At 42.3% G+C, this 141,292-nt stretch overlaps 2 protein-coding genes and 1 pseudogene across 6 annotated transcripts; all 3 read right to left on the bottom strand.

Annotated features, from left to right (window-relative positions):
• Positions 1 to 45,092: 45,092 nt before the first annotated feature.
• Positions 45,093 to 50,266, bottom strand: LOC117467828 (eukaryotic translation initiation factor 5A-1-like; annotated as a pseudogene).
• A 1,708-nt stretch (positions 50,267 to 51,974) lies between these two features.
• On the bottom strand, positions 51,975 to 67,082 carry slc2a2 (solute carrier family 2 member 2). 2 transcript variants are annotated; one of them, XM_034111972.1, is made up of 12 exons: positions 66,986 to 67,082; positions 66,369 to 66,464; positions 65,282 to 65,490; positions 64,361 to 64,485; positions 64,084 to 64,199; positions 56,869 to 57,031; positions 56,120 to 56,226; positions 55,609 to 55,689; positions 55,351 to 55,455; positions 55,105 to 55,206; positions 53,083 to 53,286; positions 51,975 to 52,997 (listed from the first exon to the last, which is right to left on the bottom strand). In XM_034111972.1, exons 1-12 carry the CDS (start codon positions 66,998 to 67,000, stop codon positions 52,794 to 52,796), a joined length of 1,527 nt encoding a protein of 508 aa, XP_033967863.1. In that variant the 5' UTR covers positions 67,001 to 67,082; the 3' UTR covers positions 51,975 to 52,793. The 2 variants fall into 2 exon arrangements, with proteins under 2 accessions (XP_033967863.1, XP_033967864.1); XM_034111973.2 differs by having other exon boundaries at positions 66,369 to 66,461; positions 66,986 to 67,073.
• Positions 67,083 to 69,139: 2,057 nt separating this feature from the next.
• tnika (TRAF2 and NCK interacting kinase a) lies at positions 69,140 to 137,019 on the bottom strand. Of its 4 annotated transcripts, XM_034111969.2 has the most exons (33): positions 136,959 to 137,019; positions 110,670 to 110,726; positions 109,354 to 109,479; positions 106,920 to 107,030; positions 104,802 to 104,892; positions 104,075 to 104,205; positions 103,931 to 103,985; positions 103,084 to 103,162; positions 102,809 to 102,984; positions 95,241 to 95,307; positions 94,944 to 95,142; positions 91,440 to 91,556; positions 90,208 to 90,294; positions 88,953 to 89,147; positions 87,872 to 88,435; positions 84,749 to 84,913; positions 84,217 to 84,480; positions 82,439 to 82,548; positions 82,001 to 82,116; positions 80,918 to 81,015; positions 79,817 to 79,885; positions 78,204 to 78,310; positions 77,754 to 77,856; positions 77,394 to 77,543; positions 76,948 to 77,047; positions 76,663 to 76,833; positions 76,276 to 76,419; positions 75,644 to 75,778; positions 74,773 to 74,873; positions 74,515 to 74,664; positions 71,749 to 71,908; positions 70,963 to 71,102; positions 69,140 to 70,231 (listed from the first exon to the last, which is right to left on the bottom strand). In XM_034111969.2, the coding sequence occupies exons 2-33, from the start codon at positions 110,682 to 110,684 to the stop codon at positions 70,148 to 70,150; spliced, it is 4,380 nt and encodes a 1,459-aa protein (XP_033967860.1). In that variant the 5' UTR covers positions 110,685 to 110,726; positions 136,959 to 137,019; the 3' UTR covers positions 69,140 to 70,147. The 4 variants fall into 4 exon arrangements, with proteins under 4 accessions (XP_033967860.1, XP_033967861.1, XP_071063254.1 ...); XM_034111970.2 differs by lacking the exon at positions 87,872 to 88,435; XM_071207153.1 differs by lacking the exon at positions 90,208 to 90,294.
• Positions 137,020 to 141,292: the final 4,273 nt, after the last annotated feature.

Genomic DNA, 141,292 nt, shown 5'->3' with positions numbered 1-141,292 from the left:
TTGTATTTATGTATAAAAGACATAAAAAAGTGCATTTTGCATGATAGGTCCCCTTTAAGACTTGTTAGTCCATAGGAGGAACACTTTGTAACCTATGCACTAACCAGATAACATATTATAATCATCAACTTTACATATAGTTTTTTCTGAAAACCACCCAAATATTCATCACAGGTAGTAATGTGAATAATGACTAGAAATAACAACACTGCCTTATATACCTATTGTTTCAACAAATGACTATAATCAGCCAAAAATAGACAAGAGTATGATGTTTTAGCGCAACAAAATTATTGGGTAGGTCGGGATTGATGAAGGGTTCTACAAAGTGTGTGACTTTGACACCAAGACTTCCTGTCCTCCCTCTTAACCAACCTTAGTTTCTTTAAAGAAGTGAAGGAATCTCTCCTCTGACCATAAACACATAGTTTACCCAAATCAAATAAAAAGATAGTATCTGTATATGCACTAACAACATACACTGAACAAAAATATAAACGCAACACTTTTGTTTTTGCTCCCATTTTTCATGAGATGAACTCAAAGATCTAAAACATTGTCTATATACACACAATAACCATTTATCTCAAATATTGTTCACAAATCTGTGATAGTGAGCACTTCTCCTTTGCCGAGGTAATCCATCCCACCTCACAGGTGTGGCATATCAAGATGCTGATTAGAGAGCATGATTATTGCACAGGTGTGCCTTAGGCTGGCCACAATAAAAGGCCACTCTGAAACGTGCAGTTTTGCTTTATTGGGGGGGTCCTGGGGGGGGTCCGGAAACCAGTCAGTATCTGGTGTGAGGGGTAGGATTAGGGTTAGGGGTAGGGTTAGGGTTAGGGTAATGTTGTGTATCGAGTGGCCTGTGTTCGTCGTCCATAACATACCATAACCCCACCACCACCATGGGCCACTCAATTCACAACATTACCCTAACCCTAACCCTACCCCTCACACCAGATACTGACTGGTTTTCGGACCCCCCCAGACCCCCCCCATAATTATTATCTTTTACTGTTTTTAAATGCCTTTGTCTGAATGTCTTTCATTTTTGTAAAGCACCTTGAATTGCCTGGTGCTGAAAGGTGCTATATAAATAAACTTGCCGTGCCTTGCCTTGTTTCCATAAGTGACAAATGTTTTTTTTCTCAGTCCTACACATTCCTTACACCCTTATAAATAATCTGGCCAGTAGTCTTTCCGTAATCCTGTCGACAAAAAGACCAACAAACCACGCACATTCCGGAAATAAAACATTTCAAGATTGAACCCATTTCCTGTGATTGACCACGGGAGCATGAGTAACTGTTTGCGATGTGTCCAGTGCAGGTTTTATCCATGATCCTTGAAGAAAAGCATTCACTGACACCAGGCTACAGCGTCTTCATAACAGTGTAATTCATTTGCATCCAACGTATTACTGATAGGGGGGTTGACACCTTGCACATGCAGCCGCGCGAGAAAAAAACAAGTGAGAGAAGAGCGAGAAAACAAACGGCTAACGAGGGGGAAATCATTCTCAGTACGAGAGAGAAGTGTTTGACTATTTCTGTAGAGCTTGTTGTAATTAAGTTTAACCGCAGAGAATGATAGATCTGTGCTTCATCATGTGCCTCCCTGTGTGTGTATTAATGTGTGTCCAATGCAGCCATTGTTATAAATTGCGGTACATGTGCTCTGTGTAAACCAGAAGGAACCATACATAACTATACCTACCTTGGAGAACCGTTCTGCTCTCAAACACTCTTTATTTATTCCCTTAATATCCTCTAAGGGTTGCTCTATTTTCCCCTGTGTCTGCCACGTTCACACACACACACACACACACACACACACACACACACACACACACACGTCACCATGGAGATGGAGGGAGAGGCCGAGTTCTGCTTTATAAAAATGCGGTCCACACAGCTGATTCTATCTTCTTGTTATCACTAACTTCATCTCGCCCTCTATATTTCTCACATTTCTAATTTGTTTATAACTCTGCGTCACAACTTTATTGTTACATCTCTGTCCGCGTATCCCTCTTGTGCCGTGTCTGTCTTTTCATCGTGTTGTCTGATTGTCGAGATAAAGACAGGCGCTGTTTGCACTTTGCCGGTTAATGAAATTCACCCGAGGCCGGCCATGACTCACTCAGTGTTTACTGGGTGATGACATAATGTCACCATGCATTTCACGAACACGCAAACTAGACGTGGATACACTCATCTGCAAAGTGTGAATGGTGGGTGGTGATGTGAATGACTGGAATCTAAATACATTTCTATTTTTGGTTACATTTTCTACGGTGTCTTCACAAAAAGTACATTGCTCAGTGAAGCGCCCGCGGACAAATCTCTTTCTCTTTTTGTAGCTTTTTTCTACTAATTATTTTGGAGAATAAGAAGGAATTTAACTCTAATCAACCCTGTTTTAACTAATACTTACACTGTATGCTACCTGCTTATGCCAAAACCCAACGTTGACATCTGTTCAGTGAAGAAATTCAAACATCTAGCTTTTGCTTTAGCACAACTAGAATGACGGTACTGCATGTCTTTTGTTTAGAAAGCCTTATTTAAATCCACCTTGACATTTACACAATTACTATGTTAATTACTAAATCGATCTGTTTTGACTTTTGTTTTGTTTCTTTTTGCCCTATTACTTGTAAAGCGACCTTGAAAGGCGCTATATAAATCTAACCTATTATTATATTATTACTACTATGTTGCATCTATCTTTTAAAGGACCTTGCTTTTCCTCCCTTGCGTCAGCCAGCAGTGCAGCACCGCCTTATCTGCATAGTCAGTTCAGATCAGTCGGTGTGCATCCATGCACGCAGGCTGCCTCACATCCTGGGTACAGGAGTCACGACTGCTTGATTTATTTACACTTTGTGCCAACAGAAAATGTTTGTGCAATTCCTGTGCAGTAATTGTAGTCTTGTGAGGTCGAGTTAAGAATAGAAAAAACTGGGTTTGTCAAGAAAAGCACATTCGTTCAGTAAAAAACTGATGTTTATCTTTGGTTAGATATTACAAATATAAATACTACATCTTATTTACTGCATTAGCATTGTTCTAAGAAAGACTTCCCTAAGTGAATACCTATGTATCAGACACGCTGCAACTGTCTTGCCACCTGTGTGACATCTTTCAAATTCGGAGAAAGAAATCTGGTCGCCTTTAACTCACTGTTCCTCTTCAGGTCACTGCTTACTATAGACTTCAACGCTGTCAGATAAGTGCGGATTTGTGACAGATGATGTAGGCCTGCTTTACAATACCATTAAGGGGCACTCCATCACCTTATCTGGGGGGAGCTGTGTGGTGCAGTGGGTTGTGCGTTGGTTTTCGGATCAGGGGGTCAGGGGGTCAAACCCCACTGCAGTCAGCATGTCGTTGTGTCCCTGAGACACTTCACCCCACTTCGCTCCTGTGGGGATTTCCCACAGTGTTGAGTATGTTAGTCGCTTTGGATAAAAGCGTCTAACAAGTGACATGTACTGTAATCCGATGGGGGGAAAGCTTTGTAACCCTCTTAGTGATCAGTTGCTTCTCAACTTAACTTCTCTGTGAGTGTTCTTTATATTAGGAAATGTATGTATACATATGTATTAGTATGCACTGTGCCATGACCTGATATCATTGTAATCAAATCCTAACAGTTATTGCTTGTTGAGATAATAAAGACACGGTAATACGAATGTTTTGTCAACAGATCTCCGTTCTCCTCAGACTGACGGTGGATGTTGATCCTGCTGCATGCGACTGCGTCTTTCTTTTGTTGGGTTGCTTGTTCTAGCTCTTTCAGACACACAATGGGGAGCTAATAAGAGAAGCCCTGTGTGGCTGCAAAGGCACACACACACACACACACACACACACACACACACACACACACACACACACACACACACAAAGATGCACTGTTTTAGCCCCCTCAAATGCACACTGATTTAAAAATATAACACAGGTTTGACAAGGTTCAAGGACCTTTTCAAACACACACACACACACACACACACACACACACACACACAAAGATGCACTGTTTTAGCCCCCTCAAATGCACACTGATTTAAAAATATAACACAGGTTTGACAAGATTCAAGGTCCTTTTCAAACACACACACACACACACACACACACACACACACACACACACACACACGTACTTAGAAGACCCAAAAACACACTATGACACAAAGAGAAAGACTCATTCAACATCTGCCTCCGAGGCTTGTATCCACCCCCTAGCCAGGTGCAGGAGAAGAAACAAAGGGCTGTAAGGATCTTATTAGAAAAAGTAGAGCCACACTTCGAAGCCCCATTTTCTCCATCACTTTTGACTATCCCTCCCTCCATTTTCTTTATCTCCCTCATCCGGTGGCTGTGAAAGTAATCTCTTCCTTTTTTTCACTTTCATTGTTCCTCTTCATACTCACATAAACACATGAATTCAGGCCCTCTGAGACTCGATGGAGCTTTAAAGAGGCCATGAATAAAAGATGCGATGGAGTTGTTAAAGTAGAGATGGAGAGAAGTAGAGGGGGAACACTATAAATCAGAGAGCAAAACGAAATTAGGAGTGAGAGTGGAGAATTTACTGCAGGGAAAACTCTCTGTCCCAATATCAACGTGTCACTCATTCCAGTCTCTCCGTATTGAGCCGGTCGGTTGTACACGTTTTGAAAGTAACACAGCAGATGTTCCTCAGCATTATGTGTCATGCACTACTGTGAAGCTTGGCTGCATGTTCCAGCCTTTGGGCGTCATCAGAACGAGAGCCCCAATTACTGTTGAGTCCAAGTAGACAGGAAGAAGACATTTGGGTCTGTCTGCGAGGTCAAGGGAAATCACTGTGGGGGTCAGAGTTGAATTGAGAAGCCAATTGACATGGATTCCAAAGATCTTCCCCAGTGGGTAAGTTAGACAGGTTGGGTTTATATATACATTTTCAAGGTTTAGTTGTTGTTACATTATGGATACCGAATGTGCTGAACTATAACCTGATGAATTCAAAGTAAGTAGTGGTAGCATATTGACCTTTGTGGAAGTCCCGCCTCCATGTTACTGCATTATGACGTACATTTACCTGTAGTCAATTAAATATATCTCCCAATTGAATCCTACATGTATTTGCCTTCAATGTATTGCAAACATTAATGGTTAATAGACAACAAGCCAAGTGACTTTGCCTCTAGCGCCACAACAAGGTAAGTATATTAAATGTTGTTGTTGTTGTTGATATTTCAACATTAATGTGGTCCCATAGTGAGGAATTTTACTGCAGCGTTTTATGTCTGCTTAAGAATGAAAGGTCACCTATTGTGCAAAATCCACTTCTTCAAGTCTCTTCTACATCAACATGTGTCCCCTCTTCTTCATGTCTCTTCTACATCAACATGTGTCCCCTCTTCTTCATGTCTCTTCTACATCAACATGTGTCCCCTCTTCTCCATGTCTCTTCTACATCAACATGTGTCCCCTCTTCTTCATGTCTCTTCTACATCAACATGTGTCCCCTCTTCTTCATGTCTCTTCTACATCAACATGTGTCCCCTCTTCTCCATGTCTCTTCTACATCAACATGTGTCCCCTCTTCTTCATGTCTCTTCTACATCAACATGTGTCCCCTCTTCTTCATGTCTCTTCTACATCAACATGTGTCCCCTCTTCATCATGTCTCTTCTACATCAACACGTGTCCCCTCTTCTTCATGTCTCTTCTACATCAACATGTGTCCCCTCTTCTTCATGTCTCTTCTACATCAACATGTGTCCCCTCTTCTTCATGTCTCTTCTACATCAACATGTGTCCCCTCTTCTTCATGTCTCTTCTACATCAACATGTGTCCCCTCTTCTTCATGTCTCTTCTACATCAACATGTGTCCCCTCTTCTTCATGTCTCTTCTACATCAACATGTGTCCCCTCTTCATCATGTCTCTTCTACATCAACACGTGTCCCCTCTTCTTCATGTCTCTTCTACATCAACATGTGTCCCCTCTTCTCCATGTCTCTTCTACATCAACATGTGTCCCCTCTTCTTCATGTCTCTTCTACATCAACATGTGTCCCCTCTTCATCATGTCTCTTCTACATCAACACGTGTCCCCTCTTCTTCATGTCTCTTCTACATCAACATGTGTCCCCTCTTCTTCATGTCTCTTCTACGTCAACATGTGTCCCCTCTTCTTCATGTCTCTTCTACATCAACATGTGTCCCCTCTTCTTCATGTCTCTTCTACGTCAACATGTGTCCCCTCTTCTTCATGTCTCTTCTACATCAACATGTGTCCCCTCTTCTTCATGTCTCTTCTACATCAACATGTGTCCCCTCTTCTTCATGTCTCTTCTACATCAACATGTGTCCCCTCTTCTCCATGTCTCTTCTACATCAACATGTGTCCCCTCTTCTTCATGTCTCTTCTACATCAACATGTGTCCCCTCTTCTTCATGTCTCTTCTACATCAACATGTGTCCCCTCTTCTCCATGTCTCTTCTACATCAACATGTGTCCCCTCTGTGTAAAGAGACTCTGAAAGTTTCAGGAAAAAAGATTCTCTCTCTTTTTGTCCTGATCCATTTCTATAAAAACCTGTCTGAAAATTAGCTGATCAGATTTTGGCCTCTTTATGATGTCATAACGATCTTTTGGCTTGTGTAACCATTAGCCAATCAGCAACCAAGGTAAAACCAGTATAATAGGAGACCTTTAAGAAATCTAGCTGTATTACCAGGTACACTTTTTAAATTGGTTTACGACCAAATATATGCCGTCCACCTCAGCTTAATTTTAGGCAGGAAATGTTAGCATGCTAACATACGCAACTAGTTAACTAATACCTTTGGTTACCATGGCAAACATAATACCTGCTAAGAATCTGCATGTTAGCATTGTGATGTTAGCATGTTGACTGTAGCACTGAAGCCTCGTGAGTCTTATCAGAGATGTATCTTGTGTTACATCAATCACAGTGCACAGCATCTTGTAATAGAGGCATTTGAACCCACTGCATCTCAAATGGCTAAGTGCTTCCTCAGGAGAGACAAATGTAAAAAAAAAAAGGGGTAAGAGTCTGTAATGGAATCACTTCACCGAATTGAATCCAGATCCAAAATCCTGATTCTGCCGTTGCTTCCCCACTTTGGACACCAGTCGGGCTAATCTAATAAGTGAGTGAAGTGAACCATTTCATTGGATTATACAGCAGGAAATGATTAACATATTGGGACATGGGGTCAAGTGACGGGAGTGCACAGGAAACATCTCTTGTTCTCTCACTACCGGTGCAGGTCTGTGAGAGTGTGTGCGTGTGCGTGCGTGTGTGTAATGTACAGCTAGAAAAGCAGTGTGTGTGTGAGTCATAGGTCCTGGAAAAGCGAAACACCACAGGGTGAACTTAGATCAAATCAGTCCTGAAATGGGCTCCATCTAAACCAAAACCAGATGACAAGGATCAGCTTACATTGATTGAGACATGACTCAGTGTGTGTTTTTCCAACGTGTGTGTGTGTGTGTGTCCGTGCACTCAAATGTTGTTGCTTTTGGATAAAAGTACCTGTATCTGTGGATTTTCCCAGGAATGAAAGATACAAAAGATATTTCATGACTGACATTTATCTTTGATAACAAACAATAAGACCTAGGTCATAATACTAACAACACATTCCACACATAAAACCACATCTTTAATAAAGTAATTGTGAGTGCTCAGATATTCATGTGCATTCCTACTTTGAACAGCCTGAGGCGAGGAATAAAGACAAAATATTGGGGAGCGAAATCCCCCAAGCTTCCAAGTCAGAAATGTCTGCGGTGAATGCTTTACTAGGAAATGCCTTCATGAAGCTAAATTCTGACCAATTACTGTTTCTGAGTCAACACTTTAAGAAAAACCCCGCCAGTGAGTACATCCCCTGAGATGTATCCTGACCTCTGTGTTGAAAGGTCAATGAGGAATGCATCGAGAAAGAGGAATAGCTTGGAACAGAAGCAACTGACGGGCCCTGTGTGTGAGTACGGTACACTTGTGTAAGTACAGTACACTGGTGTGTAGGTGTGTGTGTGTGTGTGTGTGTGTGTGTGGTGTGTGTGTGTGTGTGTGTGTGTGTGTGTGTGTGTGTGTGTGTGTGTGTGTGTGTGTGGTGTGTGTGTGTGTGTGTGTGTGTGTGTGTGTGTGTGTGTGTGTGTGTGTGTGTGTGTGTGTGTGTGTGTGTGTGTGTGTGTGTGTGTGTGTGTGTGTGTGTGTGTGTGTGTGTGTGTAGGTGTGTGTGAAACTGTATCTCATTTTGACCATTTTCTAGAATAACAGTTCTATTTCTGATCTCTCAGATGCCGGACCAGGCAGCTGCCAGATACACATCTCAAACCCACTGGGGCCAGACAAACACACACACACACACACACGTTCTTATGAACCCACACACATACATATGTAAGAGTTCACGCTACAGAAACACCAATACACATTAGCCTCCAAAACATATTTACACTCCATCGAACAAAAATACACACTTAAACATATTGTGTGATTAAATTGATGATTAAAATACACTAAAACACTCTTGAGTTAAGATAATATCACTCGGCTCAGTGCTAGATTCCTACACACACACACACACCTACACACATTAAGACAATGGGGCCTTATGAAAGTACAGGCCTGGAGCTCATTATTGCTTATCAGAATCAGAGTATAATTTAGTGCATGGAGTCAAAGCGGTTGGCTTGATTATACCTTCTGTTGTCTGGGAATCCAGAACAGTGTATTTTCTGTTTCACCTCCAAACAGGTTTCACAAGAAGTTATCTAAAAGGTGACTTGCAGAACAAAACATCAGCACTGATTTTGACAGTATGGTGGAAGTCAGAGCTTGTGTAAGTTAAACCATAAACCACTGCTCTCATTGATGTTAGGTGTGTAAATGCTACTGTACATGTGTTAATCATAATGGTGAACACACGTGTTCTCAAACTCAGTGCTGAATGTGCAAATACCTGCCTGCGTCACTGCTGAGATGTTCCTGTCTGATTAGAACGGTTGGTTTATTTAAACTGGGGATGGAACAGCAGTATTCCTCTTGCTAAGATGAAATAACACTCTGCAGCCCCCCCAAGATGTCACAATGAACTGTACTAAGCACACTTTTAGAAAAGAATATGGTCAATTTTTTAAGACAACCTCGTATTAAAAAACCCAGCCTGGATCCCACAGTTCTGGCTAATTTTAGGCCCATTTCCAAAATGCCTTTTATTTCAAAGATCCTGGAGAAGATTCTCTACGGTCAAATTATGTTTTTTCTGGAAGAGAACAACATACTGGAGGTTTTCCAATCCGGTTTTAAAACTATGCACAGCACTGAAACAGCGCTTTTAAGAGTCTTTAATGACATCCTTTTATCTACTGACTCTGGGGACTGCGTTGTGTTCCTACTTTTTGACTTAACTGCTGCTTTCGAAACAGTCGACCATGACATCCTGATCTCCCGCTTGGAGAAGTGGGTGGGCATTGAGGGAAAAGCCCTGGAATGGTTCAGGTCATATTTGAAGGACAGAACTTTCTCTGTCAGCCTTGGTGACTCCGAGTCATCCCACAGGGCTCAGTACTCGGCCCCCTGCTATTCTCCCTCTATTTGCTCCCTCTTGGGTCCATTTTTAGAAAGCACGGCATCGCATTCCACTGCTATGCTGACGATAGCCAGATGTATGTCCCTCTAACAAAGAAGGAGGGTTACCTAATTAGCCCACTGCTAAAGTGCCTAGATGACATAAAGGCCTGGATGGCGTGCAATTTCCTTAAACTCAATGAAGGAAAAACAGAAGTAATGGTTTTTGGTAGCACCACTGACACCACTTCTGTAGACCTGGGTCCCTTGCATCAGTACACCAAGCCTACCGTTACGAACCTTGGTATTAAAATGGACCGTGAACTCAAACATGAGAGTCAGATTAAGTCGGTGGTATAAACGAGCTTTTATCACCTGAAGCAGCTAGCCAAAGTAAAACCTTTTCTCTCCAGACAGCAGTTTGAGACAGTGATCCATGCCTTTGTCACCACCCGGCTGGACTACTGTAACTCTCTCTACATGGGGGTCAGTGGGTCCTCGCTCGCACAACTGCAGCGGGTGCAAAATGCCGCAGCAAGGCTCTTAACTGGCACACGGAATTATGACCACATTTCCCCTGTTTTAGCTTCTCTCCACTGGCTGCCAATTTATTTTAGGATCCATTTTAAAATTATTTTATTTACTTTTAAATCCCTAAATGGCATGACCCCACCATACCTTGCTGAGCTGCTACAGCATTACACGCCGAACCGCCCTCTCAGGTCAGCGGACCAACTGCTCCTGAATGTGCCTAAAACCAGGTCAAAGCTCAGAGGGGACGTTGCTTCTCTGTAGCGGCTCCCAAACTGTGGAACGCTCTGCCCCTGCACATCAGACAGGCCACCACACTGCCTGCTTTTAAATCGCTTCTTAAAACCCACCTCTTCTCCTTAGTGTTTTAACATTTGGCGTTTCAACATCTTTCAGAGTGTTGCTTTTTTTGCATTTAAATAGTTTTTTGTTTTTACTTGTACTTGTTTTATGGTGTGTGAGCTGAGCTGTGTTTTATCTATTTGCCTGTACAGCACTTTGGTCTGGAGGTTTAAAGTGCTTTATAAATAAAGTTGTATTGTATTGTATTGTAAATTGACATGTACGAGTGCAAAAAGACTCAACCCACGCAGTAAACTTGCAGGCTGTAAAACCTGTGTGTTTGTAACAATTACAGACCAGTTTCACTTGCACAAAGTCATGTGATGCATTTTAAAAAATCACCTCTTGACATTAAATCCCAAATGATGTATGCAGTCTTCTGTAAACGCTGGAATTCAGAGTTAGCTCGGATGTTAAAAGCACCAGTAATGTGACTCTTTATGTGGCTCATTTGGGCGTGCAGTGCTGGGAGGATAACCATTAGCATCAACACTCCTGCAGTATTGTGCAATCCACATTTAAATGAATACAGCTGCTGTGGTCTCAGTAGTAAACAAGTTTTAAGATGGATACTCTGTCATAGGTACGACTGACTGAGAGCAGCGCGGATTGTGAGGGGTGAAGTTTGGAAGGTTTGAAGGGCTTGCCGAACAGATGGCGAGGATTTAAATAGCCAAAAGGTTCTGTTTTTATAGAGCAAGCCAGAGGTTGGTCTAAGCCCAGGGCGAACTATGGAGAGAACGTGAAAGAGAAGGAAAGAATTTGAAGAAAAGGATGGTAGACAGCCTTCAGTCTCGAGGGAGTCATCAGGCTGATTAAAAGCAAGATATAGATTTGGACCAACTATAACCCCACGACCCACACACCCTCTAAACTGTGTGTGCATTTAATTACAAATATTCGCTATGCAAATGAGTTTGTGTGTGAATGACAGGCAGGCAGGGAGGGAGTTTGGAGAGTGCTGCACATAGTTGTGTTATGGTATGAATGATGACAATGAGTGTGCTCAGGGAGGGGCTCAGCCTTTGATCGCGTATAAAAGACGTTTGGGTAAGAAGAGAGGATGGACCAAGAGATGGAAAACAAAGTGAAATGGATGGATGGAGGGATAAGGAAAACAGACACAGGGGCCAAAGTAAGCAACACCACTGGTGGATTTTGTGTGTGTGTGTGTGTGTGTGTGTGTGTGTGTCATACACAGTAGTGAAAACATGTTTTGGATTTCAGTGTTATGTTCATAGTGAGCAAGATAAGCACCCACACACACTCAACCCTGTTTCACAAACACACACACAGAGCGATAGCACTGCTCCACATTACATTCCTGTGCTCTGTTTGGAATTACTCTCAGCTCCAAATCCTGACTTTGTGCAACATTAGGTTTTTCCAAAGAGAACTGTTTTTCATATTAGTGATGGTCGGTAACCAAGCACTACTCCTCAGCCTTATTGTGGTTTTGTTTGTGCTTACAAGTTGAATTTATAAATCAGGAATTAAAGGTGGGGGAGGTCATTTTGGAGAAACCAGCTCGAGTGCGCTAGAATTTGAAAATACACAGCCGGAAAAAATCTGCCACTTCCTCACAGAGCCCCTCCTCCAACACACACGAACGCGCACATGACCAATGAGGGCACGAGATAAGTCTGTGCACAGATGGAAGGCTGACAGGCAGGTAGGCCATCCAGTTACTTTAGCCGGGCCGGCTCAGATGATTGGTCGTGCTTTTTACAGCGCCACGGCTTCCACTGATGATATTTTTTGTATGTATTTTTTGTCAAAGCACTTCAGATATTCATTGCTATCGGATGTTAAGAGCACTCCATGGAATATAACAAAAAGTGTATCTCGAGCCGGTTTCTGAAACTTACCTACCCCACCTTTAAGTGTGTGGTTACAAGTTTTCCACATCAACTTCTGTCCAATGTGTCATTGTTGTGATTACGGCTAGTTACACTCAATCAGTCAATCAATGTTTATTTATATAGCCCAATATCACAAATGTTACATTTGTCTCAGTGGACTTCAGTGTGTACAGAATATCAGTATGACAATACGACACCCTCTGTCCTTAGACCCTCTGTCCTTAGACCCTCACATCGTACAAGGAAAAACTTCCAGAGAAAACCCACAGTTTAAAGGGAACATGGGAGAAACCTCAGGGAGAGCAACAGAGGAGGGATCCCTCTCCCAGGACGGACAGACGTGCAATAGATGCCGTGTGTAAATCAAAGAGATAATACATTTTACAGCGTAGAAAGACCAAATGTTTGGAAATGCATGTCTATAATAAGAAGATGAATCCACGAGGATGTCAGCAATCCTGTGGGAGCCATCAGGGAAGTAGTATGGTGAGAGTCTGGCAGAGACAGGTTCAGCCGCGACTCGAAGTCCAGGACTTAGATCCAGTGCTCAGGATAGAGGATCCAGGACACACGACCACAGCAACAGGATGAGCCTCGACTCAGGATCCCGGCGTATATATGGACACAAAAAAGAGATTTGGGGAAGCTGGGTTAATCGGAACATGAGAGTACACGGGTACAGACAGACAGAAAGACGGAGTATGGTGCCCCCCTCAACAGTCCAAGCCTATAGCAGCTAAACTAACATGTCTAAATACATGCACTCCCTTAGGATAGGTTGAGGGATAAGGGGTAGCAAGTACACTGACCCCTACTGTCAAAAAAAGATACAATTTATGAAGATTCAGGTGTTGCTAAAATGTGTTATTAACTGAGACTTCCCGTAATAGTGGGAAGTCCTGGTTCTAAACTTTAGAGGTTCAACTCAATAACGTATTGTGTGTTGTGATCCAAAGAAGTTCTCAATAACAGATAGCGCTGGAAGGAAGAGTCTATTCACAGTTAACAATTGTTCTTCCCTAGTGAGAAATGTTGTTAACACCCTGCCAAGAGGCATGTTTTGCAACCAGTTGTACCATTGAGCGTACATTTTTTTCAAATTAACTGAAATGGAATCAAACAAGCACTGCATGTCTCGAGGACAGCATTCCTCCACTGAAGGGGCTATGACTTATTGTACATGTTCTACTTGTGACCGGCTTGATGTCTGTTAACTCAATTAGGTCTCTCGCACATCAGAAAGCCCCTAACATTTCCCAAACACGCTCCCAGATCTCAGTGCTTGCTTTCATCCTCATACTATCATTCCGTGGTAAAATCCCTTCCGTTGTCTGCTACATGGTCTTCTCTCACGCACAGTCGCTAAATTCAATTTAGGGTCTGCTTTGTTGGACTTGAGATCTCAATAAACTACTGTTGAAGTAGAAGATGACAGCTATAGGAGAATCGAGGTCACAAAAGAGCCGTTATTCTTCAGGCTGTATTTCACTTCCTGGGAACTTTTTTGCTCTTTCTTACTGCCTTCCATTTTATAATAACTTTGAAAAAGAAAGTAGATAAACTGTTGGTTGCCATTTATAAAACACAGTGCAATTAAAGTTGGCCGACTGAAGCTAGGGAGCCAGCAGCGGTGCAGGAGAGCGTGACTGACGAATGGAGACGGAGCAGCGTTAGCAATAATTCTTCAAATGTACCTCCGGAGAGGACAGATTTTCACTAGAAAATGCATTTCCTGCAGAAAATGTGTGCGAATGCTGTAAACTGTGAACATTTGTGGCTGAAAATGCAGAAAAAGCTGAATATTTTATTAGCTGAATGGTAGCTGCTTTTAGCTTCGCAGAGAAATGCAGACAAGTGAAATTATTTGAATCAAATTGTTACAGCTCAAATGCATTGCAATGACTTCCATGTTAAACAAAGACTTTAAAAAGCTGAATATTTTAAAAAGTATAACATATTTTGAAAAAGTTGAAAGTTTCCCATCATGTGCTGAAAAGGCTGAATAGTTTGATATTTGAATGGTTCCTGCAGCTGAAATTAGACTGAAGGAGTTAAATAAAGATATTAAATGTAAGTAGTAGTGAATGAATGTTTACAAACACCTGTGTGTGTAAACCATAGACTGTATATGGTGTAAACCCAGAGATCAAAGGTTACCATGGTGACGACTTATGACTATTTACCAACTGCAGCACTGAGTCCCATTAAGAATGCATTGAGGATTATATCTGAACATTTTGCCACCTGTTCAAAAACTATGGCTCCTATACAAAAATTACCAGACCGTGAGCATCAGGGAACCCCAATGAACTGAAATATGTTTGTTTTTTGGGTTTTGTGTGTAAAATGTGGAGATGGGAGCAGTTTGTCTAAAGTGTACTTCTCTCTGCTCTGAAGAAAGATCTAGAATAATTTAACATGGGAATCAATTGGGAGCTAGGTGGACTTTTTCTCTCTTCATGCCCTCAAGAGGCATTTTGTTTAATTTTTTATTTTCCAACCTAGGAGAGGTTTTCCTACGTTTTCCATGAAAAGATATGTCTGAGGAGTGTAGGGTTTGGGAATTATGGCAAGTTTAAAACATTTTTTGGGGAGAATTTCAAGCACTCCTGCACTCCCTTTTGAGATCAAAGCACTCTAGACTTAACGAGCTGCTCCATCCAGGCGTCTCTACCAAGCTCCAAACTAAGTTCAATATCTCAAAAAGTTTAAAAGATATCAAAAATAAATCAATAAATCATTTTTTAATAGCTGAAGGTCTTGTGATCATTTTAAAGTTGGAATGAAGTGTCTAGCTGAAAGTATGCGGAAGGAGTAGCATTTGACGCAAGGTGTAGTTAAAGAGGATTTGAAGGCATTGACTTCCATGTTAAAAAAACTGTTTAAAAAGCTGAATATTTCAAAAAGTATAAAATATTAAAGTTGAAGGTTTCCCATCGATTCCTGAACAGGCTGAATAGTTTAATATTTGAATGGTTTCTGTAGCTGAAAGTAAGCTGAAGTTATGGAGAGCCAAAGTATTGGCTGAAATAAGGGGAATAAAGAAAACTAAATATAGAAGACCCTAAATGTATTGAAATAGCTGTTTATTAGCTATAAAAATACAGACAGAGGGAAGGATATCTGCATACCGACACCGCCATCCACTAGTGGGTCAAAGATAATGATTACAAAGTCCTCCTCCTTACCTACAAGTCCCTCCATACCCATGCCCCACCCCGGAACCTGCGGTCCTCAGACTCTGGCCTGCTAACAACCCCCCCGCACGAAACTGCGAACCTTCGGGGACAGAGCCTTCAGTGTGGCAGCCCGCACCCTCTGGAACGCTCTCCCTGCGGAGATCCGCAACATCCCCACACTGGACGCCTTCAAAAGGGCCCTCAAGTCCCATCTGTTTGCCAAGGCTTTCGGCCCCTAAATCGATCTGTTGTTTTGTCTGTCTGACTTTTGTTTTGTTAGTTGTTGCCCTATTACTTGTAAAGAGACCTTGGGTCCCTTGAAAGGCGCTATATAAATCAAAGCTATTATTATTATTATTATTAAGAAGGGTCTTTTTTGTAAGAATCCAAACTTTCAAGAGATTTTATATGTCAAAAAAAGTAATTCCGAAGTGCTTCTGTTCCTTGTGAGTCTTACAACTCAGAGGTGCAAAAACCAAAAAACACTGGATCACTGAGTCATCAACCAGGACTAACATCGTAAGGATTATCAAGATGTACAAGATCTTCTGCTTTCAGGATGAAAATATGAACTTTTTTTACAGCCACACTTTTGGTCCCATTCAACCACTGTTTCAGAACAACACCACTTGCCCTGAAGGACACCGGAAGATTCCGTATCAAATGGTGAAGATAAATGTAGGGGTGTGAAAAGTTAGGACGATTCTAAGGGCCCGTGACTGACAGGGGCCCAAACTATTTTAGAACATTAAGAAAAAAATGTTTAAGTAACCAATGTGATATCTTTTCATGGGGCCCACAATCCCTGGTGGCGCCCCTGGGTGTGAATCAGGTTTAATCAGCGAGCTCTGTTCCCACGTCTGTTGCTTTCCAGAACTGTGGGGAAAAGACAAAGTGTCATGGACGTCATCAGAACACTGACCTGCCGGGGGGGGTGTGTGTGGGTGTGTGTGTGTGTGTGTGTGTGTGTGTGTGTGTGTGTGTGTGTGTGTGGTGTGTGTGTGTGTGTGTGTGTGTGTGTGTGTGTGTGTGTGTGTGTGTGTGTGTTTCAACAGAGAAGAGAAGGCTGGGTATTGACCTCCAGTTCACACAGAGGAACACACCAACTGATGTATATTGGATGCAGACAGATTGGCAGCTTAACAATAGCGGGAGAGCAGCTTTCCAATCAATGTGTAATTTCCACCTTATTAGGAACACGCAAAGAGCAACAGTTTGTATATACACACACACACACACACACGGTCATCAATAATGCTTCTTGTGTTGGATCTTTCCTTTGAAGAACAATGGCTTGGCATAGGGTTATTGGAAAAAGTTGCTGAATCGACCCCTTCCTCTGGATATGACTTTCTTTTTTAAATCCAATCCTGAAACAACTGTCATTACGCCTTCATTGAACACTCACACCATCCCCACTTGGTCAATAATGCCTCCGTGTTCCAATCCAAAGTCATACTGGATAGACATGACATTTTAAGGTAAGTTTGTGAACACACACACAAAAAGGGCACTTTCCTTTTAAGTGCAAAAGGTATGTGTGTATTTCGGTCAGATCCCTTAGTCGTCGCGCTGCCACGGCAACAGGCTTTAGAAACAATGATTCAGGGCAGCTGTGGGATGATCCAATAACACACACACTTCAGCCAATACTCATATACGCATTGTAACGCAGTCATTACTGTATTTGCACACAGAAAGTGGTCTGTGGGGAGGGAAATGAAAGGTAAGTGAATCAGGATGCCATTGACAATCCCTCCAAGCAGTCGTAATGCAGAAGATTACAGTAAAAAGTGTGAATGGTTTATAATGGAAGACTAAAAGTCCTTCAGGCTACAGGTTGGAAAATCAATGCTCAAAGTGCTCAAATCAATTAAATCAAACATTTTGAAGGCTTTACAGGACCTAAAACAACCCTTTTATGATGTTTTTGCCATGAATTCTACAACTTGTACGTACACAATCTTCTTTAGGCCTGCCCATGTAGTCGTTGCAGACCAGTTCCCATTTTGTATCAAAGCTCCTGGCACTGTTCACTCCTCGGCACAGGAGAAGGTGCCAGCCTCTCCCCAGTGAGCAGAGGGCATGTTGTCTCACAGCCATAACACACAGGGAACTAAACATCCTCTCGTTGGTTTTTAAGTTTTATGTAACTGTTTTTTAAAGGTTCTATACATCTGATGCAGGATTTCGAAACCTATAGAATCCACTTTTTTAAATCTTTTTATTGGCTTTTTGACAGACATCACAATGGCAATACAGTAGGTACACATGTATAAAAGATGGTCTGTAGGAAAATTAAATAATTACCTCACCCCTCCCTCCCCCCCCCCCACACCTCACCCCTATGGGCTATGATCACATTATAAACAAGACATAAATCAAAAAGTTACAAAAACATAAAAAACGAGTAATAAAAAGAAAAAAAAAAGAAAAGAGGGATAGAATTATATGAATACAAAGACCAATAACTGAAGATTACATAAAAGAATCCACATTTAAACATGAAACAACCAAGCTTGGGGAGTTAGAAAGGAATATTCTAGAAACAGTGGAGCATACGGTTTGTTTACACTCAGGTGCCAAAGCCCTCTTGTGGTCATTAGAAATGTGACTATTGCCACAGAGTCTGCACGGAGACCAACGGGACAAAAAAAAGTAGAGTTTCACGGGACAACTCTTATTTCGTGCCGACAGTCAACAGTGATTCCTTTCAGCCAGGGATAAACATTTACATACTTCAACCAAGTATTTTTTGTGGCTAAACTAATCACTACATAACTAGTGAGTTTTCAGGCCAGAAAATAGTTTAATTTTTGCAAAAGTGATTAGAATTTTAAAAAAGGCATGGATAATGGAGTTATTCCTTTCACTAGGGGTTTCATATTATTGAAACTAATTAAAAAATAAGATGAACTTATTAAGTTGCTGCTTACTGTAAAACCTGATACTCTTACTAACCGTCTTAATCTTCAAATTGTTCATTTGTTGTCGTCTTCGTATCATTTATGTTATCAGTACAGTATGCGTGCACACTGTGCTGAACTCATGTTCTCATTATGGATAAAGAAGGCTTTGTGAAGCCGCAGCTCAAAGGATAGAAACCACTACATCATAACTCATGGAGGTAAATATTGATACGTATGAAATGGCTGGTGTTTTAAACTTCAGAGACTGAAGCCTCATGGGAACACGGACTTCTCACCATGACGGGTGCTGCCCAGATGTGGAGAGTTGTAATGTTACTAGAAGGTCTGGAGGAAGAAGAAAAAAATGAACAAAAACCCAGAGAGCATTCGAGAAGACAACGAGGCAGCGTAGGGGGATTTAGCAAGATAATAACAAAAAGGAGACGGGGAGTATCAAGTCATGTCCGGATGGAAAACAGAACTGAAACTAAAAGGCAAATAGAAAGATTACTTGTAGATAAATTAGCTTAGCGGAATGTGAGAGACACTGATGGTTGGTGAATGTGGTCGATTCCATGTAGCACCACTGACACCACTTCTGTAGACCTGGTCCCTTGCATCAGTACACCAAGCCTACCGTTACGAACCTTGGTATTAAAATGGACCGTGAACTCAAACATGAGAGTCAGATTAAGTCGGTGGTATAAACGAGCTTTTATCACCTGAAGCAGCTAGCCAAAGTAAAACCTTTTCTCTCCAGACAGCAGTTTGAGACAGTGATCCATGCCTTTGTCACCACCCCGGCTGGACTACTGTAACTCTATCTACATGGGGGGTCAGTGGGTCCTCGCTCGCCACAACTGCAGCGGGTGCAAAATGCCGCAGCAAGGCTCTTAACTGGCACACGGAATTATGACCACATTTCCCCTGTTTTAGCTTCTCTCCACTGGCTGCCAATTATTTTAGGATCATTTAAAACATTATTTTATTTACTTTTAAATCCCTAAATGGCATGACCCCACCATACCTTGCTGAGCTGGCTAGTCCTACCGCATTACACCGCCGAACCGCCCTCTCAGCTCAGCGGACCAACTGCTCCTGAATGTGCTCTAAAAACCAGGTCAAAGCTTCAGAGGGGACGTTCTTCTCTGTAGCGGCTCCCAAACTGATGGAACGCTCGGGCCCCTGCACATCAGACAGGCCACCACACTGCCTGCTTTTAAATCGCTTCTTAAAACCCACCTCTTCTCCTTAGTGTTTTTAACATTGGCGTTTTCAACATCTTTCAGAGTGTTGTTTTTTGCATTTAAATAGTTTTTGTTTTTACTTGTACTTGTTTTATGGTGTGTGAGCTGAGCTGTGTTTTATCTATTTGCCTGTACAGCACTTTGGTCTGGAGGTTTAAAGTGCTTTATAAATAAGTTGTATTGTATTGTATTGTAAATTGACATGTACGAGTGCAAAAAGACTCAACCCACGCAGTAAAACTTGCAGGCTGTAAAACCTGTGTGTTTGTAACAATTACAGACCAGTTTCACTTGCACAAAGTCATGTGATGCATTTTAAAAAATCACCGTCTTGACATTAAATCCCAAATGATGTATGCAGTCTTCTGTAAACGCTGGAATTCAGAGTTAGCTCGGATGTTAAAAGCACCAGTAATGTGAGTCCTTTATGTGGCTCATTTGGGCGTGCAGTGCTGGGAGGATAACCATTAGCATCAACACTTCCTGCAGTATTGTGCAATCCACATTTAAATGAATACAGCTGCTGTGGTCCTCAGTAGTAAACAAGTTTTAAGATGGATACTCTGTCATAGGTACGACTGACTGAGAGCAGCGCGGATTGTGAGGGGTGAAGTTTGGGAAGGTTTGAAGGGCTTGCCGAACAGATGGCGAGGATTTAAATAGCCAAAGGTTCTGTTTTTATAGAGCAAGCCAGAGGTTGGTCTAAGCCCAGGGCGAACTATGGAGAGAACGTGAAAGAGAAGGAAGAATTTGAAGAAAAGGATGGTAGACAGCCTTCAGTCTCGAGGGAGTCATCAGGCTGATTAAAAGCAAGATATAGATTTGGACCAACTATAACCCCACGACCCACACACCCTCTAACTGTGTGTGCATTTAATTACAAATATTCGCTATGCAAATGAGTTTGTGTGTGAATGACAGGCAGGCAGGGAGGGAGTTTGGGAGAGTGCTGCACATAGTTGTGTTATGGTATGAATGATGACAATGAGTGTGCTCAGGGAGGGGCTCAGCCTTTGATCGCGTATAAAAGACGTTTGGGTAAGAAGAGAGGATGGACCAAGAGATGGAAAACAAAGTGAATAGGATGGATGGAGGGATAAGGAAAACAGACACAGGGGCCAAAGTAAGCAACACCACTGGTGGATTTTTGTGTGTGTGGTGTGTGTGTGTCATACACAGTAGTGAAAACATGTTTTTGGATTTCAGTGTTATGTTCATAGTGAGCAAGATAAGACACCCACACACACTCAACCCTGTTTCACAAACACACACACAGAGCGATAGCAGCTGCTCCACATTACATTCCTGTGCTCTGTTTGGAATTACTCTCAGCTCCAAATCCTGACTTTGTGCAACATTAGGTTTTTCCAAAGAGAACTGTTTTTCATATTAGTGATGGTCGGTAACCAAGCACTACTCCTCAGCCTTATTGTGGTTTTGTTTGTGCTTACAAGTTGAATTTATAAATCAGGAATTAAAGGTGGGGGAGGTCATTTTGGAGAAACCAGCTCGAGATCGCTAGAATTTGAAAATACACAGCCGGAAAAAATCTGCCACTTCCTCACAGAGCCCCTCCTCCAACACACACGAACGCGCACATGACCAATGAGGGCACGAGATAAGTGTGTGCCCCGATGGAAGGCTGACAGGCAGGTAGGCCGTCCAGTTACTTTAGCCGGGCCGGCTCAGATGATTGGTCGTGCTTTTTACAGCGCCACGGCTTCCACTGATGATATTTTTTGTATGTATTTTTTGTCAAAGCACTTCAGATATTCATTGCTATCGGATGTTAAGAGCACTCCATGGAATATAACAAAAAGTGTATCTCGAGCCGGTTTCTGAAACTTACCTACCCCACCTTTAAGTGTGTGGTTACAAGTTTTCCACATCAACTTCTGTCCAATGTGTCATTGTTGTGATTACGGCTAGTTACACTCAATCAGTCAATCAATGTTTATTTATATAGCCCAATATCACAAATGTTACATTTGTCTCAGTGGACTTCAGTGTGTACAGAATATCAGTATGACAATACGACACCCTCTGTCCTTAGACCCTCTGTCCTTAGACCCTCACATCGTACAAGGAAAAACTTCCAGAGAAAACCCACAGTTTAAAGGGAACATGGGAGAAACCTCAGGGAGAGCAACAGAGGAGGGATCCCTCTCCCAGGACGGACAGACGTGCAATAGATGCCGTGTGTAAATCAAAGAGATAATACATTTTACAGCGTAGGTAGACCAAATGTTTGGAAAGACCAAATGTTTGGAAATGCATGTCTATAATAAGAAGATGAATCCACGAGGATGTCAGCAATCCTGTGGGAGCCATCAGGGAAGTAGTGTGGTGAGAGTCTGGCAGAGACGGGTTCAGCCGCGACTCGAAGTCCAGGACTCAGATCCAGTGCTCAGGATAGAGGATCCAGGACACACGACCACAGCAACAGCAACAGGATTAGCCTCGACTCAGGATCCCGGCGTATATATGGACACAAAAAAGAGATTTGGGGAAGCTGGGTTAATCGGAACATGAGAGTACACGGGTACAGACAGACAGAAAGACGGAGTATGGTGCCCCCCTCAACAGTCCAAGCCTATAGCAGCTAAACTAACGTGTCTAAATACATGCACTCCCTTAGGATAGGTTGAGGGATAAGGGGTAGCAAGTACACTGACCCCTACTGTCAAAAAAAGATACAATTTATGAAGATTCAGGTGTTGCTAAAATGTGTTATTAACTGAGACTTCCCGTAATAGTGGGAAGTCCTGGTTCTAAACTTTAGAGGTTCAACTCAATAACGTATTGTGTGTTGTGATCCAAAGAAGTTCTCAATAACAGATAGCGCTGGAAGGAAGAGTCTATTCACAGTTAACAATTGTTCTTCCCTAGTGAGAAATGTTGTTAACACCCTGCCAAGAGGCATGTTTTGCAACCAGTTGTACCATTGAGCGTACATTTTTTTCAAATTAACTGAAATGGAATCAAACAAGCACTGCATGTCTCGAGGACAGCATTCCTCCACTGAAGGGGCTATGACTTATTGTACATGTTCTACTTGTGACCGGCTTGATGTCTGTTAACTCAATTAGGTCTCTCGCACATCAGAAAGCCCCTAACATTTCCCAAACACGCTCCCAGATCTCAGTGCTTGCTTTCATCCTCATACTATCATTCCGTGGTAAAATCCCTTCCGTTGTCTGCTACATGGTCTTCTCTCACGCACAGTCGCTAAATTCAATTTAGGGTCTGCTTTGTTGGACTTGAGATCTCAATAAACTACTGTTGAAGTAGAAGATGACAGCTATAGGAGAATCGAGGTCACAAAAGAGCCGTTATTCTTCAGGCTGTATTTCACTTCCTGGGAACTTTTTTGCTCTTTCTTACTGCCTTCCATTTTATAATAACTTTGAAAAAGAAAGTAGATAAACTGTTGGTTGCCATTTATAAAACACAGTGCAATTAAAGTTGGCCGACTGAAGCTAGGGAGCCAGCAGCGGTGCAGGAGAGCGTGACTGACGAATGGAGACGGAGCAGCGTTAGCAATAATTCTTCAAATGTACCTCCGGAGAGGACAGATTTTCACTAGAAAATGCATTTCCTGCAGAAAATGTGTGCGAATGCTGTAAACTGTGAACATTTGTGGCTGAAAATGCAGAAAAAGCTGAATATTTTATTAGCTGAATGGTAGCTGCTTTTAGCTTCGCAGAGAAATGCAGACAAGTGAAATTATTTGAATCAAATTGTTACAGCTCAAATGCATTGCAATGACTTCCATGTTAAACAAAGACTTTAAAAAGCTGAATATTTTAAAAAGTATAACATATTTTGAAAAAGTTGAAAGTTTCCCATCATGTGCTGAAAAGGCTGAATAGTTTGATATTTGAATGGTTCCTGCAGCTGAAATTAGACTGAAGGAGTTAAATAAAGATATTAAATGTAAGTAGTAGTGAATGAATGTTTACAAACACCTGTGTGTGTAAACCATAGACTGTATATGGTGTAAACCCAGAGATCAAAGGTTACCATGGTGACGACTTATGACTATTTACCAACTGCAGCACTGAGTCCCATTAAGAATGCATTGAGGATTATATCTGAACATTTTGCCACCTGTTCAAAAACTATGGCTCCTATACAAAAATTACCAGACCGTGAGCATCAGGGAACCCCAATGAACTGAAATATGTTTGTTTTTTGGGTTTTGTGTGTAAAATGTGGAGATGGGAGCAGTTTGTCTAAAGTGTACTTCTCTCTGCTCTGAAGAAAGATCTAGAATAATTTAACATGGGAATCAATTGGGAGCTAGGTGGACTTTTTCTCTCTTCATGCCCTCAAGAGGCATTTTGTTTAATTTTTTATTTTCCAACCTAGGAGAGGTTTTCCTACGTTTTCCATGAAAAGATATGTCTGAGGAGTGTAGGGTTTGGGAATTATGGCAAGTTTAAAACATTTTTTGGGGAGAATTTCAAGCACTCCTGCACTCCCTTTTGAGATCAAAGCACTCTAGACTTAACGAGCTGCTCCATCCAGGCGTCTCTACCAAGCTCCAAACTAAGTTCAATATCTCAAAAAGTTTAAAAGATATCAAAAATAAATCAATAAATCATTTTTTAATAGCTGAAGGTCTTGTGATCATTTTAAAGTTGGAATGAAGTGTCTAGCTGAAAGTATGCGGAAGGAGTAGCATTTGACGCAAGGTGTAGTTAAAGAGGATTTGAAGGCATTGACTTCCATGTTAAAAAAACTGTTTAAAAAGCTGAATATTTCAAAAAGTATAAAATATTAAAGTTGAAGGTTTCCCATCGATTCCTGAACAGGCTGAATAGTTTAATATTTGAATGGTTTCTGTAGCTGAAAGTAAGCTGAAGTTATGGAGAGCCAAAGTATTGGCTGAAATAAGGGGAATAAAGAAAACTAAATATAGAAGACCCTAAATGTATTGAAATAGCTGTTTATTAGCTATAAAAATACAGACAGAGGGAAGGATATCTGCATACCGACACCGCCATCCACTAGTGGGTCAAAGATAATGATTACAAAGTCCTCCTCCTTACCTACAAGTCCCTCCATGCCCATGCCCATGCCCCACCCCGGAACCTGCGGTCCTCAGACTCTGGCCTGCTAACAACCCCCCGCACGAAACTGCGAACCTTCGGGGACAGAGCCTTCAGTGTGGCAGCCCGCACCCTCTGGAACGCTCTCCCTGCGGAGATCCGCAACATCCCCACACTGGACGCCTTCAAAAGGGCCCTCAAGTCCCATCTGTTTGCCAAGGCTTTCGGCCCCTAAATCGATCTGTTGTTTTGTCTGTCTGACTTTTGTTTTGTTAGTTGTTGCCCTATTACTTGTAAAGAGACCTTGGGTCCCTTGAAAGGCGCTATATAAATCAAAGCTATTATTATTATTATTATTATTAAGAAGGGTCTTTTTTGTAAGAATCCAAACTTTCAAGAGATTTTATATGTCAAAAAAAGTAATTCCGAAGTGCTTCTGTTCCTTGTGAGTCTTACAACTCAGAGGTGCAAAAACCAAAAAACACTGGATCACTGAGTCATCAACCAGGACTAACATCGTAAGGATTATCAAGATGTACAAGATCTTCTGCTTTCAGGATGAAAATATGAACTTTTTTTACAGCCACACTTTTGGTCCCATTCAACCACTGTTTCAGAACAACACCACTTGCCCTGAAGGACACCGGAAGATTCCGTATCAAATGGTGAAGATAAATGTAGGGGTGTGAAAAGTTAGGACGATTCTAAGGGCCCGTGACTGACAGGGGCCCAAACTATTTTAGAACATTAAGAAAAAAATGTTTAAGTAACCAATGTGATATCTTTTCATGGGGCCCACAATCCCTGGTGGCGCCCCTGGGTGTGAATCAGGTTTAATCAGCGAGCTCTGTTCCCACGTCTGTTGCTTTCCAGAACTGTGGGGAAAAGACAAAGTGTCATGGACGTCATCAGAACACTGACCTGCCGGGGGGGGTGTGTGTGTGTGTGTGTGTGTGTGTGTGTGTGTGTGTGTGTGTGTGTGTGTGTGTGTGTGTGTGTGTGTGTGTGTGTGTGTGTGTGTGTGTGTGTGTGTGTGTGTGTGTGTGTTTCAACAGAGAAGAGAAGGCTGGGTATTGACCTCCAGTTCACACAGAGGAACACACCAACTGATGTATATTGGATGCAGACAGATTGGCAGCTTAACAATAGCGGGAGAGCAGCTTTCCAATCAATGTGTAATTTCCACCTTATTAGGAACACGCAAAGAGCAACAGTTTGTATATACACACACACACACACACACGGTCATCAATAATGCTTCTTGTGTTGGATCTTTCCTTTTGAAGAACAATGGCTTGGCATAGGGTTATTGGAAAAAGTTGCTGAATCGACCCCTTCCTCTGGATATGACTTTCTTTTTTAAATCCAATCCTGAAACAACTGTCATTACGCCTTCATTGAACACTCACACCATCCCCACTTGGTCAATAATGCCTCCGTGTTCCAATCCAAAGTCATACTGGATAGACATGACATTTTAAGGTAAGTTTGTGAACACACACACAAAAAGGGCACTTTCCTTTTAAGTGCAAAAGGTATGTGTGTATTTCGGTCAGATCCCTTAGTCGTCGCGCTGCCACGGCAACAGGCTTTAGAAACAATGATTCAGGGCAGCTGTGGGGATGATCCAATAACACACACACTTCAGCCAATACTCATATACGCATTGTAACGCAGTCATTACTGTATTTGCACACAGAAAGTGGTCTGTGGGGAGGGAAATGAAAGGTAAGTGAATCAGGATGCCATTGACAATCCCTCCAAGCAGTCGTAATGCAGAAGATTACAGTAAAAAGTGTGAATGGTTTATAATGGAAGACTAAAAGTCCTTCAGGCTACAGGTTGGAAAATCAATGCTCAAAGTGCTCAAATCAATTAAATCAAACATTTTGAAGGCTTTACAGGACCTAAAACAACCCTTTTATGATGTTTTTGCCATGAATTCTACAACTTGTTACGTACACAATCTTCTTTAGGCCTGCCCATGTAGTCGTTGCAGACCAGTTCCCATTTTGTATCAAAGCTCCTGGCACTGTTCACTCCTCGGCACAGGAGAAGGTGCCAGCCTCTCCCCAGTGAGCAGAGGGCATGTTGTCTCACAGCCATAACACACAGGGAACTAAACATCCTCTCGTTGGTTTTAAGTTTATGTAACTGTTTTTTAAAGGTTCTATACATCTGATGCAGGATTTCGAAACCTATAGAATCCACTTTTTTTTTTTTTTTTAATCTTTTTATTGGCTTTTTGACAGACATCACAATGGCAATACAGTAGGTACACATGTATAAAAGATGGTCTGTAGGAAAATTAAATAATTACCTCACCCCTCCCTCCCACCCCCCACCCTCACCCCTATGGGCTATGATCACATTATAAACAAGACATAAATCAAAAAGTTACAAAACATAAAAAACGAGTATAAAAAGAAAAGAAAAAAGAAAAGAGGGATAGAAATTATATGAAATACAAAGACCAATAACTGAAGATTACATAAAAGAATCCACATTTAAACATGAAACACCAAGCTTGGGAGTTAGAAAGGAATATTCTAGAAACAGTGGGGCATACGGTTTGTTTACACTCAGGTGCCAAAGCCCTCTTGTGGTCATTAGAAATGTGACTATTGCCACAGAGTCTGCACGGAGACCAACGGGACAAAAAAAAGTAGAGTTTCACGGGACAACTCTTATTTCGTACCGACAGTCAACAGTGATTCCTTTCAGCCAGGGATAAACATTTACATACTTCAACCAAGTATTTTTTGTGGCTAAACTAATCACTACATAACTACGGAGTTTTCAGGCCAGAAAATAGTTTAATTTTTGCAAAAGTGATTAGAATTTTAAAAAAGGCATGGATAATGGAGTTATTCCTTTCACTAGGGGTTTCATATTATTGAAACTAATTAAAAAATAAAGATGAACTTATTAAGTTGCTGCTTAACTGTAAAACCTGATACTCTTACTAACCGTCTTAATCTTCAAATTGTTCATTTGTTGTCGTCTTCGTATCATTTATGTTATCAGTACAGTATGCGTGCACACTGTGCTGAACTCAATGTTCTCATTATGGATAAAGAAGGCTTTGTGAAGCCGCAGCTCAAAGGATAGAACCACTACATCATAACTCATGGAGGTAAATATTGATACGTATGAAATGGCTGGTGTTTTAAACTTCAGAGACTGAAGCCTCATGGGAACACGGACTTCTCACCATGACGGGTGCTGCCCAGATGTGGAGAGTTGTAATGTTACTAGAAGGTCTGGAGGAGAAGAAGAAAAAACATGAACAAAAACCCAGAGAGCATTCGAGAAGACAACGAGGCAGCGTAGGGGGATTTAGCAAGATAATAACAAAAAGGAGACGGGGAGTATCAAGTCATGTCCGGTGATGGAAAACAGAACTGAAACTAAAAGGCAAAATAGAAAGATTACTTGTAGATAAATTAGCTTAGCGGAATGTGAGAGAACACTGATGGTTGGTGAATGTGGTCGATTCCATAGTTGTGGCAGGCTGATCCGCTATAAGCACTCATTCCTACCTGTGTCCATTCAGCTTCTCAACATTCACATGAAATGAAATGTAGTCAAATGTACTTTTTAAATGTTGGCCATGAGGGTTGTGCAATCGGTCGCCATTGTCAGTATGTGTATGTCTCTTAATGTCCACCATGTTTGTATATGTACATGTATGCGGAACTGCAGGACGGAGTCCAGAACAAATGTCCTTACGGGGACCATAAAGTATATCGTATCGTATATGTTAGAGATAAGTGCTTTAACTGCACACGTTTGTGGCATCACATGACCATCTCATCACCTCAGGAGGATACATTCGCTTGAAGAAAATAAGGTATTAAGTCAGGAGTATTTGGGATTAGTCACAACAAAAGAATTATCTGTATCAAGTTTCTGAAAGTAAAAAAAGCTTCTTTAAAATAGAGGTCAAGTTTTATGTTCCACTTCTTAGACATTGTGGCACCACCTGCTGTACGGAGAATACACTGCATGTCCTTCATCATTAATCGCCTTTTGAGCCTGCTATGATGCTCAGAGTGACAGTAGCTATGACACACACACACACACACACACACACACACACACACACACACACACACACACACACACACACACACACACACACACACACACACACACACACACACACACACACACACACACACACACACACACACACACACACACACACACACCACACACACACACACACACACACACACACACCACACACACACACACACACACACACACACACACACACACACACACACACACACACACACACACACACACACACACACACACACACACACACACACACACACACACACACACACACACACACACACACACACACACACACACACACACACTCCTGGGGCTCTAACCTGTGATCCAGGGGAACTGTACTCTGGGTAACGCTGTTTTCCTAAGCGCTCCCAGTCCTTGATCCACAAACACACAGAACCACAGAACATATGTACCACATTACACACTCATTCAACTCTCACACACAAAGCGGGGCCTACGATAAAACTTAAACTTAAAATGACTGTAGTTTGATGGTTTTTGTCTAATACACTTCTTCAAAAGATGCTCATTAATATCATTAGATACACACAGAAACCACTCCATGGCCATTGATCATTCTCGGTCGTCTTGATAAACACACTAACATATCACAAACATCCGAGCAGGTGTGTGTCTGTTTATTAAGACATGTCTCTTCTACATCAGCATGTGTCCCCTCTTCTTCATGTCTCTTCTACATCACCATGTGTCCCCTCTTCTTCATGTCTCTTCTACATCAGCATGTGTCCCCTCTTCTTCATGTCTCCTCTACATCAACATGTGTCCCCTCTTCTTCATGTCTCTTCCACATCAACATGTGTCCCCTCTTCTTCATGTCTCTTCCACATAAACATGTGTCCCCTCTTCTTCACGTCTCTTCTACATCAACACGTGTCCCCTCTTCTTCATGTCTCTTCTACATCACCATGTGTCCCCTCTTCTTCATGTCTCTTCTACATCAACATGTGTCCCCTCTTCTTCATGTCTCTTCTACATCACCATGTGTCCCCTCTTCTTCATGTCTCTTCTACATCAGCATGTGTCCCCTCTTCTTCATGTCTCTTCTACATCAGCATGTGTCCCCTCTTCCTCGTGTCTCTTCTACATCAACATGTGTCCCCTCTTCTTCATGTCTCTTCTACATCAGCATGTGTCCCCTCTTCTTCATGTCTCCTCTACATCAACATGTGTCCCCTCTTCTTCATGTCTCTTCCACATCAACATGTGTCCCCTCTTCTTCACGTCTCTTCTACATCAACACGTGTCCCCTCTTCTTCACGTCTCTTCTACATCAACATGTGTCCCCTCTTCTTCATGTCTCTTCTACATCAACATGTGTCCCCTCTTCTTCATGTCTCTTCTACATCAACATGTGTCCCCTCTTCTTCACGTCTCTTCTACATCAACATGTGTCCCCTCTTCTTCACGTCTCTTCTACATCAACATGTGTCCCCTCTTCTTCACGTCTCTTCTACATCAACATGTGTCCCCTCTTCTTCACGTCTCTTCTACATCAACATGTGTCCCCTCTTCTTCACGTCTCTTCTACATCAACATGTGTCCCCTCTTCTTCACGTCTCTTCTACATCAACATGTGTCCCCTCTTCTTCACGTCTCTTCTACATCAACATGTGTCCCCTCTTCTTCACGTCTCTTCTACGTCAACATGTGTCCCCTCTTCTCCATGTCTCTTCTACATCAGCATGTGTCCCCTCTTCTTCATGTCTCTTCTACATCAACATGTGTCCCCTCTTCTCCATGTCTCTTCTACATCAACATGTGTCCCCTCTTCTTCATGTCTCTTCTACATCAACATGTGTCCCCACTTCTTCATGTCTCTTCTACATCAACATGTGTCCCCTCTTCTCCATGTCTCTTCTACATCAGCATGTGTCCCCTCTTCTTCATGTCTCTTCTACATCAACATGTGTCCCCTCTTCTCCATGTCTCTTCTACATCAACATGTGACCCCTCTTCTTCATGTCTCTTCTACATCAACATGTGTCCCCTCTTCTTCATGTCTCTTTTACATCAACATGTGTCCCCTCTTCTCCATGTCTCTTCTACATCAGCATGTGTCCCCTCTTCTTCATGTCTCTTCTACATCAGCATGTGTCCCCTCTTCTTCATGTCTCCTCTACATCAACATGTGCCCCTTCTTCTTCATGTCTCTTCCACATCAACATGTGTCCCCTCTTCTTCATGTCTCTTCCACATCAACATGTGTCCCCTCTTCTTCATGTCTCTTCTACATCAACATGTGTCCCATCTTCTTCATGTCTCTTCTACATCAACATGTGTCCCCTCTTCTTCATGTCTCTTCTACATCAACATGTGTCCCCTCTTCTTCATGTCTCTTCTACATCAACATGTGTCCCCTCTTCTTCATGTCTCTTCTTCATCAACATGTGTCCCCTCTTCTTCACGTCTCTTCTACATCAACATGTGTCCCCTCTTCTTCATGTCTCTTCTACATCAACATGTGTCCCCTCTTCTTCATGTCTCTTCTTCATCAACATGTGTCCCCTCTTCTTCACGTCTCTTCTACATCAACATGTGTCCCCTCTTCTTCAATGTATCTTCTACATCAACACGTGTCCCCTCTTCTTCATGTCTCTTCTACATCAACACGTGTCCCCTCTTCTTCACGTCTCTTCTACATCAACACGTGTCCCCTCTCCTTCACGTCTCTTCTACATCAACACGTGTCCCCTCTCCTTCACGTCTCTTCTACATCAACACGTGTCCCCTCTCCTTCACGTCTCTTCTACATCAACACGTGTCCCCTCTTCTTCACGTCTCTTCTACATCAACACGTGTCCCCTATTCTTCACGTCTCTTCTACATCAACACGTGTCCCCTCTTCTTCACGTCTCTTCTACATCAACACGTGTCCCCTCTTCTTCACGTCTCTTCTACATCAACACGTGTCCCCTCTTCTTCATGTCTCTTCTACATCAACACGTGTCCCCTCTTCTTCATGTCTCTTCTACATCAACACGTGTCCCCTCTTCTTCATGTCTCTTCTACATCAACATGTGTCCCCTCTTCTTCATATCTCTTCTACATCAACATGTGTCCCCTCTTCTTCCTGTCTCTTCTACATCAACATGTGTCCCCTCTTCTTCATGTCTCTTCTACATCAACATGTGTCCCCTCTTCTTCATGTCTCTTCTACATCAACATGTGTCCCCTCTTCTTCATGTCTCTTCTACATCAACATGTGTCCCCTCTTCTCCATGTCTCTTCTACATCAACATTTGTCCCCTCTTCTCCATGTCTCTTCTACATCAACATTTGTCCCCTCTTCTCCATGTCTCTTCTACATCAACATGTGTCCCCTCTTCTTCATGTCTCTTCTACATAAACATGTGTCCCCTCTTCCTCGTGTCTCTTCTACATCAACATGTGTCCCCTCTTCTTCATGTCTCTTCTACATCAACATGTGTCCCCTCTTCCTCGTGTCTCTTCTACATCAACATGTGTCCCCTCTTCTTCATGTCTCTTCTACATCAACATGTGTCCCCTCTTCCTCGTGTCTCTTCTACATCAACATGTGTCCCCTCTTCTTCATGTCTCTTCTACATCAACATGTGTCCCCTCTTCTTCATGTCTCTTCTACATCAACATGTGTCCCCTCTTCCTCGTGTCTCTTCTACATCAACATGTGTCCCCTCTTCTTCATGTCTCTTCTACATCAACATGTGTCCCCTCTTCCTCATGTCTCTTCTACATCAACATGTGTCCCCTCTTCTTCATGTCTCTTCTACATCAACATGTGTCCCCTCTTCTTCATGTCTCTTCTACATCAACCTGTGTCCCCTCTTCTTCATGTCTCTTCTACATCAACATGTGTCCCCTCTTCCTCATGTCTCTTCTACATCAACATGTGTCCCCTCTTCTTCATGTCTCTTCTACATCAACATGTGTCCCCTCTTCTTCATGTCTCTTCCACATCAACATGTGTCCCCTCTGTGGAAAGAGACTCTGAAAGTTTCAGGAACAAAGATTCTCTCTCTTTTTGATCCATTTCTATAAAAACCTGTCTGAAAATGAGCTGATCAGATTTTGGCCCCTTTATGATGTCATAACGATATTTTGTCTTGTGTAACCATTAGCCAATCAGCAACCAAGGTAACCCCCCCCCCCCCCCCCCTTATCACCATTGAGTTCTTTCTAACCAGATATCTCTCAGAGGGGCGTGGGGAGGGGCTCCTTATTTTCATCTGTGACCGGTTGCTTGCCAAATAGTGAGCCCACATTTATCTGGACTTCTAAGTCTTATAATGGCTACTTAGCTTGCTTCGTCTTCTTCATCAGCTAGCTTCCTTGGTATCTGTTGTTCACGGAGTTGATTCTCGCTAAGTAGCCAATCCGGGTTTAGTCATCTTGCCAAATAATGAGCTTGTGTTGATGTATGAAAACTATGTTAGAACTGGTTTATAAATGGTTCTTAATGATAAATAAAGTGTTTACAACCTAATTCATAACCTAATAATAAACCCTTTATGAAGCTTAGCGCAAGTTCATCCAGGAAGACCGTCTTTCTCATTCATGTTTACGTTATTACTCTCTCTCCTCTCAATAAGTGACAGGGGGCGTCACTCTTCAGTCTAACCAATCACTTCGCTCCATTTCCAAGAGCCTATCATAGCGCTCTGTCAAACCTTTTTAATCTGCTCTTTCCCCCTCGGACAGCTGTCATTTCAGGTGACTGAGTAATAGCACTTCTAAGATATCCTCAACATGTCCAGTTTGGACGTCTCTGAGAATGATCTCTTTCAGGAGGATCCCGATCCCCGACGTGCCGACTGACTCGGCAGATTCTACTTCCTCAAGCCAACGGCGGATGAGCAGCCGCCTGCTTGCCCGCGGCGCCTCACGAACTGAGGCAGGTCTCCTCACCTCCCAACTACAGCAGCAGGGCATCTCTCCAGCCCCCCCTCTCTCCCCGCTTCGCGAGCTCTCGGACCAAGTCCAATTCGTCGCTCCCCAGCCCATGCCAGCAGCTCCAGCCGGCCCCTCCGACAGACCAAGGCGCGGGCGTAAAAGAACAAGGAAGTCGACGCCTCCATCTGCTCCTCCGCCAAAGAAGACAACTCCTTCCCAGCCTCGCCCCATCGCTGACCAGGCCGTAAACACATTCAACCAGCCCTACATGGATAACAGCTTGGCCAATACCCTGCAATCCCTGGCCAGCTCCATGCAGAGAATCCACACTCGCCTCCAGTCCCTGGAAAGTGTGTCAGCTGAAGCCTCCACTTCAGCAACCAGTACTTTCTGCCATGGCGCTGCCAGGGTTCACGCCGGGTCAGGCCCTTCCTGTCCCACACCCCGATGCCTCCCCTTATTCTCTGGCTTCTGCCGTCCCAGCCCCTCCCACAGGTAGGCCTTACATCCCCCAAGCCGCTAACATTTCCCCCCGGCTCAGGTCAAAGATACTCCAAGGGCAGGACATTAACCTGGTTAGCCTCATCCTGCCTTCCCCTGAGTGCGACAAAGCCATCGCCACCGGGGGAAACATCACAGCTGTGTTAAAAACATCAGACCCCCGTCTCAACAGAGCCCTTTCTATAGGGCCGTTTCTGGGAATATTCCCCTGTCACAATCCCGGTTCAAATACTACTTAAAGCAAGTAGTCATCAAAAGTGGATTATCACCCCAATTGTATTCAGGTCACTCTTTTAGAATAGGCTCTGCGGCTAATCAAGGCATATCAACCTCATCCCTGCAAAGACTCGGGCGGTGGTCCTCCGCTGCCTTCACATGCTACAATCCAAAAATCTTGAGACCTCAGAAATCGGGGAAATGGGGGGAGCTAGTGAATCGCCGGAGCTGTTAGATTAGATTAACATGCTTGTTGTAGTTCTAAGTGCAATGCCTTGCGGCCTGTAGCACCATCCTTGATGGAGCATATGTGTGGGCAGGAAAGGAGTGAGCATAGAGTCGTCGATTCTTGTTCTGTGACTATCTGCCTCACCCTCTCAGACTTTCAGTTGCGCGCGCTACTAAAGAGACATGTTACCATGGAAACCAAACAATGGGGTAGCTATATTAAAGTCCGAGTGTAAACAGTCCTGAGTAAATCTGATTTTGTCAGAAATCGGGAGAAATGCGGGAGAAATATGACCCCGGGAGGAAACCGGGAGAGGGCAATGAAATCGGGAGTCTCCCCCGAAAATCGGGAGGGTTGACAAGTATGCTGTCTGTTCATAAACATGCGTGACATTTCATGTCTCGTTACCCATGCTCACAATCATGTGCATTTCAATCCTATTCATGTCATCATCTCCTTCCCTGTTAAAACCCCGGTGCATCCCACGTCAGACACGTCGAGTCTCCTTCCCTGTAAACCCCTATGTGCATGTTATGCACCTCAGCGTCTTATACATTCCCGTGTCTCCCTCTGTATAACTCTCATCCTTTCCCATAGATCTCTGCATCCAGCCCACATGGTAAGGAACCTGTACATTTTATTTCTTAATACTATTTCGTTTTGGGGGGTTTCATCGGATCGGTTCTACCCTCCCGAATAATACTTCCTGCACAACGGGGCCTACATCGCCAAAATTACCATTACATTAATTTGTTCATCCGTGCAACAAATATGCATCACTCAAAACCGTCTCTCCTGATTGAAATGAGGGTATAATTGTAAAGTGGTACCAATATATTGATGAAAAAAAGTATAATAGGAGACCTTTAAGTTATTGTTGATTAGTTCTTCATCATAATTCTTTATAGTTTAAGTTCACAAAGCTGGGGATTATTTAACTTGGGTGTCAATACAAGTTAGTCACTGTTGTTTCACTTCCACAAAGAGAGAGGGGACCTCCGCCTCAGCAGCACACTTGTCTTTACTCAAGGCATTGTCTCTTCAGAGATGAGACAAAACATGAGCGAGCTGTTCCACAAACAGCCTGCAGCAAATGGGGGCGCTGGGAAAAGAAGCGATGCACGCCACACAGGCAAATACTGTCCCTCTGGATGTGCTTGGGAATGCTTAAGGGGGACAGTTGTTGTTGTTTATGTGGGATCCACAATCACACACACTGTAGAAGTGAAGCTATCTCAAGAACATATAAATCATTTTATTTTGTATCTTACAAATATGAAACTCAATATTATGCATTGGAATCAGTGCTACAGGGCAGAGTCATGGCCTTGTCATAGCTGCCAACACTATTTCAATTTTATCACATTTTCTGTGTCTAAGAAGATACAATACAGCTTTATTTATAGAGCACTTTAAACCTCCGGAACAAAGTGCTGAACAGGCAAATAAACAAAACAAAACATACAAAAAGTAACACAGCATAGCTCACACACTTTAAAACAACAACAGGTAAAAACCATAGACAATTTAAAAGCAATAAAAGCAACCCTCTAAAAGATGTTAATCCGCTAAGGAGAAGAGGTGGGTTTTAAGAAGCGATTTAAAAGCAGGCAGTGTGGCGGCCTGTCTGATGCGCAGGGGCAGATCGTTCCACAGTGCGGGAGCCGCTACAGAGAAGCAACGGCCCCCTCTGAGCTTTGACCTGGTTCTGGGCACATTCAGGAGCAGCTGATCCGCTGACCGGAGATGGCGGTTGAGCGTGTAAGGGTGTAGCAGCTCAGAAAGATGTCATGCCATTTAGGGATTTAAAAGCAATTAAAAGGATTTTGAAATGAATCCTAAAATGTATTGGCAGACACTGGAGCGAAGCCAAAATGGGGGAAATGGTCATATTTCCGTGTGCCAGTTAAAGGCCTTGCTGCGGCATTTTGCACCCGCTGCAGACGAGTGAGGGAGGACCCACTGACCCCCATGTAGAGAGAGTTACAGTAATCCAGCCGGTAGATAAAATAAAGTTTTTTGTTTCCCCGAATAGGGAAATTCAGATGTTAAAGCAGCAACAGGAATCAGCTGAAAAACAAGTAAAAGTTCATACAAAGACAAATAGGAAAATATATTGTAAGGGAAACGCTTCCCATTCCTTAAGACAGATAACAGACTTCGGCTTTGTCGTAAATGTCAACAGGCCGAAAGGTCAAATATCTTAAGTAAAGACAAAAGTAATCCCTCACATATATAAATAAAGAATGTAAGAAACAGGAGGTAATAACATGTCAACAATAGCATTAAGTGAAGCTGTTTACATATATGAGTAATTATGAATATTATAATGAAAGTGTCTGTGAGAAGTGTGTATTGTTCTTTCTAATATTTCTTTCGAGATGAATGCACGATTAAGAACCTAAAATGTGCAGTTTCATTCACTGAATGTCTCGGGGGACTAACTTAGAAACCCACATCCACCCCCGGACCATTGAAAAACAAACACAAGTATTGTTTCTTTTCTTCTTCTTCAACATTTCCAGTGGTCAAAAGCTATGTCCTGGAAATCAATGGGAGTGGGAGGAAACAGACACCTGTTCATCAGAAAGATAGCAACGCCTCAACATTCCTCCACCACTCCCCAAAACCTCCAGTTCTGCCCCAATAACATCAGCATGAGAAATAAGGCAAACTTCAAATTACCCCAGACGAGCCTTACTGCCCGTGGACATATTAGCATAAACCCTCATGTAGCTGAAAGTCATTACTGTCAGCATTATTATTATTCCTTTTTACCATGTGAAAAGTCTCATATTTTAATCCTTGGTTCTTGGCAATAATAATTCAGAGGTATAAATTAAACCCTACTGGAGGTTTGTTTTATGTAATGTCTCGTTATAGTTATTGTGTTCCTCTTTGTGGTTTTCTAGCTATTTTGCATTTCTTTTTAGTGTAGCTAGTTTGGTTTTGGCCACCTCTACGTACTTATTATCCTTATCTTTGTGGACATGTTGTATTTCTTCTCTTTCAAACCTTTTGCATCTTTTGGAGGACATTTTGAGTATCGTTGTGCTTATTTTGCGATCATCAAATAATTACCCGTAGACAAAAACAGGCATAGCCAAAAACATTAAAAAAAAAAATCAGGAATTCAGAGTAGAATTTCTTTCCCATTAAATATACTGATTTTAAGATTGTACTGAATCTTGTTAATGAGATATGCAAAGATCGAATCATTTTTGGTCCTGAATTAATGACTGGCAACAAAAAAGGGTTTATAAAAATGTTTAAAACATACTTAATGAAGTTCAAAAAGTAGTGTTTTTATCTCTCAACGATGAGAAGCTACCCCCATCTGGTTTGAATATTAGTCTAGCCCAACCCACCTCCCATCAGCTCTTCTTCACAGCCTCACCTCCTGCTATAGAGTCAAACTCCAGATGTTGGACACAACCTTTCAACATTCCAACTACTGGTCTACTAACTGCCTTTACAAATATACACGCATACTTTGTAGGTCACACACACAAGGAAGTTCAAAGCCTTGCCAGAGGGGAGCAGGTGGCCAGAAACAACACTACAGTGGAGCAGAGGTCTGTTGGAGGCAACATCCTGAACGTAAAACACCATTCATCCAGAGAGGCCGGCCAGGAGAACAGAAGCTCCATCGCCATTCTGATGTATCGCACTTCTTATATGTTGATTTAAACTCTCATTTAACGTGACTGGGTATGCACTTAGTTATATTGTTTTAATTTATAGTGTAATGTTGGTCAGAAGTTTATACAGTACCAGTTAAAACTTTGGACACACCTTCTCATTCGAAGGTTTTAATTCATTTGAATTATTTTTTACATGGTAGATTAATACTGAAGACATCAAAACTATAAAATAACACATGGAATCGACTTTGAACACTTTTTTGTTTACTAGATAATTCCATATGTGTTCTTTCATCATTTTGATGTCTTCAGTATTAATCTACAATGTAAAAAATAATTAAAATAAATCAAGACCTTCGAATGAGAAGGTGTGTCCAAACTTTTGACTGGTACTGTATATCATACCTATTAATATACATTGTATAAAGGGATCAGTTTGTAATTGTCTCTCACTAATGTCCTGATAGTTGTTCCCATTTCTCTATGATTACAGTAAATGGTACAACACTGTACTTTTGCTGCTTCACTGACCCTATATCATTTTATAGATGTCTTATAAACAATTGGCCTAAAGTTAAACATCTTGTGAGCTGAAACTACAGGTAGCCTGATGTTTCTCTTCGGGCATTTAGCACGATAAAACAACGGTTTTCTCAAAAGCAATCAAAGAATAGAAACTTTAAAAGTCTGGTTTGTGAGAGCATGAGCCGAGTACTTCGAATGATGCAATGAATGTACAATCATTCAAGTAGTTCTACTGAAGACGAGGAACACAAGCAATATTTTGTTCAGTAAAACAAAGTACAATAACAAAAAAGAAAAGCAATAGTCTATTCAAGATTCCTGTGAACTCAATCATTCATTGCTCCCGGGAAGAGAAGAGGCGTTCCCAGCAGTATGAGGAGTGTGTGGGCTAAAATAGAAAGTACATGCTGTGAGCCCCATCATCAAATGAACACATCTGTTATCATAACTATTTCTGAAGACAGAACGCACCCCTGCCCTGCTGGGCTTCATCCCATTCTCGTACACATGTGCGCATAGTGGACTCACAGAGACAGACATGCACAACATCCACGCTTTTCCAAGGAAACATTTGGACAAAGTCTGAACTGAATAACATGTCGTTCCAAAGTGAAAGTTGAGATGATGACTCATGACCCCAAGTTGTTTCCAACATAACTTCTCTGGCCCTGGTTTGGTTAAAGTTGTATATTTTTCAATTATTCAAACAAATCACTTAAAGCCATCTTAATTTACAAAATGTGTATACTATTGATGTTGTTGAGATTGAGGATAGACGATTTGACCAGGCTACATTTGTGAACTGCTGGGAAGCCTGGGCTGAGTAAGAAACTGTTTTTGTTAGTTTGTTTACTAATTCTAATCAAACTTGTCGCTACTGTGTTACATGCTTACATGTGGTAGCATGCTAGCATGTGCTCATTTGCACAACATCAGAAAGAAGAGTTAAAGGTGGGGTAGGTAAGTTTGAGAAACCGGCTCGAGATCGCTAGAATTTGAAAATACACAACCGGAGAATATCTGCCACTTCCTTACAGAGCCCCTCCTCCAACACACACGAACGCGCACATGACCAATGAGGGCACGAGATAAGTTTGTGCCCCGGTGGAAGGCTGACAGGCAGGTAGGCCATTGGTTGTACTTTTTACAGTATTACGGCTTCTACAGATGAAATGTTTGTATGTATTTATTGTCAAAGCACTATCGGGATGTTAAGAGCATTCCATGGAATATAACAAAAAGTGTATCTCGAGCCGTTTTCTGAAACGTACCTACCCCACCTTTAAGGTTGAAAGGAAAGTAAAAACGTGTTGCATGTATTTGGTCAAAAGGAATGGTCATATTGTGTGTGACCTTAAAATGTCAATTCAATCACCAAAGTTAGAAAAGTTCATTGTTATGTGGACATGAATGCCTGTTGCAAATGACCTAAGATCTGTCTAAAGAAGCAGATATATTGCTATCAAAACCACAAACTTGGGTTGGAAATAGAGAATAGGCCGTAGGTCATTGAAATGCAATCCATTTGCCATCCATCAAATAGTTGTTGATACATTTTAATCTAGAGCTACTGACAGACCAACATTGTTGCTCTGCGGCTGTACCTAAAAAGACTTTCATTTGGATACTTCTGATTGCAAAATCCATCCATTCATATTTTTCAGTTATCCTCCCTGTACCACCATTCTACACACACCTGACATACAGATATGTCCCCCGCTGCTCCACTGTCAGGACGATTGAGCACATGAAAGGAGGAAAAATGACCTCCTTCCCTCCTCCATCAGTCCTCCAAATCTCGTCAGAGGCTGAGATGAAGTGATCTTCTCTATTTGTTCTAACCTAAAAATCTGGATTCAATAACTCCACTGATCTTCAAAAACACTCAAAGCACCCCGTCGTGGACTCACCGAAAATACTATGTCAGCTACATGCATACTTAAACATACACACAACCAAAACAACCACACTGTGAACAAGATCATCCATCATACAGATGGACTCATGCACACATGGAATCATGTACACGCACACACAATGAAATCAGTAAAGAAATCAGAAAGACATTTGGTATATGAATTACATTACAATGTTATTGTTAAAGCCAAGAATTAAATACAAAGTCGCTGATCAGAGGCATTACTGAACTTTGATCAAAAGGTTTCCGGAAAAAAAATTCTCTGCAATAATGATAAAGTTATAGTGATATTTGTTTTTTCTGTCTCTGTCGAACATATGATACATTAGAATAAATGTAAGCTGATTATATTATGTGTCCTATCCTGTATAATAGTGTTGAATAAAAGGACCCGTAATAATGCAGACTGGCAGGAAACAGATGGAGGGAGGTCAAGGTATTATTTCCTCCAAACTCTTTCTCACACACTCAGAGAAAGGCTTTCTTTGCTCTTATCCATCTCACGCTGTTTGGAGATATATGTCCTGCACACTGTGGCCTTCCTTTACGGTTGGTGCTCTCCCACTGTTGACGTAGGTAGCCTATATGTGTGTGCGTTGAGTAGAGTTTTTTCTGACTTACAAGAGAAGCCCTCTACCGTGAAATCCTATCAAATCTCATCATTCAAAACCGGTTCATCTCCTCCAAACATCGGGCAGGAATCAAGCGGCTTCACAGTCTGGATAAACAGATTTCAAGGACTGTGGAATGGCGCATGAAACCGTTGCCAATCCCCTCAATCCCTGCTTCAATCTCCAAACCAAGTCTTGAAAGAGTTCAGAGCCCACTACAACACACAGGGAAGAAAACTAGAGGTTTCCCTGCAATAGCCATTAATGGGTTCAGTCTGTTTGAACTGCAAGGTCCACACAGACTGTTCACTGTAAGAGTGTGTAACCTGCAGTCCTGAGGATGTACATTTTCCAGTAGAAATTATATAAAAGATGGAGCTTTGAAAGATGTATATTGGAGTGATGTATAGTGTGCATCAACATTGCTTGCCTCAAACAGGTCTTTAGTCAAATATTAGATAGATAGATAGATAGATAGATAGATAGAGAAACTCAAAGTGATGTTGCACTGCCACCTACTGACCATTTAACAGTATTGCATCGATCTACAATGTCAGCTACATTCATTTAACATGGCTTCAAAGTTCAAACTATGCTCCACCACACTGATAATTAAACGGCATAGGCTTTATTTTGGTTCATGCAACCTTAGGTACAGAAACATATTCACTAAAGGGTCATTACAAATCTGGAATTCTGACTCTGTCCTAATTAAAGCCTGGATCTTATTATGTTATATCTTTAGTGTGAAATTGGTTGAGCCAGGCAGCTGGAAATATAGCAGCAAACCAAAGGGTAGCCCAGTCAAAACAGTGGCGTTGATACGGGGGAAATAGTTTTGCACACGTGACAAACATATTTGAGCACATACCTGTTCTCCTCCATGTGCTGTTGTACTGTCTGCTTATGTCCCTTTTTGTTTTCAATGTCAGGATGGTAACGTTAGCAATGTTTGCTTAGTTTCACCGCGTTGTCCTCCTGCTTTCATGTTTGGTAATCCCCCCCTAGAAGATGCTAGGGATCCTCAAAGTCTGTCCTTTATCGGGGAACTTATTTAATTATGTATTTTCTGACAAGCTAGTAAGTTAACCTTAGCCGTTTGGTCCTGGCGAACAGTCCACATTACATCTTATTAATATAACCAGCAGTTTGGTTTATAAAAGAAGTTCAGGTCAGTTCTTTGTCCTCAGACATAAAGCAAGTCATATCATAAATGGTGAGTTTAGTAACTATATTCTTAAAAGAAATAGGCCTGAAATAGGCTTTAGAACCAACCAACCATGAGCTATTCAAACGTGTGCTACTTGGCTATCCAATCAAACTGCAGCTGGGTAACGACTGTCATCAAATGTATGACACCCTCTCTTTGCGCATGCGTCAATAATTGTAAAAAAACAAAACAAAACAAAAACAGAGGATTTTCACGTCATTGAAGTCGGTCATGGAACTTTATATAACATGTTGATTTAAATATGAATTATGAACTATTTGTTTCAGACTTTAAATAAAGAATACATCCAAACGTTTAATTGTAACGTGATATATTATCTGTTAGGCTGAATGTATATTAATGTGTAAGCAGGCAGTTCTAGTTCTAGTGTCTTTTCCTTGTGTCCATCTGTAACACCAAGTGACCCACAATGATTTTTGAAATGTGGTTTTGTGCTCAATGATCATGTTATTGTGTCCATAGTGTAATCCAAAACTAAAACATTATTTTGTTTTGTGTTACATTGAGAAATGTATAACTTTGGATATTATGGGAGAAACCCGTAATATCTGCATCTTTATTTTGCCATTACAAAAAACACAAATAGTTTGGATTTTGAAGACAGCATGGTTAGAATGGAGGAGACCATGCAGGTTCATGTTTTGAAAGGTGCAAGGCCAGGCTTCCCCTAAGAACAGTTTGGATACCAAATGTAAAGCAAGAAAGACACCTGTGCCAAACTTGGGGGAATACCCTAAAAACCCTATCCTCACCATAAACCAAGAAAGAAATTGCAAAAGCAATTCACTTAATCCCTGTGTTATATGTACCGTGGTCTTTACATACAAAGGAACCAGTTTGGTTCAACACAGGTCAAATAATAGTAAAAACACTATTGATAAAAATGCATTGGGCTTCATTAGCAAATGTACTAGTCAGATACCAGATTGGTACAGACACGTGAGATAAATCAATTCAAATAACATCTATTTCATTTTATTATCCTCACTTTGGACACTGTTACCAAATGTTTCCTATCACAACGAAAATCGGACATTATGCCAGGACTACTCCCTTAACATTCCTGTTACCTGTCTCAATGTGAGATACACTTAAAGGTACAGTAGAGGATCATTGTCGAGAAGTGTAGTAGTTAGTGATACACATCAGAGTCAGATCATCTTAAGAATTGGAGGGAATCAAAGTTAAAAAGGAGGCAATTTTCCTTGCATGTGGCCCTGTCTATAGGCACATGCGACAGCACATACTGCTTAAGGAATACACTCATCTTCTGTTAAGACTGTTGAGGTGGAGAAAGAATGGTTTGGAAATGCATACCACAATTATTAAATTGCACTTCTGATTGCGATGCTTATGGAATTCTGACATTGTGTGAAAAGATGCAGTAAACTAGAAACTACATCTGGTTTTCACAGGCACAATGGCAGGATTGCAACCACAAATAAAACAAGAGCAGCGCACACTCCCAAAGTGTGTATTTGCTCACTGGAGGACAACTTTTAAAAAGCTGTATTTTATGGCAGCATTTCGCATAAAACAGGTTATACTTTGACACACACCCTAAATACTCCTATTAAAAATCAAGTTGAGGCGCAACACGCTGACGTCGAGATTTAATGCTTGAGAAGGCAAGCCGGTTCTTCAAGTGATATACATTATACTTCCACCTTCATAGCGTAATTTCCCTTTTTCTCCAGCTTAAAAAAAAGACACATTCTCAATGCAAAATGAATCACTATTACGTGAATCTAGTTGCTTCCCCCTTTGGTCCTTGCAGTGAAAGGTACTATTGTTAAGCAGGTTTGTGGCATAAGTGAAAAGTTGGTCCCGAAAAAATAAATAGTCTGAGTTAGAAGCTACTGTTATGATGCCAAAGCTCTGAAACGTAAAGGAAAAAAATACACATTGAACAAATATGTTGGTCGAGAAACCAAATTAATATAGAGTCTAATACACAACTAAATATGGTGTAGGCCTACTTAATACTTCTACTTAATATAAGTAACAGACTTAGTCAGACCAGCTGCTGTACAAAGGAGAACTTGAAAGCTGCACAGAATATCTTCCAAATGGCAATATCACATTTAGTGCACTGTGATTACATCCATGAAATAATGTGGTTACCTCGAAGGTGTACGAATCTGATATCTTGAACGTGTATACTCCGATAAGACTTTCTAAAAAGGGTGGCAGTGACCAGTGGCAAGCGACCTTGAGAGTTTCGAAATGTGCCTATATAAATAAAATGTATTATTAAATTAAACAAAATAAGTAATTTCCACATCTGGACGACAGGTTGTGTGTAAACAAATAGAAACGGCACTCTTAGAAATCTCAACTAGAATCAGCCGCTAAAGTCAGAAACAATACATCCTCATGATATATTGCCATTACATCAAATTAAAGGTAGTTTGTAAATGTATGGAAGTAAAGGATAGCCGACCACCTGCATGTTAACACAAGTTCTACAGCTTTTGTCTGTTGATGTAAACAGAAAACCATTCAGCATATTGGTATTTTTATTTCAAAAAAATATTTGAGCCACACTCTGTACAAAGTGTTAACTCTGCACAAAATGCTTAAAAATCCTGTTAAACTGCAAACAGACCTACAACTCCCAAATGTTCTTTCTATAACTGCTTTCCTCACCCGCAACACAAAACACAGCCCAATGGTAACAGTCACTTTTCATGTTGTGTACATTATGTTCTGTGTGTATTACAGTACGTCTTGGGTCCAGATGTTTACCAAAACCAAAATAATTACAGCAGAAATACCATCTTCTTTTGGCTACATATTATTCAATTTGAAATGTTTTATTTTTATTTTATTTCCAATATTGTGTGCCGAGGTTTAATTTGAGCTTTATGTTACTAATACTAAAGGGTTTCAGTGTTTTGTTCTTCCAAAATCAATTTCTATTCGTGTAAGCTCGGAAAGGCCTCATGTGAAAGAAAAACGTTTCGTGGCATAGAAGGGGAAAAGTAAATCTCCACACCAGAGATCAATGCTACAAAAGACCAGTCCTGTTTAGACCGGGAAAGATGCAGGAGAGACCTTGGGATTATTTTGAAGTCGAGTTGAGATGAGAAAAATATGTGGCGCTTTACATTATTCATAGCGGCTAGCTGTATACAAGTCAATTTTTGTGCATGCATATGTTTAATTGTCAAAGGCAGAATATTCCGGCCATCAATGCAGTTCAACCAAACAGAGATGGAGATCGCTTGAGGTGCAGTCAGCCCGCAGAGATAAAAAAACGTCTAAGGGGAGAAAGCAGGGTAACTCAACTGTAAACAAGCTCTAAATTACATGCTCACAGCCAACTCAAAAGCTCAGAGAAAGAAAAAAGAGGGAATTAAAAAGTAATGCATACAGAAAAAAAAGGTCCCATACTCAAAAAAAAAAGTACTGGAATGTTGACGGGAATTCCTCGAATAATATGTGTAGCCATTGCAGAGAGGGTGGCTACAGGCGGATAATTTCGTTGATTAAACATAATGCCAGTCAGCCTGGACCCCAAGGTAAAGTTGAAAAAGCGTCTCCAGTCCAGTCTCCAGATTTGAGTTGCCATCGGGAGAACTAGTTGCGATATGGAGACACGGCCAGTAGCTTTGGTGAGGCTTCAAAAATCACACTGGAGATGAGGGGTGCGAGGTCTCCAGCAGTGCCCAGGACGCTTTAATTATTAACCTTAGTGGCAACTACTTGTTCTTCACCACAAGCCTTCAGCACAGTGACCTGAAAAGGGAGGAGACAAATAAGATTTCAAAATGCAGCAAAAAAATACATACAATACAAAAAACTATAATACACATTAGCAGTCAATTAGCTATAGATACAAGTATAGTAGAGAAGCATTCTGTATCAACAGATACAAAGAAAAAGGAATGATCTTGTTGTACTTTATCCTGGAGGGCTACCTCTGTAGAAGCTATGCTTTCTGCTCTCCCGCTTCGACTCATTGTTTGTTTTTGGATGTATAAACTAAAATCTAATTGTTGAAATAGTACAACAATTATTTATAAAAAAGATAAATCTGATACAGCTATAGGTTAAACTGTCAGAGCCTTGTATCTTTTAGTTTGACCTACAAATAAAAATATAAAGTTGTCAACACTGTTCACAAAAATAACAAAAGTCATTATTAGAGATTAACTTGTGAAACGCTGCATTAAGCAAAACAAACTTGGTACTACAGGGACAGCTCCGAGACACTGCTTACGGGTCATTTGGTATCAGTGAATATAGCACATTTGTAAAGATATTTACTCTATGACTAATTTGAAATGAACATGAAAACATATTTCATAATTGGCATAGTTGTTCAGACAGTATAAAAACAACAATCCACATTAACTCACCACAAAAGACTCTCCGTTTTCGAACTTCGTTTTGATTTCTTTGCCAATTTCATTTTCTAGTAGTTTGAGGTCCTCTCTGGTTGTTCCATTGTCTTCCAAAAGGGTCAGGTAACCAGAATCCAGATCCAAAAACTAAACATGCCATCAGAAAAGGAACAGAAAAAGTAAACAGTTAAATCTTTAAGATGTTGAAACGTTTTCTTCTGATAAATAATTCATAACCAGCGCCAGTCAACAAAGTCCTAGAAGAGCAGGCCAATAGGAGAGTGGCAAAGGCAACAAACAAAAGGCTTGCATGTCGGGGACTGGGCCATGTCAGTGGTCCCAACCGAGCGCGTTCCAATCAGTGGTGCCGCCACAAAAAAGTCACCAATGCTCAGTAAGCATTTTTGAAAATATTGGATTTAAAGTATACTAGCCATTACAATCTGAAATACTTAATTGAGCCCCAGGGGAACATCGGACTGGTAAACGTTATCCTCCAAAGGATTGATTCATGATACTCCATGGCATGCTGCAAAGATTCTTGGGATTGTAGAGAGTTTATTTTGGTATGATTTCACACGTATGAATGACTTGTAACCCAAGTCCTGTTTTTTCATTCATCACATATGCAATTCCTGAAATTAGTATTGTTCGACTTAATTATGAATTACTTGTTCAATGGTTTTTTCCCCCTCATTCTTAAATGTGTAAATATGATAGATCATACACATAGCTACTGTCTATTATTACCAAGTGTCCCTATTATAAATACACAGAATAATAAAGCAAGATTCAGGTAAACAAATCTGCTCTCCCTATGTTCCCACTAATAATTAAACCATTGTTTTCTTGCGTTTTAGAGAAATTCTATCACCAAACAGCCCTCAAACTAGGATAGATAAGCACACATGTTCAAACGCTGTTAAACCAGTTTGAAACCTGTAAATGCTTAAACAACAATTGAGACAGCTCAGCTCTGAAGCATGTGACGCACCCGTATCACAATCACAAAAGGCGTTTTCTAGCACCGTCATTTAAATGTCAAACATCAAGGGAAATGGATCCACTTGTTTTCTTTAGGGATGCTCCGATCGACCGGTCACCGATCGACCGATGCTCACTCTCTACCGATCGGTGCTCTCTAAACATGCCGACTGCGAGAGCCGATCGCATGACGTAAAATACATGACACTTTTCTCTGTGTGCGGCAAAACAAGCTCGCCAAAATGGCTTCACCGGTCTGGCATTATTTTGAGGTGTCCGAAAAAGACAGTAAAATAGCGGAATGCAACGTGTGTGAAGCAGAAATCCTGCAGCTCCGCCCGCCGGACCGGTGAGCGGAACGAAACACACAAGAGTTAGACCTAACACACTTAGCTATTTGATCTACCTCTGGAACAAGCTAAACTAGTTATTATAAATATATTTATTCTTCACTGTCGGGTCACTCATTACTGGATCAGTGAGCTGCATGAAATGCTGACAGGCTGTCAGGAAGGGGGGAGATAGGGAGAGAGAGGAAAAGAGAGCGCTTCTGCTCATGTTATTCTCCAAAGTGAATGTAAACTTGAATAATGTACATCATTTGAATGTAATAATTAAGTTGATTTTTGTTTGTGGAAGCTCCAGTGAATGAGCCCCATTAACTGAGTTTTAAACATCACTTTAAATGGAAGATTTAAAGTTTAAATCTTCCATTTAGGCCCCGCCCACTCGATCGGATAGGCGATCGGTATCGGCCGATATTGATTCCGGCGATTGGCCCCTAAATTGGCGATCGGAGCATCCCTAGTTTTCTTAATTAAAAAAATAAATAAATGACTGGCTATGACAACAGTTATTGGCTTCCAGTTGTAATGTGTTTCTACAGGACAGAATATCCAGCACACATGATGAATGCTTTATACACTTTGGGGCCACCAGGTTATATCAAGATGGGTTATCTTACCTGGTAATCTTTCCTCGTGACATTTGGGACCTCCATGTTGTGGGTAGATGGGCACAGATCTTCATACTTCTTCTGATTGAAGATGTCAAGTCCAACTAAATGAACCTGGGAAAACACAACTGATTAGATCCGGCTTCAGGCCAAGTAAAAAACGGAGAAATGTAGGCTAAATCACAAAATTGCTTAAGTGTTGCATTCCAGAGGATGCACGAGGAAGTTTTACCTTGGCATGTCCATGCTTGCCAGTCTTGGAGGTAGTCATGTCAACGATCTTACAGGGATGACCCTTCAGCATGACAAAGCCATTCTTCCTCAATGCAGAGCACTGCTGTGGGTATGTTTCAGAGGCCCCAGAACTCACAGTAGCGAAATCTTCATCTGCCATGTTGAAATCTATGCCATCCAACAAAAGAATAAACATATAATATTTGAGACAGCAGTATTATTAATAAAGGTGTGTAGTATTAAAAAACTGCTAGTACACATACAAGAGGAGCAATACACGTGTCCTTATGTGGTGCCCGGTGAGCACAGATTTGTACGTGTAAACATTAAACTAAGACTACAACCAAGACCATGTTAGGGAACCCGACAGCTGTTAGAAGGGAAGGTGGTTGCGCCATAAGTGCTTAATAAATCAATAACCGAACGACCAGGGAGGAAGATTGCAACGATAAATGCTTTTGCTCGACGCTAAATGTGTCTTTTCAAGCTAACTCCGATACCCCCTCCGCTTTTGCTCAACCATTCATGTCCCACACTTACACAAAAATTAAGTATCCAATGTATAGTTACTATTTCGCTGGCCAACTACCGTTATCCGAACAGCTACAAGCTAATTGCTAATGTGTCTAGATGCACGCCATGTTACTAGCATGCCATATTTTATTTAACACACTGAGAGTCACAGCCAAATAACTACTCAACATATTAGCCGCCCTGTTTGTTCATTGTTGTGTGAAGTACCTATAAAATTGTTTGGTAGCTTATCTTATAAAGCTAGTAAACATCTAGTTTGCTATGGTACGTGGCAGCTGGACACTGTAGCTTGATGCTAGCTTTGGGTTCCCACCTCGTGTTTTTTCTGTCATCCCTTAGCCATATTAGCTTGCTAACACGATCCACACCCGGGCTAGCTGTGGCGTTGCTAACGTTAGCTTAGGTATGTTGCAAACTTCTTTCAAACATCGTCTCGCTTTCCTGACTCACTTTCAATGCTTCCCAGTATTATACATTAGTTGATGAATGACTGCAATGCAAAAACGATAGGTTACTTTACGTTAAAGTGTTACTTATAAGCCCTAGCGGTTTTACTTACCCCGTGCCTTGCTTATACCAAAGAGGAAAAAAAGTCACTTCGCATGCGTAGAGCTTTTGTATGGCAGGAGGAGCACAGAGGGCAGGTACCGCGCTTCCGACGTATCGTGGCTGGGGGATGGGCAAAAGCCTCATGGTCAGTTGCTGACTGCACAGAACCAAACATACCGCACTGAACTATTCTGTATAACGTTACATGCCTATAATAGAACAGCTATAGTTATTTCAAGCATATAATCAGTGGTGGAAAATAACTAAGTGCGTCATTTATTCACACAACATCTGAAATAATTCTGTAAATAACTGAGCATATACTTCCAACGTTATTCTAACTTTTTATTTGATTTTTTATTTGATTAGATTTATTTCGAATGTGTAAAACAACAATTTAACATGATAATTATTATATAATACAACAATAAGCAGTGTCAAATTGATATACAAAAATATTATTCTACTTCATTACACATTTAGACTTATTTATATATATATATATATATCTCTTTTTTTGCTTTCTTTTTTTCTTAAAGAAATACATTTTACATGGCTGCTACCTCACAACTGTTACTGGTGCTGGATGTGTATTTTATATTTTTTATAATTGTGTAATTTCGACTCTTAACTTTAATATTTTAACCACCACAAAAGGCAGACAATTGAAATTGTGTGCAATAAACCTGCACTGTGCAATATAAACACTTTTTGAGAGACTTGCACTGTACTTGAGTATTTCAATGTTTACCCCACTATAATTCAGAGGAGAAAAATGTACTTTTACATCACTACATTTATTTAATATCTTAAGTTACTTTGCAGATTTGGATTAATAATGTGAAATATAAACAGCACTTAAATAAGACTTTAGTTACACTTGGAGTAACATTCACAAGTTATCCTGTAGCATAAATGTAAAAAAAAATGCGGCTAATAAAATGAGCTGCACCGTTAACAGCTTTGATAAATTAGTGCATCAATAATTATAATTAAAACATATTGTATATTATTCTGAAATGGGCACATTGACTACTTTCATTACATGTTACTTGATAGATGCTTTTATCCAAAGCGACTTACATACTCAATACTGTGGGCAATCCCCACAGGAGAAATTTGGGGTGAAGTGTCCAAGGACACAACAACATGCTGACTGCTATGGGGTTTGAACCTGTGACCATCTGATCCCAGACTAAGGCTCTATCCACTGCGCCACACGCCTCCAGATGCTAATACTTTTGTGATTTTAGTTGAGTAACATTTTGAATGCAGGACTTTTACTTCCTGCATTCCTGAGTATTTCTACACTCTGGTACTTCTACTGTACTTAAGTACAAGATCTGAGTATCCTAACTCAGTCCCCCTGTTTTACTCCCACTACTATTTTATTACATTTTTACTTTATTATTTGCCCCTCTTGTTTGTTTGTTTGTTCCCCATGTAAAGCGGCCTTGGGTCCCTTGAAAGGCGCTATACAAATGTAATCTATTATTATTATTATTGAGTACTTCTCCCACCATTTAAATGTACTGGCAGCAACATTGTTTGCAATATACTCCTGATTGGTCCTTATATGTGGATCTTCTAAAAGCCATGGCTATAAAAGAATGAGGCATCCCTACAACAGCACACTATAATTTGGGCAGATAAAACACAACATTTTCTTGAGGTCCCATCAAGACCATTTAAACACTCTGCTGTGCTGCTATACTATGCCCCAGGCCCCAAATCATTTGTAATAACCTCTTTAAAATATAAAAAATTCATCACACACATTTGAGCAAAGGTAGGTTTAATGTATATTTCAATACAGAAAATGGTGAAGTAATACCATAGATAAGTAATATCCTTTTAGGTAGTGGTAGACCATTAATTACTTTAGCGTAATGCCAATAAATAAAATACTGTTTATTTCTTGTCACATTATTTTGGACAGCTTTTAAATATATCTGAATGATAAACCAGCAGAAGGAGCAGCAATCACAATCCAACAGTTGCCTTTTAACTAATCAAGCAGACAGAGACAGAGACTAGCAAACATCTGGAGTTACTGTTTTTTAGCCAGTCGATGAATGTGAGCCAAATATTATTTTTCCTTTCAGCTCCTTTGGTTTTTCCTTCCGTCTGAATGAAATATCTGTCTCTTTGCTGCTTAATACGCTTCCATGTTCACCAGCTGTTTGCTGATTTTGTCGTCACATTTGGTAATGGGACTGGGTTGGACAGGTGCTATAGAGCACAGTACAGTTAAGGGGACCACAGAGTCAGTCTCAATATCACTGTGGGTTCAACAATACAAGTATCCCTTTTCACTTTCACAATAGTATTGTATTCCAGTAGAGTAGTACAAGTCTATAGTATCATTACATGAAAACACCACTTCATACAGTATGTCATACATGTGATATTGTAAGTCCCTGCTGGTTTTTGTAACACTCTCATTTATATTAGAAAAAGGGTAATTCTGTGATTAACTCCTTAATAACCCAACTGTTAAAATACTACAATGATAAACACTTGACATTTGAAATACTGACGGATAGACACACTTTTGCACACACACAAATATACCTAAATAATACACAGCTGTTGTCTCAAGCATCTGTGGATGTTTTGAGCTCCTGTAGTTCAGTAGCATCTTTGGTGCCCTGCTCCAACTTTTTCCGGCCCTTCTGGAAGACAGCAGCAATCTCTTCAAAACTTTTGCCCTTGGTCTCGGGGACCCGGAGATAAATAAACACTGTGAAGCCGAAAAGCAGCCCAGCAAACAGGATGAACACATACGAATCCAACCAAGTCTGAAAAGAGAAATGAAAAAGACAGGTGTAAGACTATGTCTGATTTTATGAGTTTATAGTACATATGTATTTCCTTTCTGCCAACCTGTATATATGGAAAGGTCATGCCTATGATGAAGTTGCTGGTCCAGTTGCAGCAGCCAGCCAGAGCGATGGCTGCAGGTCGGGGTCCCTGACTGAACAGTTCAGCAACTATGAACCATGGAATCGGACCAGGACCAATTTCAAAGAAACTCACGAAGAGGAAAATAGCCGACATGCTGACGTAACTCATCCATGGGTAGTCACCCTGGAGGGAAAAGTACATCAGTTATTGTATTTTCGGGGTTTCTTGAACTTATCACATACTGCATGAGAAAGAGATGGACATATTGGCATGGCATTCTTGAGTCCATGTTGTGCTCTGCTTGACTTGTTGTTGTGCGTGAGCTTTAATAAATATGAACTCTTTGCAAACATACAGTTTTTTGTTGTCCTATCTCGGCCTCTTTTAACTAAATTGTCCTATTTAGTGTGACAAACAATTTACTTATAGAGATGAGGTACTGGATATTTTGCTCCATGTATCCTTCCTGCATTTTTTAGCCAACGCATGGCAATGAAGTGAGTAAAGGTGCTATGCTAGCTGACCAAACTCCATGTACTGATGAAGACCATGACATGCCGATGCAAACATGTCTCTGAAGTGTTTGGCTCCAAACACCAAACAGATCGTGCATTGTAGCATGCCATAAACCCCTCTGTTTCAGCCCTGTTTCAAAAGTGCTGATTCTCTGTCTATTACTTTAGATGAAAATAAGGAGCCCCTCCCCACGCCCCTCTGAGAGATATTTGGTTAAGCCCCTGTCACACTGTCCCGAAATTGACACCAGATGGACACACGAATATGGAATTGTGAATTTCGCACGAAGATGGCCCCGAAGTTGGTCAACAACTAAGCAACAGCCGAAGCAAGTACGATGCCTACAGAAGGCCACGCGATGGCACCCGAACCACACACGAAAATATGGTCGTAGACTTTACTGATGATTTAGAATGTATCCAGACTCACCGTAAGAGCTTGTGCCTCTTCGGGGGGTGCTAACATTTAAACATACACTTTATTCTTTACTTTCTCCGTCTTTATATGTAGATTAGAAGATATTACTTATCTCCGTCATGTTGTTTCCATAGCAACAACAACTTCCTATCAACTGCGTAAACTCGCCTTCAAAATAAAAGCATCTAAATAAAACAGGAAGTTAACCTAAATTACATTTAAGACATACAACTGCAACGAAAGTAACAAAAACAATGTAATATCCTTTTCAGTTTCACAGAACACAAATTGGGTTATTTACATAATATGTTTACATGATTTTGTTGTGCAATAAATGCAATCTCGATGTCATCGTACTATAATACGATGGCTCCACGACGGCATCACGTAGTCGTGTTGCCTTCCTAAGACAATCGGGCAGCTTCAGTTTCACAAGATGCCCTCACGAAACGGACACACGAATTCAACACAAAAATGAACCTTCGTAAGGTCCTTTGGCAATTTTTTGGCATGCCAAAGATTTTGCCACCGCTCACGAAGTTGCTGCCGGAGCCTGAGAAACTCCACCGGCGGTCATACGATGGCTTAAGATGCCCTCACGAATGGCCCGATGTTGTTATGATCAGAGCCGAATTTGAACATTTCCTTTATCGTGTGTCCATCTGGCTAATGGTTACAAAAGCCAAAAAATCATTATGACATCATAAAGTGGTCAAAATCTGATCAGCTCATTTTCAGACAGGTTTTTATATAAGTGGATCAGGACAAAAAGAGAGAGAATCTTTTTCCCTGAAACTTTCAGAATCTCTTTACACAGAGGGGACACATGTTGATGTAGAAGAGACATGAACAAGTGGATTTTGCATAGTAGGTGACCTTTAAAGCTCAAGACTAGGAAGTGGACATTCAGTAAGAAAACAACAACAACTCACTGAGTCAATGCACGTGGTAAGGAACAATAGAAAACAATGCAAACCATGCACTTAAAATCGCTACCTGGGACCCAAGAGGCTTAAAGTTCAGCTCAAGTTGCTGACAGATCAAAGATATGACACCTGATAAACAAACCTGGAGTTTGAGCCCCACTGTCATGCCAATTGCACAGCAGCACATCCCTCCCAGACCCACCAGAGTCAGAGTGCGCCTGCCAGCCTTGTCCACCAGTGCAACCTAGGACACAAAGTACAGTGTTAATCCATGTGTGAATGTGTGATATGTCTGGGTGTGTAGAAAAAATAGGAGAATACCAGTGCACGTTAATTTTGTAATGTCCTATGTGTGTGCATCAGTATACATGTTAATACAGCTACTCACAGACACCATAGTGAAGATTGTGTTGATAACCCCAACTCCTATGGTTGCATAGACCGGCTGACCGACACCTGCCCTAGTGAAGATAGCCGTGGAGTAATAAAATATCTTGAAGACAAAACAAGTATAGGTTTTCAGTTATTACAAAGAGTGGCAGGTTGTTTGTGGAAAGTAATATATCTTACACTCATACAGAGCAACACAGATCTCATACTATCTCATGCTATACATTTTAGACATATTTAAAAGTGTGCCACTCACCGCATTGATGCCAGAAAACTGTTGGGAGAGGTGCATCATGAGGGCAACAACAAGCTGCTGTCTGTACACGGACGAGCGGATCTGGGAGGGAATACAGAACAGTAGGCTACAATATTGGTACTGCAAACGTTTTTTTTTTAAAGTGCACGACTAGTATGCACAGAATAATTGTACAAGTCGCGATCAGATGTAGATTTCTTGTCCTATCTTTCGCTGTTCTTCTGCACATACAAGCAGAGCAACTTCAAACAACAGCATTTTTTTATTGTTCTGCTGTCAGGCAAGGCAAGTTTATTTATATAGCACTTTTCAACACAAGGCAATTCAAAGTGCTTTCAAGGTGCTCAAGTGCTTTCAAGGTGAAATATAGAGCAGAAAGTTAAAGTAAAAAATGTAAATACGTTTTTGTGGCTCGGGAGTTTATCGGCTATCTTTACTTAAAGGAAAGTCCAATTCAAAAGAGATACTATGTAGGTAGATGTGACAATTCTTTATATTTTAAGACACTTACCAAAGAAATGATAGAGACCCTTGGCTCCTTGTCTGCTTCCTCTTTCTCTCTCCTCATCTCTTCCAGATCAGGAGTTGGATCATATTCTCCCTTCAGACGTAACAGACCTGCAACACAACGTAGAGTGAAGGGAGACATGAGCTATGCATAAACGACTGAATGTAGAACCACCATATGAAAGGATCATCCATTACATTTATCTTTCAAATGAAGTACAATTATTAAAATAGTGTCAGTAAAATCAAATGTACTTAAGGGAATAGCATTGTGGGATATACACGTTATCTGTGCAGTAAATATAAAAAATAAAGCTAGCTGGTTAGCTTAGCTAAAAGACTGGAAATAGATAGCCTGGCTTTATCTAAAAGGTAACAAATTGAAATACCTGCACCTCTAAAAGAACATGGTATACTGTAACTTACTATTTCCTGTTTGTTTAAGTTACGGTTACCTTCGGACAAAGCCAGGTTCACTGTTTGACTCCTAATACCAGTCTAAGAGCTAAGCTAAGTTAACTGGCAGCTGGCTGTATCCAAAAGTCAAATATAGGAGTGAAAGCTAATGATTTTCTGATCTAACTGTGTAGGAAGGTGAGCAAGAATATTTCCCAAACTGCTTTAAAGTATCTTGTGAAGCCTATAGGCCTATGTTTCTGAATGATTGAGTATATGGTGTTTCAATAAGAGAGCACTACAGGGAGAGAAAAAGGATAACATACAGTAGAGAGGTGCCGTGAGAGTAACTCTTACTTTTTCGGGCCTCTTGCTCCTTGCCTTGTACGATGTAAAGGTACCGTGGACTCTCAGGGCAGAGAGGCAGCAGTAAAGATTGCAACAATGCTGGAGCTCCAGACAGACCAAGCATCAGGGGCCACATAGCATCATTACCAAGTATAAAGTCCAAGCCTAATACCTGCATTCACAAACAAACATAGTTTAGGTTATGTGTTCACAAAGACATCAATCATGTTGTGTGCTGATCATATGTTTTCTTTGTGTGTTAGTGCAAGCCTTTGATCGTGTTAATCAACGGAAGTTATTTGTTAAACTGGTGCCCAAATACATTGTGAGAATTCAGGTCTACTGGTATGGCCACCAGACTATGCAAGTCAAACGGGGCAATAGGGTCTCAGCCCCATTTGGGGTTAGCAACGGTGTCAGACAAGGTGGAATGATGTCCCCAGTTCTTTTTAACCTCTATATTGATGATCTGTCCGAGCGACTGACAGCCTGTCATACTGGATGCATGATTGGTAGTACTCTAGTGAACCATATTATGTATGCGGATGATCTTGTTGTGCTGAGTCCATCTAGCGCTGGTCTGCTGTGTACGGTGTGGAACATGACATCAAATACAACGCCAGTAAGAGTGCTGTCATGATCTTTAGAACCAAAGAGGATACATGTCTTACATTTCCTGATTTTAAATTGTCTGATATTAATCTTAGTGTCTGTAATAAGTTAAAATATATTGGACACTTTATTACAGAACAAATGACAGATGACGATATTTATAGGCAATGCCGCATGATGTATGCACAAGCAAACATTCTCCTACGCAAGTTTGGTGCATACAGATGGAGTGAAGATGTCTCTGTTCAGAGCATATTGCACACCGCTCTACAGAAACTACAGAAAAGCAAGTTTACGGAAACTTCAAGTAGCTTATAATGATGCCATGAGAATATTGCTGAAGAGACCTCGATGGTCTAGTGCAGGGGTGTCAAACTCAAGGCCCGGGGGCCAAATCCGGCCCGCGACTTAATTTAATGCGGCCGCACAAGAGCTCTTAAAGAATATTATACGGTTACATGCCGATTTACAGAAGCACGTTGCCCATAAACAGGGTTGGGTTGTGACGGAATACATGTAACGGCGTTACGTAATCAGAATACAAAAATCAAGTAACTGTATTCAGCTCGCGTTACATTTGAAAAACGAGTAATCTGATTACAGTTACTTTCGTAAACCTGAAGTGAATACATTTTGGATTACTTATTGGAATTATTGATGGAAATATTTCCTCACAACATTTAATATTCATTATTAAAGGTACAGCCGAATCATCACAGCGCACACAAACTTTTACCGCCGCAGATGGACCAAAAAAGGAGCGAAAAAAAAGGGGCGGGTCCGCTCAGTGAAACAATAACAACGAAACATGGAGGAACAAAAGTCTGCGTTTAAGTCGTGTGTGTGTAGAGGTGTGTGTCGTTAAAACACATCAGCCTGCGGTCACTCTTTTGCCTTATGATTCTGAAGGTAAACACAGCGAAGCCGGTGCGTGAAAGGCACTGCACGCTCGTCTTCTGAGTTAACCCTCCCGCTGCCTCCTGGTGCTGCAGAGATTTCATGAAGTGAAGCAGGTGTTCCTTCTATAAAACAGCTGTGGGCAGCAGATACTGTGAGAGTCACGGACATGAATTCATAGATCAAGGCAGACTGGTGCACAGAGTCTCCTGTTTTGCCGATCCGGTGCTTAAACTATAGCTCTACACCCCTGGCCGACATGTCCTTAAAATGAAGTCCGAGTTCGTCATTTTAATTAATATCCTGCCAACACTGGCAGGACAGAAGGCGACACGCCCGTTCTAAGCCGTGTCCCTCACTCCTCACATCCCAAGCTGCATCCCCAAAAAGTGTATTATGTTGTTGCATCGTTTCAGATGTTATGTTTCAGTTGTGCTCTTGATACGCCATTTCCTTTTGCTTTTTGTGTCTCCTGTTCACCAAAACATACCCATCTGTGATGGAAAAAGAAAGTAATCCAAAAGTAATCTAAAAGTAATCTGATTACGTTACTTTTTTAAGACACGTAACTGTAACTGTATTCGGATTACTTTCAGAGCCATGTATTCAGTAATCAGTAACTGATTACATTTACAAAGTAACCCTCCCAACCCTGCCCATAAACTACATATCCCACAATGCATCTCAAATATGAATTTAGTTCAGAATTTAACTTTTTTTCTCAGAATTGGACTTTTTTGCTTCAAAATGTCTTTTTTCTTTACATTTCCAGAATTAGATTTTTTTTTTTAAAGACATTTTGTGACATCAGCACTGAAGAGACTTCCAATTATTTGCCCTAGACTTCTGCTTTCAGGTGTAGTTAATTATGAAGTTATTACCCTATCCCATAACAACTTCTGCAGAGGCAATAATGTAATAGTATACATTATTTTATATATATTAAATATTTATATTAGGGCTGTCAAACGATTAAAATTTGTAATCAGATTAATCACAGCTTAAAAATTAATTAATCATGATTAATCACCATTCGAACTATGTCCAAAATATGCCATTTATTTATGTATATTGTTGTGGGAATGGAAAGATAAATGAAAGCAGGCGGATATATCCATTTAACATACAGTATGTATGTTTATTATAACATTTTTCTGCATGTCAAAATGAAAGACAACCCACACACCTATCAATCATCAAACCGTGGGGTCTTAATTAATTACGTGTTGATTTCTATCAACGGGGGAGTACTTCAGGAAAGTCGACAGAGGGGGGGGGGGGGGGCTAGTGGAGTAGCCTACTTCGTAACCACAGAGTGTGAACGTCGTGATCAGCTGTTTTAGCGCAGTTCTCCAGTGATGGGGGGAGTCTCCCTCCGCAGCCGGTTGGCGTAGTTTTGGCACAGTTCCGTTGTACAGACCGACGTTAACAGCAGCCCTGTCTGTGCACACGGAGACCGACTCTTGCCCCTTTCACACCAGCGCCTTTTCAGCTCCGGCTCGGAGCTAGAGCCTGAAAAGCGCTGGGTTTTCCAGTTCACACCGGAGCTGCGCCGGCTTTTAGCTCCGGAATCCGCTTCATTTCCAGCTCCAAAAAATTGTCGGTCCAGAGGCAAGAGCTTTGGAGCTAAGAGGTGACGTCGCTTACGTCTCTCTTACGTCGAGGCGTGCAGGAAACTAAACCCACCTCCCATGGGTCGACTGTTATGCCTGCCTACAAGCAGTAGTGCCTATAAACACACTTTATAAAGTCAGGCAACACTAACCAGGCTTCGTGTGATTCTGTTTATTTGTACCTTACTTTGACCATCCGTTCGCTGTTATCGATCATTGTGGAGAGAGGCAGACGTGTTGTTTTGTATTATTGCTATCGGATGCAAGTAGTCAGTTTAGCTTCGGTTGCTATGCTAACATCACCCGTTTTATACCAGAGAAACTTTCATAACAGCGTTGTGATACCAAACAGTGTCAATTCAGACAGACACACATTCACTTAGGCTAAGGGGAACTGGGGATATGCATCAGCTGCTTGTGTGAGTCGGACAGTGAATACTTTAGAGCGGCCGCTGCAGTGTGAGCTAACCGGGAGCTAATGGGAGAATAAACTCCTGTGGAAGAGCAGCACTGCAGCGGTCGGTAAATGCCGCAGAAACACATTAATAAACAATGAACCACGGCACTCTGGAGAAAAGTATAAGGTTGGAGAAGTCGTTATTCAATTTATTCTGGCTTCGTGTGATTAAAAGCAACACGATCATCGACCCGACGCAGTTGTTGTTGTGAGCCAATAGAGTCTGTCTGCAGACCGCAGCAAGGAGGCGTTTCCTATAGGGGCGTTTCCTATAGTGAACGACGGGAGCCGGCTCTCGCCCGCGAACGAGACGTTTTTTGTTTTGTTTTTGCGGAGGGATCTAGATCGGCATGAAGGCACATTATGCAATGTGCAATGTGGACATTATCCCGCTTATTACACATGGCCACATTCTCAACAAAGTAACGACATGACTCCCAATAATAATTGAAATGCTTTTATGGATTTAGAAAAAGATTTTATTGATTTAAAAAATAGGTTTTTGTATTGATTTAAATTGACATGCATCCGCTAAGAAAAGTAGTCCGTTGTTACTGTTTGAACTAACGTAACAACGGCAGGAACTGCTTCTATAGTGTTTTTGATTACAGATTTGAAAACATCGTTGCTTTCTTTAAAAGTAGCACAATTCATTATGTCAAACCTTGAAAGATATCTCTGCCCTAATGCCAGGGCCGGACTGGGACAATAAGTCAGGCCGGGAATTATACACCCAGCCAGGCCACTACCAGTTGCCATTCTGCTGGATTTATTTGTAAATATTTACAGCGTAGCTGCCCATAGTGATAGCTCTATAGTTTAACTATACCCAATAATAAACACATGGACAGGGGTTACTATTTAAAAAAATATGCAAATGTATTTGGGAACCTATCCATGTGAACATATTTTAAGTGGGGGTGGACCTCAAATCCTCTAGGGGGGTCTGGGGGCATGCCCCCCAGTAAGATTTATTTAAAAATGTTGGAGTTTAATGCATCAACCTGGTGCATTTTGAGGGGAAAATAAAGAGACTACACCTGGAACACCCATATGAAACAGAACTGTATACATTTCAAAAATCATAAACCATGGCCATAACCAATAACATATGAAAAACACTGAAAGTTGTTTATTTATTTATTTTTGGTTCATTTATAGTTGTGAGTGTGTCTGTGCTCCTGAATCAGCCTCCCCCGTCTCCCTCCTCTCCCCCTGCTCCTCTTTGAGGCAGCAGCAAAGACTAGTTTTAGCTCTCAACAAGTTTTACAAGTGTATCTTACCTTCTTTCTTTTTATTCATGCATATTTTACTAATCACTCCCCCCTCAAATGGAAATATGGGTTTACATAAATGGTGACCAAACAGTTTGAGCCTCGCAACCGTGCCGCGCCACCCTATGCGCCGCATAAGCGCATAGGTGCGCCGTATTTGCGGCTCCCTCCGCAAGATGAGGCTCCCTCCGCGAGATGAGGCTCCCTCCGCGAGGTGAGACCCCCTCCGCGAGGTGAGGCCCCCTCCAGGTGAGGCCCCCTCCGCGAGGTGAGGCCCCCTCCAGGTGAGGCCCCCTCCGCGAGGTGAGGCCCCACGCAGTGTGTGTGATCAGCCTGTAGGGAGGGACAGCCCTGTCGGCAGGCCACATCATGTGTGGACAGACAGCACCCTGTGTGAGGCAGACCCACATTTGCGCAGCGTTGCGTTCACAATACATTAAAAAAAAGGAAAATCGCCAGGCCAGCAGGCCACTTAACAGGCCAGGCCACCGGGAAACCTCCCGGTCCTCCCGATGGCCAGTCCGGGCCTGCCTAATGCCCTATGTCTGGACCGCTGCGTAAAAAGGAGGGTTTCTGACCCATTACTTCTCTTCCTACTTTTTGTCCCCCTCTTCTCCCCGCTGCAGCCTAGCAGTTGATCTCAAAGCACGCTCCCCTCTCCTGCAGGGAGAAAAACTATATTTATATACTTTATATAGGTTGATACAGTAGCCCCTTTTTTTAAATAGTTTTTATAGGTGTTGCCATCTGTTTTGTGTAGCGTGGTTCTACAAGCAAGTCAATGCATTAATTGGGTGGTATCAGAGAGTTACACGGGTCTGTAAATGCAATGAAAACAATTGGCCACAGCAAATAATTTATATTAAACATGTAATTTTTACTTTTGAATACTTTAGTACAAAGGATGTCTTGAATAATTTAAGTGATATATGTGTACACATATAAATCATTAGTCAAAACAGGGCTACATTTGATTTAATTAAAAGGTATAATATGTGGTAAACTGAAGAGCCCTTTGGGAGCCGAAAGAGCCGGCTCTTCTTGGTGAGCCAAATGATCCGGCTCAGCAAGAAGAGCCGGAATTCCCAACAACAATGACTTCTTCTGCGAGGATTTATAAAAGCAGCTGGATAAAAAAAGTTAGGAAACGCCCCTATAGGAAACGCCCCTATAGGAAACGCCTCCTTGCTGCGGTCTGCAGACAGACCCATCTCTTGTGAGCTGCCGTTGGGGGGCAAATCAGCGATGTAAACGGTGACGTCATGACGCAGCAAGGGCAGCTCTGGGGCGCCAGTGGGCGGTGTGCACAGAGCGGGAGCTGAAAAGGGAAACTGGAGCTGAACCAGAAAAGCTCCCGCTCGGAGCTAGAAACTGAAAAGCGCTGGTGTGAAAGCCGCATCTGTCGTCCGGTGATCTAACCGCCTTCTGGAAAAGCTTCACAAGTACGTCGGTACGCAAATGCGCTTTGTGACACAAGTGACGGTACGCATTTCAGATGACGCACATAACCTGCGTACCAGTTATGTGCACCCCTGTACCAGAGCCATATTATTACTATTATATGGCTCTGCCCTGTACTACAGCAAAAGTGTTCTCCGTCGGGACTTCCTGCAACAACACCACGCCCTTATCAAAGATGTTCTATTGAGAAGACGATCACTACGTGACAAAAGTTTTCAAAACCGTGGCTACTGAAATCAATCTTACTAACTGCTGTCTGTGCAATTTACTCCGCGCGAGTTGGCAGACTTTATTTTGCTTACTTTAACATCATTTTTCATGGTGGGGCTAAGCCATTTCTTGGTATGGCTGTAGCCTACCCCAGTCATACCCTGGCGCTGCCACTGGTGGCACGTATGGGGCGGGCCATTCTGCACATGCGTTAAATATTTTAACGCAATTAATTCAAAAAATTAATTACCGCCGTTAACGCGATAATTTTGACAGCACTAATTTATATATGTATTTTTATATAGACTTAAAGTTAAAACCGGCCCTTTGAGTGCAACCATAATGCTGATGTGGCCCGCGATGAAATTGAGTTTGACACAGCTGGTCTAGTGCAAGTGAAATGTTTGTGGCTGCAGGAGTCAATACTCTACAAGCTGTTTTAAGAAATCTTATGTATAAATGTATTTGCCGTCTTAATGAAATCCTCTTGGCCTTATCGAACATAAGGTATAATACTACACGCTACCAATCGCAGCTGTGGAGACATTGGTATAATTGTCTCTTTGTAGGACACTGATTTAAATTATTCTTAAACTATGAATTCTTTTTATGCTGTGTATGTAATTTATTATATGTAATGTCTTGTCTTTTATCTGGACCCTGAGTCTGTAATAAAGTTTTCATTCATTCATTCACTCACCTGGCTGACTAGGATGCCAATGACTATAGCCAGCTGGTGCAATGTCCCCAGAGCCCCTCTGTAAGCCTTAGGTGCAATCTCTCCAATGTACATAGGCACTAGCCCGGATGTCAACCCTGAAAGATACCCATCACGAGGACTTTAAACAAACATTCACTGTTGGATATATGTCAATATAACAGTTGTTAATTTCCTTTTATATAACCTATAAACAGTGGGATATCCAAATTAATGATGTGAGTATCAATTTGAGGATTCTCTGTGTGATTTGCTGTACCACAGTAAAAGCCCATAACAGCACGGCCGGAGATGACCATGATGTGAGGTTTCCACATCTTGCAAAGACCCATCAGCAATCCTGCTGCTACTGCAAGTACATTCACCATCAACATGCCCTTTACCCTGCAAAACAAAAAGACAGTTTATAGATATGTATAATATAAGCGTCTTTGGGTTCAAGAAAAGCACTATTGAAATATAATTTATTATTATTATTATATTTGCAGCATGGCACATTTCCTTAATGATGCTGGTTCGTTTTGAACCTTTTTAAAAGTATTTTCAAGATAACATTTTCCTCTGATTACTCTAATCACTCTATAATTAATTAGTTTACCTTTTTTTCTCCACCACTTTCATCTTTTCATTTAGTGCAGGGGTGTCAAACTTAAGACCCGGGGGCCAAATCCGGCCGGCGACTTAATTTAATTCGGTCCCACAAGAGCTCTTAAAGAATATTATACGTTTATTATACGGTTACATGCCGATTTACAGAAGCACGTTGCCCATAAACTACATATCCCACAATGCATCTCAAATATTAATTTAGTTCAGAATTTGACTTTTTTGCTTCAAAATTTCATTTCTTTACATTTCCAGAATTATATATTTTATTTTAAAAAGACATTTTGTGACATCAGCACTGAAGAGACTTCCAATTATTTGCCCTAGACTTCTGCTTTCAGGTGTAGTTAATTATGAAGTTATTACCCTATCCCATAATAACTTCTGCAGAGGCAATAATGTAATAGTATACATTATTTTATATATATTACATATTTATATATGTATTTTTATATAGTCTTAAAGTTACAACCGGCCCTTTGAGTGCAACCATAATGCTGATGTGGCCCGCGATGAAATTGAGTTTGACACGGCTGATTTAGTGTGTCCATATTATTTATTTATCCTTTCTCACCTCCCTCTCAGGTCTCCCACACATCCCACCAGGAAGGATGATAACATGCCTCCGATGGAGAAGATTGCCACCGACAGTGACCAATACATGATCACGGCAGGGTGTCGTCCCGCCTCTGGGTACTCTTCTTCTTCGGTGCTGTTTTCTGAGAGGACCGCGGCCCTCTCTGACCACACCCCCAGAGTACGTCCATAATAATTTTCAATTACCTATGACACGGATATATTTAGGGGACATCAATCGGTACAATTACACTGGAATATGCACAAAGACAGATGAAAATGCAAACACAAAAACCATTCTGATAAAATGTCCTATATAAATATGCATAGCAACATTCACTATGCACTATACTATTATTTAAATAAAGACGACGATATTTAAAAGGACAGTGTGGAGGATTTTGCAGCATCTAGCATGCCAACTAATGACCACTCTGCTCATTCTGTCATGATATCTTTCAGGAAACATGCCTCTTGTAGGTGCCATCCTTATAACACTGCTTAAGGGGCAACAATATTCAGGCGGTAGCTGCCATTACTGCAGTTTAACAAGTCAATAGGAGAACTAAGCTGGCCGTCAGGTAACATAAGAATGCAAAATGACCTCCTTAGAGCCAGTGTTAGGTTTATGCGTTCTGTGCTACTTTAGAAAGTGTACTTTATTGCCATATAACTTCATGTTAGGAAATTGCCTTATGAAACATGATAAGAAACACAATACAAATAACCTCTGTCCCAATAAAATGTTGCATAAATCTGTGGATGCCCGTGCAGCAGAGAGACATTATGACTTGTCTGTCAGAGGCAAAGTCCTACTCATTACTGGCCTGAGAATAACGGACAGCTTGCAACACTTCTGATGAAACAAATACCTAATGGCCAGGCAAGAAAACGTTTTGGGATAAGTTGCTTTTCGAGACAATCAGTCAATCATTTCTGTTCCATGGTCTCCGAGAGTATGACATGCATATCCAGTAAGTGTTTACATTGATGATAAGTTTGTTCATACCTCGAGATTTGCATGCAATTAGATGGTAAGTCCATCTACCATAAGGGAGCCAAGCCTGTGTGACAGTGGAGCCTACCTTCTGGGGTGCGTTGATAACTCCAAGACTGTATCCATACTGCAGGGACCCAAGAGCTGCAGTGAACACAGCCAGAGCCAACGTGCCTGTTAGCTGCTGCAGGAACAGAGGAACCATTAAGATAAGAACACGCACACACACACACGAATGCACGAACAAACACTATGTAACATGCACACAAGCAAGAGCGTGGGTCAGTAGTTAACGGTCACAAACAAAAGTGCATTTAAGTAAAAAATACTTAATCGACAGATGTTTTATTTACCATCAAGAATCCCAGAATCATAATAATTCTCATATATAAAAGTTGCATAATGCTCAGATTAAACACTAAGCTTGTGTTATATATTCCTTTGATATTCTCATGGCAGAGTCATCAGTATTAATTCATTACAATCCCCTGTATAATAACGCAAACACACAACTATGAATAAAGAGCTGGTTGTTTTCCTCAGGTCTCGGTGGTAAATGTAACTGTCCGAGAGCCTCAAGGTTCAACTGGCAGCAATGTGGCGAGATCAGCCGCCTGCACGCACATTTTGCCTGATTTCAAATGAATAGGAAGAATATATATGCATTTTATGGAATACATGTAAAGAGTACAAGAATCGTCTTACCTTTCCAGACTCCATGGTGGGTCCAGAGTGTCAGCCAGGCTGGTAATGATCAATGAAAGCTGCATGCTCAATCACGCTGTGTCCACTCTCTAATCGACCAACACATGCGTGCACACATACAGTACAGATACACACACATAGATGTGCTGAAATCATCCTCTCTCCACACACACACACACACACACACACACACACACACACACACACACACACACACACACACACACACACACACACACACACACACACACACACACACACACACACACACACACACACACACACACACACACACACACACACACACACACACACACACACACACACACACACACACACACACACACACACACACACACACACACACACACACACACACACACACACACACACACACACACACACACACACACACACACACACACACACACACACAATTATTGCAAGGAAGCAATACAATTGGAGTGAAAGTGACCAAACAGGGAGACCGTCTGGATTCTATTTTTGGGAAACACTGGTTTCAGGCTTTGTGGTGTTGCATTCTGGTAAACAATAATAATAATACTGTATATTGCAAATTATAATGGAGTGCAAAATGACTGCCAAATAGCACATTTGGTAGAAATATTGACATTTGGACACTCTCTCCCTAGGACACACACACAGCTGCTGTTAATGATATACTTCAGGGATGGACAAAGTCTGAGGGCCGAAGCTGATAAAAAGGAGCACAGTTGCAAAACACATCCAAAGAAAATACAACTGCGTAAACATAATGCTCTAGTTTAATTTATTTCTCTCATACAGCATCTCTTTCACAAAACAAAGACATCCCAAAACAGGACATTAGTAATGCTCTGTCAGAACAAAGGAAACAGGAAATAAACAAAACAAAGAATACAGTGGTTTCATCTTTGAAAGGAGAGTCCTCAGTGTACTGACACACACACACACACACACACACACACACACACACACACACACACACACCACACACACACACACACACACACACACACACACACACACACACACACACACACACACACACACACACACACACACACACACACACACACACACACACACACACACACACACACACACACACACACACACACGGTTTTGTTCAGCTCGGCTCTTTATTGCTAACATGTTAGCCTGCTACCCATAACACAGTTTGGTGAACCTAACTTGCAGCTGCACAGGAACAGCTACCGTGTGGATATGTAAATCCACTTGATTTTAAAATTATTAACAGAAAATAACTTGTGGGAATGAGTATAGTTTTTGTGTCACTTTACGTTTTTTTAAGGAGTAAGCCGGTACTTTTCTCCAATATAGAGGGATACCTCTATAGAGTCGGCCCTAGTGTTATACCACTAATACAGTATGCATACATGATTGAGCTACACTTAGTATTCAGAAATTACATGTTTTTATCGTACCGTATGCAGTTACTCCTTTCAAAGAATAAATTAAGTCTTAAATGTGTTAACATCTCCTTCAGAAGAGACACATACCATCAGTAATGTGTTAAGGTTAGCCAATAACCCAGTGTGAATGAACTGTAAAGGCAATACAATTATTAATTATAACTCAAGCGATAATCTTTTGGCCTCCATTTTTTGTTTTGCTTACATCATGCTAGGCACTGTACACACAGGTAGGAGCCACACTCAGAAGAGCCAATCAGGGAAGAGCATGATTCAAAAGGACACCACAGCGTTCAACACTTAGATCTTTCACATGCACACAGTACTGGGGACTGTTGCTCATATCCTGACGAGGTTGTGTTCAGGAGAAGCATCTTCATATTCCCGACGGCAGCACGGCGGTGTTTGTGAGTAGCCAAAGGAAACACGAATAGTACCTATCTTGAAATGCTTGGTGTTCAGACACTCCCTCGTGAACGTCATAGATAATATCATAACTCTGCCATTGATGTCAATATCCAACCTTGATTTTAATGGGACTCGTTTCAACATCAAGTCAAACACACACACACATGTATGCACACACTCACAAACACACACCAACACACACGCCTGATTTCAGAAACACGGATGTGCTATTCATTTGATGACACTTCAAAAACCGACTGACTTAGCCACAGAAAAAGAAAAACGACTGAAATAAAAAGAATGAACAGAATGACGCTATCATTGTTCATTTAATATTACAGTATTTTTGATGCAGCACCTTCAGAGTTTAACAACATTGTGAAACTAGGGGGGGTGACATTGATGGAGATGGGGGGTGACGGGAAGAAGGAAATAGTAAAACAGGATGGACCGGTGATTTCTTTTTAAAGGGACACGGACATCGTCTTTGCATACTGTGACCACCCGCCTATGACAGCAGATTGTCTCGCCGCATCTCTATCAGCGAGATGCGATCGAACACTAAATTACAATGTACTCATCATGGCCTGAAAAGACGGCGAGAGGAGGAAGAAGAGGGGAGTGACAAAGGAGTAAGAAAATCAATCATGCTGTCTGCTTTTCACCGCTAACATCCAGAGTAGACTTGTCATCCCTCAGCTGCCCTCACTGCACAAACTGTCATATTCACTATATTTGAATTTATATTAAATCCGATTCATCTATTCCCCCGACCTCTGAGGTGTAAGATCTCCAGGAATGAGCCCACACATGGCAGATAGGAAGTGTGGAAAATGGAGGACCAGGGCGTCAAAAGGACTCAAAAAAGTGAGGACTAAATCGATTGCGGGAGGAGAGTAAAGTAGTGGGGACGAAGGGAGGAACGGTGTAAAGTGTATTTCTCCAGCTGCTGTAATGAAGAGGTTTGTTTGGAGAAAAGACACAGACACAAATGGAAGACTTCCAGACACAGACAGAGGATATTTGGAGAGTCAGTGGCACCAGTTTGCCAGTCAGTTGAGTAACGATGGCTTCTGCATAACCCACAATAATCTAGGGTAACATGTCTCTTCATTTAGAACATGTCTCTGTTGTCTTTTCTCTACGATTACTTTTTTTTTCTCTAAGCGATTCTAGTCACTTCAGTGTTAAAAGAGTTCACTGTGGCCTCTCGGTCAGTCTGTTTTTTGTTGTTGTGAGATGTGCCGTGGGACAACTGGTAGTCGCCGGGCAGGCCAATGGGAGAGTGAGGCAGAGTGGATGGGGGCGGGGGGGGGCATCACCAATTCATCATGGTGTTTCTGTTGAGGGTCATGAAGAAGACTTGGCTGCTACCTCCCGAACGCACCGATGCGAAGAATACCTGCAGAGAGAAAGATAATATTAAAAACTGAAAAAAATTCTTAATATAAGCATTTCCATATCGGCAAAGAGCAAATAATATGCTTCTCTGGAAAGGTAAATTAAATCTAACATAGTACAAACTGGGGGTAAGCAATATACAGCATGTACAGTATACACTATGTATTCATTTGTTTTTGTTTCCTTTTGCAAATCTGCTTACATTTGGAAATACTTAGATGTATAGGATCTAACCAATGTATATTACCTGCTACCTTATTTGGACTTGAACATTTTCTACCTGACATAGCATTAAAAGCTTGCTTTGTGGTTCTTTCGGACTGTTTAACATTACACACGCAAAATATACCAAACACGTTTTGACTACTTCAAGCAGCAGACTGAAATGATGTTGCATCGAGTTCACAAATGTAATAAAACAATGCTACCAGGATTACAATGAACCTTTAAAGGTCCCATGTCATGGCCATTTCTACTGGTCATAATTCCATTGTTGAGGTATACTCAAATAGATTTACATTGTGCAATTTTCCAAAATCGCTTTGGTTTCTCAAACGGCATCCCTGTATAGTATGTGTGTTCACTCTCTGTCCTAAACGGCTTGTTGGAGCTCCTAATTTGGACTTGAAAATGTACCTGGCATAGCATCTTCATGTTCTCAATCAGTGTTTCAATGATCAATCAAAACACCGGATAAGAATGACTGAGAATCAAAGAGTGTGTTTTATTCACCTTGTCGTTCCGCTCACACAGGAATTTGAGTCTCTGGGCTCTCTTGTGCATAAAGACTCCGTCCAGATGACCCGTCTCCACAGAGCGGATCTCTATGGCTTTCTCCCCCCAGCCCATAATCTGATTAGAGTGGATATAGGCTGCAAAAGAGAAAACACAAAAGACTCATCAGTGAACAGAATCTTTATTATTCAGGTCAAAATGAAATGAGAACATCCAAAAGCATAATGTAAAAATGTGGACTCAGTCCTAAATCGTGGTCGCTTTAGTGTTACACCACCGTGTGCCACAAGAGGGCAGTAAAGCACTTCCCTACCGGAGGATATGCAGTTACACATTTCTTTGTTGGTCTTTCAATCTCTTGGTTTCCCCCTCTTTCTTTCTTTCCCTTGTGACTATGCGTTTTACATTTACTTTTGATAATCTATATCCATTTTCCATCCTTCTGAATCTTTTACCCTTGCCCCCTCCACCTCAACGGATCTTTCTTCTTCCTTCTCTTGAAGCCTTCCTGTGAAAGCAGATGTTATGAACTGATTTTTGAATGCAATTAAAACGCATAAGCTCAGTTCTCAGATCGTTCGCATACTTCTGATCTGCATTTCAACACACGGCACTGAAGTGGGTACTAGCATACATCAATAAAGTTATTTAAGCCTCGAAGTAATTTTTCATTTATATCTTCAAACCGGGTGGTTCTCTATGATGTTTTAAAGACTCCAGTGATGATAGAAATCTATTGTAACCACCTAAACAGAGATTACAATTGTATGATGTGAGGCGTACCAACAGAGGTGGGCATCTCTCCCCACTGTAGCACCACGTCCTTGGTGATTCGCCCGTAGGTGTTGACGTAGACGCCTTCGTCCTCGTAACACAGCAGCATCTCCATCCCATCGGTCTTTGGGAGCACCACGATGGAATGGGGCGTCACCTGGCTCTGGATCTGTTGCAGACACACACAGCGAACATTTCATAGGCTTTAATATAATCTGTCAAATGTAATCATAATCTACAGTGGATTAAAGTGTTACAGCTGTTTCCTGATGGGCATTTAATGCAACAGATTTGACAGGCTGTTTTTTTTTTTGGACCGACACAATATAGCATTTTTATGTTAGCATTATTACCAAGAATAACATCAGAAGAGTTGGGATCAAAAACAAAACACAGACATGGCTCGAATCTGTGCACTTCACCCAAACAGGCGGCTCACAAAAGGTTGAATGAAAGACTGACGAGGTGATGAAAAAAGGCCTCTAAACCCACAAGAAACTGCATTTACACAAAATGCCAATTGGAACGAAGAAAGGCGATTGAAGATGAGAAATTATTGTATATGTATGAATGTAAATGTAGTCGGAATAATTTGCATAATGATTTAAAGGACAATCATTGATCAAGTAAGGGGTGGGAATTAATAAGCATTTGCTTCCTCCTACTCCCTTTCGGACACATATGATTTATTATTATTATTAATATGAAGACTTTTTTTTGTTTTTTTTGTTGAATATACAAATATTACCATGAATGTGGATAAATACTGTATTATAACAATACGGTATTCTGTTTTTCACATTTGTTATTTTTTAATCTGTTCGAAATAAAGACTGAAAGAAAGAAAGAACGACACACCACATCATACTATGGTTTTGTTGGCTGATGAGTGTCAAGAAAAGCTTTTAGAATATTGTCAACTTGTGATAAACATATGACCGCATACCACACACATTTAAAAATGTAATTACAGAAATACTGGAATTGTGTTTTAATACTTCAATTTCGTGTTGTGGTTCCAGCATGACCAAACATTTATCTTGTAGCACTTAACATCTTTTCATTAGCTTGTGAAGTCTCCTGTGGGTTAGAGGAATTTATTCATGCAACCTGTTTCTAGCTAAATTACCCATGAATCACTACTCTAATAAACGGTACTGCACAGACACATGTAGCACTCCTGTGCATCCACTACGGGTTTTTTACTAAAGTTCTATTGATCTAGTCTAAAGGGTGGATGGCAGGATGTCACCTTCATCTGTTTGGCACACTGTGGAGAGGAGAAGTTGGCAGGGAAGGAGAGAGAGAGGAAGATTAAAGGCAACAATTGTGAAAGACAATCGCTTCAAGAGGAATGCTCCAATGCAGTGTTTCTCAAACTTGTTCATACCAACGCCACCTAACTCCACAAATATCCCAAAACACATCGTTTTTCTAGAACATATTATAAATCGCCTGAAAATGGTACAAACAGGTGGCAACATGTGTGACGAAGGTGTTGCCCTGGGCTTTATCATGCAATAGAAAGTGAAACTTAAGCTCGTTCCATTGCGGAGATATTCCCACGAGAGTGCGGAAAACTTAAATGTATTTATTTATTTCAAATGTGAAATGTTACCCACCAGTGGTCCGCGGACCACACTTTGAGAAGCACTGCTCTAATGAAAAGGCTTGTTGTGCAATCACTGTAAAGCATGAACTCAACTGACTTCAATTGCGTGTCTTCATATCTGTATTTGGTGCGGTGAATGTCCTGAAATCTTGCCACCAAATAAAAAATGCAGCCTAATTGTGTTTAGATTTAATTTGGTTAAAAGCATACGATTAGTAAAGCAACCCCGGAACGAAGTAATCTGCATGCAAGTACCAAAACTGATTAGCATTCAAGCACGCGCATGGACAACTACTGATGGTGTATCGAGCTCCCATGAGTGATTGAGTGATGACTAGAATTGATATCTGACTGCATGCTGCTAAGGGAAGAGGTATGCTGAAAGAAGACGCTCACTACTTCACTCGAATGCTTTTTGGAGGACTTTGTTGCAACAGGAAATGTTGTAGCAGCTACCACTTACTACATTTCTAGTTATTCAGTCATTTCAGCTTCATACTGTGTACTGTCGTATTTAGCAAAAGCCTCTGATAAAAGAGATCAATCAAAGAGGTGATTCGTCAAGAAAGATACATTGTATATGTCAGGGGTGTCAAACTCAAGGCCCGGGGGCCAAATCTGGCCCGCGACTTCATTTTATGTGGCCCTGCAAGAGCTTGCAAAGAATATAATATGTTTATTATACGGTTACATGGCGATTTACAGAAGCAGGTTGCCCTTAAACTACATGTCCCACAATGCATTTTGTTTTGTGACATGCGCACTGAAGAGACTTGCAATTATTTGCCCTGGACTTCTGCTTTTCAGACGTAAATTATTATCCTATCCGACAATAATCCAATTCAGAGGCAATAATGTAATACATTATATATTTATATATGTATATTTATATAGTTACAACCGGCCCTTTGAGTGCAACCATAATGTTAATGTGGCCCGTGATGAAATTGAGTTTGACACCCCTGGTATATGTGGAAGCCAATCTTCATGAGACGGCGTGTGAGTCATGGCTGACCTTGGATAAGAAGGTCGTATTTTAAGAAGGAGAGAAAATAAATCCTGCTCTCCTTTGCCTTACATCATGTGTGTTGTTCTGTTATTCAAATGCATTGGACGTGTTATTGAAGATTTACAGCCATTTATAAGCACAGTCTTGTTCTCACATGTGAGGGGATGTAGATGTCGTAAGGGTTGCCCGAGTCCACGTCGATGACATGGAAGCCCACACTGGAACCATAGATGACCTTCAACCTCTGACCTTCCTCCACCGTCAGGTCGACCAGCTGGGGACGGTGCTGCAGTTCAGTGAATGACTAAAATGGCGGCAGGGAGAAAAGGGAGAGGAAATGGTGAGATGCCGTGCCCGTAGTCATGCAATATATTCATTCTGCATTCTCTACATATAATGTGCATTGCTGTACCTTAAAGGCCATGAACTTGTGGTAGGGTTTAGGAGCCCAGGCATAGATTTCCACGGCGTTCTTCTGTGCAATCACCAGGAACTTAATCCTCTCATATTTGACTGGAAACAGAACATGGAGAGATAATCAGAGGCCAACGGGAACAGCTGGACTTTTCTACTTTGGGAATAATATGAGCGCCAGGGAAAGACCTGTGGTTGGTATAACCGGAACTTATTTCCAGTTGATATAAAAAGTCCATATTTGTGGAGAGTAAAGCAAATTAGCTTAGCTGTTGCAGGTCCGCTGCAACTCTTACTACTTTTAAATCCAGGCTGAAGACTTTTCTTTTTGTCGCCGCTTTTAATTGAACTATTCATATCTTAAACTGCACTGTAATTTTTATCCATGTATTTTTCCTTTTAATGTTTATTTGATTAACTTTTCTTTTTTTTAATGCTTAATGTCTTTCATTTTTTGTAAAGCACTTTGAATTGCCTCGTGTTGAAAAGTGCTATATAATAAACTTGCCTTGCCTTGCCTTGCTAGACGTGATTTAATTGGCTCCAGATCTGAGTGACTTGTAGAGATCTTGGAGTTAAAAAATTACAAACTATTCTCAAAGCTACTGTATACCAAAGTTTCCTGCATTCAGTAAGAACGCCACAACTTGGTTTGCTTATTTGTGTGAATTCTGTAGCTGCATCTGCGGCTGAATATACAATATTTACTCATTCTCCTTCCATTTTGAGCATTTCTTAGCTGGTTAGGGATTGTTTCAATACTAAAGAACATTTATGCTCAGGCCACGTAAGAATTCAATCCGCCTTAGCAAGCCTAATTCTATTTATATATTCATTCACGATATACACACAGAAACACAGATCCTTACCAACTTTATAATGCACACAGCCCTCCAGTTCCCCCACTGTAATCCAGCCCTGCTTCTTTTCTACTTCAGGGTCGTTGTGTAGTATTCTGTTCCTCAGCCAGGACAGGTAGTAGACACGCAACTTGTTCTTTTTACCTGAGAGGGGAGGACAACATGAGGAAGAGAAATGAGATCAACTTTAGAGGAATCAAGTCCTTAAAACCTCAAATATATTAGGAAAATATTAGCATGCAAACAGCCCACAATGGCAGATTCCCAGGCCAAATGTATATGCATATTACAAATCTGATATGAGCTACAATCTCACTCAATGACATCTTAGCTCACAGGCTCCTCCAACAGTGCAACAAGACAGATAAAATAGTGCAAGTAAATACAAATAAAATAGGATAGAAATAGTGCAATAAGAGTCTATATACAAGCAATTGGAATAGTTGGAGAGGAGCAAAAGACACGGCAGCCATCATCACCGGCGCAATCTTCACTCAGATACATTGGAGAAGTATTCGGGTGTGTGTATGAGGATACACTTGCATATACGCATCCACTGTGTGTGTGTGTGTGTGTGTGTGTGTGTGTGTGTGTGTGTGTGTGTGTGTGTGTGTGTGTGTGTGTGTGTGTGTCAGACCTACCAGATATGGTGACCAGCACATTGAGCCCTTCCAGCACATCCATCTGCAGGAAGCGGCGCCTGGTGATGAGGTTGTACACTTTTCCCTGTCCACTTCGGTCAAGCAGCATAAGACCGTTCTCTGTCCCCACCAGCAGATTCACACCTGAACACACACACACACACACACACACACACACACACACACACACACACACACACACACACACACACACACACACACACACACACACACAACACACACACACACACACACACACACACACACACACACACACACACACACACACACACACACACACACACACACACACACACACACGTCAGACACACAAAGATGTTGGGACTAGTTCTTTGTTTAATACAAGTGGAAGGAAGCCCCTCCTACCCCAGAGTGCAGCACACAGGATCTCAGAGTTGAAGCGCTTCTTGTATTTGCGGATCTCTGGCGTGTCACTGTGGGGTCTGATGTTGGTGGGGTTCACGTTGACCACAGAGATCTTTCTGGCTTCGTTTAGTCTGGCCTGCTCCTGCCTCAGCAGCTCGCTAGAAAACATGTCTGAGATAAAACAGAAGAAGAGAAAGTTGAACCAATGTAGAAAAGGTTTAACTGATAGATGTGTGGAATATGTTAACATGTGGCTTAAGCTTTCCTTTGCTTTGCTGTGCTTACCTTCTGTTGAGTTTTCATCATCGTTTTCCCCTGGGGAGGTCTGGTAGACACGTGGATCAACAAATGGGGTGAAGGACGACTTGGACCCGCCCAGACCAAACTGTGAGACAGAAAACAGTAAGTCATCATATAGCAGCAGCCTGCATTAACACATTACTCAGGGCTTCTTTCATTTATTTGAAGATCATGATAATGCCTCCTTTTATTGCTCTAACGTTTTTATGTGAAATTAAGGGCATTTATCGAACTTAAGTGCTGGATTTGTCCAATTCCAAATATAAAATGCGAACAGTTAGTTATACTCTTTTTATTATTTAATTCATAAATGTTAAGACTAATGATATGAATTGAAGTTTATCTTTTATTTATATCCATGAATGAGTGTGTGAGTGTGTGTGTGTGTGTGTGTGTGTGTGTGTGTGTGTGTGTGTGTGTGTGTGTCTGACCTCAGCCATGTCTCCCAGCTCCTGCAGGGCGGAGATGGGCGTGGCTGAGGGAGAGTTGCTCTGTTGCACCAGGTCAGGGAGGTTACCATGGTTACCGTGATTACCGAACCCATTGCTCTCAGTGTGGCCACCTCGCCTCCTCTCCTCCGCCTTAAAGACAAAGTGATAGGAGAGAAACAAAGGAAAGAGCAGATATTATGTTGAGAGGGGCGACTAAAAGAAGTGGTGACGAAGAAGCAAAATCAGCTCAGTTTGGATGAACAAAAACAGTTTTTCTCTGTTTACATTCATCCCCTTCTCTTTAGATCCCTGTGTGTGTATGCGTGTGTGTGTGTGTGTGTGTGTGTAATCATTCATCACCTCTCTCATCACCAGAGTGCTGTCCTTGGAGCTATTATAGGCATCTCCCAGAGAGTCTTCTGTCAGCCCTCCATACGACTCACTGCTGCTCTGCACTGCTGGCCTGTAACACACACACACACACACACACACACACACACACCACACACACACACACACACACACACACACACACACACACACACACACACACACACACACACACACACACACACACACACACACACACACACACACACACACACACACACACACACACACACACACACACACACACACACACACACAATTATTTACAAAGCAATTCTGCCAAAACTGTACTGACAAGCTGCTGGCACGGTGCATATACCAAATACATGCTTATCTCGACACAAATGAATACTGACAAGCCGAGCTCGGAGGAAAAGAGAACAGAGGAAGGGAACAACTAAAACAGAGGGGACAACTTACATGATGCGGGGGATGTCGCTAACAGCAACCGTCCCATCATGCCCCACTGTCTGCCCGTCGTCATCGCTGCTGTCCGAATCGTCACTAGAGGACGAGTAGTCGGTCACCTTTTTTAGAACGCGAGGAGTACAGACAGAAAAGAGAAAACTGTTTAGAAATGAAGAAAGCTAATTGAGGGTAAGGATGGATTGTGTAACATCAGAATTGCTCGAGCACACGTGTCAAACTCGAGGCTCGGGGGCCAAATCAGGCCCTTGGTGGATTTAATTTCGGCCCGCAGGATAATTTCTAATTCCTATTAGATCTGGCGCGCCGGTATATTGCACGCACACCTTCACTGCATCCTGAGGGTCTCCTCAGCTCAGAGCCTGAGCCCAAACATTGATGACCTTGCTCCCAAGATGAGATGCCAAGTATCTGGCTTGAACTAGCATCACAGAGCAGCACACTGAGTTTCAATGGATGTTTCCTTCTGCACTTTCTCTCTCACGACAGCAGGGCATGTTTGGTTTTTTCTTTGAGGGGAATTGTTTTTTTGAAGCTGTTGTTGGCCTGTGGAAAAATGTAATCATAAGAAATGACTGAGGAAAAGCTGCAGATAGAGCCATAAGAAATGAATGCGACTGATTATTTAATGTTTCATGTTGTTTTTTTTTAGGCAATAACTTAAGCTTTGTTGGTTCCAGGTTTAATATGTGCAATAAGTTCATTTCAATAAGTTTTTCAATAAACATTGAACCAGTCCGGCCCTCCACTAGTACCCATTTTTTTTATTTTGGCCCACTGTGTATTTGAGTTTGACCCCCCTGGGAGCAATGGCTCATCCTGTAGTCCTTGTATTTTTACATCACATTTCATTCCATGTCACTTGTTAGACGCTTTTATCCAAAGCGACTTACAGACTCAACACTGTGGGCAATCCCCACAGGAGCACTTTGGGGTGAAGTGTCTCAGGGACACAACGACATGCTGACTGCAGTGGGGTTTGAACCTGTGACCCCCTGATCCGAACACCAACGCACAACCCACTGCGCCACACACCTCCTTTGTATAGTTTTCATCCTGCACATGCATACACACAATCACGCAAGGAGCACATTCCTGCCACTGCTTCACGTTTTATCCTGATAAGACACTGCCGGCATTAACTTCAAAATGTAATGAAGAAGACAATTCCTGATGTACAAAAAACATCGTTTAAAATATTGTTTAAAAATCAACTTTGCAACGGTTTCATGCGGACTATAAATAATCTTTTTACTTCATTGTGTTGTTTTTTACAATTTTCTATCGCAGGCCAAGACTAGAATATAAATCTATCCATTCAAAATAATAATAATAAAGCTTTATTTATATAGCACTTTTCAAACAACACATGCAGCTCAACGTGACACATCACAAGTTAAAAACAAACAAGAAATTCCCCTCAGATTATTTGTTAAGAACTTTAAAAAGGTACATGCAGCAAAATATAACATTTTATCAGCTTAAAAATGAGGTAAAATGTATGAAATACAAAATATATATTCTCTCTGACAGACACACACAATATAAAACATGCGGTGAATACAAATGAAACCCTTTCATCACACCTGTACATGTATAGGTCGTACCTTGACTGGAGGTCTGCTGCCCTCCTCCACCCGCAGCTCTCTGAGCTCCTTAGCCAGTGCACTCAGGTCCTGGAGAGATGAACAGAATAAAGGAGGAGTAAGAGACACATCAGCTGTGTATCACAGATCCTGAGGAGAAGGAGACCAAATCATAAACAAGCAGAGAGGGGCATGGTGACGAGAGGAAACTGATTTGTTGTCACGCAAACACCCGGCTTGTAAACAGGAACAAACAACGCTTATCTGAGAAACACTTCAAGCTTAGCCAAGTGACACATTCATTTGTGACCTAGGAAGTGTTTACATATCAGCACTCTTGTTCGACCATGTGAAGACGGGTCATCAGAGGAGAGAGACAGATAATCAGGATTGATGTTGTACTGGATGGCAGCATTAATCTGCTCCCCCGCGCTACCAATCAACCGCATGCCAACTGGCCTGTGGTTTCTCCCGTAACTCCCCATTCAAGCCGGCCCAATGGATCAGTCCAAATCATGCAGATGGGGGGAGGGGGAACCGTCATACGCGGCGGGCTTACCAGCTCCTCCTGATCAGTTCCCGTGACATCAGAGAAACAGGAAAACAGATTCAGAGAAATCAGGTGCTTGGCAGTTCAGGTAACACACACCCAACGCACACATGCATACACTCAAACTGGCACAAGCGCGCGTCCGCATACACTCTCTGAGGTACGTGTGTAGAAGCACACATGCACTGCCGCCGCCTTTACACTCGGATCTTTTTTTAATACTGAAAAGAAACAACGTCATCTTCTTGTGAAACCGACTAACGCCACCATGCCAGGGGGAAAGAGAAGGGCTCTGAAGATCGAGGCAAAAGAACACTGGGATAAAAGAAAGGGGGGACTCGAGCGTCACTAACCTCATCTATGGCTTTCTTATAGCTCTGAAGAACACAAGAGAGGGAGGCAGGGGAAAGAAGAACCAGATGAAAGTAGAAAAAGGGAGAAGAAGCCTCAAGAAGATTCCCAGGGAGGAGACAGAAAGATAGTGTGTGTGTGTGTGTGTGTGTGTGTGTGTGTGTGTGTGTGTGTGTGTGTGTGTGTGTGTGTGTGTGTGTGTGTGTGTGTGTTATACTCACTGCAGGTCTGCTGGGTCTGGCTGATTCACGGCCCTCCTCCTGTTTGGGCTTTGCCTCCTGATTGGCTCCTGGTGGGGATCCTTCTGGCTTGGCTTGACCTATCATAGCAGGAAAGAAATGACACATTTTATCTACACACTGTAGATCAATGAGCTTGATCAGAATCTGGAAACATGTTCATTCAAATGATGACAGATATCACTTACCGTACTTTTCGGACTATAAGCCGAGACTTTTTTCCCCATTTTTTTTGTACAGCTAACGGCCACTAGGGAACCTCCTAAATCTATGGATTTTACAGGTACAATTAACCACCTTTAACTCTATGGGCTCTATGACCGGTCCGCGCCCGCCACCTTTAAGCGGCGGGCTCCAGCAGGAAAAGCTGGAGGCCGGAAAAGAGTGAGACAGGTAGCGCGCCAAAGTAAAAGTGGAACCGAGAGACAGAACGAGAGCAAGACAGACGGACAATTTAGCTGCTGCGGCTTATATGCAGGTGCGCTTTATAGTCCGAAAAGTACGGTAATCATATTTTCCTACCTACTCATTAATATTGTGAAAAGGTGTCGTCACGCAAATCCTGTTTTGGAAATATTTTGTATTTTCTCACCCTATTCCGATTACTACTTGACTACTTTTTTACATTTCCGCCATTTTGACTGTGAACCCCATTATAACATCCAGCCTGAAAGAAAGCTGATCCTTCCGTACTCCACCGTCTCCCTCTGCCATGTGTTTGTCAAGGGGATATCCATGCATAGCTTAGATATCCCTCTGGCCTGTTGTTCGACACATCCGTGAAGGCTTCTCTCTATCTGCCTCTCTCATGTCCTCTCTTCTATCTCTCCGGAGGCTGGGAGCAACCGGGCACATCAGACGGGTTGATCAGAGCAGAACTGCAGCTGACACCGTCCCGCTGATGGCCTCTGAAACTCGCCGAAGCCCTGTGAGTGCGTGTGTGTCTGTGTTCGCATTTGCATGTAAACAAGTACACACACAGGCTTTTAATTGTTTGCGTGCAAGCTCGTCAGTGTGGGTGCCGTACAACGGTATAATCGGGAGTGTCTGTGTGAGTTTTTGTACCTCTCCTCTCGGCTGAGCCTCCTTGAGATGAAGGGGAGGAAGAGGACGAGGAGTTGGAGGACGTTCTTTGCAGCATGGCGTCCAGAGAGAGCTCTGAGCGCCGCAGGTCTGGGTTACTGAAAGAGGAAATACAAAATGTTTCACTCGTTTCAGTTCTTTATTATGATCCAGCAGAGCATGCCATGTAGCATTACCGTGTGTTTACGAACGTTAGATAATATTAGGCAATTCCTACAGTGAGAAAAATGAATTCAAACAGTACGATGAATAGCTTCCGTTAAGAAATTACAAATCTTTTTACCAGACACAGCATTAAAGTTGTATTTTGACATGGTCAACATTTAAAATAAATAAATACAATGGCTTATTATGATAGGTGGTCTGCATAGACTTCAGATGTAGACTTGCAGGTGGACTATGTGCTAATGTGAGCTTTACCTGGCCCTTATGAGTTGGGAGCCTGTGCGAGGGCCCAGACCTACTCCTCCTCCATTGGGGGAGTGCTTCCTGACCAAGGCTGGGGAGATGGAAGTGGTCCTCTGAGGGACCTGGACACAAATATATAGAAGGTCACTATTGCTGATCCGGCTTGGCTTATAACATCAGTTCAGTTTCCTCACTTAAAGGTGGGGTAGGTGAGTTTGAGAAACCGGCTCGAGATACACTTTTTGTTATATTCCATGGAATGCTCTTAACATCCCGATAGCAATGAAAATCTAAAGTGCTTTGACAACAAATCCTAACCAAACGAATAAGGAATAATCAAAATATAAGAAAAGATTACTTGCAGGATGAAGTTTGTGCTTTTCTTGATGCTTTTGCTTAAACTAAATTAGATCCATAAACAGACTAATATAATAATATTAAAGGTCTCCTATTATACTGTTTTTCATCAATATGTTACAGGCCTCAGATATATATACAAAACATGTCTCTGAAGTGTTTGGCTCCAAACAGATCATTGCAGCATTACCCATAATCCCCTCTGTTTCAGCCCTGTTTCCAAAGTGCTGATTCTCTGTCTGTTACTTTAGAAGAATATAAGGAGCCCCTCCCCACGCCCCTCTGAGAGATATCTGGTTACAAAGAACACAATGGAAGAGACATGAAGAAGAGGGGACACATGTTGATGTAGAAGAGACATGAAGAAGAGGGGACACATGTTGATGTAGAAGAGACATGAAGAAGAGGGGACACATGTTGATGTAGAAGAGACATGAAGAAGAGGGGACACATGTTGATGTAGAAGAGACATGAAGAAGAGGGGACACATGTTGATGTAGAAGAGACATGAAGAAGAGGGGACACATGTTGATGTAGAAGAGACATGAAGAAGAGGGGACACATGTTGATGTGGAAGAGACATGAAGAAGAGGGGACACATGTTGATGTAGAAGAGACATGAAGAAGAGGGGACACATGTTGATGTAGAAGAGACATGAAGAAGAGGGGACACATGTTGATGTAGAAGAGACATGAAGAAGAGGGGACACATGTTGATGTAGAAGAGACATGAAGAAGAGGGGACACATGTTGATGTGGAAGAGACATGAAGAAGAGGGGACACATGTTGATGTAGAAGAGACATGAAGAAGAGGGGACACATGTTGATGTAGAAGAGACATGAAGAAGAGGGGACACATGTTGATGTAGAAGAGACGTGAAGAAGAGGGGACACATGTTGATGTAGAAGAGACATGAAGAAGAGGGGACACATGCTGATGTAGAAGAGACATGAAGAAGAGGGGACACATGTTGATGTAGAAGAGACATGAAGAAGAGGGGACACATGTTGATGTGGAAGAGACGTGAAGAAGAGGGGACACATGTTGATGTAGAAGAGACATGAAGAAGAGGGGACACATGTTGATGTGGAAGAGACATGAAGAAGAGGGGACACATGTTGATGTGGAAGAGACATGAAGAAGAGGGGACACATGTTGATGTGGAAGAGACATGAAGAAGAGGGGACACATGTTGATGTGGAAGAGACGTGAAGAAGAGGGGACACATGTTGATGTAGAAGAGACATGAAGAAGAGAGGACACATGTTGATGTAGAAGAGACATGAAGAAGAGGGGACACATGTTGATGTGGAAGAGACATGAAGAAGAGGGGACACATGTTGATGTGGAAGAGACATGAAAAGTGGATTTTGCATAACAGGTGACCTTTAACACAGAAATAGTGTCTCTTTCTGAATGTGATTCTCTGACCTTGGGTGGCATGTCCTCCTCTCTCAGCCAGGCGGTCCTGTCCCGATCCCTGTCCCTGTCTCTGTCCCGGTCCTCCCTGCCTGCGATGCGCTGCGGGGGTCCGGGGGTGTCAGAGGTGGGGTCCGAGTTCTGGCGGGGCATCTCGGGCCTGGGGGAGCCAGACACGCTGACCCCTTCACTCAGCGCTGAGCCCGTCTGATCCTGCAGAGACTGGGAACCGGACATGGCCCCGGAGTGGGTCTTCACCGGGACCAGGTGGGCCATCTGCAAGATGAGCAAGACAGAAGGAGGCAGGAAGGGATTGCGTCAGATGGGAGGAAAGGTGAACAAATCTAATGTTACGGAATAAATGGTAGAAAATAATGAGATTAATAAAAATACAACGAAAACGAAAGTCAGAAAGGAGGGAGTGGTGAAAGACTTAAAAGGAGGCTTGAACCTTTAAACGTTAACAAGGAGTGAAAAGATTTGGGATTATTTATGACACACCGAGCATTCGCACGCCTCCATTTATGCACGTGTACACACACACCTGTGGTTCAATGGAGCGGTGGGTGGGTGGGGTGCGGGCGGGCTGCATGCCCCCGCTGCTGAAGGACTCGGAGCGGGGAGGGAGGGAGGGGTCGGAGATGCGGTTGGACACTTTGGGCTGCAGCGCTGGGGAGCTCTGCCTGTTCAGCTTAGATCGCTCCTCCACCTGGGACGGGTCACATACCACTGTCACTCACAGCCAGGCACACGGCAACAACCAATCACCACCGTCGGTATTGCCCCCATCCCCATGCATGGTTACAAACCCAACAGACATCTACATGCGGAGCTAGGAAACCATGTTTGATTGTTATGTTCATAAGACCTTCAGTGACTTTTTCACAGAGCTTCGATGCAAACAAGCACCGAATATCTGTGAGTGAGGACGACAGAAAGCTCCCGTTGCCAGTGTAATCAGATTATCAGATTATCTGGTGTGCAGTGAGAGAAGGCTCGGAGGAATGCTCAACAATCACTTTTCCTCTCCGAACGTCGTCTACCCAGCGGCCGGTGGACGGTTGAGTCGTGGCTCAGCGTGGCGTAGAGTCAATAGCCCCCAGTTCAACTTCCGTATGCAATGAGAACTATCCCCTTTGGAGGCTTTCTGTAATTCCACATGAGTCCATAATCTTGTAGGATTATTCAAGATTATGACCCGGGTCAGAACAACTATGCAATATTGTGTCATTCCTCATATATGTGTTGGTTGCCTGCTAGCGAGTCAACTACAGTGAGGCAACTATGGTATTCGGTGGCAGAAATAATCTCTTGTTAGTTGTTCACTCGGGGTGAACGCCAACTACTGGTGAAGGAAAGAAGTGTAGATAAACAGCAGCTCAGTACACAGAACCAATGAAAAAGAAATATTTGGTGAGTGAGGAGAAGCACTGCTGTGATCCAGGTCGAGTGTAAGCTGTGGAGGCGATCAATGTTAGCATAAACATCAACTGACCTTCAAACAGATGGAGAGATTGCGACTGGAAGAAAAACCTTTTGAGTTGAGCTGATCAAATATGTACACGTTCTTTTTGAGGTTCCTCTCAAGCCTACCACCCAAAAGCTCTTTCTTCCACGGCAAGGTTTCTCAGAGGTTAAAACAGAGCATTAGGGGATGTTAATAGAGGTCACTGTCGCATCAAAACTAAGAAAGAAAAAGATTAGTAAGGAGAGCAGATGGAGGACATCCTCTGAGGGTCCAGGGTTGCTAGAAGGATCCCACCACCAATTGGCCAGCACCCATCACCAAGCCGGGATTAGATCGACTGGTTGACTGACCTAAAAGGAAGTTCTGATGGGTGGGTTTCCCCCGATGACATCAACAAGAATATGGAGTGGGTTGGCCATGGTGCTTTTTGGGGTAGCGGGTTATACGGGTGTGGGGGAAGGGGGGCGTGGGTAACTAAGCTACCTATGGTACAGGGTGATAAACTGTCTCTTAATATCAGCAACTCCGCAATGGATCGCAGTCCCAGAAGATAATATTTTCAGTAATTAAAAAATGTACAACATGTAGATTCATTATAAAATACACTAAATAAGAGATAAATGTTGTTGTTTTTTTTAACAGTAATGTTGTGTGTTTGTATGTATTTACATTATGCATATGTGTGTTTGCATCTTTGTGATGACTTATGGGACTTTGTTAGTGGAGATATATTCTGAAATATATTTGAGGGTTACATTTGGGACAAGGAAGTCGATTTTTTGGCGAGGAAATTTGTTTACACTACAGCAGGGGTGTCAAACTCAATTTCATCGCGGGCCACATTAACATTATGGTTGCACTCAAAGGGCCGGTTGTAACTATATAAATATACATATATAAATATATAATATATATATAATGTATTATATTACATTATTGCCTCTGAATTTGATTATTATCGGATAGGATAATAACTTAGTAATTAACTATGTCTGAAAGCAGAAGTCCAGGGCAAATAATTGTAAGTCTCTTCAGTGCGCATTTCACAAAACGAGATGCATTGTGGGACATGTAGTTTATGGGCAACCTGCTTCTGTAAAGTGGCATGTAACCGTATAATAAACATATTATATTCTTTGCAAGCTCTTGCGGGGCCACATGAAATGAAGTCTCGGGCCAGATTTGGCCCCCGGGCCTTGAGTTTGACACCCCTGCACTACAGTTTATGTTTAAATATTTAATTGGGAATAGTTGCAATTATTGCTTTTGTTGATTGAAGTATATTTTGAGTTCACCGAAGATCAGCAGACACAACCTAAATGTGCATCAACCCTTTCATGTTATATCGACACAAGTTACGAAAACTAGAAACGGATTTGGGCCACATTTCAGTCACAAATATAGAAGTACAAAAATGTGTGTGTGTGTGGGTGTGTGTGTGTGTGTATCTATACATGTGTGCTTTGGACAAGGGTCGAGCACTCAAGGGATCTGATGGATCTGGTTCTGGGATCCAATGGGAGAGCCATACGGGGAGCAGTGCGGGGTAGACGTTGCTGAGAGGGAGATATGGAAGGCCTGGTTGGGCATGAGGAGGACATTGTAGCTTGGAGAAGGTGTGTGGGGATTGTTGAACACAAGCGTGTCACGGGAGAATTGAGGGGGAAAGCTACCGGGGAACCACGAGCCTGAGGAAGAGGGGGAGATTTGTGGAGAGGCGACAGGTGAGGGGCCCAGCCACAAATTGGGAATGGTGGGAGAGGTTAGCCCTTCAGCGGAGCGAGAACCCATATGTCTGATCTCAGAAAAGTTCTGTCTCATTACGTCTGCTAGGGCAGAAAGGTCAGACATGGAGAAGCAAATTCTTACTCCCTGCCACCTATTCCCTCCCTCTCCGTCACTATACAAAGGAGGGGGAAGTAAGTGATTGTCACCAGGGACTTGAAGAAGACTATTGGAGGCAGGGGAGTAGGAATTCCTGCACCTTTGTACGGCGGATTGGAGAGCGTTGTCAGGGAAGGAGCAAGAGAGGCGGTCAGTTTGGCCATGTGAGACCTCCCAGTCCGGGGGGAATAGGAGGTCCGTGTGGCTGCGAGCTAGCCTGCTCTCTTTTAGCCACCCTCCCTGAGACTCTGATTCTATTTCTACATCTATTCTAGAGCAAGGTGAGTGTGACTTTCTGCGCGGATCTCTACTAACCACTTTGAGAGCAGACATAGATCCAGATTGGGGACTCTGGACGTGTGGTGGGGACTGAGGATGAGGGATCCTAGGGTCCGGCGTTAGCCCCTGGATGTCTGCATGATTGGGGGCAGAGAGAGGCCTGTCTCTGGGTCTCTCATTCTGATTCTTAGGCGCCAGAGCATAAGGGTTGAGCACTTGGTTAGACTGGCTGACTGGCCCGTGACTGGAAAGCTCTCTTTGATTCTTACCAGGTCCCTTACTGGGCCCTTGGCCAGGATCCTGGCTCTGCTCCCGGCTGCGCCCCGGGCTGCGGCCCCTGAGCTTTTGAGCCCTAAACTCTCTGACCTGCTGACTTATCTCCTGCTTGAGCCCCGGATCTAGGGGTTCTCCATCTAGTGAGATATGGATATGGGGGGGGTGGGAGCCGAGGGGCGGGGCACCATGGGACAGGGTTTGTCTAGGGGCCTGCGCTCTGTTTTGGCGCCAAGAGTCAGGGGATGAAGCCGGTTGGTTGAATGACTGGTGCTGTCGTAGTTGGGAGTGGGGTAGGTGACCCTGAACATGCTGCTGCTTCAGGACCTGGGGGTCAGAGTCAGAGGAAGGTAAGCCACAACACAAACACAGAGGAGACTTCACATGGGGAATAAAAGCGCTTCTTAAATATCTTCAGACTCAAGAAGCGATGTCTCCCACGGGGGCTGCTGCTTCTAGTAGGACCTGCTGAATTAGATATTAACAACACAAAAAGGCCACTGGGTGTTTTTGTATAAAATACATGCAGATATTTAATACTCGACTCAGAGCTGGTACTTGTCCCTTCTACACTGAAAAAACTGAAACATTGACTTTAATTAAATGTATTATATCAACACATTTAACATAACTATATAAGGCTAGCTGAAAGCAATAATATTAAGTTCAACTTAACATTTTGTAAACTGAATATTATTGCTTTCAACTAACCTAATACAGTTTGTGGACATAATGCATTTAATTAAAGTCAACATTTCAGTTTTGTTCAGTGTAGAAAAGGGATGATTTTGGAACATATTTAGCTGCATGCATGTCTTTGTACACCATGCATGTTGTGCCCTACCTCCTTAGCCCAGGCAGGCTTGTCGGTGGGGTTGCTGATGTCTTTGTAGTGGTAAAGCGGCTTCTTCTCCGCCTGCCGTCCCTCCTGCTGCTGCTGCTGCTGCTGCAGGGACACCAGGTAGGCTCTCTCCTGCTGGAGCTGCCGCTGGAGCCGCTCCGCCTGGCGCTGCTCCTCCACCTGCTTACGCTTGTACTCCTACAGGGAGAATGGGGGGGGGATTTTGGAGGAGAACGGAGGACCGTAAGAGGAGGACATGATGATGATGAGAAGGTCAGACACAGATCAGCACCAAATCAGACGAGGAGTTGTTGCACAATTTCTTATCAATGCAATCTTCAAGTAGTACAAAAAGTAGTTTAATTACGAAATAGTAAGCGGTCATTTGCACTGAATTTCTCTCAATTGTTCCGTTTTGTGCGTTTTCAAATGTTTTTGATAAACAAGCCTGTTTCTCATATCAAATTTGAGCAATGCATTATCAAATATTGCAAAACAGAACTGATGAACACAAATAGTGACAACTTGAATCATGTGCATGTAACAGATTCACAATTATAACCACCATCTTGAGCCTGATGTCGATGAACGGGACGAGGGAAAGAAAGGACTTTGGGAGTGGAAGGAAGGAAGGAAGGAAGGTACTGAGAGGGAAGGAGACATGGAGGTAGGAAGGAAGTTGAGAGGGAATGGGAAGATGCTATTTTTGGGCAGCAACACATCTCTGGGTTCTGGTGCGTGAAGACTGTGGTCTCTGGGGTTTACATGGATTGGATCTCAAAAGGTTTCAGCCTTTACTGTATTTCTCCTCAAATGAGATGTAAGGGGCAAGTGGACACATCATACAATACCTACTGTGGATTCCTTGCACTAATAAAACACAGACACAGATGAGACTGGCACCTCTGTGGGAAATATATCTGTCTCCCTTTGGATGTTCTCACTTTGCGTGGGCCCAACCGATTGAGGCTGACAAAACAGTTTCTCTGCACCCTTTGGGAAATCCTTTGAGATCCAGCCAACTCAATGGTGTACTTCATGCAATGAGTGATCTGAATAACAAGCACTGGAGATAAGAAACTCATTGTTTATGTTCCATGTTTTTCAAATAGGTAGCAGACATGTTGAGTGTCTCAAGACTGTGGATTCCTTGAGTCAGTTCCTCTGTGAAACTGTCACTCGGGTGCATGCAGTGGGGGTAGGGGGCCACACAGCACAGATGGGGGGCAGCAGTAGCACGTGGGAGGGCTATGGTTACCATCAGTAATGCCTGTTCCTGTAGTAGCTGCTGCTGGAGGATCTCTAACTGCCTCTGTTCCTCTTCCAGCTGCCTACGGATATACTCCTGAGCAGCGTGTCGGCACAAGGAGATAGAAATAGACCGAGAGAAAAATCAGGAGATCTGAACGTCTAAACACAGGCAGAGAAAGAAAGACAGAGATAGAAAGCGATAGAGAGAGGATAATCTCCTGAGGTGGCAGTGAATGAGGAGAGAAGATCAGTCAGGAACCAGATGAAGCTAAGGAGGACGCAACGATTGTGTTACAAAGAAAACATGATGAGGAGACAGAGAGAAAAGAGGGGTTTAAATACATCTCTCAAAACACTTAATATTAGCAGGAGAGAAACAGAGTGATACAAAAGGACCAGGACAGACGAATGATACACATCAGAACAGCAGGTCAAGGAAAGATGATTGTTAAAAGAAAGACAGAAGGATGTCAAAAGGATCTCTGAGAAATTATAAAAAAACCTTGAGGAATTTTTCGAAAAAGGTTTTAAAACTGAACGATAATTTACAAGCTGTAGTCGAGGTTTATTCAAAAAGGATATATGATCGTTTTACTTGACGCATCAACACTGTCATACACACTGGCACTCTTAAACTGCGGCACATCACACGTTAGATTGTGTGTTATAATGTTGACAGGTTGCATTACCCAGGGCACGTCTTGATTTTCATCCTCAAGGAACTGCTTACACTAAACAGCTGTTTCTAACAGTAATACTTTGAAGCTATTATTTGCTTCATCCCACTTGAGAAAAGGAGATCCATTTGTGAAATATTTAAGATGTTTCAATAAAGTTTGACTGACTTAGACTTTAGATCTAAAGAACATATGATGGGCAAAGAAAGAAGAATATTATATTTTGCATTTACGATTGAGGAGAAAAGAGAGGCCTAACAACAAGAGGGTAGGGTTATGCACAGAAAAACAAAGCATGCATAATCAGCTTAAAAGGGTACGAGTTGAGAATCCGAAATCCAGCAAAGAACTAAAATACACCACCGAGGTAATTATAGGAGACTATATGAGTGACTCACAGGGACGGAGGGAGATGTTGCCATAAAAAGAAACGGAACGTTTTGGGGCAAATGAGGGATTCTGGAGTTGAGTTGTCATCATATTACACTTTCCCGCGGCACCATACTGTCTGTATTCATACAAGAAGTTTGTTTTAATACAATAGTACAGAAAGTGTATGAACCTGTTCTCTTTCTGCATGCCTCCTCTCCTCCTCTCTGCGGAGCTGCTCCATTTCCTCGTAGCGCCTCCTCTGCTCCCTCTCGTGCTGTTTCCTCACCTCACGCTCTCGCTGCTGCTGCTGTGAGGAGAGCAGGAATGAGAATATATTAGTCCCACAGAGGGGACATTTGCATCGTTACAGCAGGAAAGAGCCACAGACAGCTTAATGTTACATATGTTCAAATAAAGTACTAAGTTATGATATAATAAAAAAAAAAAAAGTTTTTCAAAAGCTTATCAAAATACAAAAACAGTTCTAAGGATTTAGCAGCCAGGTATAAATTACACAGTTATTAACGGCATATATTTAAGCAATAGCTCACGACAGGCCGTGGTATATGCTCATTATATCAAGGGGCGTAGTTCGGCCTGACGCGAAGCGGAGGGTCGACAACCCCCTTAGCTGTGATATAATGAACATATATCACGGCCTGAAGTGAGCTATTGCTTTTATAAAACGGTTACCAAGTGTGGCAATATGAAAAAAAATACACACTCTAATTTAAATAGTTTTTATTAGTAAATAATGATGTTCAAAATAAAATAGTCCCTCCGTTGCCTTCTGCGCGAAACATAGTGCGAGGTGGTTGCTATGCAACAACACTAACAGCTAGCAAATATATTAGACCGAGAGCGTTGATCCATTATTTGTTTCTTTCTTGTTCCAGTTTTCAGCCCAACGGTATACTGTTTTTCTCAGACGCGGAGGGATACTGACTTGTTGTGAAAGGTAACTTACAATTCTACCCTGGTATACGCTCAGTATATCACGGCTAAGAACCAATCAGATTGCTTGATTTGACTTGTTCGTTTTATAAATATATATATATATATATATATATATATATATATATCAGGGTTTCCGTTAGCCGGTAATTACCGGTTTTTAGCTGGTAAAATTTATAAAAAACCGGTAAATTCAAAACCTGACGGTCAAAATGTCTGGTAATAATTAGGGAGGCTCCGATCGATCGGCCGCCGGTCATTATCGGCCGATATTCACTCTTAATAGTTTGATCGGTGCTCTCTATAAAGGCCGATCAGGAGAGCTGGATCTGATCCATATGAACATAAACGCGAGTGAAGTGTAACCGGACGCGAGAGAGAGATCAGATCAGCTGCTGAGTCTGACCGAGACACGCAGCTCTGATCACCTGAAGCCCCGCCCTCTGTTTAGCGAGCTGCATGAGCTGCATGAGAAACTGACGTGCTGTCAGGAGAGAGAGGGAGGGAGAGGATCCGTTTCTCCGGTGTTATTATTCAAAGTTGATGTAAACTTCTGAATAATGTACGTTATCTACTACAAGTAGTTTGTTTGAATGTAATAATTATGTTGTTTGATGTTTGTGGAATCATTTATTGAAAAATGAATCTGAATTTTTCGATCTGTTACGATTATAAACTGAAGCAATATAAAAATGAGCCCCGTGAACTGAGTTTTAAACTGAAGCATATCTGCTCATAGTCCGGTAATTACCTGCTAACGGAAACTCTGCTACACAACTATTATTATTATTGAAATATGACCGGTAAGTTTCAAATTAGTCCGGTAAAATAAATTCTGCCCGGACATTTGACCGGCGAGAAAAAATCCTAGCGGAAACCCTGATATATATATATATATATATGCCGTTCATATATTGCACATCTAGCACATATTGCACATAGTTGATTGGTATTTAGCAGCAAGGGGTGATATAGTCTGTGTTGTGTGTAGGGGGGGGGGTCTACTAGGGGCTGTGCTGGTGCAGGAGAACAGCCCATTGTTTTCACACAAATAAAAGAAGAAACATGTCTCCACAGAGATCTTCACACACGCTCCTTTTTGATATGTAAACTCATTTCATCTTAATTCCTTTTGCTTTAAATACATGTATTTCCTTTCTTCATTGTGTCTTGGCTTCGAATCTTTAAAGGTCTCCTATTATGCTATTTTTAGGCATATATTATGGGTCTCAGACAGGGGCGGACTGTCCATCGGGACGTTCGGGGCGAATCCCGATGGGCCGGTACTGAACTGGGCCGGTAGGATGAGTCACTTTTTCTCTTGCGGGTTTACCACAAGGTGAGTTCCTTTTTTTATTTCCTGCTTTTTTACGCATACTCTCTCCAGTGCAGGTTAGCTCCGAGTGTTAGCGATGCTTGCTAATGTAAACAAAGACCATATTAAGTCAAAAACACGTCAGGCTTTGTTTCTGATAGTGCCGTGGGTCCACATTTCCAATATGACTCTGTTGTACCCCCGTTTTTAGAGATTTGGGTACGGAGGAAAAGAGAGAGGGTTTTGTTTTCTGACCCTTTGTGAGTTCCCTGACGCACCGGGGACACATATTTATGTATAAAAGACTTAAAAAAGTGCATTTTGCATGATAGGTCCCCTTTAAATAAAAGAAGGAGAGGTAATTCAAACAGGATACAAACACACAAAACTTCCACCCCTGCTTAAACACACATGTATTTTCCCACACACAGACGCACACTTGGCCGTAAGCGGGGGGGTCATGTTATTCGAGTTGAGTCATGCTGCTTTGCAGTGCGCTGGGAAGCAAGTCCTGGTGGGAACCCAGAGAGAGCGCACAGATTATGGGCTGGAGGCTTTTCTTCTATAAGCCTGCTCTCTGGAACTGAGAGAGGGACACTGGGGACAGGCTGTGTGTGCCGGTCTGTCTCTGTGACGCTCACATTTTGTACTGAAGCTCGACCCAAATGGTGAATAAAATGTGAGGTAAACTGCCAGAATGTGACAAATTATGTTTGCAAATAGGCTTTAAAGTGTTGTAACCAGGACAGCATGGAGGGCTTACTACCGGCTTTTGGTGGGAAAATGTAAATTTTGGCTACTCAGATGTGGGAAGGAGTGGAGTACAAATACTGATACATTTTTCTGGTATCAGTACTTTACTCCACTACTTATTTTCGACTTTTACTTTAAAAACACAAATTCCTGTACTTTGACTTCTTACATTTTCCAAACAGCTGGTTCCTTTAGTCTGAATGTGTGTTGGTGCGTGATCATTATTCTTTAGAGTCATTGCGTGCCTATTGATTTGAACACGATCCGTGTATCCATCACTTCCTGGTCTTCTCTAAAGAAGAGGGACCAATGGAAACGTTGTCATGTTGCCGTTGTTCAGCATGGAAACATTCATTAGCTAACAATGACATTATTGTTCTATTAAAATAAAGGGAGGTCAGGTACTCTTTAAAGCAGCTGCTAGTTATGGGTACTTTTTACTGAAGTACATTTCAAAGCCCATACTTCGTTACTTTTACTTGAGTAAAGAAGTTTAGTCAGTACTTCTACAGTACAGTATTTTTAAACACGAGTATCTGTACTTCTACTTGAGTAAAGGATGTGTGTACGTTTGCCATCTCTGGGGCTACTAAATAACATTTATACTCATATGTTTTTCAAATAGCTTTCAACAAGGTCAAAGGTCATGATAATTGTCCTCCCCCAGCGTACCTCCTCCAGCCTCCTCCTCTGCTCCTTCTGCTCCTCGATGCGTTTCTGTCTCTCCGCCAGCAGTAAGCGCTTGTGCTCCTCGTTCTGCTGCTGCTCCAGCTGCTGCCGCCGCTGCGCCTCAGAGCGCTCCTTATTGGCTAGCTGCAGGCGCAGGAAGTCCCGCCTCAGGGTCGACTCTCCGGGTACGTTGATGATGGAGCTGCGAACGAACCGGTGAGAGGGCACGAGTATTTTTTAGTAAGTGAAGAAATTTAAGATGTGTTGGGGGGGAAAAAAGTGTATTTTGAGGACACTGACCTTGGTTCACCCATTTCTCTTTCTTCATCCTCCTCTTCACTTCCACTGTACTCGTACTCTGTCTCATCTAATGGAGGAAGAGAATAAGAAATGTCAAACACTAATAAAAGAATAAAACCATTGGGCTTGCCCTTTAATAGTAACCTTTTGGCAAAAGATCCATATCGAAATTGAAATAGTACTACAGGAAAAGATCCCTTTAAACTGGGATGAATTTCTATTTGGGTTCGTACATTCAATCCCCACAAACTCCAAAACAAAACAATTATTTGGAATTCTTACTGTTGCAGCAAAAAAAGCAATAACTAGAAAATGGCTCAAAGCGGAAATCCCTTCTCTTGACAACTGGCACGACAAAATCCATGAAATATATGTTATGGAAAGAATCACCTTGTCAATGAGGCTTCTGGAGAACACATTTGAAGAAATATGGAAAAAGTGGAGAATTGACATGTCCCAAAGGCAAGGCAAGGCAAGTTTATTTATATAGCACTTTTTAACACAAGGCAATTCAAAGTGCTTTACAAAAAATGAAAGACATTAAGAAAATGGCATTTAAAATCAGTCATTAAAAAGAAAGTCTAATAAAATACATGGATAAACATTAAAAGAAAAAATACATGGATAAAAGTTACAGTGCAGTCTAAAATATGAATAGTTCAATTAAAAGCAGCGACAAAAAGAAAAGTCTTCAGCCTGGATTTAAAAGTAGTCAGAGTTGCAGCGGACCTGCAGGTTTCTGGGAGTTTGTTCCAGATATTTGGAGCGTAATAACTGAACGCTGCTTCTCCATGTTTAGTTCTGACTCTGGGGACAGAAAGCTGACCAGTCCCTGAAGACCTGAGAGATCTGGATGGTTCATAATTTAGCAGGAGGTCAGAAATGTATTTTGGGCCTAAACCATTTAAAGCTTTATAAACCAGCAGCAGTATTTTGAAATCTATTCTTTGACACACAGGAAGCCAGTGTAAAGACTTCAGAACTGGAGTGATGTGATCCACTTTCTTAGTGTTAGTGAGGACTCGAGCAGCGGCGTTCTGAATCAGCTGCAGCTTCCTAATAGATTTTTTAGTGAGACCTGTGAAGACACCATTGCAGTAGTCGAGTCTACTGAAGATAAAAGCATGGACAAGTTTTTCCAAATCATGCTGTGACATTAGTCTTTTAATCCTAGATATATTCTTTAGGTGATAGTAGGCTGATTTAGTAACTGTTTTAATGTGACTGTTGAAACTCAGGTCAGAGTCCATGACTACACCTAGATTTCTGGCTTTATCTGTTGTTTTTAAAATTGCAGACTGAAGCTCAGCGCTAACTTTTATACGTTCTGCCTTGGCTCCAAAAACCATTACCTCAGTTTTATCTTTGTTTAATTGGAGAAAGTTCTGACACATCCAGTCATTGATTTGTTCAATGCACTTACTCAGTGTTTGAATTGGAGCATAGTCTCCTGGTGAAATTGTTATGTACATGTGTGTGTCATCTGCATAGCTATGGTAACTTATTTTGTTGTTTTTCATTATCTGAGCCAGTGGTAGCATGTAGATGTTAAAGAGAAGAGGCCCCAAGATGGAGCCTTGAGGAACCCCACATGTCATATGTGTCAACTCAGATGTGTATTTACCTATAGAAACAAAGTTGTTTCTGTCCTTTAAGTAGGATTAAAACCAATTTAGAACTGTTTCCGAAAGTCCCACCCAGTTTTCCAGTCGGTCCAGTAATATGTTGTGATCAACAGTGTCAAACGCAGCACTGAGATCTAATAATACTAACACTGAAGTTCTGCCACGGTCTGTGTTTAAGTGGATGTCGTTAAAGACCTTTACAAGAGCAGGGTCAGTAATGTGGTTTGGACGAAAGCCTGACTGGAACACATCCAAACAGTTATTTAAATGCAAGAAATTACTCAACTGTTGAAAAACAACTTTTTCAATGATTTTACCTAGAAATGGGAGGTTTGATATGGGCCTGTAATTGTTCATTACTGAAGCATCTAGATTATTCTTTTTTAAGAGCGGTTTAATGACTGCAGGTTTCAGGGCCTGTGGAAAAATACCTGAGTGAAGAGATTTGTTTACTATTTGAAGTAGTTCTGAGGCCATGCAACGAAAAACATCTTTGAAAAATCCCGTTGGAATAATATCAAGCCAGCAGGAGGAGGATTTCAGAAGTTGTATAATGTCCTCTAGGTTTTTATCATTAATCTGATGGAATTGTGTCATGATGTCTGAATTGATGTTAAGTGGACACAGAGACAACACATTTGCTGTTCCTGATGCAGAGGCACTGACTGCTTGTCTGATTTTCTGAATCTTGTCAGTGAAGGAGGCAAAATCATTGCACGCCCTGGTGGTTAGAAATTCAGAGGCTACTGACACTGGGGGGTTAGTTAGTCTGTCGACGGTAGCAAACAAGGCACGTGCGTTGTTTTTGTTTTTGGTAATGATGTCAGAGCGATTGTCGTGCATTTTTCAATTCCAAATCATAAAGGCCAAGTCTCTCTTTATAGATTTCAAAGTGAACCTGGAGATTTGTTTTTCTCCACCTGCGTTCAGCTTTTCGACATTCTCTTTTTTCTGCTCTCACGGTCATGGCCTTTCTCCATGGAGATATTTTCTTCCCAGTCACTTCCTTTACCTTAGTTGGAGCAATGGCATCTATAACATTTTTAATTTTTGAATTAAAATGATCTACTAGCTCATTTACTGAGGTGTTAGCAGGGGCAAGTGTGGAAGAAAAATTCTGAGTAAACATTTCCCTAGTATTTTCAGTTAAATATCGCTTTGTGGTTACCTCTTTTTGAACACTTGTGTGAACAGAAATAGAGCTCTCAAAGAAAACACAGGAATGATCAGAGAGCGCAACATCAGTCACCACAACCTTAGAGATATTCAGACCCTTTGAGATAATTAAGTCCAGAGTGTGCCCCTTATTGTGCGTGGGCTCCGTCACATGCTGAGTCAGTCCATAGCTATCAAGAACACAAAACAGTTCTTTTGCCCCTCTGTCCTGGGGGTTGTCAACATGGATGTTAAAATCACCAACAATGACTAGACGGTCAAAGTCAATACACACTATAGACAGCAGTTCAGTAAAGTCATCAAAAAAGCTTGCACAGTATTTGGGTGTTCTATAGATATTTAGGAACAGAGCTCGAGAGGAGCATTTCAGCTGAAGGGCCACATATTCAAAAGAATCAAAGTTTCCATACGATGTCTTCCTGCATTGAATGGAATCATTGAACAGAATAGCAACTCCACCCCCTTTCTTATGCATTCTTTCCTGACTCATAAAACTAAAGTTGGGAGGGGTTGATTCGATAAGAACAGCTGCACTGTTATTTTGTTCAATCCAAGTTTCTGTTAAAAACATAAAATCGAGATTGTGCTCAGTGATAAAATCATAGATTAAAAATGTTTTTCCTGCCAAAGACCTGACATTTAATAGAGCTAGTTTAAGTTTGTTAAACACGCTATCAGTCATGTTTTTTGTAACAAGCTGTGGCTGACATGGAATCACTGCTAAATTAGATAAACTCACACAAACGTTTGAGCGCTTCCTGTTTCTAAGATGATTCACCGCTCTTAATCTATTATATCAACACAGATATCGGCAAAGCTATAGGCAGGCAGGGCCAAAGACGACCATCCCTTGTTTCACTGTGTTTTTATACACCGATTGAATGTATATGTATAAATGTGTATGTATGGTCACATGTATGTGTGTATGTGTATTGAATGTTGATATGTATGCATATGTATATGTGTAGACATTTGCTATTTCAAACAACCCCTGTGTACTTTTTCGTTTTTATTTTATTTTGACTAATTTTGTTTTCTATTTCATTTGTCACTTTCGGGTCTCTAAAAATATATGATTTGAAAAACTGTACTTGCATTATAATGTGACCTCAAATAAATAATAAAAGAATAAAACCAGAGTGAGTGAGACAGACAGAAAAGCCATTCCACTCTTCATGATTCACTTCAACTACCTTCATTTCTAAACTGCTCACGATGCTGGCCTTCCCAGATCCTCTCTCCTTCAAGGCACTTTCTTTTAGCCGCTTTAAATAAGAGTATAAATTGTAATTTTACTGTGAGTAGCGAAGTGGAGAAGCTCGGAGCTCTTTCTGAGACACACCCACACAGACCTGTCCTCCGACTGTGACAAAGTGACAGCTGGAGAAAGCCAGTCTCTACCACGAGGAGATATTTCTACACATCATGGAGATGTCCGCCCTGCAGTGTGCTGTTTGTTGAAGCGGTTAATGTGGTTCTTGTGTGCCTCTGTCCGTCTATCATTCAAACTGTGTGGCCGTTTCTCAATCTCGAGGATACTGGCTTCCAAGCCAATATTTCAGCAGGACCGTTACAATGTCCAGCATACTTGGAATTCCACCGAGGCCGCGTCCTTGGTTTTGGGGAAATGTCGAGGCTGCACATGGGTAGACTTCGCGTCCTGAAAATCCCCACAATGCTTTGCGCACGGACCAATTTCAAAAACCCTTGCGGAGAATGGCTGAACGGACGCAGCACACATTTAAATGTAAGTATGTAGTGGCGTAGAACATGTGTTGGTAAATATGTTACTTTGTTACATTTGTTATCACCAAAAAAGTGTTCCGTGAAAGTAAAGCAAGTTCATAATTAGATAGACATCGTGAGGTATTTATTTTCGGTACAGTTTATGTTGAAACCGTTAGAGAGAGTGGCACACTTGTTAGCCTGTTCCATTCTTCTTCGTTTACTGAAGCCGTGGCTTGGAAGCATACTTGCTTCGTTTCTGAAGGAAGTGACTTAGAAGTACGCGACTACCAAGCCAGCATCCTCGCGATTGAGAAACGGCCCTGCACATGTGTGGGAGAATTTGCATCTGCGTGTTTGTATGAAAGTGTATTACAGCTCACTCATTTGAATGCAACGAGTCGAATGGGCATTTGTGTGTGTTAATAATAATAATAATAATAATAATGCATTTTATTTATGGGCGCCTTTCAAAACTCTCAAGGACACCTTACAGAGCATAATTAAAGAAGAGCACACAGTAATACAAGACTTAAAAAATTAAAAACAACAATCAGTTTAGCAGAGATTAAGAAATGGAATATGCCAGTTTAAAAAGGTGTGTTTTCAGGCTGGATTTGAAGGTCGGGAGTGAGTCCATATTGCGGATGTCTTGTGGGAGAGAGTTCCAGAGACGGGGGGAAGAGTGGCTGAAGGCTCGAGACCCCATGGTGATCAGGCGGGCAGAAGGTACAATGAGTTGGAAGGCAGAGGAGGATCGGAGAGTACGAGAGGGAGTGTAGATGTGAAGGAGCTCAGAGAGATATGGAGGTGCAAGAGTGTAAAGGGCCTTGAAGGTGAGGAGCAGCACTTTGAAGTCTATGCGCTGCTTAACGGGGAGCCAATGGAGTTGTTGGAGAACCGGAGTGATATGATTAATGAAAGGAGTTCTGGTGATGATACGGGCGGCTGAGTTTTGGACCTGTTGGAGCTTACGTTGGGATTTCTGAGGAAGACCAGAGAGGATGGAGTTGCAATAATCGATACGGGACGTAACAAGGGCGTGGACGAGGATGGCGGTGCTGTTGGGTGTGAGTGACGGGCGGAGGCGGTTAATATTGCGGAGGTGGAAGTAGGCAGATCGAGTGATGTTGTTGATGTGAGCTTCAAATGATAAGGTGCTGTCAAGGATGACACCCAGACTCTTAACTTGGGGGGAGGGTGAGACTGTGGAATTGTCAATAGTGAGGAAGAATTTGTCAGTTTTAGCCAGAGTTGACTTGGAGCCAACTAGGAGAAACTCGGTTTTATCACTGTTGAGTTTTAAGAAGTTGGATGAGAACCAGGATTTGATTTCCAGTAAGCAGTCGGAAAGGGCAGTGGGGGGGAGAGTGGAGGTGGGTTTGGTGGAAAAATAGAGCTGGGTGTCATCCGCGTAGCAGTGAAATTGGATTGCGTATTTTCTGAAGATATGGCCGAGAGGTAGGAGGTAGATGATAAATAGGAGGGGGCCCAAGACAGAACCCTGAGGAACACCAGTGAAGACTGGATGGGACTGTGATTTGAAGTGTTTGAGTTGGACAAAGTGAGTACGGCCGGAGAGGAAAGATCTAAACCAGGTGTGGGATGTGTCAGTGATACCAATGGAAGATAATCTGTCAAGGAGGATTTGGTGTGAGATGGTGTCAAAGGCTGCAGTCAGGTCAAGGAGGATGAGTATGGATAAGAGCCCAGAGTCAGCTGCTACTAGGAGGTCGTTTGTGATTTTAACCATGGCCGTCTCTGTACTGTGTGAGGAGCGGAAGCCAGACTGAAATTCTTCAAAAAGATTATTGTTGTTCAGATGAGTATGGACTTGGGCTGCAACTGTTTTTTCGAGTATCTTGGAGACAAATGGTACATTTGAAATTGGGCGGAAATTATTCATGTTGTTGGGGTCCGCACCAGGTTTCTTGAGAATAGAAACCTGGTGTGTGTGTGTGTGTGTGTGTGTGTGTGTGTGTGTGTGTGTGTGTGTGTGTGTGTGTGTGTGTGTGTGTGTGTGTGTGTGTGTGTGTGTGTGTGTGTGTGTGTGTGTGAGTGTGAGATAGCACTTCAGCCAAACAACGAATATAATGGGTCGGACTGCTGCACTTTATAGTTATAATCCTTCATTTTCATGACATCAAACCCCACTTTTGATACTATCTAAGTATTTTTAAGTCAGTTTCTCATAGATTTCATATCACCAGATTTCTTTCCGCTACCAGTGGATTTATCCGTTTGATATTAGAGAGAATGCAAGATTAAGGCACTTCCAAATTGCCTTCACTTTTCATACCCGGGGGGTGCTGCTTAATAAAAGCTATATTTTCAACGTCGGTGAACACCTGCAAGCTACGATGTGTTTTTTTACTTAAAGGTCTCCTATTATACTGTTTTACATCAATATATCACAGGTCTCAGATATATACAGAACATCTCTCTGAAGTGTTTGGCTCCAAACACCAACCAGATCATTGCAACATTACCCATAATCCCCTCTGTTTCAGCCCTGTTTCCAAAGTGCTGATTCTCTGTCTGTTACTTTAGATGAAAATAAGGAGCCCCTCCCCACGCCCCGCTGAGAGATATCTCGTTACAAAGAACTCAATGGTGCTCTAGGAGGAGATTCAGGTGATAAGGGGGGGGGGTTACCTTGGCTGCTGATTGGCTAATGGTTACACAAGACAAAACATCGTTATGACATCATAAAGTGGCCAAAATCTGATCAGCTCATTTTCAGACAGGTTTTTATATAGATGGATCAGGACAGAAAGAGAGTCTCTTTACACAGAGGGGACACATGTTGATGTAGAAGAGACATGAAGAAGAGGGGACACATGTTGATTAGAAGAGACATGAAGAAGAGGGGACACATGTTGATGTAGAAGAGACATGAAAAAGTGGATTTTGCATAATAGGTGACCTTTAACACCTGCAAGCTACCATGTTTTAACTTAATGAATCCCTCCACGTCCACCTGTGAGTGAATCTAGATGTACATCCATGTGTAAATGCATAGGAGTGTGTGTTCTTGCTCACCCCTCTCTCCTCTCTTCTTCTTGGTGCGGTCGATGTGGTCCTTCAGCTGGATGCGGATCTGCCTCTCGTTGGGCATCTCTCTGATGAACGGGTGTTTGAGGAGCTGCTCCGTGCTGGGCCTCTGGCCGTGACTCTTCACCAGACAGCTCTCTATGAACGACTGGAACTTCTTAGACCTGGAACCACATTTACGAGAAGTTAATGGTCCGCTGTAACCAGGTTTATGACTGAACTGATTAACCTGCTTTTAATGGGGTTGCCAGATTCACACTCACCACTTCTTTGACTTGAGTCTGGGGGCGGGGTTTCGCGGGATGAGGAAGAGGGCTCTCATTGGGTGCATGTCACACAGCGCTAAAGATTTAAATACCAAACATGGGTGAGTTTGGGTGGATGTTTCTCACCCATCATCATGGCATGTAATCAAAGCCAGCTGGAGTGTGTCCTCATCTGATCTATCTAATATAGGCTGTCAATGCTGATATCAATCTATTAGATATACTGACACACTTAAGTCTCAACTTTCTGAACACATGGAACACCTAGGTTGTTATGTATCTCACAAAAAGGCAGTTTCACATTGACATATTCAAACTTCTCATTGTCAAACACGGCCAGGTTGCAGCTGAAAAACGATAGAAGTCGTTTTGCATCATTTTATTTAACAGATTTGAGTACGTCCTATGAGTTTCAGGCTTTTTTAACATCCTAACAAATATGATTTTGTTTGTAAATATATTCACCTATACAGTATACATTCAACTTGTGAAGCACATATTGAAATATTCATATCCAGCTCGAGGTCTTCTTCCTTTATGCAGGATTGATCTGTCCTAGACTGCGAGAACTGAACAACCTTGACAAATCTAAAGTATGTCCAGAAGCAGCTTTTCTACTGAACATCCTGATAGTGTGAATGTCTGCTAGGAATAAGGTAACGAAAGAAGGGAAAAGAAGAAGAAGAAGCAATTTCTCTTTGGTCTTCATTACAAAAAACTGGCTAAGAATGAGTTGCACTGTCCTAGAAGATAAAATAAAAAGACTTTGGATTATAATGATCGACTGTAGAAGCACTAAGAGATGACGTGTGGTGGAGATGTGTGTTTTAGACTGTGTACATACGTGGTGCTCCTTCAGCCATCTCTATTGCTGTGATTCCCAGTGACCATAAATCACTCTGTAATGGCAGAGACACAGTGCGTAAATACTTCGGGTTACACAAAAAGGGCTCAACACACAGATGTGGAAAGGAAGTCGTTCAGGCACCTTGAAGTCGTACGTGGCCTCAGGGTTCTCGTCGCAGGCGATGACCTCAGGTGCCATCCAATATGGCGTCCCGATGAACGTGTTCCTCCGTCCCACTGTTCGGTCCAACTGGGCTGAAACTCCAAAGTCCACTACGGAGAAAAACACACACACAAAGTCAGGACCGCTGACTTTAGTCGTTGTTTTTCTCAGTGTGTGTCTTTGAGAGTGTGTGTGGGCCGATTCCATGGGCTTTACCACATTCCTTAATGGACTCTAAACAGAAACTAATAGCCTAACCTGCAATAACTCGCCCCATTTACAAACACACACACCGTTTATAATCCCCTGCCCACTGGGTCTTATGGGGCGAGTGATAGAGAGGAGAGAGAGAGAGTCGCCTTCTGCAGCAATCTGCACCAGAGCAGGACACACGAACACACACACACGAACACACACACGAACACACACGAACACACACACACACACACACACACACACACACACACACACACACACACACACACACACACACCACACACACACACACACACACACACACACACACACACACACACACACACACACACACACACACACACACACACACACACACACACACACACACACACACACACACACACACACACACACACACACACACACACACACACACACACACACACACCCACCCCCCCCCCCCAATCCTACAGCCGTTTTGTGATACGGGGTTAGATGACAGACTGACCTAGTTTGACCTCTGCGTTCTCCGTCAGCAGGACGTTCTGTCCCTTGATGTCTCTGTGGATGACCTTGTGCTGATGGAGATGAGTCAGACCCTGCAGAGAGAGACACACAGTGAAGGGATGACAATGCAGCAATAAGACTAGTCAGGATTATTCATATTTTTTTATTAAGTAAAGAGCTTATTTCCAAGAGTGAGTGCCCTTGAAAAGACTAAACGCTCCAGATACCAATGTCTAGCTGACCTTGATATCTGACCACCATGTGCACCAAAAGGCTGTTCCTTACAGAGACTTTTTGTGTGTGCAAGTTTTATCTAAGTTGCCGTTCGAAGAAAATGTAATAACTGCAGTATTTGTACATCGCTTTTGGATAAAAATACACCACGTGAATATCTGTAGCAAAGCCTTTCTGTGAAAGTGTTTTCCTTTTGTCACACACATCAAACAACCTTTGTATCAAAGAGAAACCATTTTAAAGTGTGATATTCGCATGTTTTCTGTAATCAATCATAATAGTCATTTGGAAATTCAACGATGGAGACGGTGTTTCTTGCTATCATAACTGAACTTACACCATATATCACCGTTATATCAGAGGTTTGGTATGTAGTCCAAGCCAGATTCATGAAGGTGCCCGGTTAGGGTTAGGGTCCTCATTTAGTCAAGCATTTTATATCGAATGTAAAATGAGTAAAATAACAGCAAGACAAGGATACAACAGGAACAAATAAAAGCCTCAGTAAAAAGGGATAGTGGTGGTCTAATGCAGTGCTTCTCAAAGTGTGGTCCGCGAGCGCCCCCTAGTGGTCCGTGAGCGCCCCCTAGTGGTCCGTGAGTATATTGGTAACATTTCAGATTTGAAATAAATAAATACATTTAAGTATTCCGCACTCTCGCGGGAATATCTCCGCAATGAAACGAGCTTAAGTTTCACTTTCTATTGCATGATAAAGCTCAGGGCAACACCTTCGTCACACATGTTGCCACTTGTTTGTACCATTTGCAGGCGATTTATAATCTGTTCTAGAAAAACGATGTGTTTTGGGATATTTGTGGAGTTAGGTGGTCCGCGAGTGTTTTTTTATTGGTTAAGTGGTCCTTGGTTTGAAAAAGTTTGAGAAACACTGAATGGATAGTGAGGTGGGCTGAAGATCGGAAGGTTGTGAGTTCAAATCCTGCCAGGAACACCAACACTAGTGTGCCTTAGTTACTCCAGGGAGAATGTCTCTGTAATCGGTCATTGTAAGTCGCTTTGGATAAAAGCGTCAGCTAAATGAAATGTAATGTAAAAGAAATACAAAATGGAAGAAGACAAAATGTAACCAAATCACAGCGGGAAAGAGGCTCGCAAAATAAAATAAGATGAGAAATTAGGGGTGAAGAGAGAAATAAAAGTGGATGAAAGGAAATCGTTGTTGTCTGAGTTCAGTGTAACGCTGCGTATAACTGGCTCTGTCATTCTGAGGCGATGGCCCTCATCCAAAAACCGTCACCAAAACAGATAGAAGAGATTCGATTCTGGGGAACGACAGCGATTTCCAAAAAAGATTCAATCCATTTCTCTACGTCACTCCAACACACGGAAACCACAGAACACAAACAACTGCTGATTGCTGGGAAATATCATGTCAATGTCAAATACTCATGAACTGAGGATAAGCTAAGACATTAAATGAGAATTAAATGCCAAATCCATTACCTCAAAACTTTCATTAATATGTTACAAGACCCTAAGGGGTTTTAATAAAACATGTGTAGATGATAAAGGATATTAACATTTTCTAAAGAAAGAAAATTAATTCATATGTTAGAATATGTTGTATTTCAAGCATAAGCACTGATTTTAATTAAGACAACAGGGGAAACACTGTATCCTACAGTAGTGATTAGTTTACATTGCACAGGGGACATTTAGTTGATGAACTCATTAGTGTATTGATGCCAGACAGAACTGAGTCATGAGCTGAATCAGGGAGATGATGATTCTGAAAATGGATAATCAAACAGCTGCTTCGTTTCTACACACAGCTCACATGGTCGTATTCATCACCAAGGATCTCTTTCTGTTGTTTTCGAATACAGTAAACAATAAACAGTGACTCGGCATCGTGGCCACTCACCCTGAGGATCTCCCGGCAGATGTAGGCGGTCCACTCCTCTTTCAGAGAGTTTCCCTTGGTGTTCTTGATCAGGTCCGTCACTGAGCCGGCGCCACAGAACTCCATGACCAGCTGAACACACACAAGTGGATTAATGAACGTTCGGCAACAACAAGCAGGTCTAGTATCTGATCCGAACAAGACAGTAACTCCAAATATGCACCTTACTTAGATAAACAAAAGCTTGTAAATAACCTTCCTTTTTTAAATTTATTAATAATGTCTCTACATCAGGGGTGTCAAACTCAATTTCATCGCGGGCCACATTAGCATTATCGTTGCACTCAAAGGGCCGGTTGTAACCATATAAATATACATATATAAATGTATAATATATATAAAATAATGTATTATATTACATTATTGCCTCTGAATTGGATTATTATTGGATAGGGTAATAACTTCCTAATTAACTACGTCTGAAAAGCAGAAGTCCAGGGCAAATAATTGCAAGTGTCTTCAGTGCGCATGTCACAAAACGAGATGCATTGTGAGACATGTAGTTTATGGGCAACCTGCTTCTGTAGAGTGGCATGTACCGTATAATAAACGTATTATAATCTTTGCAAGCTCTTGCGGGGCCACATAAAATGAAGTCGCGGGCCGATTTGGCCCCCGGGCCTTGAGTTTGACACCCCTGCTCTACATAATAAAATAAAACAAAGTACATTTAACTTTTTTTCTTTGACCCTACAAATGGCTTAATCGACAGTCAGTCAAGCAACTTGTAGGTTCAGTTCTGCACCAATATCAGGTCAAATCTACAAAATATGTGTTTAAAAATTGTACTGCTCAAAATGTACTTCTTTTTAAGTCCACCCCTTGGTGTCATCTTTAAAAGCAGGGCAATTATTTAATAATCTGACAAGTACCTGATTTGGTCTATACACCTTCAGAAAACAGGCAAAACCTGACTGTGAATACTTAAAAAATGAAATATTTAAAAGGTCATATATTTTCATCATGTGTAAATATATTTACTACGCAAATATTTATACACAAAATTAGTCATAAATATTTTTGGGATATATAATATTCCTTAGTACTGATATTGCTATTGGTCTGTTTCTCCAATAACAACAACTATGGTAACTCTTGGATGTTTTCATGCACACAGAATAAAATGTCCTTTCTTCAACATGATGCACATTGCAAAGAAAATACACAGAACCCATAATCACATTACTATAATGGCGTAACTGAGAGAAAACATCACACACACACAAGTGAACACACATGGACAGACAGCCATTTTAAGGACTCTTCTTCTGTCACACAGAACTACTGACTCAACGAGGTCAGCAGTTCACATGAACGCATCAAGTCCATCTCTTGACCCAAACACAATGTGTCCATTCTGTCAACCCCTCTCCTCTCCTCTCCTCAGCTGCCTCCTCTCCCTCTCCTCTCCCTCTCCTCAGCTGCCTCCTCTCCCCGACTCCTTTAGGGAGGAGATTTTTGGGCACCATTTCAGCTGCTGGTCAGTTCTGGCCTCGCTTCAAGCTCCTCTCATCATCACTTTGGATAACAGGGAGAGGAAGTTGGCGAGTAATGGCCGACCCCTTCCTTCTCCTCTAGGCACAAGTACTCCAGCAGCACGCAAATACAAAAGAAAACTAATTTACGCATTAACATAACGGGACACATGTCAAAGCACGCCGACATACAGCTTGTGCACTTACGCAGCGTCCACACGGCGGCGTGCGTTGAAGCTAGCCGGTGAGCTTGTCTGAAACTCGACCAACAACCAATCATGGCTAGAGCTTGTACTGGCATATGATTCGATTGGCCGACGCTTCAATAGTTGAACATTGCTCAACTTTTGAAGCGAGCAACGCTCCCACAATGCAGTTCGGCAAAGCGTGACGTCACCCCATTCAAAGTGAATGGGCAGAAGCTTCAACGCACGCCGCCGTGTGGACGGGCCGTCACTACCACACTCATCCAGGCAGCTGTTGAGTCAGGGGGAATTATGCAGGCAGTATATCTGGCTGCTTTGTGTATATCGGTTGTGAGTGTGTGTGTGTGTGTGTGTGTGTGTCCTCCCATTGTTACGTGATGAATGCTACAGGATCAGAGAAGAGAACGCTCCCTTAGATCGCATTAGCATTTGATTTATTGCAGCAGCCAGCGAGCCACGCACAGCAACTCATATCCTTCATGTATTTCACACAAAGTATATACGCATACTTCAATGCACACATTCGCTGCGTGCTTGAGCAAACTCAACACTCGCTTCTTTCACATAAGTGTAGCAGTGACAAATGGAAAGCCCCTTCTTTCTTTTCTGCTCTGTGGCTCTCCTGGAAACTACCGCCTTCCTCTCAGGAAACTGAACTCAGGAGAGGTGCACAGAATATAAAACATGCACCAACACACACGGATAGCAGCGTACCCAGAGCTGGTCATCTACGCCGGGGGGGTTTTTCTTCACGAAGGCTCCATAGTAGGTGGCGATGTTCCGATGGTGGCTGTACTTCTTCAGCATGTTAATTTCCGCTTTAATCTCCTCTTCCTCGTCCTGGCAGAAGAGAAATATCAACAGGCATTAAACCGCGACCTCTATTTGTGACCCCTCGAACATATTAACAGGATGGTGATAGGGAACGGGAATGGAGTTGTCGAAGGATTTGCTTTATGAATCCATTTCAAAATAAACTCAATTAACCACAATAGCACTACTTTTTAATTAGTTTCCTTTTAGGGGGTTACTGCCACAAAGCGAAAAGCAGTTGTTAAGAATTGTTGTGATGGCAGTTGGTTAAAACCCTAATTTCTTATTCTTTATGCACAATGTCAGAAAAGGAGGCCTTGATTGTTCATTTAGCGATCGTCAGCTGTGAAAACAAAAACATGTGTTTTAGTAATCCCATTTTGGAGCTCATTAAGTTAGCAAATATTAGTTTTTCCCCTCATTTAATGTGCAATCATCGATGAATTCAGTCATTTATTTTCATTGTATTTAAGCAGATTTATTCACACAGTCATTCGTACGCAGTTTATTCACGCTTCACACATCTGTTCCCTTGGTATTCTCTTTCCTTGGCTCATCGCTACACTTCATATGTTCATTTCCTATTCAGTCATTCATGCTCACATTCATTCATCAGTTCCTTTGTTGTTGTTTTACTCCGGCTGTCCTCATTGTGTTTCTGGCAGAACGAGAGGATCTCTAAATATAACTGAGATTCCCTCCTGCTTCAGACACGCCTGAGACCACGATTACTTTCAGCTAATATTACCATGGCAATAGGCCTGTCCTCATTTCCTCTCTGCCACCACACACACACACACACACACACACACACACACACACACACACACACACACACACACACACACACACACACACACACACACACACACACACACACACACACACACACACACACACACACACACACACACACACACACACACACACACACACACACACACACACACACACACACACACACACACACACACACACACACACACACACACACACACACACACACACACACACACACACACACACACACACACACACACACACACACACACACACACACACACACACACACACTGACTCATCGCTCATAATAAGAGGATATGGTTGATGGTGTTATAATCACTTAGGATGATTAGTTGTGTGTGTGTGTGTGTGGTGTGTGTGTGTGTGTGTGTGTGTGTGTGTGTGTGTGTGTGTGTGTTGTGTGTGTGTCTTACCCCGGTGACATCCATGACCTTGATGGCTGCGAGCTGCCCTGTCTTAACATGGCGACCCTGGTGGAAGAAGAGAAGAGGAGGAAAGGAGAGGGAGAATAAATCAGTCAACACTGCGATAGAAAACACTAGTAAGCAGGACCTTTCAAAGGTGATCCTGTCCTATCAGCAACACATACAATGAGGGAAAAGTGTATATGAGTATTACTTATACATATTCATTTGAAAAAGGCACAATCCTAGATATAACCCACCACCAATATGCTGTTTTTAATGTTTTCTGACGCTGCACATTTCTCTGAAACATTCAATATGCATGACTGGATGAAAGCATTTATCAAAGTCAAAAACTCGTGTAATCTGCATTTTTCGAACAAAACGAGCAAAAAACTCTCATCGGAATTTGATCAAAAATACTGATAGATGAATAAATAATGGTGACATCCCCTTTTTCCAACTGTTAAAGATTTGTTTACATGAGTATCGTTTGTGAGAACAGACACACTAAAATAGTTTTCTTCTGTTTGACTCAAGACTGCCTTTTAACAGACTGCGTATAATATATAGACCATGGAGAAACAGACACATTTAGACAGATACCGTTACAAAACATTGCCATGTTGTGTAATATTGAGGCTAGTCAGATGCCTGGGGGAGATAGGAGGCGAGGAACCGGGAGATTGGGCGCTGGGGGGGGGGGAATAGAAGACCCAGGAGGTTCGTTTGCATCAGAGCATCTGCGCCTGTGATCAGCTAATGAAGCTAACGCTAAAAACTCTGACGGCTATTACTTCCACCTGCCAGGAATCAACTGATTAGCATGTTGAGCAGAACAGCGTAGCAGCACACACACATACACACATAGTGAAGGGTACACACACATACGCAAAACAAGGGCAGGACTGTTTCCTTGGTGGAAGTGTTACAGTATAAACCAGATGGCATTAAGGGCTTTGGCTCTCGGTCGCCTCCTGAGGGCTTTAATCGAAAGGCCATTCTGATAATGAGCGCTTCAGCCAAAACCAAGGCTTTAGCTTCAATAACAACAAAAGTATATTATGGGAACAAGTTTGAAGTTTCATTGCTTTGTTATTCACCTGCAGGAGTGATTTCCCAGCAGCAGGACAGTCTCTCTGCACCCTAACACTGATCATTAGTCATTGTCACTATCTATTTTTATGTCGTTTTAACGGATCAATTGTACTGTACCCAGAGGCTCCGGTAAACTCACTTGACTCCATTAATAGCTGACTTGGAGGTTATTCAATACACAGTTATTAACTGCAATATTATGTAGGCAGCTCAGAGCGTTCTCGTTCCTCTGCACTGCAGTTTTACAAAGTAGAAACAGGTTACTACAAGGATATGATTAGGGATGGGTATCGTTTGAAATGTATCGATTGTGATTCCGGTTCTTATCGATTCCAAAATTATAAAAGAAAGAGGTCAAATGTTTAGATAACAAAAATATATTTATTCTTTTAAGCTTTAACTGACGTTTTTACAAATAAAAAAATATACATGCAATACAAATGTATTGCACAATAGCTGTGCTTTATTTTAACTGAGCTATGTCTGTGGCAAGCTATTAACAGGCATTACACTGTGCCTTGTCTTTTTCTTTTTTAGTGTAGTGGAGCCTCACTTCAGAGCGTTTACCGCGATCCATCTTTGGTGTTATGAAGTGACTGAGCTCGTGAACTGTCTACGGGAGGGCGGGGGAGCCTCGCTGCGGGGCAACTGTGGACCTCTGTCGCCTGTCAGCGCAACTTCTACAGATGCCGTTTAAAAAAATTAAGGGAGGTGCCGGCCGTCAGCGTACTGGGCCGGCCGTCAACGGCCCGCTGACGACCGGTGTTCCGGATTAACTGGTTAACTGGTTCCCTCGTTAACTGGTTTCCCGATCAACTGGGGTGATTTTTGATCGCTTCTTCTGTCGTTTACATACATCTTTTGGTATATTTGGCTCGGTAGGAAGACTTTGATGCACATTCAGGCTGCGGCCACACGAGGACGAAAACGGCTAAACGCATAGGATTAACGCAAACGCAATCGCAAACAAGCTTCCGTCCACACGCAATAGTTATCCGGATAGTGTCTGCCCACACGAGACCGCTCCGTTTAGCTCCAACCGCTGGAGAAGCTGCAGTACATATGCAGGAGCCTGTAGGTGGCGCTGTAACTTCCTCCACAAAAGCAGTGAAGAAGCATGGTTGTCATGGTTGCCCTTCTGTTTATTCTCTGCGGTGGGGGCCGAGGGAACCGGGCAGAGTTTTTCGCCAGTCAACGTGTATTAAAGTTTAAATCTTCCGGATAAAATTATAAAAGTGCCGGTCAAAGGTCTTCTTTGTTATTTATTGAGCTTTAAAACAAATGAATAACGACTCTATATAATATAATAAAATACACGGAGCCTCTCTTTTTCCTCCCTCTCTTCGGACAGCGCCAGTGTCTGTCTCATGCAGCAGCTGATCCAGTAATGAGTGACCCGGCCGACAGTAAAAATAAACATATTTATAACTAGTTTAGTTTGAGAGGTAATTAAAATAGCTAAGGGTGACGATCTGACTTGAAGTGTGTGTTTTGCTGCAGCGGGAGGAGCTGCAGGTGAGCAGAGCTGCGTGTCTCCGTCCTGTCAGATTAGACTTCACTCGCGAGAGAAAGATAAATAATCTGAATTCAGGGTGCAGTTTACTTTGACGTGGGGGTGAGCAGCAGAGGTGGGGAGAGGCGGGGCTATTGCCTCATCATTATTGCTGTAGATGTTGCACAAACAACTGTAGCATGGTCAATAGCGTCCGGAGCACGATAGCAACTCTGCGATCCGCCATTGTTGTTGTTGTTGTTGTTGTTGGTGGCGAAACACTTCAGCAATGGCGCGGGGTAAGCGGAGGTGAGCAGAAGAGGTGGGGAGAGGCGGGGCTATTGCACAATCACTATCAGTGATCTGAACATTTTCGGATAGGGCGCACACACGGAGCCGTTTGACCCCCCAGAGAGTTGCGTATGCCTTTCTATCCACCTTGGGACCCGTTGTCGTTTCCTCAGTCGTTTAGTGCCGTATTCGGTCGTCCTCGTGTGGCCGAACGGTCTATATGACACTAAACAGTAACGCAAACGACCGAATTCGTCCTCGTGTGGCCGCAGCCTCAGTACCAGTGTGGGAAGTTGTGGTTAAGATGGAGATATCCGGACGCGAACAGCGCGGACTACAAAAAGAAAAACGAGTTAACTGGGGATGTCTGTTCAAAACATTGCGAGCTCCAATAAATCATTTAAACCAGCTATTATTGCCAGATTTATTACTGAATATCGTTCTTAATGTGATACCAAGTCCATCTGAGACCTAGTGTGTACACCTTCAGACAGCCTCCAAGTGAAGCACACGTTGTTTACTCACAGTTTGAAAGCAGCGTGGAGAAGTCGTCAGCTGTGGTAATCCGCTCGAATAAATCCTTAAAACCAGCTATTGTTGCCCGGTTTATCACTGAATATCGTTCCTAATGGGATACTAAGTCCGTTCTGTGATTCTCCTGAACACACAGATGGCCAATCCGCTATGTATTCCACCGGGTCACCGCAGCGCAGACGGACCCGGTGGAATACAGGGTCTACCGCGTTTAGGAACCGGTAACCGTTAAGCAGAACCGAAATTGTGTATTTTGTATGGGTACCCGGCATTTTCTTATCGGTTCTCATCTGGTTCAAACCCTAAATAAAAAACGGGACAACAAGTTATTATAGGAATTTCCCAAATGCCCTAAAAACAAACGGCTTCACTTGCATTTTACAAAGTCACTCCAATTTGTTTACATTTCAAGAAGCTATGTTCTCAGAGCAGCCATTGTTTATTCGGTGATTTCCCACATGATGTCTGACAATATGTTAACATCAGCTGAGGTCCCAGAACGAAGGCTATTCAAAGCCACACATTACATCTCTCATTAAACAGCTCTTTTGAATTAAAAGGGAACTTTTAAACTTGCTGATTTATTGCTGAACGAATGAAAGTTAGGGATTTAATAATGATACTTCATTGTGTCACAGTCCAGCACTGCATAATGCAAACTAAGCACCAGTGGATATTTGAACACTGTGATCAGTCTTTCATTTCGCACGCACGCACGCACACGCACGCAGACACACGCACACACACACACATACACGCACACACATAATCTAGCCTCTGTGAGAGTAAAAGAGTTGGAAAGATTGAACAGGGATTTCTCATTAGGATCAGGCTGCCCCAATTCCTCGAGCACAAGGACTGGCTTTGTTGGAGTCCAACAAAGGAATTACAGCCACTTACAAATCAGAAACTCACACACATGCTTGTACACATACACTGACACAGAAAATACAGAAAGATTTCTCCGCACAGGCAGAAGCATGCACACACCCACACACAGAGACATGGAGCGAGAAGTACAAAGGCTGTAAGAGAGCAGGACAGAGCGAATGTGTCCAAGAGATATTGGACATGGACACCATCAGAGCTGGATCAAGATTCATTACTCTCAGAGCCTCCTCCCTCCCTATCTCCTTCTATCTCTCCTTCGTTCCTAGAGCAGTAATGTCACCCAGCCTTATTAAATGACCAAGTGTGAAAGGAGCAACAGAAAGGAATTAGCGCTGTCTGTTCTTCTTCATCTCTCGCTCCGTCTCTGTCCTCCCCCTCTTCATGTATTTGCACATTCAAAGAGGGGATGGCGTTGGGTCTTTGGTTACGTGAACGCAACATTAAATATCATCACCAAAGCAGGATATTGTGTGGAACAGTGATATCAAAGCAAGGGGGAAAGACGAATGATTGTTATTGAAACCGTGAGTCAAATGAATAGTCTCATCAACAGTCATTTATCAAACTAAAATGTCAAACATATTTGCTGATTTTAGCTTCTCTAATTCTGTTATATACGGCAGCAGAATTTATTTGGGTTTTGGACTGATGGTTGCACAAAACAAGTCCAGTGATTGACACAATAATTTACGCATTAAAGTAACAATTGGACATAGTTTGTTAGATGAACAATATCATTCTCGTATCTGTTTGAGATGGAGCCGTTAAGCCTGATGGAAACAGCTGCTGGAGCCTGGCTTATAATCTTCAAGAACATGCCTACACCAGTAAAGCTCACTAACAACAACAACAACAACAACAACAGTTTATCCGTCTAAGCAGTGCATTCTTTGGTTGTTAAGAACCTTATTTCGTTTTTTGTTGGCTATTGCTCATCCAGAAATAGTGGCATGTAACGGCAGGTTACATTAACATTAAGGAAACCACATGTTTATACTTTGGACAAGGGCCCCAATTTACAATTAAAAATAAATAAATATGCAGATTATTTTCTACCATTTATAAAATGTCCTCAAGATTTTTTAAAACATGTCCATCAAGTTAATGAAAGGGCAGATAGATGTCTTTAAATTAACTAAGACAGTATTACATCTCCATGTTTGAGAGGTTTAAATGTTCTACCATTTTTGCATAAAGAATTATTTTGACGATGAATCCATTCTCACAATAGTCTCTATGAGAAAGCACCAGCTAACTTGGCCATATCTCCTTCCTCCAGTTATTAGGCTTCGTCAACCAAAAATGAAAATAGATGTTAGCTGAAGCCCTGCAAGTAACGAAATATAAATATCTTTTGTCATCCTCGTTCTCTCCTTCTTGTCCTCTAAGGACGCCCGCTCTCTCCCTGCTCCGGCCCGTTCAGAGGGGGCAGCTTTGAGACTCTGTTCATCCCTTCCTCCACTTGTTTGTCGTCTGCTTTGCCTCTCTGACCTAGATCTGCATATTCTCCCTCACTCTCTCTCTGCCTCTCTCCCTTATCCCTCCTATTCTCTCTCTCATTATCTCTTAACTTCTCACTTTATGCCTCATTATTTCTGCCCTCCTCCCTCTAGATGTCTCGCTTACTTTAGCACTGTCCCTCCCTTGTATTTTCTGTCTCCTCCTCTCCCTTAGCTCACAGCTCAGTCCTGCAGGAACATGACCGCGCCGAGCGCTAATGCTAACGAAACAGCGTTCAGTTTGGAGCTCCACGGTAACTATGACACAAACTGAGGGCTTCATGCTTTTATCTAGACTTCCATCTGTCATCATCGTGAGCACGTGGAGCCTTAACTTCAATCATCACAGAGACATTTCAAATGATTGCACACACACACACACACACACACACACACACACACACACACACACACACACACACACACACACACACACACACACACACACACACACACACACACACACACACACACACACACACACACACACACACACACACACACACACACACACACACACACACACACACACACACACACACACACACACACACACACACACACACACACACACACACACACACACACACACACACACCGCTGCCAGGCCAGGTGTATTTGAGCGATAACAGACCACATTGACTATGTGTGTTCCGCTCGGATGGCCCTGCTGAGATGGAGACAGCAGACTGACACAAAACTGATCTCCAATCAGCCTCCAGGCGGATGCATCGAGGTGGAGTCGTTACTTGGCGTCCTCCCTGCAGGTGAGTGTTTCAAAACAACCGTATGGAAATGGAGTATAGGTTCCACCAAAGTAAATGTGAAAATGCCCACAAACCAGAGCATTACCCATGAGTGCAATCTGCTGCACACATGCTGTATATTGATCATGGGTCATGTAGAGGTGACAGGATCGTCTTCCTCCATTCATTGTGGGATGTTTCAAAATCCACTGACAGTTTACTCTGTCCCAACATTATTAACATTATTGGTCTTACGTAAGTGTCGATTACAAGCCAACACGGCTGCAATTTCATACAATTAATAAGATAACCTTCTATAAAACATCTTCAAAAGTCAAATGTTCAAAGACCGGGTTATACAACATTAGTTTATTTGTCCTTTTGAGCTGAAAAAAATATTTTCATATTCAACAAATCGTGTTTCTTCAATCAAGACCTCCTTTTGCTTACGTAGCTACATGTCCAAGCTGTGACCTAAAGAGTCTTCCAGCAGCGATTCAGATCACCATCTCCATGTTGTCGGTGAGAGCTCATAATGAAATCTTGAGATGGAAAACAAGAGGCCAACATCACGGTGCCATCTCGTCTCTCATGGCATCAGTCCCCCTCCTTGAGCACCATGTGGGAGGCGTCAGGCTGACAAAGTACAACCATCCAGTAATTATCATCAACACATAACTATGATTAATTACTGCTGCCGAGCGACAGTGAGCGCCTGCACACACTGTAGGGAGGGAGTAAGTGTGTCTTGGAGGGAAAAAAAGGAGACGTGTGTGTATGATTCTTTCTTTTAACGATTTGGCTGCTGCTGGGAGCTGAAAGGTGACACACACACACACACACACACACACACACACACACACACACACACACACACACACACACACACACACACACACACACCACACACACACACACACACACACACACACACACACACACACACACACACACACACACACACACACACACACACACACACACACACACACACACACACACACACACACACACACACACACACGACTCTTCATCATTCTCAGCTTGCAGCCTCAGTTGGGCGAGACCAACCTGCCCGCCTTAATACAACCTGCCGCTAGATATCATGACACCAACGTTTTTCTGTGTGTGTGTGTGTGTGTGTGTTATCATGTGAGTGTGAAATAAGTGTATGTATGTAGTTTGTTTGTGTGTGTGCGCGCGTCCATGCCCTTGCCGAGTCAATTACACAGATCCCACCGCCCCCCCGCCCCCTCGGATACATTTACTATGCAGGACACTTCCTTTCGTAGCCTAGCAACAGTCTGGGCTGGCCAGAGTACAGTGGGCACGACACTTGAACACACACACACACACACACACACACACACACACACACACACAGAATAAGAGATCCTGATGTGGGAGAGTTGTTACGTAGAAGAAGAGAATGCGTGAGGAAAGGAGGAAGGAGAGGAGGGAGAAGTGATGGAGAAATGAGGGAGGGGAAGAGCTGGATTTCACCGTGCATCTGTCCTCAGTGTGTGCTCGCCGTGTGGCCAAGCTGCAAGGTCAGAGGAAACCATCCAGTTTGACTCTCAACGGCAGCGTGAGGGAACTTTCTGATTTAAAAATAGATCCCTCTGTGGTTGTAACCCCATTCTTTACACGAGGCAGAATTCAAACACCTCCATCGTTGGTTCTGCATGTTTTAGCCCATTAACTACAAATCTCATTACTTAAGACAGTTTTAAAGCCCGCCATATTACGATTTATTTCCAACTTTGTAGAGAGCCATTGGTTTTTATTCATTCCACTTAGATGAAAAAGCAGATAGCAGAAACTTAAAACTTAATTAGGACGTTCATTATCACAGACTGCTCAACATTTATATGCAACTTTTGTTGTGTTTATCTCGTCGTGATGAAGCAGTTGCACGTTTTTGAAAGAACTGCAGGGCTTCCCACACTTCCTATGCTTTCATGATATGATACAAATCCTATCGCTTTTCATAACTGTGGCTATTGTTTAGACCGCCATCTACTCAATACATTGATGAGTTGAAATGGAACCCTGATCCGCGGCCCTGCATGTGTCCATCTGCAGCTGTGCCATCAATAAAAAGAACAACATGTCATAATTATTCTCGACTCACTCAATGCAAGGTTTTTCAGCCGCCATTTTAAAGAAAATGAGATTATTCAACATGTCAGGTCACTATGAATGTTTTTGATACACCCCCACACAACTAGTGACAGATTGGCAGACTATGTTGCCAACTCTTTGTTAATAGGAAATGGGTCACACCATAATCCTAATCTGTGACGTCATGCTAATCTATGCACACACGGAAATAATTGACTGAATGGCATCTAAGCATGCTCTCCTGGCACAGGGCCTGTCGGCATGGTAACAGTATCATTGGGGAAAAGTGGGCTATGGGATGTGCCCGTGGGTTTTAAAGCGATACACTTGTCTTTCAGTCTGCCTCTCTCTGACAGGCAGGACCTAGAGGGAGATCACGATCGATCACACACACACACACACACACACACACACACACACACACACACACACACACACACACCACACACACACACACACACACACACACACACACACACACACACACACACACACACACACACACACACACACACACACACACACACACACACACACACCACACACACACACACACACACACACACACACACACACACACACACACACACACACACACACACACACACACACACAGGGTTGAAGGATTTCAGACAACCGGTATTACAGTCTATGCCCACCGATCAACATCCACTGGTTCTATGGTCTGTATGTCGGCTTGAATTCCCAGCATGCTCAGCAGGTGTCAGAGCCGCAGTTCAGAATGAAAGCTACTTTCGGCAAACAAACGATACAAACACAGCTCTGCTCGAAAAAGCCAAAAGAAATAAGGGTGTAATTCAACCGGACACACCTCATTGCAGTCCAAACACCTGCAATTATTCCGCATTTCCACACACACACAAATAAGTACGAGCTCACACACAATCGTGCACGCTGTTGTGGAATCAGTGAAGCAGTAAATAAAAGTGACAAAGGCCTCCATTCCAATCTACTCCCACACTGCCCAGGAAATATAGAAGCGCCCCGAGGCTGCTCTCACACTCACACATGAGAAAGCAAGGGAGGCGGACTGAGACAGAAAAGAGATTTAAAAAGGGGGAGAAGACATAACGAGCCAGTAAAGATGAGGGAAACATGCAGAGGGAAAGACTTTGCGGGAGAGGGAGGTAGTAAATAAGAGGGAGAGGACGAGGCGATGAGAGAAAGTAAAAAGAATGATGAGAGCAATGATCTGTGGGATAGTCCATAGGGCTTTTATTGACGGGTGAGGGGGTGAGGGGGGGGGTTGCAGGAAGGAGAAGCTGCATTTTGCGACGGTAAGCCTCGGAGTGTTGATTCCACTCCGAGTGAACCGGTGTTATCTGCTAAAGCCGCTTGAAACAATAATCTATCGGCAGCGTAGAGCTGTTCATCAACCTGCCAGCTCTCAGTACAACAAGCTAATTAACAAGCAAGACGTGTAGGAGAAACACAGACATCTGGGTTCAGGGAAAGGATTTGGCGCAGTGATATATAATCACAAATGCATGCGGCACGCAAACTGTTTCAAAAAGTAGAACAGAAGTCGGCAAACAGGCAACAACACCCGCGCTTGATCACGAGCAACAAAAGCACATCTGTCACTGCCTATGGTGGTGTGACGGGGCTGGAAAACGAAAAAGGCAGGGCGTAAACACCAAGCTGGATAAGTCCATGCATCGCGCGGCAGGAAATATGATTCAGTTAAATGTTATATATGTAACGAGGGGCTTTGTGTGTAGTCATGTGTGTACGGTCAGGAAACAGAGAAAGCTTCTCCTCATGCTTATACAGCCTTTGATGTGACGGACATAAATCAACACTAACAGGATAACTACTCGCTGGATGGACGGACGTGTGTGTGTGTGTGTGTGTGTGTGTGTGTGTGTGTGTGTGTGTGTGTGTGTGTGTGTGTGTGTGTGTGTGTGTGTGTGTGTGTGTGTGTGTGTGTGTGTGTGTGTGTGTGTGTGTGTGTGTGTGTCCAATGCTTATTTATGGAAGGCATTTGAGGCTGACCCAGATTGAGTGAAACATAAACAGATGAACTGTGGACTAACGACGCTTTTCAGCTTGATGCCGTTCGAATCTAAACAGATGCGTGACCCAGTAAAACTGTCTCAACAACAGAGTGGCCACAAAGTAACATCATAAGTGATTCACTAGCTCATTTACACAGGTTAACTCTCTAATGCACTTACCGAGTAATTCACTCTGTTAGCCACTGACCCGCCCAATCACCCACTTATCTCAGAAATCAAACTGTCTGCTCAACTCAGAATCACCACAGACAGACAGACGGAAGACAACGAAACCCTGCGACGACAACATCGGCAGAGGAAGCTGATACACAAGTGGAAAAAGACAGAGAGTGGGTGAGTGTGCATGAGTGGGGGAACACAACAAGAGAGGAGGGGGGGGGGTTGCGTGGAGGAGGCAAAGCAGCAGGTTCAGCACATCGGCATCACGCTCCGGCGGCTCTGGAGGTCAAAGGAACAGCCGAGCTGATTTACTGCTCGGAGTGGAGGTGAGGGAGAAACAGATGAGCGAGGCCGAGGACAAGGTAAACACAAAACATGAATAAAAGAAGCCGCTCAGACGAACAAGGGCAGGGAAGGTAAATGAAAATAAGGAGGCTCTGAAAAGACGCTGTAGAGTCAGAGCTTGTATAGGCTATTGATTTAAGTATTAATGGGCAGTGATTCACATGATGGGAGAATAAACCTTGGCTCAATAGCTCTGAACAGCGCACGCTATCAATTAAAGAGAAGGGGACCTGACTGTCTGAAGTAGAAAGAAAACAGACAAACGGAGAGAGAGAGAGAGAGATTGCAATTGACATCAAGCATGGCTAATTGACCCTGGTATAGGTGGAAGGAGTGCATTGTGGGTAAGTGGGGCATGTGGCCTTGGGGGAAGACAGAGCGATAATGTAGGCTAATGAACACACTGCCAGGTGTGAGTCAGCGTGAGTGTGTGAGTCGCTGCATCTGGCTGGAACGAGCACATCTGCTGTTCCCACGGTAACAAGCAGCATTTGCCTCGGACGCGGTTCACTCATAATGAGGACAGAGGAGATGGAAGTGTGTGTGTGTGTTTGAGTCAGGGTGTGAGGGCAAACACAAACAATACAGCAATAAAGAGGGGCAGTGACATGGTGTCAAACTGTAAACAACTGCTACAATGCACTGTAGGGCAACATGCACTTATTGTACACGCAATTAAACACCAACCATACGGAGCCCGATAGCCTGCAGACGCTCCCAGGAGACCTTCTGAGATCCCATTAGCACCTATGTTACCGTATAGAACTCCATTCTTTATTCCTTTACATCACGCTAACTGCAATTTACTGATGCAGCAAGCGTGACTGGCCTCTGGTCTCCAGCGGCGGCTGAATGAGTAATGTACTCCCTTCGTGCAGAACGTACCACTGAGGTGTTGATGCCAACGGTAAGACACAAATGGGTGCATTCTTGGGAATTTTTACTGTATAAATATATATACATAAAGTAGGGCTGCTCAATTCATCGTATTTTAATGGCGATTACGATTATGGCTTGCAACGATTACGAAAACAACGTGTAATCGAAATAAAACGATAATTTTTACTTTTTTCTTTCTTTTTTTTTTGGTTTTTCAGTTGAATTAAGATAAGATAAAATGGACTTTTATTAATCCCCGTGGGGAAATTGTTTCCTTGCATTTTACCCATCCTGTGTTAGGAGCAGTGGGCTGCCATTTTGAACGGCGCCCGGGGAGCAGTGTGGGGAACGGTGCCTCGGTAGCACTTGGTCTTGCTGGGACTTGAACTGGTGACCTTCCAGTTGCCAAGTCCCTATCGACTTCGCCACCACCGCCAATTATACTTAAAGTTCAGGGTAATCAACTGTTAAAAACATACTGTTCACATTTTTTCTCTCCAATAAATGGATCTTTTCAAAGTCAATGAATAATCCAAATCCAAATAATCGAGATTATGATTTTTGCCATAATCGAGCAGCCCTAACATAAAGTAGCTGTGAATATATCGGGGCTCAAGTAGAATTTAACTGAAATGAGATTTATTACAACCCATTGTGGAGTGGAAGACAATACACTTTGAGATTATTGTGAGTTTCTGTCTCCAATAATTTTAAAGGAAAATAATAAATACAAAAAAGACAATATAATGGTTGGGCGCCTGTAACACCGGAACCAAGGTACCATTTTAGCTCTTTCTACCGTCATTATTCTGTCAGGGAGTTTTTAGCTCGGCTTGTCTGTCAACAGGATTATGAAAAAACAACTGACCTGATTTTTCATGAACCTGGTGGAATTATGTAGCATGGGCCAAGGAAGAACCAATTACATTTTGGACCATATCTGAATTACAGCACACACACCAATTATGTTTCAGTTACTTTGATATTGCGAGATGGGGCAATGGTGCGGCATTAATGGGATGTTGCAATAATTGGGAAGACGATTTCCCAACTGGATAAATACTCTCCATTAAATCTGAACAACAACCCATAAACCGATATGAACATATTATTAATTAATAGTGCATACAACAAATCTTCTCTGTGGCATCCATGTTGTTTCCAAATAACAACTTAAAGCTCATGAAGTCAGAGAAGCACCTTCCCAACTCGAGAATGGGACCATCTGAGAAGCATGGGAATGCATTATAGGCTTCGGGGAAGGTCTGAGCTCTTTGAGTGCCATTGTAGCGACATTATAACACCATTAGAGAGGCGTTGGGAAGAAAACTGTATGTTGTGTTCGAAAAATATCATTCAGTATTTTCCCAACAGTTGCAATACATCTTAACAGCACCCCTAACTACATCTTTCAAAATGATACAGTAGAACGATACGGTATAACAAAACATTATACAATATATAAACCCAGATTTATTGCAGTACTGTTGTATCAACAGCATTAGATAGTGGAAAAGGGTAGTGTATAACTAATACATGTTATAGGGTTGGGAGGGTTACTTTGTAAATGTAATCAGTTACTGATTACTGAATACATGGCTCAGAAAGTAATCCGAATACAGTTACAGTTACGTGTCTTAAAACGTAATCAAGGCAAGGCAAGGCAAGTTTATTTATAGAGCACTTTTCAACGCAAGGCAATTCAAAGTGCTTTACAAAAAAAGACATTAAGCATTAAAAAAGAAAAGCTAATCAAATAAACATTAAGAAAAAAATACATGGATAAAAGTTACAGTGCAGTCTAAAATATAAATAGTTCAATTAAACATTACAAGAAAAAGTAGATGGATAAAAGTTACAGTGCAGTTTAAGATATGAATAGTTCAAATAAAAGCAGCGACAAAAAGAAAAGTCTTCAGCCTGGATTTAAAAGTAGTCAGAGTTGCAGCGGACCTGCAGGTTTCTGGGAGTTTGTTCCAGATATTTGGAGCATAATAACTGAATGCTGCTTTACCATGTTTAGTTCTGACTCTGGGGACAGAAAGCTGACCAGTCCCTGAAGACCTGAGAGATCTGGATGGTTCATAGTTTAGCAGGAGGTCAGTAATGTATTTTGGGCCTAAACCATTCAGTGCTTTATAAACCAGCAGCAGTATTTTGAAATCTATTCTTTGACACACAGGAAGCCAGTGTAAAGACTTCAGAACAGGAGTGATGTGATCCACTTTCTTAGTGTTAGTGAGGACTCGAGCAGCGGCGTTCTGAATCAGCTGCAGCTTCCTAATAGATTTTGTAATGAGACCTGTGAAGACACCATTGCAGTAGTCGAGTCTACTGAAGATAAAGGCATGGACAAGTTTTTCCAAATCCTGCTGTGACATTAGTCTTTTAATCCTAGATATGTTCTTTAGGTGATAGTAGGCTGATTTAGTAACTGTTTTAATGTGACTGTTGAAACTCAGGTCAGAGTCCATGACTACACCTAGATTTCTGGCTTTATCTGTTGTTTTGAACATTGCACACTGAAGCTCAGCGCTAACTTTTAAACGTTCTGCCTTGGCTCCAAAAACCATTACCTCAGTTTTATCTTTGTTTAATTGGAGAAAGTTCTGACACATCCAGTCATTGATTTGTTCAATGCACTTACTCAGTGTTTGAATTGGAGCATAGTCTCCTGGTAAAATTGTTACATAGATTTGTGTGTCATCTGCATAGCTATGGTAACTTATTTTGTTGTTCTTCATTATCTGAGCCAGTGGTAGCATGTAGATGTTAAAGAGAAGAGGCCCCAAGATGGAGCCTTGAGGAACCCCACATGTCATATTTGTCAACTCAGATGTGTATTTACCGATAGAAACAAAGTTGTTTCTGTCCTTTAAGTAGGATTTAAACCAATTTAGAACTGTTTCCGAAAGTCCCACCCAGTTTTCCAGTCGGTCTAGTAATATGCTGTGGTCAACAGTGTCAAACGCAGCACTGAGATCTAATAATACTAACACTGAAGTTCTGCCACTGTCTGTGTTTAAGTGGATGTCGTTAAAGACCTTTACAAGAGCAGTCTCAGTGCTGTGGTTTGGACGAAAGCCTGACTGGAACACATCGAAACAACCATTTAAATGCAAGAAATTACTCAACTGTTGAAAAACAACTTTTTCAATGATCTTACCTAGAAATGGCAGGTTTGATATGGGCCTGTAATTGTTCATTACTGAAGCATCTAGATTATTCTTTTTTAAGAGCGGTTTAATGACTGCAGTTTTCAGGGCCTGTGGAAAAATACCTGAGTGAAGAGATTTGTTTACTATATGAAGTAGTTCTGAGGCCATGCAAGGCAAAACATCTTTGAAAAATCCTGTTGGAATAATATCAAGCCAGCAGGAGGAGGATTTCAGAAGTTGTATAATGTCCTCCAGGTTTTTATCATTAATCTGATGGAATTGTGTCATGGTGTTTGAATTGATGTTAAGTGGACACAGAGACAACACATTTGCTGTTCCTGATGCAGAGGCACTGACTGCTTGTCTGATTTTCTGAATTTTGTCAGTGAAAAAGGAGGCAAAATCATTGCACGCCCTGGTGGATAGAAATTCAGAGGCTACTGACACTGGGGGGTTAGTTAGTCTGTCGACGGTAGCAAACAAGGCACGTGCGTTGTTTTTGTTTTTGGTAATGATGTCAGAGAAGAATGATTGTCGTGCGTTTTTCAATTCCAAATTATAAAGGCCAAGTCTCTCTTTATAAATGTCAAAGTGAACCTGGAGATTTGTTTTTCGCCACCTGCGTTCAGCTTTTCGACATTCTCTTTTTTCTGTTTTAACAGTCATGGCCTTTCTCCATGGAGATATTTTCTTCCCAGTCACTTCCTTTACCTTAATTGGAGCAATGGCATCTATAACATTTTTAATTTTTGAATTAAAATGATCTACTAGCTCATTTACTGAGGTGTTAGCAGGGGCAAGTGTGGAAGAAAAATTCTGAGTAAACATTTCCCTAGTGTGTTCAGTTAAACATCGCTTTGTGGTTACCTCTTTTTGAACACTTGTGTGAACAGAAATAGAGCTCTCAAAGGAAACACAGGAATGGTCAGAGAGTGCAACATCAGTCACCACAACCTTAGAGATATTCAGACCCTTTGAGATAATTAAGTCCAGAGTGTGCCCCTTATTGTGCGTGGGATCCGTCACATGCTGAGTCAGTCCATAGCTATCAAGAACACAAAACAGTTCTTTAGCCCCTCTGTCCTGGGGGTTGTCAACATGGATGTTAAAATCACCAACAATGACTAGACGGTCAAAGTCAATACACACTATAGACAGCAGTTCAGTAAAGTCATCAAAAAAGCTTGCAGAGTATTTGGGTGGCCTATAGATATTTAGGAACAGAGCTCGAGAGGAGCATTTCAGCTGAAGGGCCACATATTCAAAAGAATCAAAGTTTCTATACGATGTCTTCCTGCATTGAAGGGAATCATTGAACAGAATAGCAACTCCACCCCCTTTCTTATGCATTCTTTCCTGACTCATAAAACTAAAGTTGGGAGGGGTTGATTCGATAAGAACAGCTGCACTGTTATTTTGTTCAATCCAAGTTTCTGTTAAAAACATAAAATCAAGATTGTGCTCAGTGATAAAATCATTGATTAAAAATGTTTTTCCTGCCAAAGACCTGACATTTAATAAAGCTAGTTTAAGTTCGTTAAACACACTATCAGTCATGTTTTTTGTAACAAGCTGTGGCTGACATGGAATCACTGCTAAATTAGATAAACTCACACAAACGTTTGAGTGCTTCCTGTATCTAAGATCATTCACCGCTCTTAATTTATTACCTATCAACACAGATATCGGCAAAGCTACTGGCAGGCAGGGCCCGGGCATGTCCTGGAAAGAGTTGAGAGTGCCATACGCCCTTGAGCCTGGACCCAGCAGATATCAGTTTGCAGATTGTTTTGGTTTGGTTGATTGTGGTAGGCATGGTGATGAAGCCGGGGGAGATGGTGCACGTCTCTGCTTTGGTGATTTTGGTGGGCGTCGTTGAGGAGCGGGGGTAAAGGACATGCTGCCAGCCCTGCGTATCGCCTTAGTCTGGTCTTTGAAATCCAGGAAGGAATCGGTGCCAGCCCTCTGTATCTCCTTCTTGTGTTCCACGATCTCCAGGAGGGTGGGCGAGGGCGAAAGGGTGAACGGAGTATCCTCAAAGGCGTTGACAGGGGGGGGGGGGGTGACGGGCGGTGGGGACTCCTCCATGTGTCTCATATGTCTCCCATAATCAGAACATTCCTCAGGCGGGTGCAGTGATACTTCTTCAGGGTTTTCTGCGCGATGTGTTGTGTCTTTCTCCTGTTTTGATTCCTCTTGCCGCTTGTCCTTGGCAGAGGGAACAGATTGATGACGCAGGCAGTTGAATATGTTAGAGATAAACAATTTCACTCCTGACTTGTTCAGGCAAACTCCATTTGCCTTGAAAAGATGTCTGCGGTCCCAGAAAAAGTTAAAATTGTCAATAAAATGCACAGAATGGTCAGTACAGACAGTTGAAAGCCAGGTGTTCAGTGCAAACAATCTGCTGAATCTCTCCACTCCTCTTCTGACTGGCGGTAGAGGGCCACTGATGAACACCTCTGCATTTAGAGAGCTGGCAGTTTCCAACAGACATTTAAAGTCTTTTTTCAGCACTTCTGACTCTTGTTTCACAACATCATTTGTTCCAATATGTAGAACCACATTCTTCACAGTCGGATGTTCAGCCCCAATATGCAGGATCTTCTCAGCCAAGTCAGAGACTGTATCCTTGGGAAAATAGAGTACTTTGGTGTTGTTCTTATTACACAGACCTTTTACATCTCTTACAGCAGAGTCACCCACAATCAGAGTTTCAGGCCCAGTCGTTAGCTTTCCCTCTAGCCTTTTACTTTTGGAGTAGCTATTGGTCCTTACCCTGCTGTGTGAGGAGGACGGGTTATCCAGGTCATCAGAAAGAGATCTCCGGCTCTCGGTCAGCGGAGCGTATCTGTTCTGGATTGGCACACTTGGTGGTTTAGGAGGATTTTTTGTAATTCTCCCTTTAGCAGCTGTCCACTGCTGTTTAGGGGTTGAAGAGGCGCTCCTCTTGGGTGATAACAATGCAGGCCAGCCGGTCGCATCACATATTTCAGAGTGTTGGGCTCTGCCCGTTATCCTTCCTCCCAAATCCCATGGAAATGATTTACTCTTAGGCTTTGCACCCAGAGAGTTCCAGGGAGGACCACCACTTGTAGATTTATGACCCGGTACACAGCCCTCCTGTTCCTTGGAATCCTTGTAGCTGCTAACTAGCTGTGAGTTAGCATGCCTTTGTCCATTATTTTTCAACACTGGTAAAGTGGTGTCATTCCCACAACATAGTCCATTCACTTCCACGTTAACTTCCAGCCGTTGCATTTTCATTTCCAGCACGGCCATCTTCTGTAGAAGTTTGTGGAAGTCATCTGTAGAGAACGGAGGCATTTTTCTACCAACTAGCTTAAGCTAAATAGCATGCAGTAGCCTACCAGGCTTTAGCTGTTGCTAGGCCACGCTACTGTAAGACTGGGGTCGCCGAAAAAATGTTGAAATATGGCTGAAAACCTCCGTCTATTTACGAAGATGAACTGTCCCAGTGATAGGTTAATGTCCAGGAGCCGCTGCTCGAAGTTTTCAGAGAATAAGAATAGGAAAATCAGCATAAAAAGTAAGCAGAGGCAGGAGCAAGCAGAAAAGCGTCTGCACTGTAAGAAAGATAAGCAGATTACTTTTAGATTACTTTTGGATTGCTTTCTTTTTCCATCACAGATGGGTATGTTTTGGTGAACAGGAGACACAAAAGCAAAAGGAAAATTAACGTGTTTTTACTGTTTTAATGGCGTATCAAGAGCACAACTGAAACATAACCTTTGAAACGATGCAACAACATAATACACGTTTTGGGGATGCAGCTTGGGATGTGAGGAGTGAGGAACACGGCTTAGAACGGGCGTGTCGCCTTCTGTCCTGCCAGTGTTGGCAGGATATTAATTAAAATGTCGAACTCGGACTTCATTTTAAGGACATTTCGGCCAGGGGTGTAGAGCTATAGTTTAAGCACCGGATCGGCAAAACAGGAGACTCTGTGCACCAGTCTGCCTTGATCTATGAATTCATGTCCGTGACTCTCACAGTATCTGCTGCCCACAGCTGTTTTATAGAAGGAACACCTGCTTCACTTCATGAAATCTCTGCAGCACCAGGAGGCAGCGGGAGGGTTAACTCAGAAGACGAGCGTGCAGTGCCTTTCACGCACCGGCTTCGCTGTGTTTACCTTCAGAATCATAAGGCAAAAGAGTGACCGCAGGCTGATGTGTTTTAACCACACACACCTCTACACACACGACTTAAACGCAGACTTTTGTTCCTCCACGTTTCGTTGTTATTGTTTCACTGAGCGGACCCGCACATTTTTTTCTCTCCTTTTTTGGTCCATCTGCGGCGGTAAAAGTGTTTGTGCGCTGTGATGATTCGGCTGTACCTTTAATAATGAATATTAAATGTTGTGAGGAAATCTTTCCATCAATAATTCCAATAAGTAATCCAAAATGTATTCACTTCAGGTTTACGAAAGTAACTGTAATCAGATTACTCGTTTTTCAAATGTAACGCGAGCTGAATGCAGTTACTTGATTTTTGTATTCTGATTACGTAACGCCGTTACATGTATTCCGTCACAACCCAACCCCGGTTATTACTAACTGTACAAGCAAAGCTGGGCAAGTTCAGGATAGCAGTGAACCGTTGTCCTGGGCAACTCTGTGATGGAAGGGTTAACCATTTTAAAGAGTCAGGCGAAGAGTAACTAACACAGGAAATAACACTACACAATGTTATGCCAAATCTTTGTGAAGCTCCCATTTGAGTATGATCACTGAGTACTTTCAAAGAGATACACTCTACACTCGTCTTCTGTCGTGCTGAGAAACACTCGCTGGAGGAGGAACATCAAACAAAGAGGAATACATGTCGTCACTATTTCTTCTATCCTTGTTTCGGAGTCTTTTATGCCAGGCTTTAACACTTCATGCTGCTTCGTGTGTGTGTGTGTGTGTGTGTGTGTGTGTGTGTGTGTGTGTGTGTGTGTGTGTGTGTGTGTGTGTGTGTGTGTGTGTGTGTGTGTGTGTGTGTGTGTGTGTGTGTGTGTGTGTGTGTGTGTGTGTGTGTGTGTGTGTGTGTGTGTCCCACAGTCCTTTGCAGTGTGACTTCCAGCAGATAAGGCAGATAAAAAAAACTACTTTGAAGTTATATTCGGTTCTTAAAGAGGCCAGAGGAGGGAGGAGGAGAGGTGAGCCGGGGCGCAGCTAAAATAAAAATAAAATGGAGGTTCAAGCGATAAAGTGACCGAGGAAGAGAAAAAGAGAAAGATATAAAATATAAAACATTTATTTGAACCATATTCCTGATCTTATCTTTCCCTTTTATTGCGCTTACATCCTGATCTCCTGGATTTCCACGGTAACAAGATTATCATGACATCGAAAGTCGCAAACTGCATGTTTTTCATATTGTGGTTTATCATATGACTTTCTCAGGCGCTAGAGTCACGCACTCCTGAGAAGAAACAAACATACACAGAGACGTGAGAGCATGCTCCTTCAAACGCTCGTTCACACACACTGGTTAGTTACACACACTCCGCTACAGTAAATGGAAGGCACACAGCTGCTCTTTGTACAGAGAGGCTGTCACAGTGGGTGAGCTTATAAAAGCCCATACGGCCCAGGTCCCCAACTGTCGCTTTGTGTGTGTGTCTCAGAGCGGCTGGTGAATATTTAAAGAGAGCGAGGAGCACTTTGTTTGGCCACGAAGAGAGGCAGAGTGGATGTGTTCTGTCATCAGAAAGAAGAAGATTGGTTCCCTCTTTTTTTCCTCCTCTGTCTCCCTGCATGGCGACAACAGACTCAAGGATGTGAACAGCACACACACACACACACACACACACACACACACACACACACACACACACACACACACACACACACACACACACACACACACACACACACACACACACACACACACACACACACACACACACACACACACACACACACACACACACACACACACACACACACACACACACACACACACACACACACACACACTAACCCACACAATAACAGGAAATGTTTTGCCGCTGAAAGACCCGTGGAGACAGTCGATGAGGCCGAGTGTGTCATCGTTCACGTGCCTGTGCATGTGTGAGTGTTCCTATGAGTGAGATATGATTAGTTGCCCTCTCAAATTTGTCCTTGGATCCATCACGGAGAAAAATGACTTATCCCTCGGGAATGAAGAGGAGCCTCGATTAATCAATTAGCCAATCAATAAGTCTGTCAGTCGATAAGTTGTCCTGTCAGTCATTAGTGAGTGTTCGCCCATCTACTTCCGCCCCATGGGACCTTATTTCTGAAAAAGTATGTATTGAAGTCGATGGAGAGAGAAAGATTATCTTTCGATCCCGTTTGAATTGTGCCCCGAGTTACACACATGATGTTTGTCAATCTTAAAAAATAATTTCCAAGTCAAAAAAGTCACAGTTTGTCATAAAACTGTTGAAATACAAGACTATGAAAAATATGCAACTAGAAAGACTACAAATCCCAGAGTCCCGGTCCCGCATGCTGGCTCTCACGAACCGACTAACTCCCCTTGTGTGTGTGTGCAGCTCTCAACGTGTCCAGACTTACTTTTCGCCTCGTTCTGAAAGAAAGAAGTGAAATGTTTCAACGTGACGGCCGTCTTGGTGTGTGGTGCGAGATGGGAGATGTAGTTCATTGAGCGGTTTCACACAAAAAGTGTTACTTCACAGTTTTACGACACATTTAGATTTTCTTGACTTGCAAACTTATCTTTTAAATGGACAAACATCATATGTGTAATTCGTGGCACAATTCAAACGGGATCGAAAGATAATCTTTCTCTCCCCATTGACTTCAATACATAATTGTCCCCCGGGAGGGACTTCGCCTCTCTATCGGCTAGCGAGGGGAGGATGTTTTTCCCGCCCCTGCGAGGCGAAGAGCTTCCTCAATTCAGAGAACTCTAATTCCCAAAAGCCACATAAAATATTCACAAGCATAAGAAAGAAGAGGGAGACAGTACAGAACTGAAGCAGGATAAAATCAAATGTCGGGGAAGGAGGGAGGCCTGGAGATATGAGAGTGGAGGACAGAGACGTGGCAGAGTAAAGGAAGGAAATCCCGATGAGTGAGTGAGATGATGAGAGAGAGAGAGAGAGACAAGTGTAGGAGACGAGAAGGAAGCTAACGCAGAGAGGGGATGACGAATAGGGAGACGAGTGGAGAGAGAATGTGTTTAATTATTCAGCATTACCCGTGTTCTCTATTTATGGCCCTTTTAGAGCAGCCAGTAGAAGCTATATATACGTATACTGTAGGCAAAGGCTGATCCCTTAAGTACAGCGCGCCCAGGAAAGTTTCAGCACAAAAAAACAAGAGAAAAGAGAAGAAAAACGTAATTACATATTGATAACAAGAAGAGCGAGGAGTGATGAAGTCATGGGGATGATTAAACAGCGGGGAAAAAGCAAGCCATGGAGATGTAAGATGAGAACGGAGAAGACGGGCTAAAATTATCTTTTCGCTGCAGCTACTCATCTATCACTGTTCTTGGACAAAGTCTTTTTTGCCGACAGAGAAATTGCAACAAATAAAAACAACCCGGGACAACTTTTCAAGACGTGTTTTAATTGAGACGAGGTGTTGGATGTGCGTGAGGGAAAAGACGAGGGATGGAGAGAGAGGACGGGGCAGATCTGTATCATTTAACTAGATGGGGTAATGGAAGTGTTGATAAACCTGTTATCGCCTATTCCCAGACACACAGAACTGCAGCACATACTGGCCCTTTAACTACGACATAAAACACAGTACTACCGGCCATTACTATCCCCAACACACAAAAGGACGCATGCATGGGTACACTTAAACCTACATATCTCTGGCTTCATTACCCACAGTACACTGAGTAAAAGCTACTGCGGCAGAATGCAGAGGACTGGTCTTACGGTCATGTTTTTGTTGCAGGGAAAACACCAAAGTCTCTGATTTGAGGATGTTAAGCTAAAAGATGTCAGCTGGAGGTTCTTAGCTTTTACCTGATGCATTTTTCACTTCATCCAATAGACTTAGTACCTTTTTAATAAGCCCGAGTGAAGCCTAAATGTGTCCAGCCAAATAAATGAATCATTTAGTTTCAGTGAATTAAAAAAACAGTAACGTTGAAGTTGGGACTTTAACTAATAACATTGATTTTTTTTTTTTTAAAGGAGAAGCTTGGAACAAATAAGTAGAAGCTTGAATAGACGAATTTTGGAATAGAATAGAATAGGAGGGACGAAACCCTCTTTAATGGTCACATGCAGAGCACACAGCACACACACAGTACCAGGAGTACCAGGAGTCTAGTAGGAGCAGTGGGCAGCTATTGTACAGCGCCCAGGGAGCAATGGGAGTGAGGGGGGGGTATCCAGTGCCATACTCAAGGGCACCACGGCAGGGCAGGAGGTGAACTAGGACCTCTCCAAGTAGCAGTCCACACTCCATATTTAGGTCTGGTCGGGGACTTGAACCGGCGACCCAACGGCTCACAGTCCAAGCCCCTACTGACTGAGCCACTGCCGCACTTTTGTATCTTGATAATTGGTCTAAACTGCTGCGGCAGACACGAGGCAAAACGTGTCTACATGCAGTGTTTGATCACAGACACATCAGAACAATCTGGCTCCTGGCCACAAAGCAAATTGACTTTCTTTTTGGAATAAAAAAACAGCCTGACTCCTGAAACTCTACCTGTGTTCACTCTGCAGCACACATTGATCCAGATAGGGATACTAGCAGTCAGCAGCTATATATATATAGTATTGATTGTATTCCCACATGTTGTTTTTCTGATATAACAAGTGGCTAAAAATGGCCCTCGGAGAGCCGGAGCAATTCCGTCTCACTAATACTCACCGGGCTAAAGGTTAATTTATCATCTCAGTGACTCAGAGATTCACCTGCTCACAAGAAGAGGATCCTCTTCAGGCGGCTGCCTCGGCAGTATGAGGAATTTAAAATAGATGGCATTTTGACTCAAGTGACTGGCTCTTATCTGAACGGATGAATCCAATATTTCCCGGATTTACTTCTGTATTTCCTTCCAAAGCATTGAAGGGCTAATATTCGAGAGTAAGCATTACAAAGCATGTTAACAACAACTTATATTTCTATTAGAACTACTCTTTAAATATTGATTAATTCGATGATTAATGTCCTCAAATAAATATTTGATCTAAAAAATGTCAGAGCGTAGTTTAAAACTGAATATTTTGCTTGTTTGTCTGAACAACAGAAACAACAAACCTTCTGAATCTGGTTTCCCCATAAGACCAAAAGTCTGTATGTGATCGTGTGATTAGACAAAACGATGGTATGCCAGCGCTCAATAACTACAAACTAGCGTCCTCTCCAGCCTGTCATTACAGAGTGCCCTGGGGCCCATCTCAACCACTGGAGTGTATTTCCTTTTCCCCTTATGAAAACAGTTGTGGTTACATTATTTGTCAACAAATTCAGTTCTACTGTTTTACTGTGAAATGTACGACCATGACATTTAGAATACGTGCAACAAATCTTACCTAACAGTTAATAATATTTAGCACCTCAGGACAACTTTAAATATAAATAATCTAGCACGATCAAATTATGTTAATGATCTCCAATTCTAATTCATATATTGAAAACTTTATAGGTGTACACATCTTGTTATCTTGTCAAATGGATCTGTCAATCTACGGCTGTAACAAAATCAACTTCAGTCCAGACTGTTGAGTATTTCCCACAGAGTGACACCCAATCACAAGCCAGCGTGCAGCAGCTGGACGGACCACAGACCCGACTAGCCGCTGCCACGGTAACGTATAGGAACAGACCGGCTGAATGTCAGCCAGCAAATGAGCCGTGACTTTCACCAAGACAGCCGAGTCAGCAATACACGGATACACATAACTCTCCTGTTCGCCATGCCTTTTGTGATTTTTCACCACACACACACACACACACACACACACACACACACACACACACACACACACACACACACACACACACACACACACACACACACACACACACACACACACACACACACACACACACACACACACACACACACACACACACACACACACACCACACACACACACACACACACACACACACACACACACACACACACACACACACACACACACACACACACACACACACACACACACACACACACACACACACACACACACACACACACACACACGATTACTTCTACTAGCCTGGAGTTGCATGTCCCACCTCGGCCTGACCTTTCGTTCTGTCCAATCAGCTGCAAGACCAGCTCCTCTCCATCACCACCTGACCTCGACTCCATTAGACACCATCTCACACTCATAAAGTACCTGCCCTGACAAGGAACTTCACACGTCCACACCTACACACATTTAAACACACACATGTTTATTCCAGGTTAAACAAACATGTGCAGGCTGACGCAACATCCTGCAGAGCGGCAGGATGGAGGGGAAGAATCAGGAAAAGGAAGTGAGGACCAGAGAACGTCGGGCCATCATGGAGGGGAGAGGAAGTTCAGTCACTGACATGGACGGAGAGATAGTGTTTAAACGACAGCGGGGAAACAGCTGACTCCAGCTGACAGCTAAAACCCTAAACCACAGTAATGTCACAACATCAGACACTGAGCACAAGCGCTTCCTGTGTATCAGAAACACTTGCCCTTGAAATACCTCATCTCGAAGGGAAGAATTATAAACCTGCTTACTTATGGAAAGTAATTCAAATAAAGCAGGGGAAAAAGAGAGGAAGTGGAGAAAAAGGAGCAGGGGAAATTCTCTTAAAAGCACTTTAATGTGCCCCAGTTCCTGCTTCTCCTCCCTGCCTTTTAGTCTCTTACATTCGCTCCATTTCTCTCAAGCTCGTGCTCTGCTTTTATCTCCTGTCTTTTCTGTTTCCTTCAGTTACAGTGCACATGTCTAGTACCCTTTATTCAATTTTGGCATATTGGAAAGAATGAACAGAAGCTGATAAGAAGGGAAAAGACAGACTAATGTCAAGGCTGTTTATGTGTGTATCTTACCTTGTACACCTGCCCATAGGTGCCATTTCCCACCAGCTCTACCAGCTCAAAGATGCCAGCAGGATCCTAAAACGACAAAGGGAAACCGTGGGATTATTAGGATGCATACAAATATTAATTTGCGATTAAAACAGTCAACAAAAAAAGGTTTCCAAATATTTGAGAGCAAGTACAGTGTATGTTGAATCACATTAAAGCAGTGTTCATATGGATGATATGTCTATTTTCTTAGAAGAACAAGTGGGTATTGATGTCAAAAATCAGTCGATGGATCAGCCCAACAATTTAATTCAGAATGAAGCGATTTAATGAATTGCTAAGATTTTTTTTTACAGATATGTAAGAGAACAAATCCTATTGACTTTTGATGATTGAATTTTCCACCTAGTGTCATCAGATAGAAATCAGCCTTAGCTGTAAACTTATCTGTGCTAATGCGCTAATGCTACAATGCTAACAGGATACAATACGATAACGAATGTTGTTTACGTTACCTGCTAAACATCATCATGTTAGCATGCTCATAATGGCAATGCTAACATGTTAGCATTTAGCTCAAAGCGCCGCGTTGAAAAAGTACACTGACCCATCAGCATGGCTTTAGCTTCTTTGTCATAGTAGCAACATTGGAGAAGTGTATTTTTAACAATGATGTGCGCTTGATCTCGAACCGGAGCAGTGCTTATGTCTTGCTACATCAACTGAAGTCTCTGGGTGTTTATACATTGGTCTGAAATGCAGTTCTGGATTGTTTTAGGCTCGTGTCCAGACTACCTAATAATTTAAGCCCACAGTCGCTAGGTTGCCAACAAAGTACTCGACGCATCTTTGACAAGGAGCAACTTGAACAGAGTACGAAACCCACTGACCCCCGCTCACACACACACACACACACACACACACACACACCTCCCCCTTCCTCTCTGCCGCGTGTTGCTACGGCATTCCAACAATAGCTGGTATTCACCCTCTCCTTCCTTCTCTCTCTCTTTCACACTCTCTCCGTTCCACCAGCTTCTGTTCTCCAACCAGCCGAAGTCCATCTATGTCTCTCTCACTCTTTTATCTACACATCCTTTCTTTCTCTCCTCCATTCCTGACAGTGTCCAGGACAAGTCTTTCTTTCAACGCTCCTCTCTTTCCAACTGAGTCCCAGGAACACTGAGGCCCTTTTCCCAGCTTCTGCAATGTCTCTTTTCTTCCTGTTCATCCTGGTATTTAAAAGTGTTGTAAATATTTCATTTAATAAGGGCTGTTCCCACTACAGCTTCACTCTCACATGCAAGGATCAGAATACAACTATTTTCGTAATGCAGTTTGTCTTTTCCACATTTCAATACAAACAATTTAATAACGATATTTTACAATATTATTAATTTTGTTCCATTCTTAACTGTCTTCAACTTTGTACTTCTACCAAAGGTGCCTGTGGACATGTTAGATCTAATGGTAGGCCTATATTTACGCAAGAAATCGCAAAATGTCTTTAATCAACACAGGGCCGTCCCTCCCTACAGGCCGATCATGCGGGCTGCATGGGGCCTCACACTGCGCAGCGGGCCTCATACTGTGCAGGGGGCCTCACACTGTGCATGGGGCCTCACACTGCGCAGGGGGCCTCACACTGCGCAGGGGGCATCGCCTTATGAGCTCGACTTGTGCGCAGTTCTTAGCGCAGTTCTCCGCGTATTTGTTCCCCTTTTATTCATTTTTATGTCAATTTGCACATTTCATGGTGATGCTCAGCCTCTCCCCTTAACTCCTAAGTCATCATCATGTCAACCACAACACAGAGAAATACTGAGAGAAATGTGTGTGTAGTTGTTGTTGATACATTGCTGACAGAGGGAAGTACATTTGAATACAGATTTAAGAAATATCCGTTTTTGAGCATGTAATAAGCATGTTTTGTCTTGACTATTACAACTAGGCTATATTATAATAAAATAATATAGTATTTATATTATTGAATTGATTATGATTATTATTATTAGTAGAAGTAGTTTATTTGCATTAATTATATTTTAATCTTTTTGTGGCTAGTATTTGGCAAATGCAGACGTATTCACCTGTAAGCGCATACTAAATGACATACATGCACATTTACCTCACTGTATAAAAAAGTAACCTGTTGATAATAATAATAATAATAATAATAAACAGGAAATATATTTGCAAAGTACTTTGTTTCCCCCCCAAAAGAATGCACTTCTGTCGGTGGGGGGGGGCCTCATCTCACAATGTCGCTTGGGGCCCCAAGTTGGCCAGGGACGGCCCTGACAGTCCTAGTCTGTAAATGACCTAATCAATAGTGAGAGGTATGGTAGTTTTGCAGGGCTCTAACTCTATTATTGCTTTGGGTGCAGCCAATTCTCCTCAGTCATCTACTAATATACCAGTATCCAAGATAAATTATGTCATTCATCATTCTTTATTTCCTTTTTCTCTTTTGAAAATGAATCTCCAATATCATCTATGGACAAGCGGAAGAATAGGTGTGAAAATGAGATCTTCTACTGGCAAAGCTGGAGGCTTATTTTGTTGCTGATTCACAGAGTGCTGTATTGTGAAGATCCGCGCCGGGACTCGTGCAAAGCTTGCGGAAGGCGATATTACACAATACCATCTTCTCACAGACAATTCCCCTCTCAATAAAGCGCCACTTTATTTCCGTTCTGAAAAGCCACATGCACTCTATTTCCATCCTCGTCCCTCGCGTCTGCGACTTGTCACTTCTCTTTCTCCTGCTTTTGTCTTCCTTTTTTGACTTTGTTGCTTTCTTCTTCTTCTTCTCTTACTGTAATTCTCCTTCATGCCATGTCTGTGAATTTACAGTCAAACTTGCAGCTAACTTTTCTGGCTTGAGACGCAGACCTGAGTATGCTGCATGTAGCATAAAGAGAAGACTAACTGCATTATCGCTGAATGAAAAAAAGGAAATAGGATTTTGGGGCGCTACAGAATAGTATTGTGTACATGCTCAACTTGTCTGTCTGTTTATAGATTTTGTGTAGGTTTTCTCTCCTTCCTCTGTTCTTTTCTCGGTCTTCTCTACCTTCTCTTCATCTCCCTCGCTCCGTCTCCATTTGTTTGTTTCTGCGAGTCTCAGCAGACCTGTCAACCCGTCACCGGTTTCAGAAGACAGGGCCTTTTCTTGCTCTCCTCTTCCTTTTCCTGTGTTTTCTTTCACCCTTATTTCTCTGTTTTGTGCAGCAGACACTCACAAATGCACTTGCCCCACACACACAAACTCTCACACTCGGTCTCAAGTACATCCTCTCGCTGTCTCGCTCTCTCGCACTCTCATAATCACACTCACACATTCGCAGTGTGCCAAAAGCGCACTCCTACACAAGGGCTAGTGTTCAAATGTTCTAAAGAGTGCGAGTGGGCTCCAAACCAAGAGTGTGTGTCTATGAAACCGTGTGTGTGTGTGTGTGTGTGTGTGTGTGTGTGTGTGTGTGTGTGTGTGTGTGTGTGTGTGTGTGTGTGTGTGTGTGTGTGTGTGTGTGTGTGTGTGTGAGAAAAGGAGAGTTGAAAGAGACGGCAAGCCTCTTTTAACAGTGCAGACAGCAGCTTTCTGCAAACTCTGCACTGCCATCAGGCCTGCAGCTTATGCAGGTAGATGTTTCCTCCCTTCACTTTTTCTCTCTTAAAGTGTGTGTGTGTGTGTGTGTGTGTGTGTGTGTGTGTGTGTGTGTGTGTGTGTGGTGTGTGTGTGTGTGTGTGTGTGTGTGTGTGACAGCTGTGTGAATTAGCTTTCAGAGCGGCATGCAAAGCTCTGACAGCAACTCCCCAGACCCATTGAAGGATGCACTATCTTTCTCTTTCTGTTTCTACACAACAGAAACATCCACAATCCGTGCAAAAACACTGCTGTAAATGTATGTGCATATAAGCAACCCCATTCACCGCAAGACACATGATGTATACATGCATGTGGTTCCTCATCTCCATGCCTAAATGGAGACGTCCGCGGCTAGAGAAACAGAGCAGTGTTGCTGCTCCACAGTTCATACATGCCCTTAGGCTGGCTGGATAAAAAATATATAGCACGATATCATTCAGATTTTATAGGCCACTTGCATGAATAAGTCTCTCAGCGCTCACAAGGCTTTGCCAGTGCGTCTGCGTGGTGTGTGTGTGTGTGTGTGTGTGTGTATCTGTTTGTCAATGCTTTAGAGATCCTTATGACAGAGCATTTTTTTCCCCCTTCCCCTTTTTATGTTGTGGTCCTTCTTGAACGTTTGCCAGCGTCACATGACTGCCACATGACCTCACTGGTGGCTGATGAATCACTGTGTGTGTTTGTGTGCGTGTGTGTGTGTGTCAGC

This window comes from Pseudochaenichthys georgianus, chromosome 22 (genome assembly GCF_902827115.2).
Source record: "Pseudochaenichthys georgianus chromosome 22, fPseGeo1.2, whole genome shotgun sequence".
In the NCBI taxonomy this organism is placed as follows: Eukaryota; Metazoa; Chordata; class Actinopteri; order Perciformes; family Channichthyidae; genus Pseudochaenichthys; species Pseudochaenichthys georgianus.
The sequence above is the reverse complement of the archived record's forward strand: the minus strand, read 5'-3'. Positions and strand labels throughout refer to the sequence as shown.

Coding starts and splice junctions, on each gene's coding strand:
- tnika (XM_034111969.2), bottom strand. Junction 107,031..109,353: donor GCGTAGATGACCAGCTCTGG/GTACGCTGCTAT, acceptor GTGTGTGTTCAG/CTGGTCATGGAGTTCTGTGG. Junction 88,436..88,952: donor AGCCTGCCTGGGCTAAGGAG/GTAGGGCACAAC, acceptor TCTGACCCCCAG/GTCCTGAAGCAGCAGCATGT.
- slc2a2 (XM_034111972.1), bottom strand. Junction 55,456..55,608: donor AGTTTTCTGGCATCAATGCG/GTGAGTGGCACA, acceptor TTTGTCTTCAAG/ATATTTTATTACTCCACGGC. Junction 52,998..53,082: donor TGACCTTTCCATATATACAG/GTTGGCAGAAAG, acceptor TTCTCTTTTCAG/ACTTGGTTGGATTCGTATGT.